This window comes from Phacochoerus africanus, chromosome 4, assembly GCF_016906955.1.
Source record: "Phacochoerus africanus isolate WHEZ1 chromosome 4, ROS_Pafr_v1, whole genome shotgun sequence".
NCBI classification, from domain to species: Eukaryota; Metazoa; Chordata; class Mammalia; order Artiodactyla; family Suidae; genus Phacochoerus; species Phacochoerus africanus.
Genome location: NC_062547.1, coordinates 41,627,065 through 41,732,225, shown reverse-complemented (window position 1 = coordinate 41,732,225; position 105,161 = coordinate 41,627,065). Strand labels below are relative to the sequence as shown.

The following is a 105,161-nucleotide window of genomic DNA, read 5'->3' as shown; positions in this document are numbered from 1 at the left end:
CTAACCACAGAGACCTTTCACTTCCTCAAAGATCTGTTCTCCTTTTTTCTACAGAGCCTTTCAGATAAGGAAACTAAAGCCTAAAGAAGTTTGTACCTTCTCCAAGGTCACATGGATACTAAGTGGGGTACCCACTCTAGAGTCCCAGCCTCCTTGAATGCCGCCTGACACGTATGTGTTCAATAAACATTTGAATGAGTTCATTGAATGAATGAAGCATTTTAAAGCAGGATGTAATGTGATCAGAATTATGCTTGAAGTCTACTTCTCATTTGAGGGACGGAAGGGCTTTTCCCTCCCCCTTCTTTTCCCACCAACCGCGGCCAAGGAAATATTCTCAAATCGTGATTCCCTAGACCATTTAGATCACAATCACAGGGACAGGGCAGGGGCCTGGGGTTCGCTTGTTTAAAATTCGTATTCCCAGAGCCACTATATTCCAGCATATCTGATTGATATGTAACATGGAAAAGCACATTTTATTCATTTTTAAATTATTCCACAAATATTTATGGAGCATCATGCCCAGTCTTGCAGGCCATAAAACATTTAATTGGGCATACTAACCATGGAATTTACAGTCTTAGAGGGGAAACTAAGATAAATGAAACTCTACTATAATGTAGGAAATGCTAAGCACTAAATAGCTGTAAGAGAGGTACAAATAAAATACTGTTAGAATTTAGAGGCTGGGGAGAGCCTCAGGGGTGTGATTAAGGAAGTGTTCATGGACGTTGGGGCATTAGAAAGGGTCTTCTGTGATGCTGAGTTTGGAAATAGGGAGTTGCAAGTGAAAAGCATCGTCATGGAGACAACTCCTATATAGGTCTATAGGATGCCGGAAATGGGCAGCCCGGTTAATAAATTGGAAAGGTAGACAGGGGCTAGGTCACCATGGGCCTTGAATGTTAAGCTAAGGAGCTGTAAGGTTAAAGTGAGCAATAAGGAGCTCGTCAGCATAAGTTCTTGAAAACCTTGTCAGTATCTCCAAGTCCTCCCTCCCATCCTCCTTCCGACCCATCTGCTGTCAGGCTTGATTCAGCTCCAGCACCCCATGGAAACAGCTCGTCAGGCACACCAGTATCCTCTGTGTTGCCAGCCTCAGTGTCAGCTCTGAGTTCTCATCTTACAGAACCCACGGGCAGCATCTGACAGTTGATCGCTCCCACTTCCTTGGTTCACTTTCCTCACCCAGCCTCCAGGAGAGAGCTCTCCTCAGCTCCCTTCTCATTGCCAGTTGTTCTCGAGAGCCTAACATCTCCTTTGCTGTTTCTTCACTCCTACCATTTGTTGTTGCAACGTCCCAGAGGCCAGTTCTTGATTTTCTTGCTTTTCATCCGGATGCATTTCCATCTCCTTGATAATCTCATTGATTGCATTGGTGACATACACCATCTGTGTGCTCCAGCGCCCCACGTTGTTAACTCCATTGAGACTCCTTCTCAGACCCCGGACTATGTACTTGACATGCCAACTTCAACAACTAATGGACAAATCTAACTTGTCCAAACTGAAACTGAACTTCTGATTTCTACCCTAGCTCCACCTGTACAAATAAAACATAGATTTAAAATATATGTTTTTTTTTTTTTTTTTTTGCTTTTTAGGGCCATACCCATGGCATGTGGAGGTTCCCAGGCTAGGTGTCCAGTCGGAGCCACAGCTGCTGGCCTGAGCCACAGCCACAGCAATGCCAGATCCTTAACCACTGGTTAAGGGGGATCAACCTGAAACCTCATGGTTTCTAGTAGGATTCGTTTCCACTGCGCCACGATGGGAACTCCTAAAATATATGAAATTTTTAACTAAATAAAAAGTAAGCAACCCTGTTTCCTACCCTCAGTCTTCCCCATATCAATTGATCAGAAACTCCACCCTTGCCATTACTCAGGCTGAAACCTTAGAATCCTTCCTTCCTTTCTCTTTCTTTCGTATTTTTTTAAAATTTTATTTATTTATTTATTTATTTATTTATTTACTTACTTATTTTTGTCTTTTTGCCATTTCTTGGGCCGCTCCCGCGGCATATGGAGGTTCCCAGGCTAAGGGTCTAATCGGAGCTGTAGCCACCGGCCTACGCCAGAGCCACAGCAACGCGGGATCCGAGCCGTGTCTGCAACCTACACCACAGCTCATGGCAATGCCGGATCATTAACCCACTGAGCAAGGGCAGGGACCGAACCCGCAACCTCATGGTTCCTAGTCGGATTCGTTAACCACTGCGCCACGACGGGAACTCACGTATTTTTAAAAATTATGGTTGATTTACAGTGTTATGCCCATTTCTGATGTACAGAAAAGTGACCCAGTTATATACATGCATATATATATATATATATATATATATATATATATATATATATATATTGCTTATCCATTCTAAAGGTATTGGCTGCACTTACCCCAAACTCCCAGGCCATCCTTCCCCTGCCCCCTCTCCCCTTTGGCAACCACAAGTCTGCTCTCTGTGTCTGTGAATCTGTTTCTGTTTTGTAGATCGGTTCATTTGTGCTGTATTTTAGATTCCACATATAAGTGGTATCATATGGTATTTGTCTTTCTCTTTCTGATTTACTTCACTTAGTATGAGAATCCCTAGGTGCATCCATATTGCTGTAGATGGTCAGAATGGCCATCATTAATAAGTCAACAAATAACAAATGCTGGAGAGGGTATGGAGAAAAGGGAACCCTGCTATACTGTTGGTAGAAATGTAAATTGGTACAACCACTATGGAAAACAGTATGGCAGCTCCTCAGAAAACTAAAAGAACTACCATGTGATCTAGCAATCCCACTCCTGGGCATATATCCAGACAAAACTAATTCAAAAAGATAACATGTACTGCTGGGTTGGTTGCAGTGCTATTCACAATAGCCAAGACATGGAAACAACCTAAATGTGCATTGACAGACGAATGGATTAAGAAAATGTGGTACAGGAGCTCCTGCTATGCTGCAAAGGAATCGGTGGCATCTTGGGATCGCTGGGCTGGGGGTTCGGTCCCTGGCCCACCACCATGGTTTAAGGATTCCAGCATTGCTATAGCTGTGGCTTAGGTTGAAACTGCAGCTTAGATCTGATCCCTGGCCTAGGAGCTCCACATGCCTCCCGGTGGCCAAAAATGGGGCGGTGGGGGGGAGATGTGGTACATGATACAATGAAATACTACCCAGCCATAAAAAAGAATCTTTTCTTGATAACTCTCTTTTTCTCGTAACACCCCAGATTCATTTCTTTGTTAAATCCTATTGGCTCTCTTATCAAAATATATCCAGAGGTGAATCCTCTGGCCACCCTTGCTGCTATAGTCCCGAGTTTCCATCACCTCTGGCCTGGATTAGTACAGCCCTCTCATTGTCTCCCTGCTTCCACCCTTGCCTCGCTCTCAGCAGCCGGGGGTGATCCTGTTACAAGGCAGATTGAATCATGTCACTCCTGGCCTCAGGAACCCTCCAATGTCTCATTTCACCAGAGGAAGAGCCAGCAGGGCCCTGTAGGATCTGACTGCTTCTACTTTCCCCCTTGTTGATCCCACATGCCTTCCAGGCACGCTTCTGCCGCAGGCCTTTCCCTGCCTGTTCTCTCTGCCTGGACTGCTCTAGCCCCAGAAATCCATTGTGCCTTTCCTCCCAACTTTCCTTCAGATGTCGGCTTCTCGATGATGCCTGCACTTTGAAAGTTGTATATTCTTTTTGTTGCCCTTTTCCTCCTCTTGACCCTATGTTGCATTCATCCCCCTAGAATTTAACCACCTCTGACACACTGTATGATTTATTTACTGTATCTACCACATACTATCTATCTCCCTTTCCACCCCATTAAAGGCCCATGAAGGATCTTTGCTCTGTTCACTGATGCATCCCAAGCACTCAGAATATTGCTTAGCACATAGTATGTGTTCAATACATACTTGAGTGAATCTGCTGAATAAGTCTGTGGATGGAGTTGAAGGTTTTTAAGCAGGACGTAAGGTGATCAGAGTTGCATTGAAGACTGATTCTCAATTTGGGGGCAGGTGGATTTTTTCAAGTTACATCTTCTCTTCCTCATTCACCAATCCCCACCCACCCCACCCCCTGCAGTTAGTGTTCTCAAATGGTGGTCCACAGACTGTTCCCAGAAGAATCAGGGGCTGGGGGTGGGGGTGGTGGGTGGTGCTCTGAGGAGTGAGTCCTGGAACCTTAATTTTTGTCACGTTCCCCAGCTGATTCTTACATGTACATGCTACATTTTGAGAATCATTTCCTCAAGGAATCTTACCGCCATTATTCTATTTTGGCTTTTCCCTCAGGTATACGTAGATGTAAAAGTTACACTAAAGTTTGGGAATCTGTTTTATAGGTAGGTACCCTGGGTTTGAATCCTGGATATGTCCATTATAAGCTACTTTCACCTCTTTGGGTGAGTGAGTTAGCTTCCTGATACCTCAGTTTCCTTATTTGCATTATGTGGATAATAATAGTGTACACCGCCAAGTGTCGTTATGAGGATTAGGTGAACTAATACACGTAAAATGCCTAGAATTGTAATCAGCGCATAGTAAGGGATTTAGAAATCTTTAGAAACTCCTTGGGCATATATCCGGACAAAACTTTCCTTGGAAAAGACGCATGCACCCACATGTTCATTGCAGCACTATTCACAATAGCCAAGACGTGGAAACAACCTAAATGTCCATCGACAGATGATTGGATTAGGAAGATGTGGTATATATACACAATGGAATACTACTCAGCCATAAAAGAACAAAATAATGCCATTTGCAGCAACATAGATGGCACTAGAGGCTCTCATACTAAATGAAGTAAGTCAGAAAGAGAAAGACAAATACGATAGAATATCACTTATATCTGGAATCTAATATACAGCACAAATGAACCTTTCCACAGAAAAGAAAATCATGGACATGGAGAACAGACTTGTGGTTGCCAAGGGGGAGGGAGTGGGATGGACTAGGAATTTGGGGTTAATGGATACAAACTATTGCCTTTGGAATGGATAAGCAATGAGATCCTGTGTATAGCACTGGGAACCATATCTAGTCACTTATGATGCATGATAATGTGAGAGAAAAATGTGTACATGACTGGCTCACCTTGCTGTACAGTAGAAAATTGACAGAACACTGTAAACCAGCTGTAATGGAAAAAATAAAAATCGTTATTAAAAAAAGAAATCTTTAGAAATTTGACTATGGAGAGAGAGAAGCTAGTGGTAGGGAAATGTGCTAAATCTGCCCCTCTGCTCTGGTTGTGTGTCTGGGCTAGGACGCTGACAATTAGGATCTCCGTGCCAGCTGACTTTCTGTCACATTCTGCCAGTAGACTGAAAGGAGGAGGGGGAAGGGCCTGACTCCTTCCTACCTGCCAGCTGTTCCCCTCAGTGTTGTTCAGACAATAGCCCTTCCCCCCCCCCCCCCCCCCCCCGACAGTGACAGTTGGAATCAATGACTGGCTTTCCCCACAGCAGCTCCGGAATGCCCCTTAGAAGTACCAGCAGTTAGCAGGTGAGGTGCTCTCCTCCTGGCCCCTGGGAGAGTTCTCCTTGAGGCATCTGCATGAGACCCCCATCTCTCCTCTGTTTCCCCAGCCCCGGGGGTGCTGTAGCTGTTTCCTGCAGTTTGTATCACTCTGTTTAGTCAGTGTGTTCCTTGTCACTTTTTCAAAAAATTTAAAACCCGTTTAGCCTATTCCCTCTATTATTTTCTCTCTTAAAAGAAAACTAGTGTGGTTTCTATTTTTCTGACTGGACCCTGGCAAAGAATGTTAGAGATAAACTTTTTTCAAAGTTAATTTTATGGGTTTATTTATTTATTATTTATTTATTTTTGGCCACGCGCCCATGGCATGCAGAAGTCCCTGGGCCAGCAATCAGAAACCCCCTGCCACAGCAGCGACAATGCTGGATCCTTAACCTGGTCGGCAACTGGGGAACTCCAAGAAAAATTTTTAATAATGGTCTGGGTAACATGTAATGAAGGCACAGGTGAGATCTGCAGGCCCTATTCCTGATGGAACGTGGGCACAAGAGGAAGAGTCAGAGATGGCTTTGCAGTGTTGAACCCGGAGAAAGAGAAGGTGCCAGTGCTGTACTGAGAAGTGAGGAAGACAGTGTGGAGAGACGGAGTGCGAGTTTGGTAGTTGGAACCTCCTGTTTGAAGTGCTTGCAGGCTCCCAGTGGCAAAGTTAAGACAGCTGGAAAGAGGCCAGGACATGGATGGGAGTCACCTGCATAGATGGAGGAGCTTGTCATAGGAGAGAGGTAGAAAAATGAAATGAAAATGAGAGAGTTGCCCTGTCAAAGTGAGACCAGAATGACAGCCAACGCAAGCAAACAAACAAACAAAACATGTGGGAGAGGAGAAGGGCAGGAATACGACCTTATGGAACATGAGTCTAGGGAGCTGGAGAGGAAGGGAAGGGGGCTGGGAGGAGGTTGGGTAGAAGGGTAATCAGGAGACAGAATCATAGAATTCAAAGAGAGGAACTAATTGCAAAGAGAAAGCAGTGGTCAAGAGCTAAGGAGAGGTTGAGAAGAACAACTGAGGAAAAAGCAGAGAGTTTATGATTAGAGGAGGGGCAGGGTAGGAGTGGGGGTGGGAGCTGGAAGCCAGATGCTGAGACACTGAGGTCTAAATGGGCCCTAGTCTTAGAGTTTGGCTTTGAAAGGAGAAGGCAAGAGCTTGGGGGTGAATAGCACGGTTTTGTTTTGTTTTGTTTTGTTTTGTTTTAAAGCCAAAGTAAACCCAGTCATGGGACTCTTACTCTATCTTTTCATGACTTCATTCCTTTCCCCAAATCACAAGTGTAAAGACAACACATTTGAATCACTTTCACAAATATTAGGCAAAATCCTGATGCTCCCTGTGACTTAAATGCACTGGATGAACACCAACAGTGAACATCCTGGATGCAGCACATCCAGTATTTCAGGTGCGTATGAGTCAAGGAAGTTAACACGATAACATCCCCAAGTCTCAGTTGCTTAGCACAACATTAGGCTTATTTCTCCCTCTTGTCACAGTCCATTGAGATGTTAGCAGGCATTCTTCCATGTAGGGTCCCGAGCTCCTCCCACCTAATGGCACCACCCTCTCCTAGGACCTCAGTGTTCATTGGACTTTCTGTATCCACAGATGTGCAAAGAGAGAGCAGAGAATCTCCTGAGGGTCTTGGGGGCCAGGCCTCCATTGGCCAACTACGTCATGCATCCCAGTTATGGGTAGGGAGCCTGGGAAATGCAGTGGAAAGTGTGCCCAGGAAACAGGAGAAATGCAAACACTGCCAAACCATGGTAAGGGTCTTTGTTTTGTTTTTTCATTCCTTTACTCCAGTATATAGTAATCTCTCCCTCCCCGCCTCTTTTTTGGCCAAGCCCACAGCATGTGGACATTACCAGGCTGCAGTTGTGACCTGTGCCATAGCTGTGGCAACACCATCCAGATCCTTAATCCACTGTGTTGGGCCAGGATCGAATTGGCATCTCCACAGAGACAAGCCAGATCATCAACTCTCTATGCCACAGCAAGAACTTGCGCAATCCCAGATCCTTAACCTGCTATGCCACAGGGTAATTTCCAATAATCTCTTTTTAAATTCTAGCAGAATTTGCTTTTAGCCTAGAGTTTCTCCCACTTCACTCCACAAATGTTTATTAAGTGCCTCCTAGTTTTCAAACACTGTGAATACAAGGGTGTCCATTCTAACAAGAAGGCAAATAGAAGTTTAAAAATTCAATGCAGTGAGACAGTTCCTATGTTAACTATGTACTGGCCATGGGAACACAGAGGTGGGTTAATTCTGCTCAGGTATTTCAGGAAAGATTTTGCAGAGGAGAAGGCATTTGACCTGCAACTTGATTAATAGGAGTTCACCAGGCTAAGAAGTTGGATTAGAGGTTGAAGATGGAGAGGGTTCTATTGTCTAGACATTCCAGGCAAAAAGAATAGCATTCGCAACAGCGTGACAGGCTGAAGGTGCGTGGTGTGTTTGGAAAGCTTCAGGTCTGGGGCATGTATAGAAGAGATTGTCTAAAGCTAAGTTAGGGAGTTCCCATCGTGGCACAGTGGTTAACGAATCCGACTAGGAACGAGGAGGCTGTGGGTTCCATCCCTGGCCTTGCTCAGTGGATTAAGGATCCAGTGTTGCCGTGAGCTGTGGTGTAGGTCACAGACGCGGCTCAGATCCTGAGTTGCTGTGGCTGTGGCGTAGGCCAGTGGCTACAGCTCCAATTAGACCCCTAGCCTGGGAACCTCCATGTGCCACGGGAAGCAGCCCTAGAAAAGGCAAAAAGATAATACATACATACATACATACAGCTAATTTAAATGGGTTAGGTCTGTGGCCACTTCATGAAAGCCCTTACTATTAAGGGCAGACCTGTGGCCCCATCCCATGCCCCCAAATCATATGTTGAAGTCTAACTCCCAGGATCTCAGAGTGTGACTGTATTAGGAGGCAGGGTCTTTACAGATATAATTAAGTTAAAATGAGGTCATTAAGGCAGTCCCCAATCCAAGACGGCTTGTGTCCTTATAAGAAGAGGTAATCAGGACACAGTCACGCAGGAAAAACCATGTGAAGATACAGGGAGAAGGCAGCTGCCTACACACCAAGGTGGCAGATCTCAGAAAATAGCAACCCTGCTGACACCTTCATCTCAGGCTTCTAGGTACTGGAAGTGTGAAAACATAATTTCTGTTGTTCAAGTCACCTCTTTCATGGTGCTTTTTATGGCAGCCCTAGCTGACTGATACACATACCAGGGAGTGGACATGGAAGGGATGTATTCTGGGGATATCTTGGAGTCAGAATCAGGGAGGCTTGGGTAGGTAGCAGATGCGGCTCGGATCCTGCATTGCTGTGGCTGTAGTGTAAGGCCAGCAGCTGTAGCTCATTTAACCCCTTGCCTGGGAAGTTCCATGTACTGTGGGTGTGGCCCTAAAAAGCAAAAAAAAAAGTCAGCGCAGGTCAAAGGGGACTTGATTTAGTTAATTCAGTTTATCGCCAGTATTATTGTTTGATTGGCAGTGATGGGATCTCTTATATAGGCCTAAAAACATTTACAAGTGAAAAATACATTGTCCTAGGCTTTTATCTCCAGAGAATGTGGAATGCACAGTATTTCCATCCTCAGACTGTTTGAGTGCAACATAGTGGCTGAATTACCCCAGCGAGTCTCTGGGTGAGTAAAGCATACTTATACATTATTTCTTTAAAGTGGAATGGGACACAACCTCTGCCAGCTACTTTTTTTCTGAACCAGTCTGTTAGCGCCAGTCAAAGAAAAATGATCAGATATAGTTGCATTTTGAGCATAATATATATAGAGAGAGATAAATAATAAAGTCATTGCAGGGCCTTATCCATGACAGCAAGTAAACAACCCTGAATAAATGCTCATTTTAAAGAACGCCTTCTTGAAGTGGAGCATAGAAAAACTCATGGTTTAGTTTGGTGTCTCATAATTTTTGCCAATAGATTTTCATTTGCTTTCATTTTTTCCAAATAATTCGGAATTGCATGGTGGTGGGAGAAATGCTGTGGTTGTTAAAAGCGGAGGCGAGAAAATACCCACGCTTGAGCTGTTGAGATCTTGCTGAGGAGGCAGAGGAAGACATTTTTAATTGGCTGCATTTCATTTGTGAGGCTGGCAATTTGATGGAGGAGAAGTTTTAAGAAAATTGCTAAACCTCAGGGAATTGTCCCAGAATGAAAGAAAATCATCCTCATGTTTTTATAACGCGGAAGCAAACTCCACATTTTGTTGCCATTTCTGAGTTTTCAAAAAATGTGTAATATTGCAAAGCCCACGATTGGACAAAAGGGTTGGCTCTTCAGCAGTTTTATTAGTTTGATTTTCCTTTCAGGGTTTGCTACCATGTTGTCTTTTTCCTCCAGGACCCCCTGATTTCTTCTCCACTAGTGGTAACTAGAAAAAGGCTTAGGCGACACATTCTACAAGACTCCTTTCCTTTGCCGGTGGCTTCCTCCTCCTCACGCCTTCCTCTGTTGACCCTAATGTTCATTACATTCTTTGCACTAGTTTTTCTTTTCTTTTCTTTTTTGTCTTTTTGTCTTTTTAGGGCCGAACCCATAGCACATGGAGGTTCCCAGGCTAGGGGGGTCCAATCAGAGCTGAAGCCACCAACCTACACCACAGCCACAGCAACTCGGGATCCTTAACCCACTGAGCGAGGCCAGGGATCGAACCGGCATCCTCATGGATGCTAATCGAGTTCGCCAACCACTGAGCCACGACGGAAACTCCTGCATGAGTTTTTCTTTATCTCTGGTTTTTCAAAATTTCCCTCTATTTGAAAGAAAAATACAGAGACATACAAGGTACCACTAAAGCTTTTATTTTTGGCTTCTCCCAGCCCAGGTATCATCAATAGTAGAGCATTTGTTACTGACTTTTAATAATTTTCTTCCAAAGATCTCTTCTAACTTCAGGTAAAGACTGGGATCACTTCTGAAGCGAAATACTTCCATCAAGAGAGTGTGTGGGGAGGGGTTTCCTTCAGGCAGGATTACTCAGCTAATGCTTTAGGCCGATGAGAGATCTGAGAGGTGGTGCACTTCTCACTCTTTCTTTTCCACCTGGTGTGTAAGGCCCCCAAACCCAATACCTGTAGGGCCAAAATTTTTGGCGTAGCAAACTGTGAAGGAGAGAGAAGAAGACCAGAAGTGAATGGCTTGATCAGCACCATAATTTCAGTTTCCTCCATTTGAACATGGTCCTTTTACCTGGGAGAAGCATCCTTCTGATAAATGTATTTACAAGGTAGCTTTTCAATACATTGAACCATATTCTAGATCTGCTGATAAAACTGTGTCTACTTCTTTGCACTTCACTGTGTTCAGAGACCTTTTCTCATTTGAGTCAATGTAATCTGGCTGCCAGTTGCCCTTCCCACCTCCTGCCTCCGCCTCCCTCCCTGCGCTCCAGGAACACGGAACTACTTGCAGTTCCTGGAATGAGCCACGATGATGCCCCAGCTTTGGTGCTTTCACAGCTCACTGCTTCTTGCTCCTGGAAAGTTCCCTCCCAAACCCACATTCACCCTTCAAGGCCCAGTGGAAGCTTCTCTTCTAAGCTTTCTCGAACACCCCTAGCTGATCACTTGTCCCTTTGTGGGCCCTGCACTGTGACCATCTTCTACCAGAGGTTTAGGCACTTGGGGATGCAATTCTCCACAGGGTGCTCTCCCTGCTGGCTGCAGCAACATTTGAGGGCTTTATGGCCTATGAATGCTGAGGACCCTCTGTTTCCTCTACTTCCATGAGAAGGCAACCCTGGTCCGAGTGCTCATCAGTTTCCATACTTTCATCCTAGGAGAAGCACGGCCACCTATAGTCTTGATTAGTAATGGCCTCCCTTTCCCCCTCCCCCACTCTAACCCCCATTTGGAGATCTTGAGACAGCATCATTGCGTGAAAGGGTGGGAGGACCCTGCTGAGAAACAGAATAGGCCTGGAGGAGGCTCTGAGGGCGAGGACACATGGCCCTGACCCTAAAGCATCCCTTCCTCCTGGTGGCATCAGGCAGGAGCTAGGCCTCTGTTGCCTCTCTGCAAGATGAAGGGGGGTTATTGGAGGCAGAGCTGCAAGGACCACCAGGCCCTGCAGCTTGTCAGTTCTCTCCCTGTGATCACTAAGCGAAGTGCAACATCAGAAACAGAATGTCAAAAAGGAAGGAGGGAGAAAGCAAGAGGGGAAGGAAGGTGGGAAAGAAGAGAGGATGCAGGGGAGGAAGGATGTAGATGTGTCTTGATAAATTCAGGAGAGGCCAGATGGAGTTCATCTCCCCATCCCCTCCCCGTCACCTCTGTCTGCCAGTCAGGTAGACAGAGGATTCGGCTTTTGGAAAGGAATGTGAGCTTTTTGTCCAGACCTAAGGCCTATTCCAAGGCCAGTAAGGATACTGCTTTGTCCTTGTCTTTTCTCCCCTGGGTGCCCAGCTGCCCTGATCTCTGAGCATCCGCAAGCATCCAGTCCTCCCAGATGCCCCAATGGAGAGGACTAGAGCTGGGTCAGCCAGGAGGTTCCTTTCCCTTGAGTGGCTTTGCTCCTCATCCCAAGAGCCCAAACCCAGCCTAGGCTGAGAAGCTGTGCTTCCTGGCAGACACAGGCCTCCCCTCCCAAGAACCCTCCCTGGGAAGACGTCTCAAGAGAGGCTCTGGGACCACTCACCTTTGCAATAAAGTTCTCCGTCTTTGTCAGTGACGTTTGTGGATTCTAGACTCTTCCCACAGATGGCACAGCGAAAACAGGTCTTGTGCCAAGGCTGCAGGGCACAGGAGAGCAGGAAAATTGGGTATTTAGAAGGGTGGGCAGGACATTTATTTCCATGTTAAGTCCCTTGACCAGCAGCATATAAAGGAGGGCCCTGTCCTAACCATTCACCCACCTAATTGGCCCTCAGAACATTTTTCCAGGGGTTTGGACAAAATGAGCTGCTATGGACTTGGCCAGTGATTCTTAGAAACCCTAAAAATGAATTTATCAAGGTGATTTCCATATGTATTCCTTCAGAACAGGGAGTAAATACCAAAAAAAGCTTCCCCTTTCTAGATGATAAACACACTGGGGAGAGGGGGCTTGACATAGTGGGTGACATATTGAATATAAAATGAGAAAAAAGGTGAAGAAATGGGCAATCATCCAGAGATTTCAACCTCATTTTAAGTCTCTGTGTATTTCTCGCTCTCTCTTTTTTAATTGAGGTATAGTTAATTTAAAGGGTTATATTGATTTTAGGTGTATAGTAAAATGATTCAGTTACATATATATTCTTTTTCAAATTCTTTCCACTATAGGTTATTATAAGATATTGAATTATAGTTCCCTGTGCTATGCAGTAGGTCCTTATTGGTTGTCTATTTTATATATAGTACTGTGTATCATTAACCTCAACTCCTAATTTATCCCAGCCTCCCTTTCCCCTTTGATAACCATAAGTTTGTTCTCTATATCTGTGAGTCTGTTTCTGTTTTGTGAATAAGGTCATTTGTATCATTTTTTTTTTTTTTAGATTCCACTTATAAGTGATGCCATAGGATATTTATCTTTGTCTGACTTTTTTCCCTCACTTAGTATGATAATCTCTAGGTCCATCCATGGTTTCCACAAATGGCATTATTTCATCCATTTTTATGGCTGAGTAAAATATTTTTTCCCCACACTCGTGGCATATAGAAATTCCTAGGCCAGGGATCGAAACCTCGCCACAGTCACCTGCACCACAGCTGTGGCAACACCAGATCTTAACCTTCTGTACCCCATGGGAACTTGCAGTATTCCATTTTATATTATATATATACCACATCTTTATCCGTTCCTCTGCTGATGGACACTTAGGTTGCTTCCATGTCTTGACTGTTGTAAATAGTGATGCTGTGAACATTGGGGTGCATGTATCTTTACAAATTAGAGTTTTCATCTTTTCTGGTTATATGCCCAGGAGTGGGATGGCTGGATTACATAGCAGTTCTATGTTTAGTTTTTTAAGGAACCTCCATACTGTTTTCCATAGTGGCCTTATCAATTTACATTCCCACCAACACTGTAAGAGGATTCCCATTTCTTCACACCCTGTCCAGACTTTGGCTGGTAAAGTCTTTTGATATTCTCCTTGTATTTCTGATGGAAGAGAGTTGTGGCTTGGATCATTCAGAAGTTTGCCTGCTTTCTGCATATCTGCATGTCTCCCAGGCACAGCCCAGCATCCTCATATGTATGTATGTATGTATGTATTTTTAATTTTTTGCTTTTTAGGGCTGCACCCATGGCATATGGAGGTTCCCAGGCTAGGGGTATAATCAGAGCTGCAGCTGCCAGCCTACACCACAGCCACAGCAACATGGGATCTGAGCCATGTCTGTGACCTACACCACAGCTCATGGCAATGCTGGATCCTTAACCCACTGATCAAGGCCCAAGATCGAACCAACGTCCTCATGGATACTAGTCAGATTCGTTACTGCTGAGCCACGATGGGAACTCCCTCTCATATGTATTTAAATGGCCGGTCCTGAGGTAAGATGGCCCCTATTTTTGAAGTTAGACACTCTAAGCCCTTTCTTCTCCCATTTAGTATAAATAGGACTTTTGTCTTTCTTCAGGCCCACATCCTTTGGTGAATACCCTGGCTTGAGAACTGAAACTGGAATTTGTAGGGCAAGTGTGCATTACTGTCTCAGGCACTGGATGACTCTCCTGATTGCCCGGACATTTGTGAGCAAGGATGCTTCTCGAGGCTGTGAGGTGTTTGCTCTGCGATGCACCAGCAGGCTGAGTCATGCAGTGGTGACAGCTCCCAGGTGACACCTTTCTGTAAGGATTGTAGACACTGAGCACAGGGGAGCCTGTGTACCTTTGTATCTCCAGAGTGCCCAGCTGGGTGCCTTCCACCTAGTGGGTTAATGCTTATTGCATTGAATTCCTCCAGTTCCAGTTTCCCAAGGACTGTCAGATGACTGTCCAGGAAAGTGGGTGAAGATGGGTGGCTCCTAAGTGGTTCCTGGGCACTAAGGACGGTCTGACCCCCATGCACCTGCAGCCGACTTCTCTCATTCCTCCCAGGGGACCTGGTGGAGGTGAGTACATCCCATCTGGTTCATAAAGGAGTCCTTACCTTGCCACCTCCCATCACCTTCTCAGCAGCATAGACTGACTTTCCACATCGAGGGCACTTCTCCGACTCTCCGAACTTTGCAGTGAACTTGGAAGGGTTGCTGGTGGTGGCTGAGCGTGCCGGCTTTGGGGACCTGGGGGAAAGAGACAAATGCATGAAACCTCTAGGCTCTCCTTGGCGAACAGTACCAGCTGTGTGACCTTGAGCAAGTTACTTAAATTCTCTATGCCTCAGTCTCTTCATCGGGGAAGTGGGAATAGTCATGGTACCTTCCTCACAGTGTTGTTGAGAAGGTTACATGAGGTCACACAAGTCAAGCACTTAGAACAGTGCTTTGCATGGTGTGTTGTAAGGGCTAATGAATGTTAATCAGAGTTTATTTACATCTCTCCTTTCTGCTGTAAAGCGCTTAGCCAATGTTCTATGTATGTTAGCTTGTATGATTATTGTTGTGTTGTTATTATTGCTGTAATGGTTTGTTTAGGTTTCTTGATACCATCTTGAAACCATAGGTCTACTTTCCAAAATGAGTAAAAATATTACAGGGCAAGATGGGATCTTGACAATTGATATTAAACAAGCCATAGTCCAATGATCTGATGCATTCTGTGTCATAATTCTAATTGTAACCTGCATCAAGAGGTCACCTGTCCTCTTGAGAGCAATGTCTAAGATAGAGGCACAATAATAACCCTGTGTTTCCATATCTTTTGGTGTTTCCTTGTACATTTATCATCTGAGCCCTCTAAAGTAGGCAGGGCTAGCTGGAGGAGAGAGAAGGCCAGAGGGCTAACTGCCCAAGGTCAGCAGCTCATAATTGGTGGAACTGGGCTGAAACCCAGGTCTCCAGACTCTTTTCCTCTCTGTGCAGCACCATAGGAAAGCCCTAAAGCCCTAACATAGCAGAGTAGTTTTGGGTAATGCCAGGCAGAGAACGCAGCTGGTATCATCTTCCTTCCTTAAACAGCATGTCCAGTTGGGGTTGAGTAAGGGAAAAAATTCAAATGACTAATCACACATCCTTACACTTTTCCAGGCTCTGCCGTGGGCTGCTGTCTTTGGAAGGGACCAGATGACTCTTCAGATGGTCTGACTGTTCTCTGGGGGACCCTGCCTCAGTTGGGCTGGGCCTTTCTGTGCATTCCTGCTGCAGAGCTGAGCCCGGGTACCAGCTGGCTAGGCAGCAGCTGCAGGCCAGTGGCTGTCCATCTGTACTCAGTTTTGAGCTGGAGGTCAACATGCTCATCAAGTAGAACAGACTGGTAGCTAGAGGTGGCAGAGTGTGATATCCCAACTTTCCTAGGATAATGTTGGGGAAACCTCAACACTATATTTGGCAACCGGTGACCAGGAAGACTCCCAGAACCGTCATAATTGACTGTTTGCTTCTGAAGTACAGCCCATCCCCACCCACTCCCCCTGTGATGCAAACATTAGTCATCTTCCAGCCCAAGGGAAGAAATCTTTCAGGGAAATGCACATAGAGAATGGCCATTGCGTCCCTGTCCCTGCCGTATTTATGTGACTTACACTGAAATGCTCAAAGGGGAAGAAGAGAGACTCCATGCAGTTTTGCAAAGGTCAAACAATAGAACATCTGTACATTCTGGGTTTTCTCTTGACATGCAAACCAAGAGCCATGGTGTTAAAGTAATTGCCCTTTAGAAAGGCAGATAATTTAAAGAGAGTCTTCAGAGAGATGACTTGGGCAGACTGAGTATTCCTATTGTTGGCAAGTCAACAATAGAGGCCATTCTCTTACTTTCAGGAAACGTTGCCATGGGAACAGAATGAACTGTCCTGATAGCTGGGGCTCTACCGGCTGGGAGAAGCAGGACAGTGACTCACTGTTGGAACTGGAGGCCCAGGTGTTCGCCTGTGTCCGTGCTGAGGCAGCCAGCACCTTGTCCATAGCCGATCCCCTTGGGGCCGTACCTGCGCCCGTAGCAGACCTTACAGTAGATCTCCGACTCGTGAGCTGCTACCGTGGTGCTGTCTAGAGCCTTCCTGCAGGCCACTGCCAGAGAAAGGAGGGTCAGGGCGTGAAGTTGAGATTCTCCCTCTTTCCTGCACTGCCAGTGCCCTGATCAGGGCCGAGGGGCCCAGCATGAGGGGTCCTCTAGCCAAGAAGACAACATTGATTCCCAGCCAAAGCATCTGTCCTGAGTCATAGGTCCCAAGGCAGTCCTCTTTCACAGATGAGGAAGTAATGTTTCCAGTGGTTCCCAGATAGAAAGATGTGGAGGCCAGGACTGGAAACCAGTGTTGGTTTCGGACTAGCTAAGAATATTGTCCCTGCGTGGGGACAACCTGCATTCCTGAGTATCTCACCCCACATGACATCAGGGAAATGTGTCTATGTGTGGGGCTGACTAGGGGTGAGGGATGGAGGCAGGAGAGGAACTTATTTTGTTCCTAATCATATCCAAATCAGCATTGATTCTGTTTCTCTGCTTATCAAAGCTTTTGAAGAGCACTGTGATCTTCAGGGAGATAATTACCAGTGAGACTTCTTTTGATCCAGTTCTAAAAAACAGGGGAGACAACAGAGGGGTGGATCTGCTCATAGGCTTATACTGGCTCAAGCCCTTTGGTTACTGTGTATCATCCATGTAAAGTATCCTCCATACTTGACATTAGTATAGTTATTATACATATGCATACACACACATTATACAGAGTATATAAGGCAATCCCCTATTTTTCCAGAGAAGATTAATAGAAAATCTATTAAAATTTTCTGTTTAATAGAAAAACTTTTTGTCAACTTGAGTGAATAAATTTTTAAGGCTATAAACGAAAGTGTCAAATACTTGCTTCTGATACCTAACAATATGAATCAATAATACATTGATGTGGAGATACTATTTCTTTCTTCCTTTTTTGTCTTTTGTCTTTAGGGCTGTACCTGTGCCATATGGAGGTTCCCAGGCTGGGGGTCAAATTGGAGCTGTAGCTGCTGGGCTGCACCACGGCCACAGCAACTTGGAATCCTAGCCATGTCTGTCACCTACAGCACAGTTCACAGCAATGCCAGATCCTTAACCCACTGAGCGAGGCCAGGGATCAAATCTGAGTCCTCATGGATGCTAGTCAGGTTCGTTAACCACTGAGCCATGACAGAAACTCGCCTATTTCTTTCTAATCTAACACAAATTCAGGAAACAATTGTATCTAAATTATTTCTCTGCATCTTCCACATCAGCTTCTCCCTTCTCAACAGTGTCTTTCTGAGGCAGTGACCCATCTCTCCAGAGCATCACATCTCTGCTTCTGTCTGCGTCTTTCAGTGGCAGCCCTGTTTACCTGAGTAGGAAGCTGTCACCTGGAAATTGTTATCTCGACAAGAAGTACCTACTAGCAGTAATATTAGGGCAGCTTTAAAAAGTATGTAGGATTTCCACAGCTGAATACCTTGCCGTATTTCTTTGTAATGATGATCCTTGAAGATTTTTATGGTTAAGTTTTATGGTTAAGATTTTTCAGTGGGTTAAGGATCTGGCATTGCTGTGAGCTGTGGTGTAGGTCACAGACATGGCTCGGATTCCGAGTTTTATAGTAGCGAGATCATATCCCCAGAAATAATAATAATACATGTGCGTTCAGGAGTTCCCATCGTGGCACAGCAGAAACGAACCCGACTAGGACCCATGAGGGTGCAGGTTAGAACCCTGGCCTCACTCAGTGGGTTAAGGATCCAGGGTTGCCATGAGCTGTGATGTACGCCAGGAGCTACAGCTCTAATTTGACTCCTAGCCTGGGAACTTCCAAATGCCATGGGTGCAGCCCTAAAATTAACAATAATAATAATAATGATAATAGTAATACATGTGGATTCAATTTACTTACCTCTTAAAAAAAAAAAGAAACACAGTTCCATCAAGTGACCTACATAAGCAATCCATCTCTGAATGAGGACATTTCAGACTAATATGACTTTCTCAAATGGTAATTTATTTTAAATTACTTTAAAAATAGGTAATTGAATACAAGAGTGAGAGAAGATAAGATTGTAGATGAGGTAGATTGGCCAGATGTTGATGGTTATGTGGCTGGGGAGACAGTCCTGTGGGAGTTCATGAAATAATTATGTCAATACTGTGTGTGTTAAAAGTTTCTGTTAAGAAAAGTTTAAAGTAATTGAGAGTCTGTCCTATAGCAAGAAAGACTTTATACGGCTTTAAGCACAAGGTAAACCCTTTTTATGAGGAATAATTTGGAGAGGTGGGGAAGGCATTATATTTGAGAAAGTAAGGTATTTACCTGGCTCTACCATTCTTGTTGCTGTCAGTTACCAGTCTCCAGAATAACTCGAATATTTGTTGATGTTTTAGACTCTGAGTTCCCTGAGGGCAAAACTGTTATATTTATATTTTGTTTTTTTAGGGTCGCACTTGCAGCATATGAAAGTTCCCAGGCTAGGGGTCGCATCAGAGCTGCAGCTGCCGGCCTGTAGCACAGCCACAGCAACTTGGGATCTGAGATACGTCTGTGACCTACGCTGTAGCTCATGGCAACGCCAGATCCTTAACCCACTGAGCGAGGCCGGGGATGGAACTGGAATTCTCATGGATACTGATCAGATTCATAACCTGCTGAGCCACAACAGGAACTCCCCAAACTTTTATCTTAATGTCCCCAGAACAAAGCACAGAGCCTAGCCCGGATTTAGGCCTCTGTAAACATTTGTTGTTGAGTGAATGAATGAGTGAATGAATGAATGAATGTGCATATGCATGCAATGAATGAAGATCAGTGACATGTCCATGATTATACAATGGTCAGTGGCAGAGCCTCAGGTTCTTTGACTTCTACTCCAGTGCTCATTTTCATCACTCCGGGACTACCTATGTCCTATCTTGTCCTGGAAGTTCTACGGCCACTCTCTGGCTTCTGACCAGCTTTCATACACAGACACAGAAGAACTGTGCTGTCTGATATAGCCACTCACCCACCACATGATGCACTGTAAATGTAATATGTACACTGATTTCAGACACTTAGTGCAAACAAAAGAATGTGGAATGGCCAATTAATAATGTCTGTATTGATTACACATTGAATTTTTTTTTTTTTTTGGTCTTTTTGCCATTTCTTGGGCTGTTTCCGCGGCATATCGAGGTTCCCAGGCTAGGGGTCTAATTGGAGCCGTAGCCACCAACCTACACCCAAGCCACAGCAACGCGGGATCTGAGCCGCATCTGCAACCTACACCACAGCTCACTGGCAAGGCCAGATCCTTAACCCACTGAGCAAGGGCAGGGATTGAACCTGCAACCTCATGGTTCCTAGTCGGATTCATTAACCACTGTGCCACGACGGAACTCCCGAAATTTTTTTTTGTTTTTGTTTTACATTTTTTGGTCCTTTTAGGGCCACACCCACAGCACATGGAGGTTCCCAGACTAGGGGTTGAATTGGAGCTGCAGCTGCTGGCCTATGCCACAGCCACAGAAATGTGGGATCTGAGCCGCCTCTGCGAGCTACACCATAGCTCATAGCAACGCCGGATCCTTTAACCCACTGAGCAAGTCCAGGGATCAAACCTGTGTCCTCATGGATGCTATTTAGGTTTGTTAACTGCTGAGCCGTGACGGGAACTCCTGAAATTATAATTTTTTGACATATTGGGTTAAATGTTTTAAAATTAAATTTACCTGTTCCTTTTTACCTTGTTAAAAAATAGGGTTACTAGAACATTTAAGTTTCTGTATGTGGCTTACATTACATTTCTTTTGGACAGTACTGGTAGTGAGGATTAAGATTTGTCTGGAAGTTTGGAGAACACTGGCCAGGTGACAGGCTAAGGTCAACTCTGCCTCTCTGAACTCTATTTGCAACAACTCTAGGGTGACCTATGGACGGGCCAGTCTTGCGATGATGCTACAGAAGAGCACACTCCTCTCCAGGATCCTTCTGTCCATCACTGCAGAAACCTGGACTACTCAGACCCCCATCCCACCCACGAGGTCTAAGGAAGGTTTCCAGGGGTTCAAAGAGATGTCCCAGCAAATGCTCAACTCCTTTCCACCTGACGCCATTAAACCGGACATCCTCCTGCTCCCTGGAAAGGATAAGACACCCCTCCCCATGGAGATGTCCCCACCATGGCCTGTTCCCACTCAGACATCAAAGTTGATGAAAGAAGAATAAAGGCCTAGAAAACTGGATTTCAGATGAAGAACCCCAGCCTTTTTCTAACAACGAGTGCAGCAGGTATAAGCATCTCTATTTTATAAATGGGGAGATCGAGGCTTGCAGTGGTCACCCAGTTACAGAACACAACTGAGCCCAGACTCAAACCCTAGTCATTTTTACTCTGAGAAAAAAAAACCTTCGTTTTTTTACTCCAATTCCAGAGTTCTTTCCATAGTCCTTGCCCCTTATTCTTTTCAAAGAATACTAGTTATATTTGGACAAAAGCCAGGGGGTTATGGAATGAACTCTCTTGAGCAATGACTTCTGGATAATTGTGATGATAATGATGAATGTGATGGATATGTATGATGACTTAAAAATAATTACCCATCATTGGAGTTCCCACTGTGGTATAGCGAAAATGAATCCGACTAGTAACCATGAGGTTGTGGGTTCAAGCCCTGGCTTTGCTCAGTGGGTCACAGATCCTGTGTTGCCATGAGCTGTGGTGTGGGTCTCAGAGTTGGCTCAGATCCCATGTTGCTGTGGCTGTGGTGTAGGCCAGCAACTATACCTCTGATCAACCCCTAGCCTGGGAGCCTCCATATGCCATGAGTATGGCCCAGAAAAGCAAAAAAAAAAAAAATTACCCATCATTAAAACTTATATAGCATTAGATGGAGCATAATGTGAGAAAAAAGAGCATATATACATATGACTGGGTCACTTTGCTTGTACAGTAGAAATTGACAGAATGCTGTAAATCCACTCCAATGGAAAAAGTAAAAAGTCATATAAACTTAAAAAAAAATAAAAAATAAAACCCATATCATTAGTGAATCTGTCAACCCAATCACTCAGAGCAGTGTTTCCCTCATTCCTTGGTGAGGATTATGTTTGTTATGGGAGGTAAGGGATCATGGAAACTCCTGCAGCAGATGAGACGTTCCTATTTCTGGCAGATGAAGTGTCTCCATGCCCTGACAGATGGAGCCCAACCCTTGAAGTTCTGTGTGAGACAGTTTGAGTCAGGGCAATGCCTTGTGGCTGCTGGGCTGAGGCACGGTGGTGGCTGGGGCACTGTGTGTGGAGGGGGGTCTGCCAGATGTCCAGTCAGGCTAACCCTTAAGCTGTACTTACTGGAGGGAAGCAAAGCAGGTAAGTGGCCAAAATGGAAGTGTTCCCCTAAAACAGGGTCAAGCTCCTAAGAAACTCGAGAAAGCAGGTGTGTTGAAGAGACTGGACTGGGAGTCTGAAGGTACAGGTTCTGCTCTTGGCTCTGCTGCAGGTGCTTGTGACCCAGGCTTAGAGAGAAATGACTCATCCAAAGTCACATGAATCAGGCAGTGCCAGAGTCTCAGGTGGACCACAGGATCTTAAATGTTCCCCCAATTTTTCTTTTTCCTTTTTTTTTTGGTTGCACCTGCAGCCTGCATCTAACAGACTCCAGCAGGGCTGATGTGTCTTGGATTGCGGCGCTCTTTCGGTAGCCAAGCCTTAGCTAATCTTGCTGATAAAAATATATGCTGTATAAAACCTCCTATTCAGTTTTATTGCTTCGATCTATCAAACCCATCCATAGAAGTGACATCCAGGCCAGGGATCGAACCCATTCCGTAGAAGTAACAATGCCAGATCCTTAACCTGCTGATCCACTAGGGAATGCCTTGTCCCCCCAGTTTTGGCATTTCTGAATCTGTGTCTGGCAGGGGACGGTAAAGTTTCCCTTTGTGAAGTTACTAGTGCCCAGGTCCCCAGACTCTTCCCTTTCTGACCCTTGAAGAATTGGCACGTGCTGCTCCCCACCTGACACAGGTTCTTTCTTAGGAAAGACCAGTTGCAGCTGGCCTCAGTGACAGCTGGCCTGTGGGAACAACACATCGAGCCAAGTGCATCCTGGCTACAGATAAGTGATGGCTTCCTTTCCCTGCCAAGTCACACTTTGTAAATATCGCCACCGGGTCAAGGGTCTCAGCACTGGGAGCTTGTTCTGACTTTGAGCTGCAGGGAAATGGCTTCTGAGCTGGCCAAGTGCTTGGAGTGGGGCTGCTCAGGAGAGCACCATCCCTTCTTAGGTGGGGCCCCAAAGTGGTATTTCTAAGTTCCCAGGGGATGCTGCTGCTGCTGCTCCTGGGACCATACTCAGGACTACTGATAAGCAGCATCTGTGACTAAATGTGAACTTTGAAGTGTCCTGAGAGGCAGAGGGGCCATCAGGGTGTTCACCCAACTCACTGCAGTGGAAACAGGTCTTGTGGAAGCTCCTTCCATTGCACTGGATTTCTTCTGCGTGGTAGACAGTCTTGTCGCAGGCTCCGCATTTCGCTCCTCCGCCCCAGTTTGGCATCTTGAAGACTCTCTGATCAAGGTCAAGTCTAACAGGAAATAAAGCAAGTATGCTAAATTTAGGCAGCCTCAAGAGTGAACCAATCCCTAGCAGTCCTATGGTCTGAAGACCAGGATCCAGCCCCAGATTGTTGCTAGTTTGTTCTTCCATTCATTCATTCAGCAAATAACTGCTTTTAAGTCATGCATGAGCTCAGACGCTCAGAGCAAGCTCTGAGCCAGTCACTTTACCACTTTGAGACTCAGGTTCCTCTTTTGTAAAATTTCAGTGGCACCTGTTCCTATGTACCTCACAGGATTCTTAGAAGGAATGGATGAGCTAGTTTTGCGTATCTGAAATTCTATGCAAATATTCAGTATTGTTGTTTTTCTTCCACCTAGGTTTTTAAAAAATTATTCCATCAGAAGTGGGAGTAACCTATGAAAATGGTATTCTTATCTAGCTCAGTGCTTCTTGAATGACCCAGGATCTTACTAAGATGCAGATTCTTGTTTGGTAGATCAGGGGAGAGGCCGGAAATTCTGCACACCAAACAGACTTCAGGCAGGGCTGGTGCTTCTGGGAGTGCAACACTCTTTGGATAGCCAAGCCTTAGCTAATTTTACTGAGAAAAATATATATAAAACCTCCTATTCAGATTTATTTCTTTTGTCTGTTAGTTTCTCTTTAAGAAATATCATTGCCCAGCCAATGAACTATATTGGCACTGCACTAGATCGGTGGTTTGGAACCCTATCTCTTGCTTTCAGGGCTACCGGCAACTTGCAGTGTGCGAGTGAGATGAACTCCAGAGCGTCTCTTTTTGTCTGCTTTCCCACCTGTGCTATGAAGAGAATCATTCTTTCCCTTGCTGCTTCACAGTGTTGTTTAGAGGACCAAGTGGCACGATGTGCAGGAAGGTACTAGTCCAGAGCTCACAGGGACAGGTGTGATCACAGGAGCCAGGTGATGCTGCTGCGAGGCCTTCCATACCCTTCAAGCACCTTCTGTTGCCAGGTGCTGCTGATAGCCAGCCCCAGGCCATCCTTGTCTCCTCACTAGAGAATTATGTTTAAGAGATTCTAGACCAGAAGGGACATCAAAAAAATTTTTTTCCTCTTTCTTTCTGTGTCTCTATGTAAGTATGAATCCAGAGCAGAACTAATATAAGCCGTCAATACTCAGTGAAATCTCTAACATCCTGCCAGCCTCAGGGGGGCTGAATTTTCTCTGGGATCCTTTGGTTTCTGAGAAGCCTGGTATGTCATCTTGTCATTGTCACCAAGCGCTATCAGGCCATTCCAAGTGGCTGCTTCTGACCTTCTCTTTCCCTTCTGGGAAGCCAGTCACCTTCTTATAATAGTTGGAGATTAACACTAAGCCTCTTGGGTCACCTGGTCCGGACTGTCTCTCCTAGCCTCGTAACAAAGACGGGTTTTGCTAAGAAACAGAAGGTAAATAGCAAACCACAGAACTCGATACTAGGACTCAAGGGAACCTCTCCATCTTAAGGTCCTGCGAGGAGCTTTCCCTGCTTCCAAAAACAGTGTGAGGTTAGCCAGGGACATCCTGTCCTTCCTCTCAGAGAAGCAGGCTCTTCTTTTGGTTCAGTAAAATCTTAGAAAATAATTTTCTAAAAAAGGAAACAGTGTTACTATTTCTATAGTGTAGGATGTTTAGTAGAGTGGGAAGAATAATGGATTTTGAATTGAAAGGCTTGAGATCAAGTCTTCATTCACTTGGTTGATCACCATGTATTTACTACCTATCTATCAGGTGTCAGACCCTGCACTAATTACATGGCAAGGGAGCAAGCAGAGGACAGCTTATAAGAATGAGTAATTTGTGTCCCCTCGCCTTGAGAAGCCTACATTTTAGTGAAGAAGTTAAGCTGGAAGCAGAATACTCTGTGTCAGAGACGAATCTTATAAGAAGTGCTGTGCAAACTCAAAGGAGGGAATGGCTACCTACGTTTAATTTGGGGAGGAAAGCAGTGAGTTGTTGGAGAATCACAGAAGATGATGTATCTCAATGGGGTTTTGAAGGGTGAATAAGAATTCACCAGATAGAGAAAAGGGAGGAGGATATTTCAGGTAGAGAAAAGAATACACAGAAAGGCATGGAGACCTTAATAATCCCTTTAAGAGCCCCAATTGTTTATTTTTCTCTTCATTAAAAATTTTTAGGACTTTTAAGGGCAGAATAGATTTTCAAGATTGCCACCTCATTTACAAACAAGACGAGGCATGAAAGTAAACATTTGGGGGTACTTTTAAAGCCAACTTCTTTTTCCGAGATCTATCCTTTTCTGATTAAAGATGATAAATTTGGGGGGAAGAGAGTAGAAAACGTAATTTTGCTCATGTTAATTTTGATCCCAACTTTCAACATAATATAAAATAGAGGAGAAATGTATATATATATATATATCCAGGAATGTGACACTGATACTTGTGAAATTAATGATGTGAAAATTTTCAATGAAAACAACCCTAGGTCAAATTTCTCATTTCAGATCCTCAGTGGCGATTTCATTGGTATGTCCTGCAAGTTAATGGGAAAGAGTTATGTCTCTTAGGGGTGTGTGTGTGTGTGTGTGTGTGTGTGTGTGTGTGTGTGTGTGTGTGTTTATTCAGTAGTTGTCTACACATGGTACTTCTCAAAACGAGTATAAGATTATAGATAATAGCTTATTCACAAGGTGATGGAGCCTGCACAGGTTGTTTTTAAGTGATCTTAAATATCTGACATACATATATTAGGACTTGAAACTCAAAAGAGAAATGCATGAGGATTCAGTTAAGCAAGTGCTCAGTTCCATGTCTAAAGCTGGAAATGTTGCTATGGGGGCTTAACACAGAAGATGTCTCTGATTTCTTCTTTGGATGCTCAAAGCCAAAAGGCAGAGAGTGTTTGAAAATAATCCTGAATTGGAAGGCACAGATCGTAACCTTGACCTTGCAGCCTTGAACTTGGGTGAAAAAATGGCAATAACATTATGTCCTGCACTTTCCTCGCAGGACCATTGTGAAGGTTATGGAATGATGATGGAATTGAAAGCAGCACTGAGAAGCTCTTCAAAGGCAAGTTGTTGTTACCCACTTTATTTCAGGTTATTTGAACAGTACCAACCTGCTAATTAAGTCACTATGATTTGAAAGCACATTTAGGTCTTGGCTTACATACATAACCTTTTCAGCCTCCCACATTGCTTTGGAATTCCTGTGTCTCAACACTCCCCTAGCCAGGCCTGGAATGCGAGTTTATGCTGGCAAGACACCAAGGGATGGGCCATTTGTTTATCAACGTTGCCTGGCACAGGCAAGGGTCATTGAAGGTAGGACACCAAATATAGGCCTGTCACTCAGCCCCATTTGTCACCTGGATCATAATCTCCATCACATCACCTGGCACTACTCCCTGGGCCAGTCCTGGAGATGGCTGTATTGTCACAGATGAAGCCGTGGGTCAGGATGGAAATGGGGGACAGTCTGGGATTTATGAGGATGAGACAGAAGGCAGGACCCTGCTATGCCAGCTAGGGAGAGGGTTCACTCCAGACTTTTGGATCCCCAGATCCCAGTGAGAGGCCACTTGGCCAGATTTGTTGATGAATCATCCCGTAGAAAAGTTTATACTGGGAATGTGCTCTAGTGGGGCCTGGAGAAGGTGGTAAATCAGATGCAGGAAGCCAGAGTTCTAGTTCTGTCTTGCCTCTTCAAAGCTGTGTGATCTGGGAAAACCACGCAAGCTCTCTGAACTTCTGTATCCTCTCTCTAAAACAGGCATACTGGTCCCATCTATTTCATTATTGCTGGGAGACAGTATTAGTTCAAATGTATCAAACTGCTTTGTAACCTGCAGCATATTGTAAAATGAGCAACATAACAAGAACTACTTGTTTCTGCAATAAATTGTCACACATCAATCGGGATTTTAAGAATAACTGTACTGTGTATCTTGGGCACGTTCTTCCTAATCCAACATTCCTTTTTTTCTTTTTTCTTTTTTTCTTTTAAACTACTAACTGTGGAGCTGAAAGGTGATACATTAGGACAAAAAAAAAAAAAACAAAAAAAAACAAAAAACAAACAAAAAACCCAAAAACCACAGCAGATGGGGTGGATGAAATGGGTGTTCAGTGACTCTATCCCTTCCTTGTTCGGGGTTTGTTAAAGAACCAGGGAGGGAAGCTTGGGCCATGGCTTTGAGCAGAGACCTCCAGCAGCAATGCCATTTTCGTCTCAGTGTTAGCTCATTTGGTTGTCCTATTAGATGCCTGATTCCACATAGTGAGTTAGATTGTCTACACTGACCGAAGCAAGGATTTGGGATCATAGAAACACATATCTGGAATCTAAATGATAATCATAATCATGGCTAGTATAATAAAGTTCTTCTTGAAGCCAAAGTGACTGGAGTCTAGCCCCGCGGCCAGGTCCTGTGGCAAATCTCATTTAATCCTCACAGCAACCCTTCAAGCTAGGTACTGTTACCACATGCACTTTAGAGCTGGGGACATGGAGTCTTAGGGAAATTACGTTGCCCAAGGTCACAGGGCTAGTACGTGTCACATGGCTAGGTTGGAACTTAGGTCTCTCTGACCCCAAAGCTCTGTTCTTATGTTAACCTTGGCTACTGTTTATTGTTTACTATGCGTCAGTTGCTTTATATATACTACCTTTAATACCACAGCCCTGCAGAGCAAATTCTGTCATCCCCATTTTGCAGATGAGAAAACTGAGACTTCAGTGACTTGTCTGAGATGCCGTCGCTAGTAAGTGGCAAAGTTGCAATTCACACCCCAGTTAAGCTGGTTCTATATCCCAAGTCCCTGCTTACAACACGCTGGAGAGGGGAGAAGCGTCAGTGCCTCCATTAACCAAACTTCCTAGTTGTTGGGAATTGGGATTGGATTGACCCCTTGTCTCTCCGTGGGACAGAGAGAGTCCTCATGCGTGGGAGTAACAGGGAGACAGAATTCAACTCAGTGAAATAAAGGGCTCTCTAAGAGTCAGTGCTATTCACATTTGGAAAGGGCTCCTTTAGGACTGGAGAGTTCTTTCTCACTATTGATTTAGCTTGGCAGGATGCAGGTCCAAGTGGCTGCAATGTAGTGAAGCCCCTTCAAGGGTCCTTCAAGCCCTGAGACAGCTTCAGGGATCTGATTGGTGACTGGAGCCTCACCTTGCAGAAGAGCTGCCCTGTGGTGTCTCCTCTCAAACATCGCCTCTTCTCTATTCTCGTAATCCCCGTAAAACAGATGCTGTGGCATAGTCCAAAACACAGGCTTTGGAAAGAACCAAGCCAGGGTTCAAAAACACTGTCTGTTCAACCTTGAGCAGGTTGCTTAAATCTCTGAGCCCAGTGTTGTTGCGTGTGTAAAGAGAGGATGAAAAGGCTTGTCTTGGAAGGTTGTTTTCAGGTTAAATAAGATAATAACAATAGGTAAGATGCTGTGCATAAATGCTTTTGCATAGCACATGTTTAATAATTTTGTCGCTTTCATTATTACTATGGTTATTATTTTATCTCCCCTTTTAATACCCATTTTCTTAAAACAAGTAGATGTTTCCTACTTCTTCTCCATGGCCCTGCTGTGCAGACTGGGAATCAACTCAGTTTCTCAGCCTTCAGAGTGTGCTGTACCCAGGTACCTGCAGCAGGAGAGCCAGCCTCCTTGGAGGGGGTCAAGGGGCCTGGGGCCAGGGACAGCACATCAGGATGGCAGCTGCTTCCTCATTTTGGCATCTCTGGTGCCTAACAACAGCTGACCTCACTGGTGCTCTGGACTTTGAAGGGAAGCAGAGAGACCATGGCCTTCAGCTCCCCGGTGTAGGGCATTCAAGGTCAATGGCTTCTTCTTAAGCTTCTGAACAAACATGAGGAGTCCCCCATCCAGAGGCCCTTTCATGAAGCCTGGGAAGCATAGGTCGCGTATTCTCAGCACAGAAATAAAAATCTAGCCTCAGCCCTTTAAAATTCAGACAGAGTAGACACGTCTGCCCCTTAAACTAAGACTGTAATGCAGAGGTCGTATTCTGTCTTTTCTGAAATTATCTTTAAGGTGTGGCTGATTTTCACTCTCAGAAGCTCACTTTGTTCTATCTTGACCTTTATAATTTGTGTTTAAGGACCACGTTGCATCCTGGCTCTGTCACTGTCTCGCTTCTAGTAATTACCCTAAGTAATTACTTTGCTTCTTTGAACTTTTGTTTCTTCCTCTGAGGAATGACTTCTCATAGAATTTTGGTGACAATTAAATAGGCTAATCTTGTTCCGTGCCTGCACAGGGCAGGAAAGAACGAACAAATCACCACGGGCCCTTTTGCATGATGAGTGAGATCCACGATGAGGCTCAGAAAAGACTTCCATCCTCCTTGGCCCCAGTAATAAGACAATGATTGTCTCTCCTCCTTCTTTCCTTCATTGCCACGAATAACTGCAGTTTTCACATCTGAAGTCATCACGTTTCTCTGTGGCCGTGAATCCCAGCTCTGGGTATTGTCTTCCCAGACGTCTGAGCAGCATGCTGCCAACTGCCTGCCTCAGGAGTTGTATTTCCTGTGTATTATATCCCTTGTGTGCGTCCTTCCTCTTGTAAAACAAATTAATCATCTTCTAACTCCTAGTCAGCTTGTTGCTCACTCTGACCTCCAGACTTTTATCATCATATTTGTACTTAGCAGGAAGTCCTCCTGCAGCCCATCAGGTTTGATCCTGTGCCTTTTCTCCAAGGCCTTGAGTATTTATACAGTTTTATTAAGCTTACAAAATACTTTCCTATCCTTTATCTCACTTAATTCTAACAGATCCCTTTGGGATGAGTGGCCTTACTTTAATTTTACTGTTCAGAAGTAGATCAGAGAAGTTAGGTGAAATTCAGAGCGAGAATTTGACCTGCCTCTATGACTGTTGCTCTTCATTTTCTTCTGTTTCCTTCTTCCAGCTCCCAGGATTTCTGAATTTCTATTCTACCAAGAGTCTGTCTCCACTTCTTCCAAGAGGACCTTAGCTATTTGCCTGTTGCTGAGCCTGCTCACTCTTGCCTTGTCTCTCTCTCTGCTACCCCTGGCCTGCCTTCCCCATCTCCAGTGGACGGTGTGTGTGTGTGTGTGTGTGTGTGTGTGTGTGTGTGTGTGTGTGTGTGTGTGTAGTGGAGGGGGGGTGCTACAGAGCACCTGTCTGCCCAGTGGAGAGGGCGCCAGGCTTGGGGGTCAGCTGCACTCTCTGCCAACAGCCGGGGCTCATTTTAATTGACTGAGTTGTTCAGGATGGAGCCAAAGCCAAGCCAGAAGAATCCCTGACATGCTCTGGGTCCTAAAATGGTTTTACATACATTGTGGTGAATTGGATGTAACCAGCATTGAGATTCGGTCCCCAGAGGAAACTGAGGACATGGGCTCACCTCATTTCCCTACCCTTTTCATGTAGACGCCTATCTTTCCTTGTGTTAGTGCCTCTTGGCTGCCCCCCAGTCCAACACAGGAGCTGGTGGGTACAAGCTCATTGAATTGCATCGAATTGTATGGCAGAGAGAGGAGGTTCCTCAAACCTGTCACCCAGCCCCTCCTCCTGGGGGAGTCACGCCCCAGCTCAGCAAAGGGAGCAGAAATTGGAGGCAGTGGCTTTGATCTTTGGGCAGCATCTCCACGCAAACTATTGCTTCAAACCACTTCTCATTCTCAGTCACACTCATGCCTGTCATTCACTGGGATGTTTAAAAAAAAAAAAATCATTGACTGATACCTAGAGGAAACACTGGGAATCACCCCCTCAGCCCTGGCTTGGAATTATTTTCTGAGGAAACAATGCTTTTATTAGGTTTTCAATGCAGCGCTGTCTTTGGGGGGGATCTCGTTTTGATTAGTTTCAAATTATTAAAAGCAAGGCTGTTGCTGAACATCATGGGATATAAAATCCATTTTAAATCAGCAACTGCATTGAGTATTTCTATGTGTGAGGCAGGGTGTGGTGAACTATAGAAATCTGAGCCATTCACTCATACTGTTTGAAAAGCGCAATTCCTTATATTTTGAGCATTGGAAAGCTGGCTTCTGCTGTGTCCTCTCTGTTGCAACCACTTTGAAACTGTGCAGCACTTTACAGTTTGGAAAAATGTCACCACATCCACAGCGACCCTTGCAGAGGAGACCAAGACCCTAGGGCAGGAACTTGCTTAAAGTCACACATCCTTTCATTACGTGGTTCTAGACCTAGAATGCAAGTCTTGTGACTGAGACAATAAGAAATATCAAGGAATATCATTTTACCATGAAAGGAGTTGAAGACCAAAAAAATAATCTCATACTCATTCTCCCGCCTGGGAGTTTTCCTTGTGCTCTCAAATGCCAACCCTCCTCTTAGGAATGTTCTAGTCAACGAGGTCCACACTACAATCGAGCATAACTGGAGCCTCCTCATACAGAACCAGAGCGGATGCTGGTACTTGGGACGTGAAACATACACACGCTTACTCCGTGGAGCTGTCGACTAGAGAGTTCCCAACAGGCCACCTTGCCAGCCCACCCCCAGCCCCGACACCCTTTGCTCCACTCACCTGCCTGTGCAGTCTTTGTCGGCTCAGCTGAGTCAGGGGGCTCACGTCCTCCTTAAATATATGGGGACTGTCACCAGCCTTGGCCTGTGGAGGGAAGGGGGAGGGAGGCCGAGGGGGGAGAGGGTGAATGAGACATGAGTAACACAACTGCTATCAGAGGCTGAAAATAGCCTGTGACCAAAGCCCTGAGTGTCGTTCCCCCCACACCAGCTGTGAGGCCCTTGGAGAACAGTATTGCTCAGGTTCTGTTTTGACTTCCAATCGCCTACGGCACCAGGATCGATGTGTGGAGTGCATATTTCTGATCAGGTGTTTGGAATCCCAATGAGAGCAAAGAAAATTGTTATATCTAAAATCATTTTTCCAGGTTCCTACACCCCTGACCTTCCTGGAAATCAATGCAAGGTACCTGCAAATGAATCATGAGCTGTATCAGGGAGTCCTCTGGAACGCTGAGACTCAGGTCACTATGCTTGTGAAGAGAACTCAGAGCTAAAAATAAGAGTGATGGGTGTCTGAAATGATACTTAGATAATCTCTTCAAAGAAGCTTGGGGAAAAAAAGTCAGGTCATCATCAAAGTCCTGTCACTTCATGGCCTGCCATCTATGAAGAAAAGTTTTCTCTCAAAAGTTTTGGGTTTCTGTGTTATCTTTTTCTACTGAAGATTTTCACATGGCAGTGCATCCTATTTACGACGAGTCTTGATGAGTCTCTGTGAACCCATGTTTTCTTTGGAGGTCTAATTTCTCTCTGTCTGACATATTTTGTCTTTGATCAAGCATCAAGGACTTATATGAATTATAGAACTTCATAGCTGACAAGGAGTTTAGAGATTTAATAGACTAATTCTTCATGGTATGGTTGAGGAAATTGAGGCCCCTAACTTGCTCAAGGCCAGACCATGAGTTGCTGGTAGGGCCCAGATCGAAATTCAGGTGATCTGTCTCTTAGATGAGGGCACTTTCCACTGGTGTTGGCCTGGATGTTGAGGTCACGGGTAGGTAATACCCAACCGAGAGGTGTATGAAATCTGGCCCTTCAAATCAGCCCTATTAGCCTGTTTGTTACATGCCCACAAAGCAATTGATTGATGATGGAATAGTTCATTGTTGTGGTAATTCACAAATATGGACCCAGCAAAACTTCATATGAGATATCCCTGGTCTATGCTTTCATGCAGAAGTGTCTTTGTTGTAGAAATGGGGAAGGGGGTGAGTACTCTGGAATGTTAGAAGGAATTTTAGAAGTCTTCCATGATAGCAGCTTTCAAACTTGTGTGGGTTTTTAAAGAATGCTATACTTTGTCTTAAATGGAACATCAATATGTTAAGGGTATAAAATATTCAGATATTAAATAAGTTAAATAAGCAGATATTTTAACTTCACTGCTTAAAATAAAAAGGTAGTATAAGATAACAAACAGATGGTCTACTCACACAGCCTTTCTCTGAACCCCCCTTCTAAAAATACTTCTTTGGGATTAAGTTTAAAAATCACAAATGTGGCCCACAACTTTGATTTTATCAATACAGACATTAGGGTCCAAAGAAGGGGTTTAGGTTGCTTAAGGGGAAATGCAATGTGTATAGTAGAGTTTAGCTGGAGCCAGAAAATCTGAGTTTGATTCTAATGTTTCTGGCCCTTAAAAATTTGTTTTAGGAGTTCCCATCGTGGCTCAGCTGTTAACAAAACTGACTAGTATCCATGAGGACCACAGGTTCGATCCCTGGCCTTGCTCAGTGGGTTAAGGATCTGGCATTGCCCTGAGCTGCCATGTAGGTCTCAGATGCAGCTCAGATCCCCTGTTGCTGTGGCTGTGGGTGTAGGCAGGCAGCTGTAGCTGTGCCACAGATGCAGACCTAAAAAGCCAAAAAAGATTTTTTTTTAATTATGCAAGTAACACAGGAATGCATTTTTATTGTGAAAGACTAAATGATAAGGATGGAGTTAGGGTAAATTATAAAAGTGCCCCCCACAATCCTACTCTCCTTCCCAGAGTTGACATGTGACAATATTTTGGGTTTTACCTAACTTGAGTCATCTTTTAAAAGGATATTTTAGCCCAGTCACATTTATTGTGACTTTTTAATATATATGGACTTATTCCTTTCATCTTATTTTCTGTTTTTTTTTTTTTAATAATGTTTCTTTTTTCTTTTCTGGTGTTTTGTTAGACTTAATAGTTTTCTGTCATGTTTTTCTCTTGTGACTTAGAAATGAGTCTCTTCCTCTAATTTAAAAACTAATGCATAGATAGATAGAGATTTAACTGTAGCCATGTCTTGTCTCCTTATTTTTTATCTAAAAAATAAATATTATTTTTATTTATGATTTTTATTTTTTCCATTATAGCTGGTTTAGAGTGTTCTGTCAATTCTCTACTGTACAGCAAGGTGACCCAGTCACACATACATGTACACATTCCTTTTTCGCACATTATCATGCTCCATCACAAGTGACTAGATATAGTTCCCAGTGCTATACAGCAGGATCTCATTGCTTATCCATTCCAAAGGTAAAACTTTGCATCTATTAACCTCAGATTCCTAGTCCATCCCACTCCCTCCCTCTTGGCAACCACAAGTCTGTTCTCCATGTCCATGATTTTCTTTTCTTTTCTTTTTCTTTTTTTTTTTTTGGTCTCTTTTTTGAGATGAGAAACTTACAAGAACCTCAGCACACTTTCACCATCACCACCTCCCCCTCCTCCTCCACCTGACCTTGCCCATTGCCTCCCACATGTAGATCATCTGGGCTATTATTTCCAGGTTGTAATTAATTTTGTTCATTATGCATAAGTAGTTATTTCAACCTATTTATAAGTTCCCTGTTTTCTTCATTCAATGTTTCTTATATATTTTTTTGTATCTTATGTTCTTTTTTTTTTTTTTTTGCTTTATAGGGCCGCACTTGTGGCACATGGAGGTTCCCAGGCTAGGGATCAAATTGGCGCTGTAGCCACTGGCCTACACCAGAGCCACAGCAATGCCAGATCCGAGCCGCGTCTGCAACCTACACCACAGCTCATGGCAACGCCGGATCCCCAACCCACTGAGCAAGGCCAGGGATCAAACCCAGAACCCCATGTTTCCTAGTCGGATTCGTCAACCACTGAGCCACAACGGGAACTCCATGTATCTCATGTTCTTAACTCTGTGTGTGCTGTATTGTTTGTGTGTGACTGATAGAATGTTTTGTTGTTGTTGTTGTTGTTGTTGTTGTTTTGTGGTTTTTTTTTTTTTTTTTTTTTTTAGGGCTACACCTATGACATATGGAAGTTCCCAGGCTAGGGGTTGAATCAGAGCTACAGCTGCTGGTCTACACCACAGCCACAGCAACTCAGGATCTGAGCTGCCTCTGCGACCTACACCACCACTCACGGCAATGCCAGATCCTTAACCCACTGAGCGAGGCCAGGGATTGAACCTGCATTCTCATGGATACTAGTCAGATTTGTTTTTGCTGAGCCACGATGGGAACTCCTGATAGAATGTATCCTTGATGAATTTGAGAAAGTCTATTGTTTTTCATGGTTTTTTTTTCATTTTTTTTAAAGCTTTATTAAAGTATAGTTGATGTATAATGTTGTGATGACTTCTGTTGTACTGCAAAGTGATTTAGTAATACATATACGCACATCCATTGTTTTTCAGATTCTTTTCCCATATAGATTATCACAGAATATTGGGTAGAGTTCCCTGTACTAAACAGAAGGCCAGTCATTTCATGTACCACAGTATGCATATGCCAATCTCAAACCTCCAGTCCATCCCTCCCCTCACCCCCCGTCCCCTTTGGTAACCATGATAAAGTCTATTATAATGAACTAAAATCTCACATAATTGAAAAGGCCTTTGTAGTAGTTTGCTGGAACTGCCGTAACAGATACCATACACTGAGTAGCTTAAATAACAGAAATTTGTTTTCTCACAGTTCTCGTGGCTAGAAATCCAATATCAAGGTGTCAGCAGGGTTGGTTTCTTCTGAGGCCTCTCTCCTTGGCTTGTAGATGGCCGTCTTCTCTATGAGTTTTCAGATGGTCTTCCTCTGTGTGTGTGTGTGTGTGTGTGTGTTCTAGTCTCTTCATATTTATAAGGATACCAGTCATGTTGGATTAGGGCCCACTCATATGACCTCATTTTACTTTTTAAAGGCCCTGTATCTTCAAATAGTCTCAATCTGAGGTACTAGGCATTAGAACTTCAACACGAATTTGGGGGAGATGGAATTTAGCCCATCAAGGTCTCAGCTTTGCCTTAAACTTGAATGCTTGCTCGACAGTTTCCAGAGTTGTACTGTCCAATACAGTAGCTGGCAGTCACATGTGGCTAAATTGAAATGATTTAAAATTAAATAAGATGAAAAATCCAGTTCCTCAGTCACAGTAGCCATATTCCAAGTGCTTAACTTCCACATGTGGCTCGTGCCTGCACCTTGAATAGCATAGATGTAGCATGTTTGCACCAATGCAGAAGTTCTGTTGGATAGGATGACTCTGGAGCTTCTTCATCTGAAAAATGAAGCAAATGCCTTTTTGGATTCTATGAGGAATAAGTAATACTAAGTATGTGTTGAATACCAGGCAAGGTGTTCAGTCAATGCTAGGTGAACATTGACCCAGCAGTGAGTGGTGGTATTAGAACTAGTGAGTGGTGGTATTAGGCCCAGACCCCAAATCAGAATAAGCTTTATTCTATTTAATTCTGTCGATGACTTTGTCAAGAAGATAGTGCTATACTCATTGTACGAGTGAGGAATGAAATACATACAGCTTGTGAAAACTAAGCACCTCCCCCAAAGCCAGATAGTTGAGTTAACAATGAGTCAGTGGCAATGTCAGGATAGAATCCATTGCTTCTTCCCCTCCTTTCTCCTAGAATAACTGAAAACTGGAAAAACCATTGGGAAATACAGATCCCAAGAGGAGACAGGGAAATTCGAACCCAGATCAAACTTCAGATCCCTTCTATAATATGGATTCCAAAGTTCATTTGATCACGATCCTCTCAGTAAACTTTTTTATTTTTATTTATTTATTTATTTATTTATTTATTTATTTATTTATTTTGTCTTTTTGCCTTTTCCAGGGCCGTTCCCGTGGCATATGAAGTTCCCAGGCTAGGGGTCTACTTGGAGCTGTAGCCACCGGCCTACACCAGAGCCAGAGCAATGTGGGATCCAAGCCGCATCTGTGACCTACACCACAGCTCACGGCAATGCTGGATCCTTAACCCACTGAGCAAGGCCAAGGATTGAACCCGCAACCTCATGGTTCCTAGTCGGATTTGTTAACCACTGCGCCACGATGGGAACTCCTCAGTAAACATTTTTGATCAGTACGCACACATGCACATACATGTGTGTGTACATGTATAAATTATAAACCTACTACTGTAATATGTATAAAACAACTCCATACTACACATTAAAAAAGATAAAAATAAATGTAGTAAAGTCTCTAACTCTATTCTCATGCTCTAACAAAATTTCACATGCCCCCTAGGGACTGGTCCCCCCTTCTGCTTTGGAAACCACTGCTCTAAACCATGCCATACAAAAGGAAACGTGCTGTAGAAGAATTTACTGGCCTGGGAATCTCAGCTTTCATCTGCTCATCCAAACCACTCTGAAAAGAAACATAATTGGACTATAATGTATTCAACGTCAGCCACATTCTTGGAATAACTAGGGCTTTCACTATTTCTGTGCACCAGTAGTCTGACATTTGTCATTGGCTCTTATTTCAAAGAGAAAATTAATTTAAAACTCCCATTCAAATGTTGCTCCTGGCTATGCGTCCCATCTGTGAAAGGCAGAGATATGGGCAAAGTGACACTTAAGTGCACAACGAAAGTTCCTTTTCCTCAAGAGATAAAAGACAAATAGTGTCATCCTCACTGAAATGGAGTGAAACTTGGTGAAACAAATAATTGATGTACTCACATCATTCAGATTTTCTTTATTGGCCTCGTTGTTCTTATGGCCATTCATCACTTGCTGATTATAGTGGTAACAGCATTCTCTGTGTAATACTTTCCTACTTAAGAGCACTACCTAGTGTTTCTCTCTCGGGAGTCTTCCCTCTCTCAGTCTCTCCCTCCCTCCCCCTCCCTCCCTTCCCCCCTCTCTCCCTCCCTCCCTCCCTAGCAGTGGGAGGATATAAGTATTATTCCCATTTTACAGATGAAGAACCTAACTTGAGAGGTGAGGTCACGCAACTAGTAAATGGTACAGTCATTTACAACTCGATCCAGGTTCTCTACTCCAGAGCCCATGCCCTGAGGGAGGTTTTGACTGATCTGGTCAGCGTTATGTAGCTGGAAGAGAAACTCTCCAGGTCTGAGAATGACTGTAGGTCAGAGTGCCTCCACAACCCAAGTACCAAGTCAACTTCCTCTTGCCCTGAGAGGTCAGCAGGGCTTTATTTACATCAGTAGACCCTTGGGTTCACCATTCTGCCAGGACAAAGCCTCTAGGAGGAGCCTGAAGCAGTACAAAATCCTTATGTGGGTCTCCCAGGGCCACCAAATTGACAAATGCAAATCAACTCACAGAGGTTCAAAAGGGGATCAGTGGGATCATCTTAGGAGATCTTTCCATGGGTTGAGCAGCATCCATCACTGTTCACCTCTCTCAACAACAGGTACTTAAGAAGTGCTTTTGAATCCAGCCCTTCTTTTTATCCCCACTTCTCTTTCAGCCCTGGTTCACATGTCTTGCCTAGATTTTTTTTCAGAAGCTTCTCATTCCATTTTTCCCCTCCTCTCTTCCATCTCTCACACTGCTACCAGAATCATCTTTCGAAATCCAGATCCGATTATGGTGGCTTCCAGCTTAAGACACTCATTAGGGCCCCATTGCTATGTGATCATATTACAGACTTTGGACACGGCGTGCAAGTTTCTTCATCCTGCCCCAAGTTAACTTCCCAACTTTTTCTCCCACCACCTCACTTTCCTTTATTCTATCTTCCAGCCTCTCCAGTCTAATCGCTGTTCTCCAAAAATAGCCAGCCCTCTCATGCCTCTCTGCTTTGCTCATGCTCCATCCTCTGCCTGGAATGTCCTCCCCCTCCTTAACCTACCCCCTCTGGTGGAATCTTCCTTGTCCTTCCATGAGCAGCTCAAATGCCGCCTCTTCAGTGCAGGCCTCCACACACATCCCATTCCAGGTGGGACTTGCCACTCTCTGCACCAGCCCACAAACACTCATTTCGCACTCCTCACCTTAAGGAGCTTTGGCTGGTTTTTCACTCATCATTTTGGCTCATTGGATGGTAAATTCCTTAGGGGAACAGAGAGCGTCTTACTCATCTTTGTGTCCTCCGTCTTGGTACCTGTAGACATTTGAAAATTTTTGGTTGTATTTATTCAGCTAACTGAGTGGTTGTGAGAGGTCTTGAAAGGGCTAAATTCCTACGAGATATGAGATAAGCAACAAAAGACAAAGCACAAAATTTGCAAGAAGGAACTAACTTATTTAAGCAGGTAGCCACTCCATCTAAAATGTTAAATTTTAGATTGGGTGCATTTTTAGAATAGTTGGAGGCCTTCTACTGGCTTTACCACAAAGTTCATGCTTTGCCTAAAGGGGAAATAGCACCAGGTTGAAACAGACAGATTGGGTTTCTAGTCTTAACCTCCACCATTAACTGAGATGTGCCCTTTTGGTGAGTCAGTCCGCCTTTCTGATTCCTTTATTTACAAAATGTTCATACTGGACAAAATGACTTGTTTATTTTTTGTCTTGTTAGGGCTGCATCTGAGGCATATGGAGGTTCCCAGTGCAGGGGTCGAATTGGAGTTACAGCTACCAGCCTACGCCACAGCCGCAGCAATGCCAGATCTGAGCTTCGTCTTCTACCTACACCACAGCTTATAGCAATGTTGGCTCCTTAACCCCCTGAGTGAAGCCAGGGATCGAACCCACATCCTCATGGATGCTAGTCAGGTCCCTAACCACCAAGCCACAACAGAGCTCCCCCAAATGACTTTTAATGTGTCTTCTAACTCTAAAATGTGAAGTTTCTTATTTTCTCATCAGGGAAACTAAAGTCTTTATTTCCCTTTGAGTGTGATGATTCCTTAGCAGTAAGAGCAGACAGTCTACATTGTCATAAAAACAACTTTCTCCCACCTTGGCCCAATTATGTAAAACTTAGGTATTAAAAAGAGTACAAAATATTTTACGAAGTGAGAGTTCCTGAAACAGGGAAAAACAAAAAGTCAAAAACAACTTACAAAAATAAGTATATTTAAAATTACACCTGATGGATTCATAATTACATTTTCAGATGCAATTTATAAGAACATATGCCTGTCCAAAAATTGAACATCTAAAGGCATGATCTTAACTTTCAGTAGCACAATGAAATCTGCTTTGTTCAGTCAAGTTTCCAAAAAAGTATCCCCTTCAATCTTCTACATTGTTTTCTTTTGTGAATCTGTTTTTATTAATTTGGACATACAGTAATATATCATTATTTTATTTTAATCATTCTTTCAAAGTTTGAAGCAAAAGGTAAGCAATTAAAAAAACATGTAACAAAGTTTAGACTCTTGGAGTTTCTGTTGTGGCTCAGCGGAAATGAATCTGACTAGCATCCATGAGGACGCAGGTTGAATCCCTGGCCTCACTCAAGGGGTTGAGAATCCAGCCTTGCCGTGAGCTGTGGTGTAGGTCGCAGATTTGGCTCAGCTCTGACATTGCTGTAGCTGTGGTGTAGGCTGGCAGCTACAGCTCTGATTTTAGCCTGGGAACCTCTGTATGCTTCTGTATGCCCTAAAAAAGACAAAAAAAAAAAATTAGTCTCTTGCAGTGAATAAAACATTTTCTGGTCATTTAAAAGTATCCCAACAGGAGTTCCCATCATGGCTCAGTGAAAATGAATCTAACTAGTATCCATGAGGATGCAGGTTCGATCCCTGGCCTCGCTTAGTGGGTTAAGGATCCAGCATTGTTGTGAGCTGTGGTGTAGGTTGCAGATGCAGCTTGGATTCCATGTTGCTGTGGCTGTGGTGCAGGCCAGTAGCTGCAGCTCCAATTTGACCCCTAGCCTGAGAACCTCCACGTGTCATGGGTGCAGCCCTAAAAAAAAAGCAAAGCATCCTAACCAACAAGGTCCTACTGCATAGCACCAGGAACTATATTCAATATCCTGTGATAAATCATAATGGAAAAGAATATGTGGGTATAACTGAGTCACTTTACTGTACAACAGAAATTAACACAACTTTGTGAATCAACTAGGCTTCAATAAAAAATTAAAATGAAAATTTAAAAAACTCCAACTAACAAAAAGCTCCTTAAAAGTTGAAAGGCCACACACACAGCTAAGAAAAAGACCTCAGAAAGATTAGTTGATCTGATGAATTCATAAAGATGGAGGAGAGAATAAAGTGGTCAGTTCATACATAAAGATAGTTTGGAGAGGAGGGAGGAGATGCTTGGAGGTTGAGTTTTAAAGGGAAGGCATTCTACAGTATATCACAGGTACAAAGAAAATTGGAAATACTCAAGGTGGTGAGCATAGCTCTGTCACTGGCTCCTGTTAGATGCCCTAAAAACTTCCTTTTGTGTAACAGGAAACTTGAAAGCTCTCCAATATTCTGGAATGCTCTTCTACCCATTTTTTGAACGAGGCTTTATTTTTCAGAGCAATTTTAGGTTCACAGTAAGTTTGAATAGGAGGTACAGAGAGTTTCCGTATGCTTCCAGGCCCCACATGCACAGCCTCTTCCAATGTCAGCATCATGCACAGAGCGGTACATGTGTTGCAATCAACAAACCTATGCTGAACCATCGTTATCATCCAAATTCCATAGTTTACATTAGGGTTCACTCTATGAGTTTTACATTCTACAAGTTTTGACAAATGTACAGTGACATGTATCCACCATCATAATATCATACAGAATAGTTAGTTTCAATGCCCTATAAAGCCTCTGTGTGATATCCATTCAACCTCTTGCCCTTCTAACCTCTGGAAACTGCTGAGTGTTTTATTGTCTCCATAGTTTTGCCTTTTCTGGAATGTCATATAGTTGGAATCATATAGTGTGTAGCCTTTTCTGATTGGCTTCTTTCACTTAGTGATATGCCTTTAAGCTTCCTCTATATCTCTTCATGGCTAGATAGCTCATTTTTTAGTGCTGAATAATATTCCATTGTTTGGACATACCACAGTTTCTTTATCCATTTACCTACTGAAGGACATCTCAGTTGCTTCTAAGTTTTGACAATTATGAATAAAGCTGCTATAAACCTCCATGTGCAGGTTTTAAAAGTTTCCCATTTCCTTGGGTAGATACCAAGGAGTGCAATTGCTGGAGCATATGGTAAGAGTAGGTTTAGTTTTGTAAGAAACTGTCAAACTACCTTCCAAAGTGGCTACATTATTTTGCATTCCCACCAGCAATAAATGAGGGTTCTTGTTGCTCCACATCCTTGTCAGCATTTGGTGTTGTCAATGTTCTGGATTTTGGCCATTGTAAAAGGTGTATAGTAGTATCTTAATGTTTTAATTTTCAGTTCCCTAGTGACATATGATGTTGAGCATCTTTTCGTATGTTTATTTGCCATCTGTATATCTTCTTTGATAACATATCTGTTAAGGTCTTGGGTTCATTTTTAAATCAAATTGTTTATTTTCTTATTGATGAGTTTTAAGAGTTTTTTTTTTAATGTATTTTGGATAACAGTCCTTTATCAAATAGATCTTTGGCAAAATTTTTTCCCAGTCTGTGGATTGTATCCTTATTCTCTTTTCAGTGTCTTCTGAAGAGCTGTTCTCATTTGCATAGATCCATTCAAGCAAAATTCTACTTTCAAATTGTTTAGCTAGAAATCTCATTTATCCAGAAATTTCTTTCTAGGCTACAGAAATAGGTTTTGTTTTATTTGTATTTCCTTGACTTAGGAGTTAGAAATAGAAGGTAGAAAAATCATCTGTCATCAAATTTGAATTATAACTTGCAGCATGTGTTTCAAATATCCATTCAGGGGATATCTTGGGGTCGGCACACTTCAACCCAAATTCTTAAATCCAGTTTTGCTGTATATGAAATCACAGACCAAGGGATTTCAAACAAGATTCCATAAGCCCATAGGAGATAAAGTTTATTTCTCATTGCATATACATACAGTTATGGCACTGTCTTTCAGCTGGAATGTGGGCTAAGTGAATGGTGAGATGCTTTGTGAGTGAGGAAAAATTTCCTAAGAGGATTAGTTGGAACCTAAGAAAGGTCTCTTGTTTCTTGGAAGATGGGAAGACTTTGCCTCATGAGTAAATGAAAGAAAGTGGTCAGGGCCATAAAAAGCTGTAGCCACAGAATGACACAGTGATGGAAGGGGGCCAAGTATACGGTGCGACAACTGTGGATCTTTTTATAGATGTGGATCCTTTTATAGATGCTGAGATATGGTTGTGTTGCAGTTATTGTTGACTTGCCTGGAGTCCGTGAATTCCTTCTAGCGAGTTGTCTCCAAATACTAGAATTTGAAAGTGCTCCAGGAACTCTTAGAAGCTATTGAGCCAGTACAATTAGACCATGAAACTTGATGATCATGAAACCCTGTAATATTTTCAGTCTGCAAAGAAAGATGGTATTTTTCATTCTTTGCTGGACATGTGAAGAGAGATATCATGGGACCAGCTTCAATAAAAATTTTTCCTTGTAGATCCTATGCTAGCTGAAAAGTGACTATCGTGTTCTAGAGATTGGGAAGAAGTATCGAAAATAAAGATCATGTTCCAGGGGGTGACAAAGAAACTTAAAAACATGCCATCTGAGAAGTAGCCTGAGGAACCAGATACAGTTTACTAAGAGAAGAATTGGTGATGGTGAGAATAGGAAAACATATAGCAAATCTTCAAATACGTGATGAACTGTCATATATAAAGAAGGGAATAAATTTTTTTTCCAGGAAAAAACAAGGATCAATGAGAGTAGACATAAATAGGCTGATATTATTTCAATGTGTACAAAAACTTTGATCTAGCTAATAACACAGTGCATCATTTTTTACTTTATGGAAATTATAGAAAATGAAAGAATTTTTTACAGCCCACTGTGAAAAAGAGTATTCCAATGATGCCTGCCTGCCTGAGGGCTGAGATGTTTAATACCTTGGCAACCTGCAATCCATCACAGCACAGTTCCAGGGAAGGTCTGTAATAATAGGATCAGTGGCCTCTGAAAAGAGTAAATTCCCCATCACAGGAAACTTTCAAGCAAGGTTTGGAAACAACCCAGATAGGGTGCTGTAATGGCAATTAAAAAAAGTACTTTAGGGAGTTGCTGTCATGGCTCAGTGGTAATGAACCCAACTAGGATCCATAAGGATGCGGGTTCCATCCCTGGCACTGCAAGGATCCGGCATTGCCCTGAGTTGTGGTGTAGGGAACAGGTGAGGCTTGGATCCCCAGTTGCTGTGGCTATGGTGTAGGCTAGCAGCTATAGCTCCAATTTGACCCCTAGCCTGGGAATTTCCATATGCCTCGGGTGTGGCCCTAAAAAAAGCAAAAACAAAACAAAAAAACTTTAAAATTAATGTACTTTTTATTGTACCGGTTTTATTTTAGTTTTTTTGTTTTGTTTTGTTTTTGGTTTTGTTTTTGTTTCGTCTATACCTATGGCATGCAAAAGTTCTCAGGCCAGGGATCAAATCCAAGCCACAGCATTAACAACAAGCCACAGCAGTGACAATGCTGAATCCTTAATTGCTAGGCCACCAGAGAACTCCTATTGTACAGTTTTTTGAATTCTGACAAATGCATAGACTCACATAACCACCACAACAATCAAGATATGGAATAGGAGTTCCCATCATGGCTCAGTGGTAATGAACCCTACTAGTATCTATGAGGATGTGGGCTTGATCCCTGGCCTCATTCAGTGGGTTAAGGATCCAGTGTTGCTGTGGCTGTGGCGTAGTCTGGCAGCTGTAGCTCTGATATGACCCCTATCCTGGGAACTTCCATATGCTGCATGTGTGGCCGTAAAAAGACATACACACAAAAAGATACAGAATAATTACCATTCTTCAAAATTATTTTTACTTCCCCTTTGTAGTCAAATCTACCACCATCCCTAACCACTGGTAACCACCAATCTGTTCTCTACTCCTAAAGTTTTACATTTTCCAAAATGTTATATAAATGAAATCACACGGTATTCAGCCTTTTAAATCATATTTCTTTCACTTTGCATAGTGTATTTGAGATTCATCCATGTTGTTTACTCATCCAAGACGTGTTCCTTTTTATTGCTAAATAGTATTCCATTGTATTTATCTACCACAGTGCCCATCCATTCACCAGCTGGAGAATGTTTAAATGATTTCTGGTTTCCAGTCTGACATATCAGGAGCTTGGAAGCCATTACTCCATTCTAACAAGTTGAAAGCTGAACAAAACTGAGGATTAACAACTTTTCTTACATCCATCAGGGAATTGTAGTCACAGGAAAATCTGCTGCCCCTAAGACTGTAGAGACAGATGGGTGGATACAGAGAATCACAATTTATTGGAACGGAAACCCACAAGTAGAGACCTCCATGGGAATCATTACGGGGTTCCTTTTACTCTGTACTTGATGTCCAGCTTTCAATAAAAAATTACAAGGCACACTAGTAGGCAGAAAAATAGAGTTAGAAGAGACAGAGTCAGACTTAGATATGGCAAGAATGTTGGAATTTAAAATAAGAATCCAGGAATTTAAAACAACTATGGTTAATATGCTAAGAGTTTTAATGAAAAAGTAATACCATGGAAGAATAGATAGATAATTAAGCAGAGAGATGGAAATCCCAAGGAAGACTCAGGAAGAAATTCTATAAATCAAAGATACCAAAATACAAATGAAGAATGCCTTTAATGAGCTCATTAGTAAACTGGCCACAACCAAGGAAAGAATCAGTGAGGGTGAGGACATGTTAATAGAAATTTCTAAAACTAAAGCAAAGAGAAAAAGACTTTAAAAATGGAACAGGAGTTCCCATCATGGCTTGGTGGTTAACGAATCTGACTAGGAACCATGAGCTTGCATGTTTGATCACTGACCTTGCTCAGTGGGTTTATGGATGCAGTGTTGCTGTGGCTGTGGTGTAGGCTGGTGGCTACAGCTCCAATTAGACCCCTACCCTGGGGATCTCCATATGCCGTGAGTGTAGCCCTAGAAAAGACAAAAAGACCAAAAAAAAAAAAAAGGAACAGAATACCCAAGAACTGTGATACAGCTACAAAAAGCACAACATACCAGAGGAAAGGAACAGAAAAAAAATATTTGAAGCAATTATGACTGAGAATTTCCCAAAGTTAATGTCAAATCCCAATGCACAGAATTAGGAGTCTCAGAGAACACCAAGTAGGATAAATTCCAAGAATATTTGGGTTGTTTCTAGTTTGGAGTGAATAGGAATAAATATACCAACAAACATTAGTAGCATACAGATTTTTGTGTGAACATAACCCTCCATTTTTAAAAATAAATATATCAGAGTGGATTTCTGGGCCATAAAGTAGGTCCATATTTATAATTTTATAAGAAGCTGTCAAATTGTCTTCCAAAGTATCTGTATCATTTTCATTGACATCGGCAATGAATGAGAATTCCAGATTCTGCCTCCTCACCAGCACTTGGTATGGTCAGTTTCTTGTTTTGAAAATTTTAGTCTAATAGTGGTATTTTAATTAGTCATTCTAGTAAGTGGTTTAAATTTGCATTTCCTCAATGAATAATGATGGTGAGTATCTTTTGCTATCCATATATCTTCTTTAGTAAACTGACAATTCAAATCTTTTGCCCATTTAAAATGTTGCATTTTTTTAATTTAATTTTTTAAGTTGAGGCATGGTTGATTTACGATGTTGTGTTAGTTTCAGGTGTACAGCAAAGGGATTCAGTTACATATTTGTGTATATATATATATATGTATATATGTAATATATTCTTTTTTAGATTCTTTTCCATTACAGCTTGTTATAACATATTAAGTGTAATTCCTTGTGGTACATAGTAGATCCTTATTGTTTATCTATTTTGTATATAGTAGTATGGACCTGTTCATCTCAAACTGCTAGCTTATCTCTCTCCTTCTTCTTCCCACTCCCCCAAAACTGGATTGTTTTCTTATTGTTGAGTTTTGAGAGTTCTTTATATAGTCTATACACAAGTTCTTTCTCAGTTATGTGATTTTCAAATATTTTTGCCCAATCTGTGATTGTTCTTTTTATTTTCAAAATGTTTTTAAAGACTCTGTGACCCCACATTCTTCATTTTAATAAAGTCCAGGTTAATAATTTTGTCTTCCATGGATTAAGCATACTTTGGGGGCTGTATCCAGGAACTTTTTGCCTAACTCAAAGTAACAAGGATTTTTCTCCTATGTTTTCTTTAAAATGTTTGATAGGTTTACATTTTATATTTAGGCATATTATCTATATTGAGTTTATTTTTTGTATAAGTCATAAGGTATATGTTAAGGGTCACTCTTTTGTGTGTATGGATTTCTAACTGTTCTAGCACTACTTGCTGAAATAACTATTCTTTCTCCATTGAAGTCCTTTTGTACTTTTGTCAAAAAATTTTGTCATATCAATCAACCATATTTTCATAGGTTTATTTCTGGTCTCTGTTGATTCTGAGTACTATTACAGTCTCTGGAGGATATTAAATTTTTGTTTGTGCTCTTGAGCTTGTCCAGTGAATTTTCTTTATTTCAGGAACTGTGTTTTTAAGGTGTAAAAATTCTACTTTGTTCTTCTTTATAGTTTCTATTTTTCTGGTGAGAACATCTGTATTTCCATTCATTTCAAGAGTGTCCACTTTTATTTCACGAATCATGGTTATAACAGTCACTTTAAAATCTTTATAATTCCAGCACCTGGGCCGTCTTGGGTTTGGCGTCTCTTGATGCTCTTTTCCTTTGAGAATTGGGCAGATTTTATCTTTGTTTCTGCTTTTTTGTAAGTAATTTTTTTATTGTATTCTGGAATTTTGAATTATGTTGTGAGACTCTGGGTCTTATTGAAATCCTCTGGAGAACACTAAATTTTATTTGTTTAGCAGGCAATGTACCTGGTTAGGTTCATACCCCAAGCTGTGTCTTGCCTTCTAAGAGTGGAGGTTCCAATGTTAATTCAGTTTGCAAAGCTTTTGCTGTCCTGTGTTGTATGTCTGCCAACACACAGACCATTCAAGTGTTTATCTGTTACTTGGGCAATGATTCACATCATAGTTTAGTTCTCAAAATCTTTTCTATTCTTCTCTGTGTCTGTGTTGTGCATTCATAACCCAGGGGTGAATCTGAGACTGGTGGTAGTTCATATTCAGAATTAAGAGGTTTCTTTCTCCTTTTTTCTCATCCGTGCACTCTTCTGATACTCTGTGGCTCCCAGGAGTCCTATTCTCCAGTCTTCTGGCTAGAAAACCATTGTTTCTATCAGAATTTTCACCCATGCCCTTTCTGAGTACCTAGAGTACCAACATGAAGAGAAAAAAGAGAGGAAAAGCAATAGGAATCCCTCCCATACTCTTTGGGCCACTGGGACACCTTTCCCAGTTCCTATAAACTGAAAGATGGTTGTTTTGAGTTTTAGGCACCTGCAGCACTGTTGCTGCCATGTGACAGTGAATGAGGGCTAGCACTGAGGCCTGGGAGGAAAAAATAAAGGAAAATGAAAGGGATACTCCTCATACTCTTCAGATTTAGGTGTCTCCTTTCCTGAGCTTCTAGCTAGATAAGGGATTTCTTTCAGATTTTTTGCTGTCTATACCTGTAGCACAGTTCCAGGACTCAGCCCATTCTCAGATCAAAGCCAGGAGATAAAGGAAAGAAAGACCAAGTCATCTCACTACCATATCAGTTCTTCAAGTTCTGACTTCTCAATCTGTTTGCTACCATTTACTTTTCAGAGTGCTCAACTGTTTGCTTTGGTATTCTCTCCAGAGGTTTTAGCTATAATCAATGGGAGAGGCAGGCTACAGTGGATTTATTCTGTCTTGAATTAGTGCCAGACTTTCTCTACTGACGATTTAAATACTGGATAATGACTCTTCCAGATCATTATTCTCAAACCTAGCAACGCATTTGAATTAATTGGGAAACTTAAAAAATATATATTTATAAATTCCAGGGCCCTACCCCAGACTCATCTCTAAGGGTGGGAACCCAAGCATCTGTAGAAGATGTTTTTGAGTTTCTGGTAGAGCCAATGTTGTGTCGGTTTGGGAGGGTTGCGGAGTTAAGGTTCAACTGGAAGTGTAGGAACCCCTGGATGAGATGCTCTCCAAGGTCCTTCCCAACCCTGAGATCCTAAAGCTCTTTATTTTTTGGAATATTCCATTCAGAAAACTGTTAAGTGAGGTGCCTATCCATCCGCTTTCCTCAAGTTTTTTAACCGAAGCTCCAGATCGTGTAGGTGATCTTAAATGATGCCACAGAGCAGACCAAAACATACAGAACTGAAAGGCAAAGTCAATATATTAAAACCAACAGGAGAACGAATGGACTCCCAACATGTAAGATTAGTTTCCTAGAAATGACAACTTCTTGCAATCACAGCAGCAATGATTCTAAATCTGCTTTATGTGGTGTTAGCCAGAAGGAAGACCATGCATCCTCAGGTCTGAGAATTAGTGGTTTCATTAAGTGTCTCCTTTTTCCCCTAGATTATCCCTTTTCCATGTATTTGACAAACTTCTTTTGGTTGAGTGCAGTTTCTGCTTCTGGGCTAGGACTCGCTAATGACTTTAAATTTGCGTTTCATAAAAAATTTATTTTGAAGGGACCTCAGAAATCATTTCCTTGAGCTCACTTCTCTGATGATAGAAAAGGAAACTAGCCCTGAGAGGTTAGGTACCTTATTTAGGGGGTCGTAGCTGGGATTAGAAGCCAGAAGTTGGCTCCTAAGCCGCACACTATCTATCTGACTGAGCTAAGGCAGGTGAGATCTTGGATGTGAAGTCTGCTGGCATCGTAATTGAACCAGATCAGATAGCTGCAGTGGGCAATGGCTGAGTTCCATGCAGTGCATTTGTAAAGGGCACTTTGACCTAAAAATGCTTTAGCTCCTGCATTTGCGGTTATGAAAATATTTGCAACCAAAATGACCCATAATTTATAAAGTGCTAGCGTACTGGCAAATCCTAGTCTCTGTGTATTGGGAACTAGACAGCCCCTGACAACCCCAGGAACTCCCTCCACCCCTTATCCTTTCAAATGTACTGCATGGCTGCATGGTACTGTATAGTTAGGGTTAAATCATGGAAGCAGAACCAGGATGAGTTATGCCATAAGGGATTTTTTACAGGAATTAGACCTTGCACCATTGCAGGGGGAGCTGGGAGAGTGAAGGCTTGAAAGGATGAGTTTGCAGCAACCAATCTGAGGAGCGAGGCCATCCTCTCTTGGTGAACTCCGAAGCATAAGCTCAACACGAAGGGGTTTCTATGAGACAGTGTTCTGGCTTGAGCAACCTGATACAACATTCATCACTATAGGTAGAGAGCCTGAAATAGAAATCGCTGTCATGCCTTGAGAGTGATGGTCCTGAAGCTCTGTTCTTGTTTGTCATGAACAATCTGGAATCAGCCCGTTTCACCACAGTCTGAAAACATGGGATAGCTTTAGTGGGATGGAGCACTGGGATGTGGTGCCCTGGAATCAGAACAGCTTTGTTGCCAGGATGATCTGCACCATGTGTCCTGCCTTTTCACACTTACTGTGTGTTTGGGACACATTCCTTATGCTTCCTGAGAAGCTACATGTTTGCTTCTTCATTTGTAAAATGGGGCTGGTAGTAACCACCTCATAATATTCTTGTGGAGTAAGTGTAGTAGTAGATGTTAAATAAAAGTGATTCCTTTGAGGAGCTCCCATTGTGGCTCAGGGGGTTAAGAACTTGACGTAGTATCCATGAGGATGTGGGTTTATCCCTGGCCTCGCTCAGTGGATTAAGCATCTGGCATTGCTGCAGAATGCTGTGTAGGTCACAGATGTGGCTCAGATCTGGTGTTGCTGTGGTGTAGGCTCCAGCTGCCACTCCAATTCCGCCCCAAGCCCGGGAACTTCCATATGCTGCAGGTACAGCTCTAAAAAGGATTTAAAAAAAAAAAGTGATCCTTTTGATTTCTCCAATCCCACCCTTTCCCCCTAGTATATCTGGGTTGTGTTATTTCTCAGAATATCTCTGTGTAGAAATGCCTGAGTGTTGTTTTGATCATGAATATATCATTTACATTCAGCATTCCTGGGACTCTGTTACGTCCCAGATTCTCAGTATCAACAAATTTGGATTTGTGTGGACAGTGAGAGACCACTGTTTGGCACAAGAAACACCTGAGATGAAGCTCATGGCCTTCCCCCCCGCCCCCGCCAGGAGAAAAACACAGCGCTCTTTAAGTAGTTAGTGATCCATTGACTCGGAATGGTTTATAAAAGTGAGTGTGGTGATGTCAGTTCCCCTGAAATCCTTGGGTTTTCCTGGGTTAGAAAAGAGATTCATTGTGGGGTTAGAGGGAGGAGGCAAGTTGGGGCTCATATCAAAGTTAGAGACAGAGAGGAGTTCCTGTCGTGGCTCAGTGGTTAACAAACCCGACTAAAAATCCATGAGGACGCGGGTTTGATCCCTGGCCTCGCTCAGTGCATTAAGGATCTGCTGTTGCTGTGGTTGTGGTGTAGGTCGGCAGCTACAGCTCTGATTCGACCCCTAGCCTGGGAACATCCATATGCCGCGGGCGCAGCCCTAAAAAGACAAAAAGACAAAACAAAAAAGTTAGAGACAGAGAACCGTAAAAAAGAACTTGAAAAGCATCATGTTTTGGAGGCCTGAGGAGATCACAAACCTACATATTTAATAGCCCTTGAGGACCTCTAGTATCATAGATAGACTAAATTATTTGTTTATTGAATTTTAATTTAAGAAAATGTGCTCACAAGTTTCTGAAACATGAAGAAAAGCTTATATTCAAAGTACTCTGTTTAGGAAACTGGAAAACTATATTATCATTTTAGATTTATTTATTTATTTATTTATTTATTTATTTATCTATTTATTTATGCTGTTTAGGGCTGCACCTGTGGCATACGGAAGCTCCCAAGCCCTGGGTCACATCAGAGCTGCAGCTGCTAGCCTACACCACAGCCACAGAAATGCTAGATGTTCAAGCCACTGAGTGAGGCCAGGGATCAAACCTGCATCCTCATAGATACTAGCCGGGTTCCTCACTGCTGAGCCACAACGGGAACTCCTAGAAATGTTTTAATTAATAGGAACTAAAACAAAATAATTTTATTCAGGATAAACTTGTGAAATATTCACACACAGAAGATCTTTTACTGTCAAAATTAGTGTAATTGACATTGTTTTGCATAACAGTATTGAGCCTGTGGTAAAAATTGTATACTTTTTTTTTTTTGGTGACAAAATCTGGGGTTGAACCAGAATAAATATTTTAAAAATAGAATTCAGTATATATGGGGCAAGACAGACTCTGAGCCTAACTCCTGGAATATGGAACATTCTCTTGCAGACTTTCAGAAATGTAGTTAATTTCTTGACTGCTGAAGGACACTGAGAATAGATTCCCTACCTATTTTTCTACAAATTGTTGACAATCATGACAAGTCCAATTTAGTTGCTGATCCAGCTGAACAAGTAATTGACCTGAATGTGCTCAATAGGACGTTGAAATATAAAATCACTTCTTTAAAAGTTGATTGAAAGGTTGATACTTCTTTTTTTCAACCTAAAACAATGACACTTTTCTTTCTAGTTTATCTGTTATTTTAGGCTCTCATGATTTAAAAACTACCAGTGGGTGATAAATACTGCAAAGAATCTGCAGTCAACCCACACTCTTCTATATAATTAATAGGATTGCTCAGACAGCTTATCTGCTTAAATTCTGAAAATCTCTTTATCCTTTATCTGCAGAAACACCAATCGCTTGAAAAGGACAAGGATGAGGCAAACTTGTTTTAAAGCTGTGTTTAGGCATTTCTTTCGCTCTTTTTTTTTGCATCACATTCTATTACTCTAGCTCCCTGGGTTACTTGCTCTCTTCTTCAAATTATTACCTTTTTAGGTATTTTAAACGGCATGTGCATTCACTTGAATATGCACGACTTGTTTGCATTTTCTGGTGAGATAAGCATTTATTAAGGCTTCTTCCAGTCTTTGACTAGATTTCACCAGGCCCAGGGACCAGAGAATTAACTGGTCTGAGAAGTGGGAAGCTTTGGCTCTGGGTTTCACTCTGTGATTTGCTAAGAGTCCTTTGGTTACCAGCCACAGGTAGGATTGGCAGCTTGATGTAAAGGAAACTTCTTGGAAGGATAACAAAGATGCACAGAATCAGTGGATGACTGAAAATCAGGCTTGAACACAGGCAGGTGCCATGTCTTAAGCAGGAACTCCAGCGACAATCTTGCAGCCAAGATAGAATGGTAAGAATGCCACTGTTAGGGCGAAATGGAACATCAAATTCCAGGGAGGTTGGCTTAGATGGATGACAAGCCTATTCTTGTGAGCCACACAGGAAGTCTGAGGATGACAAGCCTATTCTTGGTAGATGTGGGTTGGGATCCCCAGTTATAGTCTATTGGGCTCCACCTGGTTCTTTAAGAAGAAATTCAGGAGGCAGTTTGAGGGAAGAAATTTCATGCTAGGCAGGTAACTTTGTCCACTACTGGGCTACTACCTGGCACCTTTTTTTTTTTTTTTTTCTTTTTAGGGCTGCACCTGCGGCATATGGAACTTCCCAGGCTAGGGGTTGAATCAGAGCTATAGCCACTGGCCTACACCATAGCCACAACAATGTGGGATCCTTAACCCACTGAGTGAGGTCAGGGATCGAACCTGTATCCTCATGGATGCTAGTCAGATTCATTTCCCCTGAGCCATGACGGAACTCCAATCTGGCATCTCTAAAGTTGCTTTCAGCTTTAAAAATGGACAGTGATTCTCTCATGAAAGCCTTGGGAGTTACTATATCCCTGTGATGTTTATTTCTGTGAATGCCTATAAAACCAATGAACAATAACAAATGCAAGAAGACATTTATGAACGCTAGTTGGAAATGTAGTTGTATTAGTTATCTGCTATAAGATGATGTCACTGCAAACTTAGCATCTTCAAACACCACTAATTTCTATATCACAGTTTCTGTGGGACAGGAGTCTCAGAATGGCTTCATTGAGTTCCCTGCGTAAGATCTCATAAGGCTGCAATCAAAGTGTCAGTTAGAGCTGTGGTCTCATCTGAGGTCCCGCCTTTAGAGTGCTTATAGTACTGTTGGGGAAGACAGTATGTACATACAAAAAAAAAAAAAAAATGAGGAAAGAAAATGGCTTTCTGGGGAAAGCACCTGCTTGTAAGCTCTCTCGGATTGTTGGCACGTTCAGTTCCTTGTAGACTGAGGGTTTTGGTTTCTTGCTGGTTGTTGGTGATAGGCCATCCTCAGCTCCAACAACTGCTCACAGTTCCTTTGTTGGGCTCCCCAGACATGGTCATTCGGGTTCCTCGAAGCCAGCAAGGCAGGCACATAATCATGTAGACACACTCACAACCTCCCCTACCCCCAGCCCCCATCACCTTTACTGTATCCTGTTGGTTAGAAGGAAGTCACAGGTCCTACCCACGGTCAAGGGGAGGGGATACACAAGCGCCTGAATGCCAGGAGATGGGGGTTACGGGGCAACCTTATGAATCTGAATGGCAGAACTCGGTCGGACCATCCCTCCTTTCTTTCTGTGCATCTGTTTTCCCCAGGGAGATACCCCTCCACATGGAGACCTGAAGAGGGACAGAACAAAACGTGGCCTCCAGCTCAGCTATAGGGGAGCAGGAGGGGATGTCAGGAGCTTCATCTCCTAGGAGCTACAGCAACTGTCTGTATGGGTTGTTTCTCTCAATTCTGTATGCAATTCATGTAGTAGCCTCCACTGAATTGTATCTTTGTCTATATCTGGTAACTTCTCTTGATTGCATGGAAATGCTCTTTCTTCACTTTTTTTTTTTTTTGGTATGTACATACCGTCTTCCTCAACAGTACTATAAACACCCTAAAGGCGGGAGCCATTTCTTATATCAAGAGCCATTCACACACCCTCCAAGTAGGTTTATAAATGCAAAGGCAGGAGTTCCTGTTGGGGTGCAATGGAACTGAATGTGACTAGTAATGACAAAGTTGCAAGTTTGATCCCTGGCCTCGCTCAGTGAGGATCTGGCGTTGCTGTGAGCGGTGGTACAGGTCACAGACACGGCTTGGATTGCACGTTGCTGCGGCTGTGGTGTAGGCTGGCAGCTGTAGCTCTGATTTGACCCCTAGCCTAGGAACCTCCATATGTCGTGGGTACAACCCTAAATAGCAAATAAATAAATAAATAATAAATGCAAAGGCAGAGGTACTTTGGAGAATCAGTTCATACTGGTTCTCTAGTGGTGTGAAAGAAGGGGGTCCCTTTTGTAATGTCGTAGCTGTACAAGGTTGTGCAAACAAAACACATCTGTTTGAAAGGTGGTGAGCTTATAGATGCACAGATTACCCTTGAAACAATGTGCTTTGTTCCTACTAGAGCTGCTGGGCATGCAGCTGGAAGCAGATAGGTAGTGACTAAAGAGGGCAAAGACATGAGTTAAGTCCTTGCATGCACACACAGCATGACCTTGGACTTGCTGCTTTAATCTCTGGGAGCCTCAGTGACCTCATTGTCCTAGTTTGTAGAAGCCATGCTTTAAAAATGTGTAGCACAGTACCTGGCACATAATAAACATGCAGGGAGTAGATATTGTGATGATCCTTTAAGACCCAGACCAGGAAAGGTACAGGTCAATTCTTAAGGTACAATTTGATGCGTAACAATAGGATCAAGGAGATGCATGCTCAACACATCATAGCTCATTCCTTCTCTTGAAGCTCATGGAGGGTTTGATGTGGTAGTTCCTTGAGTGTGGAGGCAATCAGAATCCTTACTGCTGCTTTCCCAAAATATATTTTAGAAAAGTTTTAATTTGAACAACTTATGATTAAAAATACATTTTATAAATAATTTTTCCATGGACGTGATTGAGGATTGTTGCGAACTTTACAAAGACATACTGCAACCACAACGGATTAAAGCAATTACAAAAAAATATAGCTACAGCCCTTCTATTTAAAAATACAATATTATACATCACAGCGTTTTCTTTGTGCACAGTTGAAGAAAATGCTGTTAGGCCTGTCACAGATTCACAAAAGGGAAGTAAACTTTAACACAGTTATTCTGCATAATAGTAGAGGCACAGCTGAAAGAAATGAATCTTCCTCCCTGGAAGTTATTATACCTTAGTTCAACATTTTACTTTTATTTTGTAAGACTGATAGCTGAATGTAGCTTAATACAAATATATATTTATATGTGTGAGTGTATGTATAAGTATGAAAACAAGTGTCTGTTTTGAAATTACGTAAACTCCCAACATATTTACAGTATTTTCAGAGAATGTGTTCTCTCAATCAGTCTGAGTAACATCTTCTCTCTTAAAGAACTCTTTAGAAAATTAAATGAAGCCACATCTGTCCTTTAGGGGACATCCTCCGTTGAGACTTCCAGTTTTCGCTGTGGGACAAAGAGAGATGCTATGGAGGTTTTATCAGCACCATCAAAATCCACATAGGCTGAGCCGGTCGGCTTCGTTGGTCCGCCTGGGGTACGGAAGAAACTTTCGGCCACTAATTGAGACCCTTTGGGTGTCACAGGAACAGGCTGGTTGGAAAGACAGAAATGGAGACATGTCAAGACCACAGAGACAGAGATGTCCTGGCTGCCTTAGAAAACTGGACCAGGAAGATCATCACCCGGTAGGAGCCTAGCATGACCTGAAATCTGCTAGGTAAGCCTGGATGAATTTCACACTCTCAATTATTTTTGTTAAGGTGAGACAGAAAGCTCATGATAGCTCAATAATACAGCTGCCTGGGGCACTCTTCCTGGGTTTGGAAGGAAGGCAGGCCTTTAATCTCCTCATTCTCCCAAAGAAGAAAAGCAAAAATGAGTCTCCCATGATACTGGTATGTGGGACTTAATAAAACCAAGGGAAAAGATAAATTAAAATGGAAATGCTCTCACCTGCTGTGCCCCCATCACAGCCACTGATTGTCCATTTGTTTGGTTCTGGCCCGGGACTGGAGTGTCAAACTTGGTGGCCCTTCCTTGCTGAGCGCCTGCATTTTCTGGTGCGACACTAACAGCCTCTATTCTTGGAGACACGGGAACAGTGCCGGGCCCAGGACTGGCGGACACCGGCACACTGGGGGAGATGAGCCCCAGGTGCTGCAGGGTGAAGTTTACAATGGCTGAGCTCGGGTTCTGGACGGGAACAGGGTGGCTCGAAGTGAGAACCGGGCTGTTCCCCACGGGGACGGCCGCCACGGAAGTTGGTGAGACCATTAGCTTCAAAGGTGTTACATGAAAAGAGGGAAAATTAACAGCAGTGAGTTCGGAGGATGTCACTGGAATAACACCTGGAAAGAAAAGGGGGGGTGGAGAATATCTTAAAAGCACAGGCCTTTGTCCGAGAAGCGTCCAAGCGCTTAAGTGAACTTGAGAATGACCCACGTTTGAACAGTGTTTTACGTACACTCACCTGCGATTGGGGAGCTGTAGATCCTGTGGTTTGGGGAAAGTGTACCTGAGTTTTCTTTACTAGACAAAATGGATTCTGCCCCCAGGGTTGAGCACTGGGTGAGAGGGATTAGGTATCCTGATGGGAACAAGGTCTAGAAAACAAGGAGGAAGGGTTTATTTTACACACACAAGCAGGAAGAAAAGTGGCCGGGTGCCTCTTCCAGGACTAATATCCCTGGGTGGTGGTTTGTCTCATCAGACCAAAGCCTCCAAGGGTGTGGACCGCGGGCAGGCCAGGTATAGGGCTCTGTGAAGACAATATCCCTCCCTCCCATTCCAACACTCCTCTTGAATAATACAAACCGTGTGTTTCTTAAATACCACGGAGCCTAAGATCTGTGATCCTGAAGTGTCCTAAAGCTAGCACTGAGCCTGCTTAAGGCAGATTCACCCAGCACACCCCCGTGACACCGACATCCTACGTCCTGCTACCATACCTCTTGGTACGATGTGGTGCTGTCAGAACAAGTCTAACGCAGCTCGACCTAGAAATGGCACTGCTGTGTTATTATCTGATTGCCCTTGAATTACGTAGGGTGGTGTCTCCCAAAGAGTATTCTAGGGACCCAGGTTCTCTGGGATGCAAGCAGGCACTAGCTGACTCATAGTCAAGTATGTTTTGGAAATGCTGAATTAAACAAAGGAAGATGGTGTCTTTATTACAGAGTTTCTGTGGGACTTTTCTGATGGCATACATTGTAAATCTCCAAGGGCACATTCAGCTTGTAACATTTCCCAGGCTATTCAGCAACTAATCTTTGGTAGCATCGGGATTCAAGGAAAAGAGGTTAGGAAATGTTGATTCAGAGAAAAGGAATGCCAAACCATAGGCCAAAAATACAGCCTTCTGGCTGTTTTTGTAAATAAAATTGTATTTGAACATAGCCTTGCCCATTCATTTATTTATGTAATATCTATGGATGCATTCCTATTTTTCCTATTTTTTCGGCCCATTTGAATAGGTGCAAGAGAGACCACCTGGCCCACAAAGCCAAAAACATTTACTATCTTGTCCTTTACAAAAAAAAAAAAAAAGTTTGATTTTTGATTCAAAACAAAGGAATTACAGAACTGTAGATTTTCCCCCTAGTACTTTATGTTCTAATGATATCAGGCAAACCCTCTTACCATATACAAATGAAAAGGCAAGGCAGCAGGATTCAAAACTTACAAATAAAAAAAGGGAACTGATTAATTCATAGCAGACACCCAACTGTCATGCAGCCAAAGCTTTAGGCAATAAAGTTATATTCAACAGAAATGCGCAGCAAGTTGGGTTGTGTGTGTCCCCACTATGCCTGCTGTACTTTTGCAAACAGAAGAGAACCTACATGGGTGGCTGAGCCGCCTGTAAAGTCTGCTCAGCCTTACCGTGAGCAGGACTGGGAAAAGCCAAAAGCAGCTCTTGTAAACCAGGGGCCCTTCTTTTATCTCCATCCAGATCTTTCTTCTCTCCATTGTCAAAACAGCAGTCTGTGCTTTGATCTAGCTATTAATAGGAACCGTCTTTTTCCTTAGGAACCAGTGAAATCAGAATCCACAAAGCTAAAGGGTATCACAAATGTTCAGTGTTGTTTTTTAGATGTTTGCTTTTATTCAATATCTTTTCTAGTGGGTTCCTTGAAGCCTGTGGGAATACAGAATTTTTAAGGGGCAGCTTTAGGTGTTTTACAAATAGCTGCTCTTTGCTCGTGGCCTGAGTTTTCCTGGTTGCTGATTTAACTCTTTTCAAATCTCTAGCAAAATCTGTAATACTGTCATAATAATTATTTCTCCATTTTCTACAAACAGCATTCATCACAAAATTTCTCCACCTATAATACTAATTCCTTAAAAAAACAAAACAAAACAAAAACTTGGATTAAATTAGCAAGATGGCAGAATGGGTCAGAGTTTAACTTGAGCATCTTTTTATCCAGCCTATGCTAGCACTTCTGTCCTCTCTTCCTGTGACACCATCCTGTTTTATTTTCACCATATTTCTTATCATCCACCCCTGAGAGGTGTGTGTTTATTTGTATACTGTTCTCTCTCCACCCCCAGCCGTGTAGGTTCTCAGTAAATGTTTGCTGAATGAATTGACACATGAGTTCCTCACTTTCTCTGTTCTGCTCTTTTAGTTCAGGCTAAAAAGAAATAGTTAAAAGGAAGTCAGAGATGAAAAAAGAAGCAGGGGATGGGAAGAATCTATCCCGTGAAAACCCTAATGCTGAATAACTTAAGTGAGCAACAGGAGGCCATTATTAAATCATACCCATTGGCCCAAAGAGATTATGGACCTCCCAGAAAATCGAATCAGGCCAAAACCTTGTGATTTTCCTCCTAGCATGGATATTAAATGCAAAATGATACTCTGCTAAGATAATAGATGTTTTGAATGGTTACCATGAGGCCATCCTCAGGGAAGATTTGACAAACTCTAAAGCCTCCTTAATAACCACAGTTACAGATAATACCCTTCAGATTATATGGTGCCTTAAAAGGATCACAAATCTCTTTCTATATAACATCATGTAATAAATTCACTTAACTGCACAAAAACTGTAATATGGCCCTGGGGCGAGGGCTCAAAAGCAACCATTCCCAAAAGCAGGTGCTGGGTTTGGTTTTATCCAGAGTGGTATGCTTTACACACAGAAGATGATAGGAAAAACTGGCAGAACAAATTTTTGTTTGTTTGTTTTCTTTTTAGGGCTGCACCTGCAGTATATGGAAGTTCCCAGGCTAGGGGTTGAATAGGAGCTACAGCTGCCAGCCTATACCACGGCCACAGCAACACAGGATCCAAGCCATGTCTGCGACCTGCACCACAGCTCACGGCAATGCCGGATCCTTAACTCACTGAGCGAGGCCAGGGTTTGAACCCGAATCCTCATAGATCCTAGTCAGGTTTGTTAACTGCTGAGCCACGAAGGGAACTCCAGAACAAATTCTTTATAGATGTGGAAAAGCAAGATGTAGAGAGACGAAATAACTTGAGTTTCACAGTAGAGACAAAGGGAGAGATTTAACTTCTGCTTCCACACTTGGTGGTGTTTGTTGATTTGGTGACGATACCTTTCACATATAATTGTCCTAAGGGAGGAAAATGAGATAATGTATGTACAAGTGCCTCATACTTCTGCTGTCTGGTATGTGGGAAGCCATCCAATAAATGTAAATTCCTTCCTGAGTTAAACTCCATCGAGGAAAAAAATTGTCTAGGACATTGAAAATCTCTAGGAAACCCATGTGTCGGATACACCTAAAATTTGCCAAGCTAAGTTTGATTTTTCTATTTACACACAATAGAAATTTTGACTTAAATTTTAAGGTAGAAAGTAAAAACAGGGGAGGGGGGTCAGTTTCTTCTCTAGGCACCAGATGCCAGTTACATGACATCAAACAAACATCAAGGAAATGAGTCAGAGAGCAGGAGTTAAGGGTACCCTGTGCACCCAATCCATTCATTTGGGGTTACGTCTGCTTGTCAATTATTTAAGACTTTCATGACAGGTGTTTGCATTCCAGCGTGTGACAGAGAAATGGACTTAAGGACAACCACCCACGGTGCTTTAAAAAGAGCAAATAATCCCTTCCTCCAAAGGTTAAAACTGTCCCTGCCGTCATCCCAGTCTGGGGATTAGCCGTCAGAGGCCTTGTTTGGATTACGGGATGCTGAGCAACAGCCAGCTCCCTGTTTCTGAGGGACTGCTCTCCTCTCTGGGAAATTTCACCAGCCAGCAGATCCTCTCATCAACTGGGGAGTTCCCAATGCTTCGCATGGGGCAAGGCTGTACTTACTGCGGAGACATTTTCAAGTCCTTTCAGGTCTTCTTTAAATTTCTTTTTGGAACCACCGTCCTCGAGCAGGCTTGCTCTCTTTGAGCCCCTTTCTCCAGCAGGCTCCCTATCTCGGTTCTTTGGCCCTTGTCTCTCCGGCCTGGTAGAGGCACTGCACTTGGTCGCATCACTGGCTGCGTTCTCAGTGGTGGCATCGGTGGAGTCTTTTGATCCTGTAGCTTTAGAAGAGGGGGTGGGGCAGACCGAGGGTCTTGGGCCTTGGGGCGATGTCACGCTTTGGGCTTGGGCAGGCTGCAAGTAGATGGCATAGGATGGGCCCGAAGGGGCCTGAGGTAGGATCACGGGCAGTGCCGATGACAATGGGCTGGGGATGAGGGGGAGCACCCCCAGAGGCTGGATGAGGGACGGCGCCGTCATCTCCAGCTCAGCATTTGCTGGAGTGTCCAGAGAGGCCACGGGCTTGCAGTGCCCAGATCTTGCCAGTTGGACTTTCACTTTTTTTCTGGGTTCACTAAAAGATAAGATTTAAAATGTGACACAATGGAAACACATTTTCTCTAAAATGTTCTACCACTTTAGACTGCCCCAGACTGATGCTGTGCATTTATGGAACGAGCATATAGTTTCTGTAATGATTCTGTATGAGTTAGAGAAAAGATTATTGCACTAGTTTCCAAGGCCCATTCTTACATAAAATAACTAGTCCTGATGATGCAACGTAAAGTACCGTATCCTGTTACTCAAGAGCGTTGCCGGCCTACCTTGATTGCTCTTCTAACTGCATTTTGCAAATAGCTGCGAGCTGGGCCATTTTACTCGGGAAAGGCGCAGAATTCTGAGAACTCTCAGCTGGTAAAATAAAAAGGAGGTGGGGGGGGGAGTTGGTCAAAGCAAGAGAATAAATGTTCACGCAGATGTTAACATCACTAAAGTCAGAGCAACAGAAAATAGGTGCTACCCACAACATCACACAGCAATTAAAATGATAAACCCTACAAGTCACTTTTTTATCCCTTAATTCATGTATAAGTTAGGCTTCAAGCGGGTTTGGGAATATGGAAATTGAAACAATTCTCCAGCAAGTTCCTTAGGGATCAAGTAAGCTAAAAAGTCAGATAAAAAGGCATTCTTCCAAGCAGAGCCCTGACATGATGGAAAACATACCTTTGTTGGTTTTGATAGGGCTACTGGGAGCGGAATTTATCTTTCTCCGATCACTTTCTATGCTCTTTACCAGTTTGATGAGAGATGGGTGTCGAGTGAAGTTTGGTTTCCCATGTGTGGAAAAGAGGTTTTTGGCACAGTTCTCTTTTGAAGGCCGCCTCACTTCCAAATCAGAGGGAGTAAAGGGAAGGACTGGGCTGAGACCTGACATCGAAAAGGACAGTGTGTGAAGACACAGGTGGATTGGCTTCCTTCTGGGGGATGAAGTCAGAGTACCGTTCTCAAATGATTTTAGGAATTAAAGTAGCAACAGTTAGAGAGCACCTACTGTGTGCCAGATACTGTTTGACGGGCTTTACCTACAAAACCTTGTTTATTATTAAATGAGTTTCCTTTAATAATGAAATTATTTCACACTTTAACATCTCTGAATCCCACCGTACCTTATAACCTGCAGTGTGCTAAAGCATGATTGCAGTGGCTTTTCTTTCTTATCGATATATAAAATACCGTGCATCTCAGAATGAGTGGAATCTTAATTTGATGAAATATGGTGACCCTCACTGCTGTGGACTGAATGTTTGTGCTTCTACCACCCCCTACCCCCTCCCCAAATTCATATGTTGAAACCTAATGCCCAATATGATGGCATTGGGAGGTGGGGCCTTTGGGAGATGCTTAGGTCAGGAGGGCAGAGCCCACTTGAATAGGGTTAGTGCTTTTATAAAAGAGACCCCACAGAGCTCCCTAGTCCCCTTCCACCATGTGAGGTTATGCTGAAAAGACGGCTGTCTAGAAATAGAAAGCAGGGCCTCACCAGATCTTGAATCTGTCAGCTCCTTCATCTTGGAATTCCCAGCTTCCAGAACAGTGAGAAGTAAATTTCTGTGGTTTACAAGCCACCCAGTCAGTGGTACTCTGCTTTGGCAGCCTGAACGGACTAATATACTCTCCACAACTTAGGTAGGGACTTCTTAGGAGATGCCTCTCCCCTTTCAGAGACATTTTAGACATTAACCAACTGACTCACAGTCTCTCAACTTGTAGAATGTGGGCCTGGGTTATGACCCCAGTTAGCCTGGCCTAGAGCCTGTCCTCCGAATCTGTGCACCAAAGGACCTCTCTGTGAGGTTATATCCCATATCACAATAACCTCACAAAGGCATTCCCGTTCTTTTCATTTGTGGGTGAGGAACCTGAGCTTTGGAGACGTAATCTGCCTAAGGCCGCACAGCTGATAAGTGGCAGAGCTGGGATTGGAACCTAGGTCTTCCTCTGCCTCCATGGCCTATGTGTGTTTCTGTGACTTTCCAACACTTCTGGGTAGGGATCTTGGTGAAATACAAAGCGTCCGAATCCCAGCGTTGGGTTAGAGACTAGAACATGGATACTAGAATGAATTCATTTCATATTTTCCACATGCACAGACTTCAGTTTTGGTCACTGACAAACATAATAATGACAGCAGTATTATCTCATATTTTGTGACGCTTTCAACTTTCTCCAATCCTTTCATACAGATTCTACCTACTGTACTGTACAGGGTATGCGGTGGTTATGGACCTTGGGTTGCTGAGGAAGCCAGACGCCAAACTTTTCAGAGTGGCACTCATCTTTAATTGTCTTTTCAGTCACTTCTATATATGTTCTTTCCAGGTGGGAGTGCAGGTAGGAAGGGAAAGGGAAAATATCTGCAAATGTGCATTAATTCAAAATAATGAAACAATGAGTGAAAGAAAACAAATACATACCACTGGGATTTGGACTAATTTCTGGGCCTGTCCATTTAAAAGCTGGTTTTCGGCCTCTTTCTTCTGTAACATGAACTTTCTTGATAAGATCCAGGCTACTCAGAACATTAGCTATATCATACAACCTCCTAATTTTTGCTGGGGGGAAAAAAAGTATATATGTCACTTAAATAGAATAATGAAAGATTAAAGGACTTCTCTTCATAAGGATTTCATGTATATTCAAAGAGCTATTCTAACCATCAATGTTAGAGAAAAATATGACCTTTTAAAGTTCTCCTAATGAAACTGCTTTAATTAAAACAAAAAAGTTTTAAATATTGAAAAGATGCAGTTACTGCTGATGCTGAATTTTGAAATTAAAAAAGCACATGTTGAAAAAGGAACAATGACTCAATGAGATCACCCTAATGGGAACCACGTTATAGATTTCCTAATAATAAGTTACCATTATTGGGCATCTCCTAAGGAGGATTCAAGAGAAGTTTATGAACAAATAGAAATAATGCATCAATGCTAAGTGTATTGCTTTCCTGCTTGTGATGGTTCAAAAAATAAGATTTATTTAATATCATAAGCATGGAAAATTCTATAGCCCATCAAAGTGTATAAGTTTGTAGACTGTCCATATGTAATAGGCAAAGCATAGTTAATTCTATAAATCTTACATGTTTTAAAAGTTGTGTTACAAAAAGTCTGCCTTTACTTCAGCTTGACAGTATAAAGTTACAAACTGAGCCTCTCCTTCGCAGCCATGCTAGAAGGTTCTGAATTCCCTAGGGATTCAGCAAATTATACATCTGCAGTTCTGGAATAGTTTCCAGGGCTGTGACTAACCAATGAAATGGGGAGCTGAAAAGTGTCTGGTGACTCAGAGGAAGCAGGCAGCCCATTGATAGGATCGGGATGTGTTTTCTGAAATGACAGCTCTCCCAAGCCAATTGCCAGTGTTATTGCTTTAATCTCTAGTCGTCTGGTCTTTATAGAGATACTATCACCCTGGGGATGGCTGAGTTTACTTGCATGGGACAGCTTCACAGGGCTGGGAGGGGGTCTGTGTGAGAGCTCCCAGGTACCCTTCAGCCTGTGCTGTGGCTCAACAGTCAGCCAGTCCCCCGAGTGACTCAAGTCCAGGCCAGCCTCTGCCCTACCTGGAGGTTTGCTAATGCCCCCAGGAGAGATGGGCCCCTTCCCATCTGCTGAGCACTCCTTTCCACACCCTCTCTCTACGCTTCTTTGTGGGGGTTCCTGCAAAGAAGGTAAGAGCAGAGCTGTGTTAGGAACCTAATTTATGATCTCTTTCCAACTTAGAACTGATGTTCTGGCTGAAGCCACTCTTTCAAAATGGCGAGCCATGGAGTTCCCGTCGTGGCGCAGAAGAAACGAATCCAACTAGGAACCATGAGGCTGCAGGTTCAATCCCTGGCCTCGCTCAGTGGGTTAAGGATCTGGCTTTGCTGTGAGCTGTGGTATATGCTGCAGGTGCGGCACAGATCCTGCCTTGCTGTGGCCGTGGCACAGGCTGGCAACTGTAGCTCTGATTTGATCCCTAGCCTGGGAATCTCCATATGCTGCAGGTGCAGCCCTAAAAAGCAAAATAAATCAATAAAATATACATTGAAAAAAGTAAAAATTAAAAAAAAAGAAAAACCCAAAAAACAAAATGGTGAGCCAACTGTGCTGCAGATCACTTCTGGGGACCATGTGAGAAGTTATTTACATCCTGGAATATGAGAGTCAGTGGAAAGAGCAGAGACATGGGTTCTAGTCCCACTTTACAATTTACTACTCACTCAAGACTTCAGAGACTACAGATGCTACAGCCGTAAAATGAGGACAATGTTACAGTGTCAAATGAGGTAACATTTAAGAACTGTATAAGCCAAAGTGTCAGATAAGAGTCGTTATATACCTATCTCTGCATCCTAAAGTCTGCTAAAGCTGTATCATCATGGCTTCTGGGGAGAAGTGAAGATACAAAAGCATAACCAGAAGTGACCTGTGTATATAGCAAATGTATTTGGAAACTAGCTAATAACCGAGATTTCATCATTTAAGGGTAGGTCCAAAAGTCCACGGCAGTCGTGCCACTTACTTTTAAACTTGCTTTTATCCAAATCTTCCACGTGGTCCTCACCAATTAAAATCTTGGCAGCAATTTCCAGGCTTACTATCTGAGGTGTTGATACCAAAAACAGCATCACAAATTTCTGGCTCATTACTCTTAAAGACTTGTCTTTGCGGCTGTTTACAGAGGCTTTGGAGAAGGATAAGGATCAGAGAATTAAAATTCATGAAGGGACAAGTGATTTCTAAAGTAACAAGGCTAAAAATATCACAACCTGATCACATAGTTGACATGTAGCATTTTCACGTTAAAAACAGCAGCTCCAAGCAGGGTTCCTGAAGGAAACTTTTCTTTAGATGTAGGAGAGGCACCCAGCCCCTGAGCTTTTCTTTTCTTTTTAAATTTATTTATTTATTTAGTTAGTTTTTTAGGGCCGCACCTGCGGCATATGGAAGTTCTCAGGCTAGGGGTCCAATCGGAGTTACAGCTGCTGGCCTCTGCCACAGCCACAGCCACACCAGATCTGAGCCACATCTGCCACCTACACCACAGCTCACGGCAACGCCAGATCCTTAAGCCACTGAGCGAGGCCAGGGACTGAACCCACATCCTCATGGATCTTAGTCAGGATCATTAACTGCTGAGCCACAAAGGGAACTCCCCCTGAGCTTTTCCATACCAGCTCTCACCTGCCCGAAATTCCACTCCAGGGAGTTCGACAAAACACATGTCCGGGTGCCCGTTCTGGCTAGTGTTTGATTTGATGATGGGATCCTCTATACTGCAACTCTTACTAAAGTCAAACTCTTGTTCATACTCTTTCTTTTTGATCATCATAATCTGCTCGGCGTACTTGTTCTCCTCGCCGACGCTTTTCAAAGTCCCAAGGGTTTGGTTGAGATTGTGTCTCCCGTGCCAAGTGTACCTGTTTTTGGCGAGGCGGCTCACCATGTGTAAACTCTCTAGGACGTTGACGATGTCATAAATTCGTCGGCGCTCGACATCTGCAAAGAACCAGCAATTGCACGTTACTAGGATCAGATTTTGTAATGCGCACAGAATTGAATACCTTTTTCTTCTATGGATTACTAGTTGGTAGGTTCTGGATTATATTACTTTATTTAGGTACCCCAAATTTACCACGGACTTCCTTTTAGCTGTAATTAGATTTGAGTCCATAGGCAGAAGATAAAAGGGGGTGGGGGGGGTCAGTAACTTTTGCCAAACACTCAGAAAACTGCACTGGTCCTCAGAATAGTGCTGACTGAGAGGGAGGGCTAGAGCCCAGCTCCTACCCAGAGGCTGATTCTCGTTGCAAGCTGAAGAAATCATTCTACAGCTTGGCTCCTCAGTTCAGAGCAAGTTCAGAGATGTAGCTGTTTATAAAACAAGTCGTAAAACAATGCTGCCTTCCTTTCAAGCTTCAGAGCATTGGAAATGCAGTCTGAGAAAATCTCCATTGTGATTTTCTGCTTCTGTTTTAAGACTTAACTGAGACTGGAAACTGTAGGCCTTTTATGTTTAAATTAATAGGGCTTTACAGATTTCCTTGTGGCCTTATTTGTGTCATTACAAACACTGGCTAGATGAGTGTGGGTCTGAAGGAGTGAGTCTATAAAGTCACTTTAAGAAGTATCCATTTCAGAGTTCCTGTGGTGGCCCAGTGGAAACGAATCTGACCAGGAACCATGAGGATGCGGGTTCGATCCCTGGCCTTGCTCAGTGGGTTAAGGATCCAGCGTTGCTGTGGTGTGGATTGCAGACGAGGCTGGGATCTGGCATTGCTGTGGCTGTGGTATAGGCTGGCAGCTATAGCTCCGATTCGACCCCTAGCCTGGGAACCTCCATGTGCTGCTGGTGCGGCCCTAAAAAGACAAAAAACAAAAGAAAAACATGAGTATGCATTTCGGTGAGCTCTCTGCATACTTACTTAGTTCCTCGGCGACTTCATCAAGACAAATGTCATTATTCACAGCAGGGTTGGGGTAATTGGGATATCGAGCTAAGAACTTATGACACAACAATCCTAAACTTTTTTCTTTGCGGCTAGGTTGGGATTTCTCATATTCGTCTCCAGATAAGTGTTCCTACAAAGGAAGAGGTAAATAATGTCTTATTCGGAAAGATTAGGGGCACCGGTGCTCAATGACTGACGTATACACAATTTCCTTCAATAGTGGCAAAATTGGGGGGGGGGGGAAAGGTGGGGAGCCAGGATAAACTGCTTGACAGGTCGGAAAGGGAAGCAGTTCATAAATAAGCCACAGGTTCAGAATTCCCAGGGCTGTATTTGATGGGGTCCAAAGCGCTCAGGTGCTCTGGTGGGGGGAGAGGATGATGCTTTGTACTTTCGCTGCTTCTGCAACAGCTACAACCCCCCACCCCAACCCCCAGATTCCCAGGTCTCCATCCAGTCCTCTGCAAACCTACATGTAAACAATCTTTGGCTTCACGTAATCCATTTCTGTTGTCGAACAAACCCCTTTTCTGATCCCTGTTGCGGATCTCGGGGCTCACGGCACTGATGAGCATTTTTAGGTTGGCTGTTGGTGTCCACGGTTCTCCCTGGGAGATTTCCTTGGGCTTGGTGGGTGTGGTTAAAGGGCCAAGGTCAGGCTGGATCTCTGCCAACACAATATTTGCTGTAGTAGATTCTTTCAGAGGTGTTTTCATCAGTCCCCTTTTATGTGGCTCGAAAAAGAGATTTTCCTGGTTCAAAACAAGTAAATTATTAAATCCACTGTACAGAAGGATTTAGCAGATAGCTCTTGACTCTAGGAATTGTATAATTAATAGAATGGGGTGCTAAGGAAAAAATGCCTAGTGAGGTTGTAGAGTTGATTAAATTCATAACTGTATTCCAATGATCACTTGTCACTTGGCCATTCTAATAGCTAAATTTCCTATTTTTAATTTTTTCACAAAGCATGGACTTAAAACTTTCATCGTATGTTCTAAGAATTTAAAAAGAAAACTTTAAGATGTATAATTAAAAAAATGTTTTTGAAATAATTTTAGATTTAGAGAAGAGTTGCAAAGTTACAACAAAGAATTTCTATATACCTTGAACTGATCATTTTAAGTGATCCCAAACTCCTTGGAATGATTTTTACTAATGACACTGTAATAAGTAAAGATCTCCATCGCAGAAATCGTGTCCTATTCATCTGTGTGTCCACATGATACAATAGCTGCATGGAGTGGGTACTTAATAAAATACCACTGATGCAGAAGTGTCAGAGAGCCAAGGAAACAAGGGTGAGGGCTAGCAAGTGGTCAAGACTCACTGGCAAAATCCAAAAGCAAGCAAAATCCAGAGTGCCAACAAGCAGGATTTCCGATCAGAAAGTCTGCTCTTTGAATATTTAATCCTTTCACTCTGCAGATGGAGAAAATGGAACCCACAGAAGTAAAATTAGTAACCCAAGACCACAAAGCTAGTTCCTGGAAGGGGCTGAACTGCCACCCAGACAGAAGAAGGTAAATTAACAGCAGCTCACAGTGAAGATTGCTGGAGACTATGTTTCTTCTAATTTTGTCCAAGGGGGACTTCACACATTCTTACCATTTGTATCTATTTCAAAGAAAATGCTTGGGATGGTAGAAAGAATAGATTCAATTAAAAATGCTTTAGGAACAAAGATTAGTGGGACTATTTTTTACGTCTGTGACTCCTTAGGATTCATCAAATGCTTTTCCATGTGTATTTTCACCCAATCCTGTAGTCCAATTTTGCAGAAGAGGACATTCAGGCTAAGAGAGGTTTGCATAGTACTTGAACCTGAATCTCCTCCATCCAACTATGGTGTTCTTACAGGGAAGTCAGTGTAATGGACCCAAGGGGGGACTCTCCTGAGAAGGTGCACATGAAAGGTGCTGATCCAAGTACAGGATTTTTCTCAAGGCTGCTCTCCTTCGCTTCTAACCATCAGAAGCAATTGTCTTATTTGACTAATATCTAAAACTTTTCAGAAATTTGGCCTATTTCTTTCTTTTCTTTTTTCTTTTTAATGTCTTTTTGCCTTTTCTTGGACCGCTCCCATGGCATATAGAGGTTCCCAGGCTAGGGGTCTAATTGGAGCTGTAGCCACTGGCCTACACTAGAGCCACAACAATGCGGGATCCGAGCCGTATCTGCAACCTACACCACAGCTCACGGCAACGCCAGATCCTTAACCCACTGAGCAAGGCCAGGGATCGAACCCGTAACCTCATGGTCCCTAGTCGGATTCGTTAACCACTGTGCCACGACGGGAACTCCTATTTCATTTTTTTTTTTTAACCTATCAGTATTTGGACATCAGTTAACACATCCTCTGACACACTGACAGTGGCCCTCAGAGTTAAAGGAAACTGTTGATTTGGTAGAATATTATCTTAAAAAGAAATCCAATCTCAAATCATATCAAGTGCTCCTTCTGAATGTCCGTTTTCAAGAAGGCTCAGAAATATCATAAAGCAGCTAACAAATTTTTATTATTCTCAAAAATACTTTTCTCTCTGCTTATCTCTTTGAAACTTCCACCAAACCATTAAAAGCTAGAAAGATTAACTCTGGGTACATTTTCCTCTCTTCGAAACTTAATTTCCCCTTTCTTTCTGGGTTTTTACAGGGGCTAACCAAAAAAGGATGTGGCATTAATAAAATATTGGATACTGAAAAGTTATGGAGTTAAATTAGGATGATATTACATTTAAAACTGCATGGATGAATATTGAAGCTAAAAAGTTACCTTTTCGTTCTCCATTCTGTAAATTTCTCGTACATTTAGTTTCTTTAAAAATGAAAAATCTGCAGTTCTTCCTAAAATCCTGGTGGTTCAAGTAGTCCAGGTAGTCCAATTAAAAAGTTTAATATCCTTAAAGAAGAAGGAAATAGAAAAAGTTAGAGAAAAATGAAAGCAGGAGATCCGTTGAAAATACCTTCATGGACACCGCAGGCTTCTGAAACAAAGGCTGAAGAAAACTGACAGCCTACATTTACATCTTATTCCCGACCACAGATAGCCCCCACGGGGCAGAGATCGCCATCAAATGCTTGTAAATTCCTTCAGCAAACCGATCCGCTGTCATGAGACTTCACGCAACCCACAGAATTTTTAGTGACAGCCCTCTTCCACCTTTAGAGAAGGCAAAACCATTCTCTAGACCCCACTGAGTGGACTGTAGCACGCACAAGCACCCACCTGTTCACAGATCAGAGCTCAGGACTCTGCGCACGAGCCCAGGTTCCAGCTAAACAGATAGGACCCCAAGTATCTGGATAAAAGACTGCATCTAGCTACCGGAATTTCTCCCTTGACACGCACGTGCATAGGCTCAGCAGTAAAGTCTTGGGAAATAGCTTGATAGGTAACTTCCAAATTCAGTCCTTAAGCTCCAAACGTACTCTGGACATTTAAAGAGTGCCTTATGATCAACTGCTTTTTTTTTTTTTTTTTTTAAGACTTTAAAGATGCGGCTTCCTTAAAGCGCTGTACACTCGCTATTCAGGTGGCCAGTTCCGGCCACAGTGTTGGAGCCCACCATGGAAGGCTGCACTTGCTCAGTAAGGCAACCAGGTACAGTCTCCCTGCCGCCACCGGCTCCGCTCCCCGCGCACTTCCCCTTGCGCCTGGCCAACTGCCCCTCCCCCGCCGGGCCCAGTCCGCGCGCCGCCAGCGAGGCAGTTCCCGGACCGCATCTTCGCGGTTTCTAGGGCAACGATTCTCGGCCAATGAGAGTGCCAGCTGCGGGCCTGCGATTGGTTGGCGGCCCCAGGGGCGGGTCTGGACCTTCCGCCTTCGATTTAAAAATTTGGCGCGGAAAGCCTTACTGTGGCCGGTGCCGCCCCTTAGCAGCGCGGGGCTTGAGCGCGGGCAAACCCGCGCCCGGAACCACGGCATCCCCGCCCCTCCCCCTCGCTCGCCCCCTCCCCTCTGCGCGGGAGCTCAGCTCCTCCCTCCACGGCCCCCGGCGGAGCGAGAGGCGGGAAACGGCCGCCGCTGCCGCTGTCCTCCCAAGCCCTCTCCCGATGCCAGGCTGGCCGGGCGCAGCGTCTCTCTGCGCCCCGCTGACCTGTCAGTTTACCTCACAGTTGGAGCCGACGGGGGCTGAGCGGGGCTCCTCGGCACCCCTTCCCCGCTCAGGCCCGGGAGCCCGCGTGTCGGGCAGTCAGTCTGTCCTTATGCCGTGTCGAGGTGGGTGCCGGAGGGAAAACGCCGGGACCAGGACTGGCGGGCCGGCGGGCGGGCAGAGGGAACGTGACCGTCCAAGAGCAGTCAAGCCCCCCGATTTGAAATTAACCCGCTCCCGGCGCGAGCTGATCCCGCGGGCGGGGAGAGCCGCTCCCCTCCCCCACGCCCGCTCTTCCCGGCCCCGGACCTCGCGCGCCAATCCGAGCCTCCAGACAGGAGCCGGTGGCGAATCAGTTTGCAGGCACCGCCCTCCGGTCCCGCCCCCAAGGCAGAGTTGGGGGAAAAGTTCAGAAACTTTTTTTTTTTTTTGGCAAACACCCCCTGCCCTTGCTCAAAGTTGGGGAATAAAGTTTAGTCTGCCCGGGGCATGCCGGTTGAGACGCGGACTCTGTGTGATCCCCAGTTTGGGTCTGTCCCAGTCTATACCCAGCCCCACATCCGCTCACCTGCCCTGGGCACCCTAGCCGGGACCAATCCCCCTTCGATTTATGGCATACATTACTGTGCTGCCCACCGAATGCCCATAGCTTCTAGAAATTGGGATGTGGAGGGAGAAGAAGCTTGGCTAACTGGTGCCCAAATTCGATGGGCGCGGGGTCTTGGCCCAGACATGGGAACTCAGGTGTGGAGGAGGAGGAATAAAGGTTGAAAACCCGCCAAGCCTGTTCCTGCCGTCCCCTGTCTTCTCTCTCCTGGTCTCCCACCGGCCCCTCCCTTTCTCCTCCCTGTCGTCTTCCCTCGCTTTTCCTTCTTTTTCCGGTTTCCGAGCCTTGGGCAGCTTCGGCATAGAATATCTAGATATAGAGTTCTAGATTAATTGAAGGTTTGGAAGACGCTAGTCCAACGCCCTGTTTTACAGATGGAGAAACCGAGGCCCCGGGCGACAGTGCTGCTTTGCCTGTGCCTGGATTGTTTGAGCCCGCGTTGTCTTACTCTGCTGTTCTCTGCTTTGAAATGCTTCCCCTTTCTGGGGACCTGTGCTGGACTTGCCCGGCCGTATGTATTGCCCAACAGCGCCTAGATCTGGGCGCCCATCTACCGACTATTTGGTTTGAGCTCTTCCTCCTCTTTTGAAATCTTGCGTCTCTTAAGCTTCAGCAAAGCCCAGGGCCGGGATCCCCTAGTCCCTTCTCGTATTTCTATGCGTCAGTGAATCACCCAGTGCTGACTTGCAGCGCGGGGTAGTCTTATATTCCCGGACGGATATAAGGGCGGGGATACTGTGATACTGAGGCTACTACGGTCGCTGTGCTGCAGCACAGGCGGTACAAGCAGGGGTCCCTGTGGCTCTTCCTCCCGCAAAACTCGAACTCAGGGTGCTCAAGGTGGCTGCCCTGAAAGGTTATCGTGGTGGTGTCTCGGTCCTTCCTTTTCTATTAGCCGGGGCGCGGATCCTACTGGGCTTCAGGCAAGTGTGGCTCTGTACCAGGGAGGTGCCTCCACCTGAAAGCCGACCTTCAGCGCTGAGCTTCGGCCACTTACAGCTCTCAGATTTAAAATAAAGTGAGGTCACTGGGCAGGGCCCCACCCCCGACAGCACTGAGCATCAGGTTCATACTGAGCCCCCGCACACCTTTTCTGGAGCAAGGTGTGTTTATAAATGCATCCACGAAAAGTGGGCAGTTGGTGCTTCTGCTATAGCCACTGTTTCACAGATTGTCTCCCCCTACCCTTAACCCCATCTCCCGCCCTGCCCAACGTTTACAGGAATGAGTCTGTCCAGCTCTACCCAATCCACCTTAAGTTTCTACCACCTGTGAATCCTCTTTAAAGGACCCTCTTTTCAGGGAGTTCCCATCGTGGTGCAGTGGAAACGAATCCGACTAGGAACCATGAGGTTTCAGGTTTGATCCCTGGCCTCGCTCAGTGGATTAAGGATCCAGCGTTGCCCTGAGCTGTGGTGTAGGTCACAGATGCCGCTTGGATCTGGCGTTGCTATGGCTCTGGCATAGGCTGGCAGCTCTAGCTCTGATTCCACCCCCAGCCTGGGAACCTCCCTATGCCGTGGGTGCAGCCCTAAAAAGAAGGAAAAAAAAAAAAACCTCTTTTCAGGAGCAGATGGTCTGATATGACTGTGTCCAGAATCAGTTAACTAATGCATTCATATCTGTGATCGACAGGGGCATTCATGCCCCAGGTGTCTGAGTGCCATGTACCTGTAAGGCATATAATACAAGGAGCTGCCACCTCTGGTGAGGCTGCACAGGTAGCTTCTTATTTAATTCTCAGCACAGGTGTTAACTGTGGGTTCCCATCCAGAAAGCCAAGTAGAGCATTTTTAAGTAACAAACCCCCGGTCTCAGGGTAAGTGGCTGGTCTGGGATTTGTAAGGGCTTTCCATTGAAAGCCATGTTTTCCACTGTGCTTAGGCGGGTCCTTACTTGCTTCACAGGATAGTTGTGCCCCATTTCATAGAGAAGAAAACTGAGGCACAAAAAGGATTCAGTGATGGTCAAGTTAGCTGTAGAGTCAGGATTATAGTTCAGGTCTACCTGCTCTCAGTTTGTATATTCCACTCCATTGCCTTTGAAAGCTCCTATAAAAGCAGTTTTAGTGACATCTTAGACAATGCTTAACCACCTAACCCTTCTCCCAACATTACAAAATAAAAAAAAATTGGGATCTATAATTCTTGTTTTAATGACAATTCTCTTGTCTTATTGAAGCATGCAAATTATAATCCAGCTCATTGACTAGGATGAAAAGTGGACCTATTAAGAGGTAAATGATACAGTTTTGAAGCCTTAACAACCTTTTCATGTAAAGGTAATGAAAAAGAAAGCAAGCTGAAACAATTGTACTCAATACCATTACATGTGTCGATTTGAAATTCAGCATGAGTGGAAAGGAAAGATGTAAAACATTGAAAACTTTTATGTTTACTGTACAACCAAAGAGGTAGGAAGAGAGGACAGGTTTGAAATATTTTTTCTTCTTTTGCGGTCAAACATGTTTGCCAGTTATATAAGGGATTATTCATGCATTTGTTTCTGGTCTCTGTTCATTATGTTGTTCAGTGTCTCACTGAAGTAGATCAATTTTTTGACTCTGTGCTGCCACGCTTATGCTAACACAACTTAGAGGGTGAGATGGTGTGTAACATGTTTGGTATTAACGCTGAAAAGAGATATCAGAAGAAAGGAGGAAAGCTGAGGTGTCTAGATTCGAAGGTAACATTCAGGATTTTGGAATCATGTTGCTTTTCATCTTCACGAGAGCCTCACACACTGGGGGTGAGAAGAGCAGGCTCTTCCCCTGCTGACCAGGGCAGGCCAAGGAGCAAAGAAAAAAATTGCTCTAGCTAGTGGGCTCCTAGACCTTTCCCTCTTATTCTCTCACTGCCCCTGCCTCCCAAGTGCTTCCATCACCAGCTCTACTTCCTGACCCAGTGGGGGCAGTGCAGCCTTGAGCTCCCCCCACCCCCGCCTCCCGCCTGCGGCATGCATTGGTACAGCCACTGCAAAACAGCTGTCTAGAGCTTTAAATTGCCCCAATCCCTATGTGTTCAGTTAGATCACAGCTGCTCCCAAGCAGATCTCAGCCCTCCCTAGGCTTTTTAACGAGTTGGTCATCCTCCCCGAAAATTGAGCGAGGTCTGGTGTGGACAGGTTTTAAGGAGGGTGGATACAGTCCGGGATGCAGGAGAGTGGGGGAGCCTGGAGCTGCCTTGTGCTGACCGTGGAGCTCAGAGCCTGTTGAGCCGTGTGTGAGGTTTGCTCCAACTTTCCCATGACTTCCTGTGGGGTGAGCCCCACTCATCTAGGAGCCCCACAAGAATATTTGCAGCCATGGACTCAAGCAAAAGTTGCTGCCACTTATTGAGCAATTACTGTGTCTAAATTTCTTAAATGCTTTGGGGGAGACAATACAAAATACTGAGGACCCTTTCTGTAGAATTGGAATCTGAGTTCTGTTCTCATTACCTCACTACATCATCTGATCATAAAATTGCTGTAGAGTCGAGGATCCCGTTGGCTTAGTGCTTATCCTGGATTGGAAAAAACCCATTTTCCAGGTTCCAGAATATTGAAAATATATACGGATTCCTAGGAGTGGGGACAGGAAATTTATTATAGGGAAAAGTCCCGTGAGTGCAGGAATCCCATAACCTCCCCTGATCAGCGATGGCTACGCTTTGCTTGGAGTCTGGTAGGGAAGGGTAACTGCACTGGCCCCTTCAGGCAGGTTCCTCCACCCTGTCCCTGTATAAGCATCTCTGTTACATACACCCCACCCAAGCCACTGTGAACTCCTAGACAGTAGGGAGAGAAACTTCCTTATATCTCTCCCCCCAGTGCCCAGCTGGATGCCTGAGCCAGAGCAAAGGCTTGATAAGTGCCTGATGATTGAATAAGGTCCTAGTCTTCAGTGCCATGTCACCAAGCCCAGAATATACCTTGTCTTTTAATCTCTTTATCTTCAAGAGCCAAGTTCAATGCCTGGCACACACTTGGCACTCAATAATGTTAGGACAAAAATGAGCTCATAATTATCGTCCTTCAAATTTTTTTTTTTAATTTAGCTAAATACTATTCCACTCCCCTTCCCCTACCCGTGACTTCTGTTTTATCTCTTCATTCACTAAAACATAGTATCCTGAATACCTGCTATGGCCCCGAGCCCTGAATTAGGTGATCGGTGTATACAGGTGAGTGAAAGAGGTGATGTTCTTGCTTTATTGGGGTTTACGGTCAAGCAGCAGAACAGTGTCTGCATGAAACGGTTAACTGCTATTGTTATTACTGCCATCATCCTATTTTCCTGTAAAAGTGAGACTTTTCTGCAACCCCTCAACCTTAGTCAAATGTCTTTTTTCCTTTGTCCTACCTCTACAGTACTTAAAAAAGTTTTTCTGTATGGTATTTTTTCTTCCCTAGGAACCCAAGCTCTGTTCTTTCCCTCTTTCGGCTCACATGTACGGGGTCACTTGCTCTGAGACCTGGGGACCATGCTGGGCACCTGCCGTAGAACCCAGTGGGTTGTCCTTGGATCACAGCAACAAAACCAACCCTTCAATTACTCAATGCTCTTCTTTGTCTCTCTCTCTCTCTCTTTTTCTTTCCCAGGGACATGGACTTCATTTGGGCAGGTTGTCTGCTTTTCTGAGTCTTTCAGACTGCTGCTTCAGAGTCCCTGGAGGCAACCTGGCTGCTCCTGGAATAATCACTGAAGTCAGGTTAAGTGGGTTAGTTAATCCTTGGCTGGCTCTCTTGGAGACTGGAGCCAGGAAGAGAGAACAGACTCTTAATCAGCCAAAGCTGGGTGGAGGGGCATCTCCTCCATTGGGTTTACAGGCAATCGCCAAACACCTCACCGACCCACTTCTTCCCCTTACATGTTTCTTCTAGCTCATTGGCACATATGAGTTCCCCTTAAACTCAGGTTTTCAGGATCTGTCTTGACCCTAATGTACCCCAGGATACCCAGACATATTACGGTAGAATTTAACGACTCACTACCCTGCTTCATTGTATAGTACAGAGATTGGCTAGGATTATACATAATTTGTTGACAAAATAGTTAAGAATCTTCCTAAAGAAGTAGCTGTCTTCTCAGCTTTAATTGCAAATGCTCAATCAAAAGCTCACAGTACTTTTCACTATGAAATTGGTTGGAGTAACTCCATTGAATCTGCCAACAAAATGGATAGTTTAATATATGCCTTTTAAAATAGAGCAAAGCTGGAGTTCCCTTTCTGATTCAGCAGTTACGAACCCTGACTAGGATCCACGAGGATGTAGGTTTGATCCCTGGCCTTGCTCAGTTGGTTAAGGATCTGGCGTTGCTGTGAGCTGTGGTGTAGGTCACAGACGCGTTGCTGTGGCTGTGGCTGTGGTGTGACTGTGGCCGGTAAGCTGTAGCTCTGATTCGCACCCCTAGCTGGGAACCTCCATGTGCCACAGGTGCAGCCCTAAAAAGCCAAAAAAAAAAAAAAAAATTCGAAGCTTTGTTACAAATTCAGTCTTTGGAATAAAAATGTATAATTGTTTTCAGAGTCTGGAGAATGGAGAAGCATCTTCTAGGCCGTCATCTTCCTTGAGAGAGGATAGGATAAAACTTAGGACTTTGGAATAGATAGACCTTGGTTCAAAGCCCACCTCATCATTACAGCTATGTAACCTTAGGCAAATTACTTAACCTCCCTGAGCCTCACTTTCCCCTCCTCGTTAAAAATACTGATCAAAATACCCTTGAAGGGTTGTTGTGAGAATTAGATGAGATAATAGACACGAAGTGCTTAGCACGATGTTTAGCAAGTTATACTATATACCTTGTAACAGTTATTATCACATGTTACTGTAACCCAAACAAATCCAGACAGAGCAAAAGTCATTTTTGTGTTTTTTGTTTTTCTGGTTTTAATCACTCTGGGGAAAGAGACTGCTAGTCACTCCTGACCACCCGAGTCTGTAACTTTCCACCCTCTTCCCCTACATCCCGCTGCCCCTGCAGGAGGTGCCTCTGGCTCAGTGCTCAGCTGTGGGGGGACACGTCCGGTGTCCTTGGAAGCCTTACAATGTGAGGCCGTTTTTTTAGGACTTAATTTATAGAAATGCTAGAGAAAGATATTTTGAAGAGGAAAAATACTCAAAGATAACACACTCTTATCTCTTATTGTACATCATAATTTAAGGTTTGCTGCCTAGTTTATTGGCTCTCTAATACATACCACCTCTCTGGCTCTTTGCTTTCCTGTCTCACTGCTCCCAGCACACAGCACAAGCATCATTTTAATTTTTTTTGCTTTTTAGGGCCGCACTCATGGCATATGGAAGTTCCCAGGCTAGGGGTCAAATTGGAGCCACAGCTTGGCGGCCTACGCCACAAACACAGCAATGTGGGATCCAAGCTGAGTCTGCGACCTATGCCACAGCTCATAGCAACACTGGATCCCCACCCACTGAGTGAGGCCTGGGATCGACCCTGGTCCTCATGGATACTAGTCAGATTCATTTCCACTGTGCCACAACAGGAACTCCCACACAAGCATCTTAACAGCTCTAAGTGTAGGCCTGGTCATAGAATTTGACAGCTGGCTTAGAATACAAGGGCTCATCTCTATCCCTGCCTATGGCACTTCTCAGCTCTGTGAACTAGCGTAGACCATTTATCTCTTTATGCCTCAGTTTCCCTCTCTGTGAAAGGGGCTGGTAATGTTTGTGCCATAAATATTTCAGTGATTGTGTGGGGCCAACCCGAGCAACATATGTAAAAAAATAATATTTGAAAACATTAATCGCTATTTGATGATAAGGAAACAGCTTTATTGATATGAATCTCTTGCTAGCTTATTGTTTTCCACAGTAGGGGCTGCCAAGTGCTGTGTGAGCTTAGACAAGTCACTCACCTCCTCTGAACTGCCGCTGTCTCCTCTGGGCTATGGGGAGAGGAGACTTAATTACTTATATCTCCCAACATTGTATATATAATTTGATGCTGATGTTGAGCTTTCCTTGGAAATTAGAAAACGTGCAGGCTTTGAAGTCTGACCGACAGGGGTCAATCCCCTGCTTCCCAGCTTGCTGTTTTTGTCTTTCGGGTCCCCTAAAGGTTGTCTCAGAGGGTTCTTTTTTTTTTTTTTTTTTTTTAAACCGACTACAGTTTGGTTGGAGGGCAGTTTTGCCTGCAGGGAGACATCAGCTGTGGGAAGAGCTCCACAATGACGGAAAACAAATCAGGCCAAGACTCAGGTCTATAATTTCCAGACTCCAGTGGCCCCTTTGCTAGAACTAATTCGCTTTAGTACATTGGATTTTTGTCGATTAAATAACAGTGCTCCAAGGCCCGGGACGGTTTATTGGACTCCTTGCCGGGGGTTGTACTGCTCTCAAGGTGTGAGTTGAGCATTTCAGACAGGCCTGCCCCCAACCCCTTCCCAACCCCCAGCCCAGGGTTATGCAGCTATGTCAGCAGACTTTGCAGTCCACACACACACCAGCTGACTGGTCAGCAGCCCCCTCATCATCTCCACAACCTCCGTCACAGGAAATCAGGAAAGACATGTCAGAGCTGGCACTGCCTGAGAGGGCAGGCAGGAAAGGGTGAGGTCCTGGATGAAAACTGGGGAGAAACTTCCCCCAATTCGTGGTCTGATTCCATCAGCAGGGTCTGGGATTGTTGCTCACTGCCCTTCCTCCTTCTGGCTTCGAATCAATACAGTGAACTGGTTTATCTTTTTTCTGGCGTGAATATGTGTCAGTTCTGTGGGGCTTTAGCATAGTGATAGCATGCTGGTGATGCTGGTGTTTCTGCCAGATCCAGGAAGAACTTCTGGATCCTCACAACACGAATAAACCATGTTCAGAGGGATTTTAGTGCAGGCTTACTTAGTTTGTTTTTGTTTATGGTATTCTCTACTCGGAAGCATTAATTTTCTTCCCCCTCTTCTCCTCCTGCTCCTGCTTCTTCTTCTGCTGCTGCTGCTTCTTCTCTTCTGCTGCTGCTTCTCCTTCTTCTGCTTCTTCTTCTCTTCCTCTCCTTCCTTCCTCTTCTCCTCTTCTTCTGCGTCTGCTTCTTCTGCTGCTTCTTCTGTTCCTTCTCCCTCTCCTTCTTTTTCTTCTCCCCCTTCTCCTTCTCCTTTCTTTTCTCCCTCTTCTCCTCTTTCTTCTTTTTCTTTTATTCTTTTATTATTTTTTTAAGCATTTACTTCGAGATCCCCACAGGTGCTTTACATTATTATCATCTCATTTAAACTTCACCATGTCTCTGAGAGGTAGGTTGTTTTTAACCCTTATTTTGCAAGGTTAAAATTGGCTGAGGGTAACACAGCTAGCAAGAAGCATAGCAGGGACCCCTAGATGTCGGCTCCCAAGCCTTTGTTCAGAACTTCTTCTTCTTTTTTTTTTTTTTTGGTCTTTTTTGCTATTTCTTGGGCCTCTCCTGCGGCATATGGAGGTTCCCAGGCTAGGGGTCGAATCGGAGCAGTAGCCACTGGCCTACGCCAGAGCCACAGCAACGCGGGATCCGAGCCGCTTCTGCAACCTACACCACAGCTCACGGCAACGCCGGATCGTTAACCCACTGAGCAAGGGCAGGGACCGAACCCGCAACCTCATTGTCCCTAGTCGGATTTGTTAACCACTGCGCCAAGACGGGAACTCCTGTTCAGAACTTCTACTCTGTGCTGCCTCCTACCTGTACAGCTTTGCTTGGATGATATGCTGGGTAACTAGGAATCAGAATCTTGGCTTGACCAGCAAGCCACCCTTTTTGTCCATGCTCCCCAAGCTCAAAACCTTACAGTTCTCTCCTTACAGTTTTCTCTTTTGCATGTCCTCTTGGTCACTAAGTCCTGTCAATCTGTCCTTCCCAACATCCCCTGTATTTCCTTTCATTCATATTCTCATTACCAAATACTTGGACTATTGCAGTATCATCCCAGCTCCCATGGTCACCAGACTTTCCCTTTTTCATACTTTCTGCTCACCCTTCCAGATTTATCTTCCTTTAACACTGCTTTGTCTTAAAACATTTCATCTGAAATATACCAAAGACTCTTTGTGGCCCATAAGATAACATCAGTACTCAGGGCTTGACATCAAGATCTCCCTTCCCCAACCCCACCACGATTGCCCTCAAAGCTCCTTTCCAGCCTCACCCATCACTTCTTGCAATGGCTTGATGTTGCCTTGGGTGTTCTGACTTTGGCATCTTTACCTATGGCGCACCCTTTGCCTAGAATGTTACACATCTTTCTACCCAGCCAGCTCTCTAGTAAAATCTTGGCCTACTTCAAGGCATCTGTCTTCTTATTTTTTTGGCCATGCCTGCAGCATGTGGAAGTTCCCAGGCCAGGGATCGAACCCATGCCACAGCAGTGACAATGTTGGAAACTTAACTCGCTGGGTGACAAGAGAACTCCTGAAGGGAAGCCTCCCTGCAGGGAAGCTTTCTCCAGTTGCTTTGCAGGAAACTTGAGCAGGTACCTTGACGTGCCCTTGAGCATCTTGTAACATAAACAGTGCACCTCACATGTGGCTTCAGTTATCTGTTTATCTGTGTACCAACATTTCCTCCCTAATCCCAGTGTGAGGGTGGAACCCTCATGAGTATGTCACCGCCCCCCCCCCCCCCCCCCCGCCGTCATTATCATTAGCACAGTGCCTCGCCCATGCAGCCCTTACTTGGTTGAATGAAGGATCTAATGAATAGGGGAAACCAGAGAGTAAGGAACGAGTCACTTATTGAGTGTTTACTATGTGCTAGTGTTCTTCATGCTTTTATAAGTAATAATTCCTCTAATCCTTGCAACTGCCCCAAGAGGTAGCTGATGTTATTGTTCGTATGGCAGAGATGAGGAAACCGGGGCACAGCCAGCTGAGCTCCCTTGTCAAAGACTTAGTGATGGGCCAGGATTCCAAGCCAAGCAGTCTGCTTTCAGAACCTAGACTCTGTGGCTGCCTCTCCAGCACTCTTTACCCCTCCCTGAAAGGTGCCCAGCACACTGATAGATACATTCTTGTGAGAGCTACTTCATGGGCTTATAGGTTTAGCCCTTGTGGCAGGTTCAGGAAGAGTCTGAGAACCCTGAGGATACAGCTTTTCTTATCTGAGCCACTATGTGGAGCCTGACCCACCTTGGCCATGTGCATTAGTGTGTTGGCGAGCCAATGGAACCAGCCCCGAGTGCCAGGGTTCCCCAGGTGACAAGTGCTCTGTAAAAATGTAGCCTGTTTTCCATGTCCTGTGAGATGTGGTGACTTCGATACATAGTAGTCAGACTGTGGGCCTGGGACTCCTCTAACACCCCGTTGTGGTGTGAGATGATATTTGGTTAATGATCTTAATCGGCCGAGTGCTCATACCCTATGTTTTTCCCTCCCATCTCATAATTAACTTTTATATTTTCCTTAGCTTTACAACTCAATCTGTGCACCAGAGCGACTGCAAACCCATATTTATCTAATTTAGCAAACATTTGCATGTGCTGCAATTAGACTTCTATGTTGTGTGATCAACGTCCTTTGGTAATTGCATAATTCCTTTTGCATTTAATCGTCAGATGGCATCCTTCTTTTCTTTTTTTTCTCCTCGTCTACGTGGTTTGCTGCTGGTTGTGAGCTGCCTGTGGAATCTCTGGCTGAGGCACCTGCAAAATCACAAAACCCAAGACATTCTTGAGCTGGGAAGAACTGCCTTCCTTGTTTACAGGTGGAGAAATGGAGGCACAGGAAAATGAAGGGACTTGCCAATCCAAACAGCTTGTTATTAAAAGTTCCTGCAGACGTGAAAGGATGAATACATCTGCAGAAAACATCTCCCAAACCATCCTAGCATAGAAATTCCATGAATAATTCAAGCCCGTCTTGACAATTAGCATGGAGCCTGAGTCTGGACAAGATTAGACTGAGCCTAAAAGAAATCAGGTTATGGGCAAGCAAGAATTTTAGGGTATTCCAAAGTTAGCACTAACCCTGAGCAATTATTTCTTAGTTTCAGGCTTCTTATTGCCAGCAGATATTTCACTATAAGGAAGGATGGCGAAACTCTTCCCTTCCCTCTGCCTCTTTGTAGAAATTTTTTTATTCCTCTCTAAAGCTAGATCAGAAGAGAGTGGAGGGTTCATCCAGAATCAGGGATTAGCATAGAATCAGAATAGTAGAACTGAGTGGGAACTCAAAGATCTGGGCTACTCAGCTTCTTTTACAGCCATACCTAACGTCACAAAATTGGTTGGTTGCAGATCTAAGACTCAAGCCTGTATCTACCCACATTCCAGGTTTTCCTCACTGCAGTGCTCTGTAATGAAGAGACCAGGAAGACAGTTGTGCCTTACTCCCCTCCCTCTCTCCCTTGGTACCTCTACATAGTGCTTCGGAGTGCCAGGCCAGGCATGTGAGGATGCAGAGGCTCAGACCTTGATCTTGGCAGGGATGAAAGGGCTAGGGAAGGAGATCCGCCCACGCGGAGAAGGCACCTGCTCCCCAATGTGGAGATTTTGAACTAGAGGGTATAAGAGAAACACAACAATGCCCAGCGCCGTGCCGGCCCACTGGCATGTGGAAACTCTACGATATTTGCAGAACAAATGTGTGTGCTGGCAAGGGGATGAGGATGGGGCGACGAGGTTGGACAGATAAAAGCGGGCTAGCTATTGCCACCTGCAGTTTCTTTGCTCGGAAGGCAGAAGAAACCATGAGAAGCCTGTCATGGTGGACTTCTTGATCTGCCTAGGAAGAAAGATGTGGTCATTATGTGGAAGCACCACAAATTCTTGGGGCTGGAAAGTACAGAAGAGGTGAGTGGCTCGTGGGCTCTACCATCTCTCCTGAACTGGGAAACCTTCCCATGCTGCTGACAGCAATAGGAATGCCCTGCTCTCTGAGCGTGTCCCCTGGCATTCGCTCCTCTCTGTCAGAAACACCCTCTGAATTCCATGGTTCCTAACACAGGGTCTAGGGAATAGCAGGTGCTCAGTAAATGAATATTGAATGAAGAAATGCGTGGATTGTACATCTTTGAAATGTATGGCTCCTATCAAGTCAGCAGGGAGATAGATGGCCAAAGTCGGGTTAAAAATATTTTAATAGCCTATGTAAATGGGCCAGAGCAATATGATTAAATTTACCTTGTGTAAACATAACACAAAGTCTGCAGTTTCAAAAAATCGATTGCCCAAATAAGGAGTAGATGATGCTGGAAACGGTGTAGTGCATACATATTAAAAAAAAAAGTCAGTAAGGGTAGGTGTTAGAGGCCCGTAAGATTGTGATGTAGCTGCCAAGACAGGATTGGATTCCATAAGAAGAAGCCAGGTCCAGATCAATGTAGGTGACCCTGTGGTTTGAGCTCACGCAGGCCACTCAGGCATGATGTTCATTTGGGGTTTTATTAATAGCCATGCACAAACCTGGGTCCAGCGCTGTAGTTTACCCAGTCACTATCTTGTTATGTTGTCCATCGGGTTTATATACTGACAAGGGCAAGCCGGCTTGCTCAAGGTCACCTAGCTAGTAGGTGGCTGAGCCCAGTCTTCTGACCCCTGGTCCATACTCTTTCAATGGCATCATGCTGCCTTTCTGCAGGCCAGAGCCCCTGCTGGGCAGCATCTAAAAGCAAGGCCAGCGCAATGCTTGTCAAGCGCTGTCAACAGAGGACACGCTCAGATGGGCACCTCGCCATCAGGCAGCCTGACAGTGATGTCTCTGAAACCACTTTTCCTGACTCACGGAGGGCTTTGATGGGCCAGCTCACACCCGCAAGCACAGTGACCCTGGTCTGTTTCAGAAACTGACAGCAGACAAACATGGAACATCACCTCCCCTTTGGGTGAACCCTGGAAAGTACAAATCTCCGTTCTGAGTTCCTCAGGTCCTATGACAAGGATCTGTGAGCCAGGCTCTAAGGAGGAAGAGGAAAGGGGAGAGCACTGACATCTGCCAGGTGCTGTTAAGTGTCTGGCTCAGGACATTTCACATTTATTTGAGTTTCCTTTTTTCCCATTTAGTCCTGTGTCTGCAACCTTACTGCTCACTCTGGTCACCACTGGACTCTTCCACCCCCTGGTGTTTGGTCGTCATAATAATCCCTCACATTCATCTTGTCTTATTCACACTCCCAAAAAAGCCTATGAAGAAAGAAAAAGAAAAAGAAAAAAAAGCCTGCTCTTATGGTATGTGAAATCTAAAATAGCTGGGTACTTAGAAGCAGAGAGTAGAATGGTGGTTACTAGGGGTGGGGAAGTGGGGGAAATTAGGAGATAATTGATGAAAGGGTACAAGGTCATAGTTATGTGGGATGCTTGCTTGAGTCTAGAGATCTAAGGGACAGCATGATGGCTTTTCTCACAATACTGTGTTGAATACTGGAAATATGCTAAGAGAATAGAATTTAGGTGCTCCTGTTGCAAACAGGTAACTGAAGAGATATGCTAATTAGCTTGAGTGTGGTAATCATTTCACTATGATTTAATAAAAATCATCATTTTTATTAAAAACAAAATGAATCAAGAAAATCCTGTGAGCTGGTTAGGGCAGAGATTTTCCCCATTTCACAATGATGCACAAGAATGTCTATCTGTTTGTTCCATCTTTCCATCCATCCATCCTTTCATTCATTCATTCCTTCATCACATCTTTATTAAATTATGTTCTAGGCACTGTGCAATTCACTAAGGAAGCAAAGGTGTCTGGGAAGCTCTTGGGAGAGATGAATATAAACTACCAGACGGAGTTCCCATCGTTGCTCGGTGGTAAGGAAACTGACTGGTATCCATGAGGACTCGGGTTTGACCCCTGGCCTCCCTCAGTGGGTTAAGGATCCAGCCTTGCTGTGAGCTGTGGTGTAGCTCACAGACATGGCTCAGATCTAGTGTTGCTGTGTCTGTGGTGTAGGCTGGTGGCTGCAGCTTCATTTAGACCTGTATCCTAGGAACTTCAATATACTGTGGGTACAGCCCTAAAAAGACAAATATCTATATATATACTACCAGAAAATGTGGTATCATATTTGAGGTTTTTAAGTAGAATGGCCATGCATTTTAAGATAATGGGGTGGTGGGGTGTTATTGCTGGCTGTGACCAGTAGGTGGCATTCTGGGTCCCGGGAGGCTTAAGAGCCCTTCAGCCTTCTACACGCTAAGCTTTCATTTTATATTCATTACTGTACTTAAAATCAAATTCTAAGTCATATCATTGAAAGACTGTATTCAATTTGATTTTAATTCCATTTATTTGCCGTTAATTGTTCCATGCTTTTCTAAAATGGTCAAATTAAATCTACTTGTGTCAGGGCTTTCCGGGTAAGTGAAAGACACGTCCAGGAAATTCAGACTCCTAAGTAAATTAGCACCTCCAGTCCCAGCACAACTAGGTCCCAAATTCCTTTTTTAGGAAATGCTGATGAAAAGTTAATGCTTTGGGGAAAAGATCTAGAAGGATGCACTCTGAGATATTAGTGGTGATATCTCCCAGTGGTGGGAATACAGATGGTTTTGTTTTGTTTTTTCATACCTGTCTGTACTTTATTCATTTTTTTTTACAATGGGCATGTATGAATTTTTATGTTTGTTTATATTTAGTTTTTCATCGAAGTATAACCTACCAATGGAAAATATGTAAATTGTAAGCAAACAGCTTGGATTTGCATATTTATACACATAAGTAACCTCCACCCAGATCAAGATAGACATTACCAAGGGCTTCCAAATTTCCCCTGGGCCCCTTCCCACTAATCTTGCCCTGGCCAGGCCCCACCCCACCACCATGTATTCGTTTTGCCTAACTTTGCTCTTCATACATATGGAATCATATAGGATCTCTTCTTTTGTATATGCATTCTTGTTCAATATTATTTAATTTGGTGTGTATAAATATATGAAAACTCACCAGTCTGTTCTGTTGTTTTGTGTATCAGAAATCTGCTATTTTTCATTGGTGTGCCATATTCCATTGTGTGAATATACTGCAGGTCTGTATTTTTATAATCAGAAAAAGATTTACTAAAAAAGATTACATGTAGACATGGAAATTTGCTGGAGGCCAAGGAGCCATTTCAACTGCAAGGTCATTTTCAGAATACATGGATTTAAACAGCTGTGCAGATGCTGGCTTGGACACAGAAGCACAGGGTCTTCGTGAGAGGCTGACACTTAGCTAATTGCAGGGCAGCAGGTAAGGCAGGTCCTGGCTCTCTCCCTTGTGGTGTGGCTGCAGGGCAAGTCACTTCACTCCCTAAGTCAGTTGTTCTCACGGAGTCTCAGTTTCCTCACCTGTAAAATGTGTAAAGTTACTAATTTTAAAAGAATAAAAGAAGGAAAACCCCAGAACCTCCAGTCAAATTTGAATTTCAGGTAAACAATAATTTCTTACAATAAGTTTATTCTGCATATTGCATATTACTCATTGTTTATTTCCAATTCAAATGTAATTGTATTGTGTCCAGCAAAAATAGGTGTAATATATTCCGTATTTTGATTTTTATTTTCTTTGGCTCTTGTGTACCTCAAAAAATTATAATAAAGTAACCTCAGAACTACCCCCCCCCAAAAAAACAGGTGTGATAATATTCCCTGCTCACACGATGACACAATTGTTTGTGAGAAGGTGTTTGCAGGCAGCCAAGTATGTACAGGTGAAAGAAACTCGAGAGGGCTGGAAAGGCAGGGCAGAGGACCACTGGGTTTGGAAATTGAGCCCTGTGAGGCTCCATAGGAGAGGGACCTTGCCTCTCTCACCCACCACCCCCAGCCACCCCACTGCCCAGCTGGATGGCTGACTCTGAGAAGGCACCGCTTACCTGTTGAACGACTGAATGGCTTTGCTCCCCAGCTCCTCCACTTACTTGATTTTGACCTTAGGTAAGCTAGCTAACCACTCTGTTGCTGTTTTCTTACTGCGTTCCTTCAACACTACTTTCAGGGAGCCTAACTCTGTGTCGGGGATGAGACTCATGAACGGAGGATGTTTCTGCCCTCCTGGAGTTTGTCAAGAGGGAAGAGGGAAAGTAACCACATGGGAAAAAAAAGACAATTCCTGGTAGTGATGAGTGCTGGGCCAGAAGTAAATAGGATGGGGTTTCAGAGGAGCTCTTTGGATGGGGTGGTTGTCGGGGGAGGGGCTCTCTAAGGAAGTGAAATTGAGCAGAAACCCCGAGGCTGATGAGGAGTCAATCCAGGGAGGTGCCCAGGGAACGGACTTCTGAGCAGAGGGGAAAAGCAGCTTTTCTTCTCTGAATATTGGGGGTGAAAACACCTACCTTCCACCTCACAGAGCTGAGAGGGGTCAAGTGAAGGAAGGCTGATTTGCTAAGTTTTCAAGTTCCCTACGTGGGAAAGGGGTTATGGACTTTGCTCAGAGAGCCTCCTCCTCAATCCCCAGGCCACCTGGAAGCTCAGGACCATGGCTGTTCATTACTGCCTGGGTGGAACTGTTTCTACCACTCTGTGGCAGGCTAAGTAGGAACATTGAAAGTGTTTAAGGGCTTTGATATTACAGTGACATCCAACCACACATGGTATTTTTTATAATTTTTCCCATTTTATGTTTTCTAATGTTGGTCTGAGATAGACTGAGATAAAAACACCCAACCAGCCCTTCACCACAGATAATTTGAAAAGCACTGGTGTAGAAGCTGTAGAATTAGAAACATCTGGGTTTTATTGCAGCTCAATCTCTTACTAGCTTAGCTGGTTGGTCTTAATTTTTTTTTTAATGGACACACCTGCGGCATATGAAAGTTTTCAGGACAGGGATCAAACTCACGCCTCTGCAGCAACCAGAGGCACTGCAGTTGAGTTCTTAACCCACTATGCCACAGCGGAAACTCCCAGGTTGGTCTTAATTAAATTGTATCATCTCCCTGTGCCTTCACCTATAAAATGGGCATAGCAGTGCCCACCTGTTAAAGCTTTGAGACGACAGTGAAGTAAAGTGTAAAAAGGACCCATCAGTGAATGGTGCAAAAATGTTCATTCTCATTACCGCTACAGATGGGTATCTGATGTTCATTTATTTTATTAATTTGATTGACAAATATTGAGCGCCTAGTATGTGCTAGGCCTTCTCTTAGGAATAGAGGATTAAAAAAAAAAATCCCCTCCTCGGTTAATAGATGCAAACTATTGCCTTTGGAATGGATAAGCAATAAGATCCTGCTGTATAGCACTGGGAACCATATCTAGTCACTTGTGATGGAGCGTGATAATGTGCGAAAAAGGAATGTATACATGTATGTGTAACTGGGTCACCTTGCTGTACAGTAGAAAATTGACAGAATGCTCTAAACCAGCTATGGAAAAAATAAAAATCATTGTAAAATTTTAAAAAAAGGGAAAAAAAAATTCCCTTCCTCGTGGGGAAGAGATAACAATAAATGAACAAGTAAGGTGGATGATAAGTCAGATGATAACTGCTAGGAAGACAAAACAGTGGAGAGATGGGTCAGGCAGACAGAGACAGCCCCACTGAGCAGAGAGGAAAGAGGTGAGGGGGAGCCAACTGACTCTCAGGAGAAGGAGTTGTAGCAGGACAGACAGCAAGTGCAAAGGCCCTGATGTGGATCATACCCTGCCCGGTGTGTTCAAGGGAAAAGCAAGGGGGCCAGAAACAAGTCAGAGGGGGAGAAGGAACCTTGAACTCCAGGCCATCCCCAGAGCCGTAGGTTTGGCACCCACTTGAGAAGGGCTTGGTCCTTGGCAGGTACATCCCCCGAGAACAGCGCTGAGTCTGTGAGGGGCAGGGGAGCCTCTGCCTGGCTCTGTGATGCTCCTTCCTGCCATTCTTAGCCTGAAACACACAGTGGTTCTGACCAGTCAGTCCCCGTCTTTGACACTTGGACCTTTTATAGCTGAAATAGGATCAGTTCAAAAGCACTTATCTAGATCTGGGCCACCTACCTGTCCCTTTCAAGGTACCCAAGCTTTTTAGGTTCTTAAGAGATACGGTGAACCCTCATTTTCCATGGACTTGCAAATTCATCTCCTTGCTAATATTTCTAACCTCCAAATTAACACTTGCTGGGCTTTGATGGTCATTCGCTGATATGCGCCGAGTGGAAACATTTGAGCCTCCCGTTTCCAGCCTCCCGTTTCCAGTTTGTGGTTATACTGCAAACAAGTGTCCTTCACACGGTCTACTTAGGGCCCTGCTTTTTGCATTTTTTTTTTTGTGCTTTTTGTTGGTGCTTTTGCTGTTTGAAATGTCCCTCATGTGTTGTGCTGGAGTGCTGTCTAGTGAAGCTAGACAAGGCTCTGATGTGCTTTACACAGAAAATACGTGTGTTTGGTGGGCTTCCTTCCAGCTTGGCTTATAGTGCTGTCGGCTGTGAGTTCAATGTTAACGAATCAACAATATACAGTATATTGAAGGAGGTGTCTTTAAACAGAGACGCATGTAAAACAAGGTATGTATTGATCGGTTGACAAAAATGCTGTGACCAGAGGCTCACAGTAACCTAACCCCGTGTTTCCCCTGGGAGTGATGTGTCTGTATTCACTGTAATTCAGTGTCCGTGGTGACTTTATAAAACCTAACTACTGGGAATAGGAAGTACTGGACCTGGACAAACTGTTTTCTAAGAAGTACAATCAGTGTGCACTCTTACTAGCAGGATGTAAAAATGCCTGTTTTACTCCACATCTGCCAGCATGTTGTCATTTAAAAAAAAATCTTTTCTAATTTGACAGCTGAAAAATTAACTCTAACTTGTATTTTTCGACTCCTGGAAAGGGTGAACATATCTCCTGGTTTGTTAATGTCTCTTCATGACTGTCCATCACATTTTAGAACAAATTTCCTTGAGTCCCTCATGAGAGGAAGGAAGAATGGAAATGCTTTTGGTTATCCCAAGGGCAGGAAGCTGGACCAGGGCTGCAGGTGGTGAATTTTTTTATCACGGGATTTTTTCCAGGTCAAGGGAAACCACAATTGACTGCATCCCTGGCCGGTCTAAGCTTTGCGCTAGGCGTCCCTAGGGAAGCATTGCCAGCCCTGTGTGACACCAGTGCCTCTGCTCATGTGGTTAGAGCCGAGCTTTCCAATCAGGCTGACCCAGTAAAGAATCATCACCTCCCGGCTGGGTGAGCTCGGTTTCTTAACCTGTGCCTCAACTTCCTCACCTGTAATAATGGAGATGATAATAAAACTTCATCTCATAGATTTCACCTGTGGATACCTGTGTTAGTGCAGGAAAATCTCTTAGAAAAAGCCTGGCACCCGTATTGGTTCTGTATATGTTGGCTGTGGTGCTAAGTAGCAAGAACTGTGGACAGCATGTAATCTTTGTCCCAGAGAATTTTTTTTTTTTTTTTGTCTTTTTAGGGCCATGCTGTGGAGCATATAGGCATATAGAGGTTCCCAGGCTAGGGGATGAATCAGAGCGGTAGCTGCTGGCCTACACCACAGCCATAGCCACAGCAATGCTAGATCTGAGCTGCCTCTGCGACCTACACCTTAGCTCATGGCAACGCTGGATCTTTAACCCAATGAGCGAGGCCAGGGATCGAACCCACGTCCTCATGGATCCTAGTTGGGTTTGTTACCAGTGAGCCACTATGGGAACCCCTGTCCCAGAGAATTTGCTGACAAGATGTGTGCCCAGGAAAGAATCCAAGCTCTTTACAGGGTGGAAGGCATGGTTTAGGACAAAGCACGGAGCAAAGGGGTTGGGAGTCCCAGTGCTATTTCCCTTTTGCTGATTTCTTGGGCTTAAATCACTTCACCTCTTGGAACCTCAGTGCCCTCACCTGTTAAACATCTAGGCAAACAGCTAACCCTTCCCTTGCGGTCTCCCATCTCTGATTTAATCTTCATGACAGTGATGTGACAGCAGTCACACGTGCCAGTGTTACCGATGAGGAAATTGCAGCTTAGTGGCTGAGGTGGCTGGTGGCTAGTGAGAGGAGGACCTCTTGACTCCCAGCCCAGTGCTCATCCTGCAGCGTCGCTGCTGTCTCTCCTGTAAGATGAGGGGCTGGGTTGGGTTTGCCTGCCAGCTAGAAGGCGGTGACCATTTCAAAGGAAGTGGTGTGGGTTGGGGGACCTAATTTACTAAGTAGGCACTACCTCACCATCTGTTAAATCTACAAATTCATCTTGACGATGCTGCCGCTTGATGCTTTATGTCTTGTGAATGTCACCTCTTTGTTTCCATTTAATAAGTGATTTTCAGCCCCTCTCTCTGCATGGGTTCATTTTCTGGCTGGTGGCTCCTCTGCCCCTTTTGAAAGCAGAACGGAGGTGGCTCCCTCTTCCTTCCTCTTTGCTCCTCCCTAGGCCGTCCTTCCTGAAGCCACAGTAAATGCACTCTGAGCACTTGGGACAGTCCCACTTTTTTTGTTTGTAGCCACCTGGGCGACTGAGCTCTGAGCTGACTGCCTGCCGCAGCCTCTCTCTCCCTGTGGAGAACCGCGTGTCCTCCTTTGTTCCCACTCTGTTCCTGGGCAAACCAAGCTCACCGTGGCTCACACATTCTCATGACATCGTCCGTGCCCTTTGACAAGATCGGACATCACTTTGCTTTTGATATTTGTAGACCAAGTGCCCCGACTCCCTCTCTGGCTCAGGGCTAAGTGATAAATGTGGTATTAAGGTGACTTCTTGCTTTCCTTCCAAGTCATGGCTGTTCGGTTGTCTGAAGACTTCCCATTCGGAGCTCCTAGAATCAGAAATGAATGTTATTTGTTCATGTTGCTACCGTCTAAGTGGCAGTGCTGTAAGAATGGCCTTCTCAGATGTGGAGCCGTCACTTAGCCCATACGTGGGTCTTGGCTTGTTGGTGGAGGAAGGATTACGTGTGGTGTCAGCGGTCCCTTTTTTGCGCTATTTTTCTCACTGTCACTTTAATGCATTTGCCCTATGGCTGGTGCCAGCCTTCTCTGCCTGCCAATTTCCAGGTAAATTTAGTACAAAAATGGAAGATGTGTGGGGATGGGGTCCCCGAACCCTTCTAAAAAATATGGCTACTTTGGAGTTCCCATCATGGCACTGCAGAAATGCATCCAACTAGGAACCATGAGGTTGCGGGTTCAATCGCTAGGCTCGCTCAGTGGGTTAAGGATCTGGTGTTGCTGTGGTGTAGGCTGGCTCGAGCTCTGATTTGACCCCTAGCCTGGGAACCTCCATGTGCTGCGGGTGCAGCCCTAAGAAGAAAAAAAAAAATTGGCCACTTTGAAAGCCTCAGCAACATCCCCCTGTTCCTTGTCAGGTAACTTCCTCCTTGGCAATCCCCCCACCCACTGAGCGTTTGAGCAATCCCGCAGGATTTCTCTCACCATCTCTGGAAACCGTCTTCTTTATCCCTTTTAACTTGGTTCCTTTTAATGAGCACTTTGAACAGACTGTGCTCTTTGACGGGAATATGTCCTTCCTATCGTTCATTTGACAAATACATGCCACCACTCATCATTCACAGTGAATGAGACCGAGTCCCGTCTCATGGTGTGGTTGTTCTAGTGAGTGTGTGTGGGTGTGTGTGTGTGAGTGACAGAGAGAGAGGGTGAGGCTGTTGAGGTAGGCGTCTAGAGGAGGTCCTAGCACAGCACTGGGTACGTGAAATACTAAGCAATGTCGTAACATGTCATACAAGTTCCCTGTGACCTTTGGGATCTCAGAAGCCACTATTTCCTAGAGGCTGAGAATCATGAGGTTCAGGGGAATTTGGAGGAGCAAGTGGAGGTGAGACAGCCCTGCGGCCCAGGACCCAGGGGAGTCAGGAAGGATGGTATTTATGAAGACACTTAGCTGCAAATGTGAGAACCTGTTAGGGAGGCTCAGGGTTGAATGATTATAAGGAGATTATTATAATGACAAGGATTCGTTACTCTGTAGGTTTTTTTTTTTTCAATTTTAAAGTTTTATTGAAATATAGTTGATTTGCAATGTGATAATTTCTGCTGTACAACAATGTGATTCAGTTATACATGGACACATATCCATTCTTTTTCAGATTCTTTTCCCATATAGGTTATTGCAGAATATTGGGCAGACTTCCCTGGGCTCTAGAGCAGGTCCCGCTGACCAAACATTCCATATACAATAGTGTGCAGTTTATCTGAAGCCCGGTCACACCAGATCCTCACCTCCACGTGAGGTTAGCAGAGTAGTGGTTACAGTTGCCATTTAAAGAGAAAGACAGCCCTGAGATATTAAGTAACTTGTGCAAGGTCATACAGCTATTAAATGGCAAAGCAACGCAGGAGTTCCTGTTGTGGTGCAGTGGTTAACAAATCTGACTAGGAACCATGAGGTTGAGGGTTCGGTCCCTGGCCTTTCTCAGTGAGTTAAGGATCTGGCATTGCCATGAGCTGTGGTATGGGTCGCAGATGTGGCTTGGATCCCGCGTCGCTGTGATTTTGGCATAGGCCACCTACAGCTCTGATTAGACCCCTAGCCTGGGAACCTCCGTGTGCCGCGGACCGGCTCAAGAAAAGGCAAAAAGGCATAAATAAATAAATAAATAAATAAATAAATAAAAATAAATGGCAAAGCGGGACCAGAACCAGCCCCTGCCTCTGGTACTGTCTCTCCCAAAGCAGGCTGTGTTTATCTCAGTAACCAGCCTCGGGTGTGGCATGTTGCTTGGCACACAATGGCTGTCCCCAACCTCTAGCACTGTTTCCCCAACCTCTAGCACTGTTTCCTGATGAGTCAGTGACCAAGTGAATGGTGGGAATGAGAGACCACAAGACACCTTATAGGGGTTGGTGAGAAGGGTGTCAGGTGGGGCTGGAGGGTACAGGAGGAAGAAAAGGCTGGAAGGAATTCCTGAAGACAGGCTGCCTCTTGTATAATAACCCTGTGATTGGCCAGGCCAGGCCTCAGCTCCAGCTTCCCCTGACTTTTGATACATCAGCAAATTGCTTATTGGTTCCCTCAATACTCAGAATAAATCCAGAGCCCTCACAGTTGTCCCCCAGGTCACATGGGCTGGCAGCCCATTATCCTTGCTCTTGTCACTCTGCAGCCCATCCAGGCCTTAGGACATTGGCCATTTCTGTCATTTCCAAAATGTTCCAGCATGCTTGGACCTCAGGGCCTTTGTACCTGCTGTTCCCTCTGCCCAGAATGCCTTTCTGTCTCAAAGGTCACCTCCTCAGAGGGGCCCTCTCTGCCACCTTATGCCCTTGTCCTGCTTTGCTTGTTTTCCTAGCACTTGGTCACTTGCTGGCATTGTATCAGGTAAGTATTTGTATGTGTCTACCAGAAGTCAAGCATCACAGGGGGAAGGGGTTTTGCCTCTCTGCTCCTTGCTGTGTGTGCCTCTCCCTGTGACTGGTGTATTTCAGGTGCAAATTACATTTAACTGCTGAGTGAATTCATGCTTTTTGACGCTTTTGTACCCCTTGGTCACTCCTAGCCAGTCATCCTGGCCCAGCTCGCTGATGCCTGTCAGGCCTCAGGACGAGTACTCCTGGGATCCTAAGGAGGCACATTTGCGAAGAGGCAGCCTCAACCCTCACATCCTCTGCCCAGACCCACTTGTCCTGGTCCAGGAAGCAGATTCCAGTAGGTGGGGGGAAGGTCAGATCTGAGACGGCTGGGGTCAGGGAGCAGGTGTGGGGTTTGGGGGTGGCAGGAAGTCATCTGTGAGGAGCCAAGGTGCCTCCCCATGTGCATTTCAGGGCACTGGTTGCCAGCAGGTCTGGAATGATAATGGGGCACCCTGTTGACATGGGCACTGGATCCTTGGGGCCACCCAGGCAACCCTGGCGGGGCTGAAAGATCCATTTCCTGTCAGAAGCAATGGCAACAACAATCTAGAAATATATGTGAAGAACCTTTATTGTCTCACGACCACGTGAGTACATTTCCTTCATTCATCAATAAGGAACACACACTTATTGATCGCTTACCAAGAACTGGGCCCTGCAGGTGTTGCCTGAGTCATGAGCCGCTAACTTCCGCATTTACAGGGTTAACACGCCTTCCACTAAAGTGGTTAATTATTTATTAAAACACACCAGCTACTTCATCATCAGTGCTAAGAAGAGTGCTTTGCACACAGAGTTGTGCTTGTGATATTTTTAAAGTGTTAGATTAATAAAAACATTAATCAGTTTCACCATTTAATAAAGAAATAGCCCAGAAAAATTAGATTTGGAAGTCTGGCCCATGATGGTCTCACTCTCAAGGCCAAAGGGCTCTGGTCTAAAGCAGAGGTTCCAAGACCCCAGGGTTTCACAGACTGGTCAACTTCTAAACAAAAAGTGCCAAAAATTTTTTAAAATATTAGAGCTGGCCAGTTTTTCATTTTCCAAGTGAGAAGATGGAGATCAGTATTATCAACGATTATTATTTCACAAAAAGACATGAAGGATGATCATAGACTTTTTAAAAATTGGGGTGCATTTGGGCCTGGTGGAAAAGCCACTAACTTCATTGCTTTTATAGTTCTCTCTCTCTCTCTCTCTTTTTTGCTTTTTAGGGCCACACCTGTGGCATCTGGAGATTCCCAGGCTAGGGGTCCAATTGGAGCTGCAGCTGCCAGCCTACACCACAGCCACAGCAATGCGGGATCTGAGCTGTGTCTGCGACCTACACCACGGCTCACAGCAACGGCAGATCCTTAACCCACTGAGCGAGGCCAGGGATTGAACCCGCAACCTCATGGTTAATAGTTGGATTTGTTTCTGCTGCACCACAGTGGGAACGCCATTGCTCTTACAGATACTTCTCATTTCACTGAGGGTTGGTGAAAACGTCACTGGTCAACACTGAAGAGACAGGGTGGGGTTCAGATAGACACGGGCCTCTAGCCAGAAGAACCAGTCCCTCAAATTCTTGCCTCTGTCTTTCTGTGTCTTTCCCATTCCTCTCTCCACTTCTCCCTTTCTCTCCTCTTAGCTACAGACACACACAGGCACATTTCAAAGCCTCAAAGAGAAGCGTGCCATGTATCAGAACCAGATCTCGGATGGAGAAGAAAGGCAGTCTCTCTGATTCCAAGTCTGGAGTCCCTAACTCTGAAAGGAGAAGGAGGGAAGGGGCAGGAGTGGGGTGGATGTGGGGGAATCGTTCCCACCTCCCCACTGACCCCTTTATTATCCTCTTAGTAATCGTTTATGATTCCTATTCATCACGTGGAAGAACCCTCCCAATTATTAAATGATAGAGACATGCATTCTTGCAGCCACACAGAATAATTATTTACTAAAATGAATTAACATATAGAAAAGCCTCAGTTCTATGGAGGCTGAAATTTAGCATATTGAGTTTATCAGGCTTAAGAGGAGACCAGACAGGCTTTTTTGGGGCGAAATAAATACACTGATTACAGTGAGACTCATCGGTGCTGGCATCGTGCCATTTGTTATTTCTTTAATAAACACAGCTCGAATTGATCATCTGTTTTCAATATAATTTATCCAGGCTCCCCTTTGCAATTAACAGCCATGATGGGGGTGGGGGCAGGGAGAACGTGTTCTTACCAGCCTCTCCCTGCAGGTCCCCAAAGTTGCTCATTTGGGGCATTCTTTGTGATTTAATAGGCCTGCCCATCAGTGGACCCGGTGCCAGGATCTGATCTGGGTTGACAATATACTTGTCACTGGAAAAGCATCTCCAGGACATCAGCCATAGCAGTGAGGGGAGCTGGGGGGGGGGGAACAATTATGCAAATTTAAACTCTCTCGAGCCCCCACTTCAACCTGGCAAGAAGGATAAAGGCCTGCCTTCTATCCCTTTCTCTAGGGGCAACAGGCCCTCTTGCCACATGTCTTCCGGAGGGATTCCCAAGTTAGTTAAGCATCTTCAAAGTGGCCTCATGGACATAGGGTGGGGAAAGAGGATTTATAGGCAATTGGGACTGAAAAATCTTCATTGTTCATGGTACCCACAAAGCCACCCAGTCTATTAAATTTATGTTTAATAGCGTATCCATTGTTCACCAAGGGACATTCAGATCATTCATTAATCCATTCTTTGAACAAGTGTGTGTTCTGCAGTACAGCCTGGGAGCACACAGAGCTTGTTTACCTTGTTCTGTCAGTTAAAAGTGGATGTTGGACGTCTGCTATGTGTCAGTCCCTGGGACAGGAAGGTGAACAAGGCAGATGAGCTTCTGGCTGTCATGGAGCTTAGCTTTGGGATGGATGCATGAGGGAGCGGGGTGGCTGTGACTCCCAGTGGTCACAGCCCTGTGTGATTCCCAGCTCGTCCTGAGTGTAGCTGGACCTAGTGACTCGATTCTAAGAAAGAGAGCACAGTCAAAGTGGTTGTCCCTTCCGATTCGGTTACAAAAGACTGGTTTCCGTCTTACTAGCTCTCTGTCTCTGTCTGACTCTCTTACTCACTTGGGCGAAGCAAGCTGCCACATTGTGAGATGCACTATGGAGAGACCTACACAGCAAGGAACGAGGGAGGGCAGCCTCCAACTAGCAGTTCCTGAGAAATTGTGGTCTCAGCACCTCCCTGTGAGGAATGAGTTCTTCCAGCAAAGGCAGGATGTAGCCAGGGAGCACACCTTTCCCCCCCTGAGTCTTGAGGGGTCTGCAGCCCCGGCCAACACCTTGATTGCAGCCTGTGAAACTCACAGCCAGAGGACCCCACTGCCCCTGGATTCCCGACCCAGAGAAACTGAGATAGTAAATGTTTTTCTTAAGCTGCTGAGTTCTGGGACAATTTTGTTAGGCAGTAAAGGAGGATAACATGGGGAAGAAGTTATAAGCTGATAAATGCAGGAGGAAAATATCAGCTGGTGATAAGGCAGAGCTGAACATTAGTGAAGGCTGACATGCTGAAGAGTGGCAGGATGGCGGGTGACAATTGGTGTCTCAGGGTGGGATGGACCCTAAAGATCCTTTGGTCCTGTGCCCCACGGGAAGCTTCTGTGTGCTCTGCCTGTCCCTTCCTAGGCATCCAGCCTTGGGTCCAAGAACCCCCAGTGATGGGAAGTACACACTTTTCCAACTGCTCCACCCCATCTTTGGATGTGAAAAAATACTTGCTCTTGGGGTAAAATCTTCCTCCCTCTGGTTTATCTCTCTGTTCCTGGTTCTTCCCCCTGAGGTCACATGCCTGCTCTTGTGTTGTGAGCCCCTCTTTCCTAGATGATCATCCAGCCTTTCCCTCGTCACCCTCTTATTCCTTGAGCTGACTTTCTCCTTTCCTTCCCAGACTCCTGGCTTCATCTGTTGTGAACCTACTTTTAGCCTGTATGATTTGACTTCCTTTCCAACGCTGCTTCCTTGCAGTTCTTGTTGGAAATCCTGCACCCCTGGGGTTGGTTGACTGGCTTCACGTCATGCCAGACGTTCCCTCTCAGGGCAGGTCCTTTCCTTCGCTGAAAGTTGCTCGTCTCCTGGCCAGACAAGCCCGGCTCCTTGATGCTCCTCTCCTCCCAGGTGACTTCCTTTCCCCCTCCTGCCTCTACCAAGCTCAATTATCACTTCTGCACATGACTCACTGGGGGATGGCTTCTGTCTAGCCAGCTGCCTGCTGGACAGTTTCCTATGACCATCCTTCCAGTCTCTCGAGCTCTGCATGCCATCCCTGCCATCTCGCCACATCCATCCACTGAGCTCTCACCTGGGTCAGCATCCCCTCTCCTCTGATACCTGATGGGCCAGAGCCTCCTGTACCTTCTGGTACCCTAGGTTCTGAACTCAGGGACAGCCTTGCCTCTTTCTCTTTTCTCCACCTTCCCTTCCAAATCTATCACCTAGTCTGTCCACTTTTCCTTCCCAGGGTCTTTTTTGCCTGCTTTTTCCTTCTGCCACTCCCGAGACCTAGATCCTCACTCCTGGACTATGATAATCCCTGTTCTCCAAAGATGCATTACAGGAAACACTGCTGGGCGTTGGGAGGGTGGTGATTGGCAGAGCAGACCTGGGTCTGTCTTCATGGAGCTTATGGTTTAGTGTACTCATCCATTCATCCATCAAGTGTTTTTTGACCTCCTACCATGATGACTCTGTCAAGTTGACTAAGATCCTGATAGTCAGAGGTAACTTCCTCTCGGCTTAGCATTGCTGAGGAGGGCAGCTTCCAAGAAACACCTTGACAATTGCTTTGCTAGTTGGTGGCAGTAAATGAGAAAGACTAGCTGGAGAGTCAGGTGCACTGTCATTTCCACCCCTAGAAACATGGTTCTGAGAGTTCTTGGACCAGAGCCTTCTCCTTGGGTTGCCTGACTACCAGAAGCCCTGTGGTGACATATCAGGAAAGTCCAGGGCTGGGAAAGCCACCCTCAGCAGCTGCCTCTACTTTCTCGGGTTACTCTGAGTTCCCTTGTCCCAGCTATCTTCCTCCCATCACCTGTAGCTGATCCACTTCAAGCATCTGCATCATCCCAGGTATCCTGGGTGCTAAGTGAGGAACTGAGATAAGGGGGCAGCAGGGGAGAGGTCCATGTCCAGACAGCTGCCAGCAGGGTATCAGGGAGGGATTCCAGGCCAGAAGGAGGAGGGAGGCCATGAAGAAGGAGCTGGTGCAGCCACAGGCTCTGGGGCGGTGTGTGTGTGCCACAAAGGCAGAGGAAGCTAACGTGGTATTGGGGGGAGGAGTAGGCAGATTTTAGTGGTCTTAGAGCCTTTACCACTAGTTTGTTTGTCAGGTGGGCTAGTGTCCTTGGGCCAGTGATATATTTTCTCTGAGTGGCATGTATACACTGTAATCAGTGTATTTATTTCCCCCCCAAAGAAAGCCTGTCTGGTCTCCTCTTAAGCCTGATAAACTCATTATGCTAAATTTCAGCCTCCATAGAACTGAGGCTTTTCTATATGTTAATTCATTTTAGTAAATAATTATTCTGTGTGGCTGCAAGAATGCATGTCTCTATCATTTAATAATTGGGAGGGTTCTTCCACGTGATGAATAGGAATCATAAACGAATACTAAGAAGATAATAAAGAGGGTTGCTGGAGATTTACCAGAGGGATGATGGGAGGATACGCCTGGTGTGGAAGGTCCATAAATGGTGGCTTCTTTGTATTAGTATGATTAGGATGGTGTTGAGGTTGGGGTCGGGCAGAGAGAACCAGAGAATGAGAAGGAACCAGAGTCCTCAGAGAGCTTTTAAGTGCAAGCTGGGGAGACCAAGATGCTTCCACAAATGCCAAGAGTAGGCACAGAGATGCAAGTGGGACAAAGCTTGGCTCAGGAGCGGGAGTTCCCCTGTGGCTTAGAGGTAACAAACCTGACTAGTATCCATGAGGACATGGGTTTGATCCCTGGCCCCTCTCAGTGGGTTAAGGATCTGTTGTTGCTGTGAGCTGTGGTGTAGGTTGCAGATGCAGCTCAGATCTTACATTGCTGTGGCTGTAGCCTGGACCAGTGGCTACAGCTCCAATTGGACCCCCTAGACTAGAAACCTCCATATGCCCTTAAAAACAAACAAACAAACAAACAAACAACTACAAAAAGCTTGGGTCAGGAGCAAGTGGGAGGTCTGAGATGTAGGGAGGCCGTAGGCAGTTGCTTCTACAACATGTTTCTACAAATGCCAAGAGTGGGCACAGAGATGACAGTGGGACCAAGCTGGATTCTCAGCAGTTGCCTTTCTTAGCTATCTGCTGGGGAGGTTGGACAGAGTAGGCAGAGGGTGAGGCATCGAAATTGCTCTTCCTCTGGCTCAGGCCAAAATTGTTTCCATAGCAAAGAGGCCCCAGATTACTGTTAAGGGCTGGCAGGTCCTTGAGGACAGGGTCCCAGTCAGGCCCATCTAGACCTGGCCCACCAGATCTCTCTGGAGCGAGATCGCCCTCTGGGTCTACCTACAAGTCCTGCACTCTCCTCCTGTCCAGACTCTTCAGGGCCATGCTCATCTCAGCTCTTTCAAGGATGCCTCTCTGACCCTCTGCCCTGTCTGCTCACAGCAAGTTTCCCTCTGTTCCCTCGGTACTGGGCTAGTTGCTTTATACACACACTGCGGCATTTATTCCTCAAAGCATCTGTGTGAGGTAGGTTTCATTCCCATCATACAGAGAGGAAAGGTGAGACTCAGACAGAGAAGGTAACTTTGCCTGCATCTCACAACTAGGAAATGGCAGGGCTGGGTTTTTATTTTATTTTTGTTAGTCCTGCATTTGTGGGATATGGAAGTTCCCAGGCTAGGGGTTGAATCGGAGCTACAGCTGCTGGCCTACACCACTGCCACAGTAACATGAGATCCTAGACGCATCTGCGACCTATACCACAGCTCACAGCAATGCTGGATCCCTGATCCATTGAGCAGGGCCAGGGATCGAACCTGCATCCTCATGGATACTGGTTGGATTCATTTCCGCTGTGCTACAATGGGAACTCCAGGGCTAGGTTTTAAAAATAGGTCTGTCTGGCTCTAAAAACCCAAGCTCTGCTGGAGACTAAAGTATTCCAGATACTATAGTTGAATAACAGATTTCTTCAAAATGTAGTGGCATAAGATAACCATTTACTGGGCTCATGAATAAATAAATTCAGAGAGGGCACATCAGGGTTGCCTTCTTTATGCTTCACAGTGTCTAGAATCTCAGCTCAGAGCCTGGAAGGCTGGGGCTGCCCTTGTTGGAAGGCTCATTCACTCAGACTGAGGCTGGCTTGAAGCTGGGGGTCTCAGTTCCTCCATATGAGCCTCTCTAGGAACTCTCTCCCCATGGACTAGTTGGGCTTCCTCAGAGAGTGGTGGCTCCGCCTCCCCCAGTGCATGAGTGAAGGTCCAAAAAAGAGAGGGAGAACCAGGATGATTCATATCAGCTTTTATGACCCACCCTTGAGAGATGGGCAGAGTCAGTTCTGTTACAGAGGCTCATCCAGACCCTAAGGGAGGGGAAATAGACTCCACCTTTTTTTTTGTGTGTGTGCTTTTTAGGGCCACACCCATAGAGTATGGAATCCCAGGGTAGGTGTTGAATCGGAGCTGCAGCTGCCAGCCTACACCGCAGCCACAGCAACTGAAACGCATCTGAAACGCATCTGCGACCTACACCACAACTCATGGCAATGCTGGATCCATGACCCACTGATCAAGGCCAGGGATTGAACCCACATGCTCATGGATACTAGTCAGATTCATTTCTGCTGTGACCCAGAGGGTAACTCCCAATAGACTACACTTTTTGATGGAGGACTGGCAAGATTTGGAAAGGAAATGTATGACCAAAAATACTACTGTGGCTGTCTGCTTTAAGAAATTATAATCTGCCTCAGGAGGGAACCTGAAGGAACACATCCCTGCCATGGTGAGCTCACCAGGGCTCACCTTGTCCCATCTTTTTAACCCTTGTAGATCCAGTCCATGAACGCACATAGAGTAAGTGTTTGTTGAGTTATGTAAATAAATATAGAAAATCCAAGTCAAGGAGTTCCCGTCGTGGCTCAGTGGAAACGAATCCAACTGGAAACAATGAGGTTTCGGGTTCGACCCCTGGCCTTGCTCGGTGGGTTAAGGATCCAGCATTGCCGTGAGCTTTGGTGTAGTTTGCATGGCTATGTGGCTCGGTCATGAGCTGTGGTGTAGATCGCTTGTAGATGTGGCTCAGATCTGGCATTGCTGTGGCTCTGGTGAAGGCTGGCACAGACCCCTAGCCTGGGAACCTCCATATGCCACAGGTGAGGCCCTAAAAAGACAAAACACACACAAAAAGAAAATCCAAGTCAAGCCATTTGGGGGGATTATTAATATTCTTCCCATTTCCCACTGACTGCTTTCTCTTTTATCTCTGCAGCCGAAATTTTCCATTTTATGATTGTCTTGCTTCAAGGTTTGTTCCTCCAATCACAGATTTAACAGGATGTCATGGGCACCTGCTCATGGCCTGTAGGCATCTCTGGAGGAAAGCCATGGAAGGCACATCTGCAAACTTCCATCACAGTCTCCAACTCTTAAGTCAACTCTGCCCTTCTGCTTTGCTCTGCCATGCTCAAAGCCTGGGGTTTTTTTCCCCTTCAGCTTTCCATGGACTGAGCATGGAGGTGACAGGGGATCCTAAAACCATAGCTTTGAGGCTTCTCATGAGACTAGTATAGGCTTGAATCACGTAGAGATACTGTGGGTAAGATCTGGGAAGGATCTTTGGCCCATGTGTGCTTTTTACTTGCCAGTCTGCCTGCCTATCTTTCTTTCTTTCTTTTCCTTCCTCCCTCCCTTCCTCCCTCCGTCTCTCCTTCCTTCCCTCCCATCTTTGCTACAATGCAAGCCTGGTTTTGTTTGTAGCTCGGTACGCCCCAGTGATCCTGAATTCCGTGAGAGAAAAAAAAAATCCCACCTCTGTTTCTATCTTATTGTACAGTGTGCTATAAATGAGAGTTGCTGCAGAAGGAACTCTGACCCCGCAGAGTTAAGGAGCATCAGAGCATCAGGAGATTTGGAATAAGACCTAAATCTCACTTCTCAGCCTCACTTCACTTCCTCATCTGTAAAATGGGGAGATAGCCCCATCTTCCTCCCTCTTCGGGCCTGATATGAAGATTGAAGGAGGCCCTAGGTAGGAGGATATTTTGCAAAGTATACAAGGCTGTATA

General features: G+C 44.4%; 2 protein-coding genes and 1 long non-coding RNA gene across 4 annotated transcripts; 1 reads left to right on the top strand and 2 right to left on the bottom strand.

Moving 5' to 3' along the window:
* Positions 1-10,347: 10,347 nt before the first annotated feature.
* CSRP3 (cysteine and glycine rich protein 3) lies at positions 10,348-31,765 on the bottom strand. Its single transcript, XM_047776144.1, has 6 exons — positions 31,665-31,765; positions 23,014-23,153; positions 16,489-16,657; positions 14,641-14,773; positions 12,198-12,291; positions 10,348-10,663 (listed from the first exon to the last, which is right to left on the bottom strand). Exons 2-6 carry the CDS (start codon positions 23,123-23,125, stop codon positions 10,587-10,589), a joined length of 585 nt encoding a protein of 194 aa, XP_047632100.1. The 5' UTR covers positions 23,126-23,153; positions 31,665-31,765; the 3' UTR covers positions 10,348-10,586.
* A 23,900-nt stretch (positions 31,766-55,665) lies between these two features.
* Positions 55,666-72,440, bottom strand: E2F8 (E2F transcription factor 8). 2 transcript variants are annotated; one of them, XM_047776142.1, is made up of 13 exons: positions 72,179-72,440; positions 70,843-70,968; positions 68,540-68,818; positions 68,040-68,196; positions 66,799-67,113; positions 66,137-66,298; positions 64,042-64,179; positions 62,291-62,494; positions 61,888-61,975; positions 61,127-61,637; positions 57,303-57,435; positions 56,786-57,180; positions 55,666-56,422 (listed from the first exon to the last, which is right to left on the bottom strand). In XM_047776142.1, the coding sequence occupies exons 2-13, from the start codon at positions 70,855-70,857 to the stop codon at positions 56,240-56,242; spliced, it is 2,580 nt and encodes an 859-aa protein (XP_047632098.1). In that variant the 5' UTR covers positions 70,858-70,968; positions 72,179-72,440; the 3' UTR covers positions 55,666-56,239. The 2 variants fall into 2 exon arrangements, with proteins under 2 accessions (XP_047632098.1, XP_047632099.1); XM_047776143.1 differs by lacking the exon at positions 72,179-72,440 and adding an exon at positions 71,296-71,697.
* Positions 72,441-83,775: 11,335 nt separating this feature from the next.
* LOC125124116 (uncharacterized) lies at positions 83,776-86,485 on the top strand. The gene is made up of 3 exons (XR_007134251.1): positions 83,776-84,523; positions 85,733-85,897; positions 86,381-86,485. It is a non-coding gene; the product is annotated as an uncharacterized LOC125124116 (long non-coding RNA).
* Positions 86,486-105,161: the final 18,676 nt, after the last annotated feature.

Excerpts from the sequence above, each read along its gene's own strand:
- CSRP3 (XM_047776144.1), bottom strand. The coding sequence starts at position 23,125 with ATGCCAAACTGGGGCGGAGGAGCGAAATGCGGAGCCTGCGACAAGACT. Across the intron at positions 16,658-23,013 it reads CAAGACCTGTTTCCACTGCA|TGGCCTGCAGGAAGGCTCTA; the intron begins GTGAGTTGGGTG and ends TTTCTCTGGCAG. Across the intron at positions 10,664-12,197 it reads CGGAGAACTTTATTGCAAAG|TTTGCTACGCCAAAAATTTT; the intron begins GTGAGTGGTCCC and ends TCTCCTTCACAG.
- E2F8 (XM_047776142.1), bottom strand. Across the intron at positions 67,114-68,039 it reads TGAAGTCGCCGAGGAACTAA|ATGTCGAGCGCCGACGAATT; the intron begins GTAAGTATGCAG and ends GGTTCTTTGCAG. Across the intron at positions 62,495-64,041 it reads AATTAGTCCAAATCCCAGTG|GTCTCAGCCCAGTCCTTCCC; the intron begins GTATGTATTTGT and ends TTTCGATGTCAG.